Source organism: Lygodium microphyllum, chromosome 30, assembly GCF_053477565.2.
Source record: "Lygodium microphyllum isolate KBCC chromosome 30, Lygodium_microphyllum_v1.1.10, whole genome shotgun sequence".
Classification (NCBI taxonomy): domain Eukaryota; kingdom Viridiplantae; phylum Streptophyta; class Polypodiopsida; order Schizaeales; family Lygodiaceae; genus Lygodium; species Lygodium microphyllum.
In genome coordinates this window covers 106,003,699-106,147,877 of record NC_141164.1, presented here as the reverse complement: position 1 = coordinate 106,147,877, position 144,179 = coordinate 106,003,699, and positions in this window count along the sequence as shown.

The window sequence follows — 144,179 nt, the reverse complement described above, 5'->3', positions numbered from 1 at the left end:
TTGCGCTTCGTGAGACAGCCTTCTTGACTAATGCCTTACCTCTCTTCGTCGGAGCTTGCTACCTATATGCCTTGAATGATGACAATTCTGTCGTGCTAGTGAGTGTGCAATACTCCGTTCCTGCAGAGCGGGCCTATGCCTGGACGAAGGTGCTGCTCGATTCAGTCGAGGCTGAGGACGTGCTGGTGCTTGCGGCGGTCCTGAGCGTGCATTTCTGGGGCAAGATATATGTAGATGAATGGCTTATCTTCAGGCTGGAGACCAGAGGGGCTGGAGACCAATCGGGTGCGGACATAAGAAAACGGACACTGCTCCATACTGTATTATCCTTCCGACAGCCCGGGGGATGGAGTTCCAGCTGTCATTCTGTCACGTTGCCAGTTGCAAAAGAAGAAAGCGAGGCTAATACTCGCATGGCTTGATGTAGGCTCATCTGCTATTACTGTGCTCGTTTTTGCTCTTCAGCAAAGTCTCCCTACTGCTTCAGTCATGGATTTCTCCCAAGCTCTGATACCATCTTGAAAAATGAGACAACGGAAGAAATGGAAGGCACGCAAAAGTGAATGAAATTATTCAAAGAGAGAGTCATAATATATATAGACAAGAGAGAAACATAATCGATGACTCCATGATTCTCTCCTCTAATTTCTCCATGATTCTCTCCTAGATTCTAACCTACACACACATGGGCATATTGCCTTACATCATAGATTAGGTCACTCACACTCTTTAGCACACATCTAGTCCTATGTTCACCATGTGAATTAGTCTTATTGAGTTTGATTTACCAACAAAAGAAAATGTTGGGGTCACTTCCTATAATCCTCCAGCCTTGTTGGGAAGAAACATTCTTTGTAAACCATAGCATGGGAGAAGAGTCCATTGGTGCTGCTCTCCTACAAAAAGATCCAAAAACATCCTTCATGAGGCATGTGTATTTTGCCAACCGCCTCATGAAAGCCTCAGAGAAGGCTTACACCTCCATGGAACAACTAGTGTTGGCCCTCATGTTTGCAGTAACCAAATTTCGGCCATATTTGCTTTCAAAGAGGTTTGTGATCATCACTGTGGAGGATATGTTTCCCTATGCACTACAACATATGGTAATCTCTGACAAAATAGCAAAGTGGGTGGTCCGAATTCAAGAGTTTGATTATACAGTGCAGGTTGAAAAAAAAAACTCGAGCATGCCTGGCTGATATTTTGACAAACAGGTGCTATGAGAAAAATCTCAAGGTGAAAAGAAAGGACCTTCCACCACCCCCATCCATAAAGACTCTTGTAGATTCTTATAGCCTCTACTTTGATGGTGCATACAAGAGAACTAAGGATAAGGCAGCCGCAGGCATTATTGTTTTCTCTCCTTTAGGAGAGAAAATCTATGGTGAAGGAATTATCTTGGAAGGTGTCCACTCTAACAATGAGGCAGAATATCAAGCTTTAATTCATGGTCTTTGTTGGTGTCTTAGTAATTCAATCGAGAGGTTGAATGCTTTTGGAGACTCCATGCTATTGGTAAGGCATATGCAAGGTACATGGGCATGCAAAAATACAAACCTCTCTAGTAAAAAGAGAAAGGCCAAATCGCTTATGAGAAGATTTAGGGAGGCACAAGTACATCATGTGCCAAGAGACCAGAACAAGGATGCCTACCATCTAGCATCATCAAAGCTGAATGAGTCAATGGTGGGAGTAGTGACTATCAAACCCCCAGTTCAGCAAGGCAAGGAAGACTTAGAAGATATTCTACACCTCTAAGAGCAAGAAGAAGGTCCCAAACACCTGACTAAGGAAGAAAGATAGTAGCTAGCTCGGAAGGCTACAAGATATCGCATGGTAAATGATAGTTTGTATTGTCTTGGTAAGGATGGTGTGCTTAGGAAAGTGCCTTCAAAATGGAAAATTGAAGAAATATTTAAAGCTTGCCATGATGATGTGTGTGGAGGACACTTTGCACACGACATCACAAGTAGAAAGGTTCTACAAGCCAGCTTTACTTGGCCCAGTCTACACCAGATGTCAAATATTGGTGTCAAACATGTGAAGAATGTCAGAAATCAAGACCACGATGGCTCATAGCAGAATCCCAAACCCCAATCAAGGTCTATGGACCCTTTGAGAAGTGGGGAATTGATGCCATAGGGCCTCTACCACGCATTCCATCAGGAAATTAGTATATTATCATGGGGGTAGATTACATGACTAGATGGGCCGAGCCTATGCCAACTAGAAGAATCATTGCTATGGAAGTGAGTAAATTCATCTTTGACCACATTTGTTGTAGGTTTGGTACCCCTCTTGAAATATTATCAGATAGAGGACCAGGGTTTAGAGCTAATGTGGTGGGTGAACTCATGCAAAAGCTAAATATTCAACGATGACACTCTACCCCTTACTACCCTCAATGCAATGGATTGGTGGAGAAGGTAAATGGAATGATTTGTAAAATCATCAGCAAACATGTACATTCAAGGCCCCGGGATTGGGACAAGCAGCTTAGTGGAGCTCTATGGGCTTATAGAACCTCCTTCAAAACCATGTTAGAGTTCACATATTTTTATCTAGTTTATGGACAAGAGGCTCTTTTGCCTATTGAGGTGAAATTAGCTAGCCTTCGGGTATTAGGTGGCACAGTAGGCTCTCAAAATGAGAAGTTACATCAAAGATGATTAGACCTAGAGAGGCTACAATTGGATCGTGAAGAAGCCATCAACCACTACTCCTAGGAAGCTGAGAAGCATAGAGAAAAGTTCAACAAGAAGTTAACAGATAAAAACATCAAGGAGGGATCTTTAGTGCTTCGATATGACAATCACTTTGATAAAAGAAAGGATGCCAAGTTTCTCTACCGGTGGGAGGGACCGTTTTGGATCACAAAAAAATTCAACAATGGCTCCTAGAAACTTCAAGACATTGAGGGAAAAGTGCACAAGACCAAGGTAAATGGATGGCGCTTAAAACCCTATCACATCAGGGTGGGGTCAGCTCAAGATACCAAAGAGTGTCTAGAGGCATAAATACCTTTAGCCAGGTTGGGAGGACTTATGATTCGAGAAAATCACAAAAAAATATTTGTCTAACACTTTGTTGATTTTTTGTACATTTGGAGGTTTGAAATAAAGAAGAATGTGGGAACAACCTCTTGGGAAATCCAAGAAATCACTAGATGGAAATATTTCATGGACCGGTTTACCAAGGGGGGGTGAAGAGTAAAGATCAATGGAGGAAGGTGAAGGAAAAATGTGTAATGTGAAAAGAAAAGACATGAAATGGATTTGGAGCCATCCAAAGGGCATGTGAGGTCCATAATGTCATGGCTTTGGAGCCTTATGATAATTCAAACAAATGGGACCCTTCTTGGAAGCATTAGTGGAAGAAAAATCAGACACATGATTTTGTAAGATTTTTAAAAAATACTTGCACTCCGATCCAAAAGAACTTTTCAACATAAAAATTGTAGCGCATGAGCTGAAGTTTTGGCTGGTATGTTTTTTATAATTTTTTGGAGCTAGGAGTTAGGAGATATGGCCAAAATGGTAAACGCCAACTTTTTCCAACTGTAGTGGAGACCACCTCCCAATTTTATACACACCCACATTTTCTTCCCCACACTTAACAATTCCATAAAACATCATTCATTAGACTCCCGACCCTTTCCCCTCTCTTCTCCTCTCTCTCAAGCTAATAAACCATTAGAATTACCCTCCTAAATCACCCTCAAATCATCCTTAATTGTAGTAGTAATGTATGAATTCTCACTACTCTCTCTCCATTATTGCTAAATATGATATTATTTTATGAAGATTCTCTATATTTTTTTTATAGGAGAGCTCTTGGACTCAAGATATGGGGGGGAGAATGGAGACAACTCACCTATGATGGAACTTGATTAAGTGCAAAATTGGTCAACAAAACATCTAGATGGAGCTTCCACATTGGTGGAACTGCCTTAATGCAGCTTTGGTGGTGTTAATTCCTATTCTATCTTAACCTCCTCCCTAAACACCCTCAAGGCCTATATAAAGAGGCCTTCTCCTTTGTAATTTGCAAGAGAGAGCCAAGAGACATTCTTCAACCCTATTGAGCCTTCCCCATTCTCTCTCATGAGCTTATGCAGTTCATTCCCTTACTATAGCTTATGCATGCTCTACAATGTAATAAGCCCATGCTATTGGTGTCCATATTGTGTATATTGGTTATGTCTTGAGGGTTCTCTATCTCTTGTGCCCTCTTAAGTTTTATTGATTCATCTATTTTTTGTAGTTCTCTCTCTCTCTCTCTCTCTCTCTCTCTCTCTCTCACTCTCATAGTTTTCCTCTCTTCTCCCTCACAAGCTCGTCTCCCTCTTGCATAGCATCCTAGTCCGCTCTTCCTTGACTAGGTGGTGCCCTTACCTCATTCACTTTGTGGGGCAGAAGAGAGTTTGGCATAGTATAGAGCCTGCCATACCGAATTTCCTTCGTCAATTAATTTACAAAGTGGTCAGAAGCATGGGCAACGAGGCAGGACAATGGAAAAGAGACTGCAAGTTTCTTACTTGAGCATATCATTTGCTGTTTTTGTCTACCAAAGGAAATAGTATCGGACCGTGGAACTCACTTTTTGAACAAGGTAATTAAAAGGCTGACTGAAACTTGGAAAATTAAGCACAATAAGACGACTCGCTATAATCCGCAAGCCAATGGAAAAGTTGAAAGTACGAATAAGCAGCTTGTCAGTATCCTATCCAAGATAGTCTTCGAAAAGAAATGGGACTGGGATACAAAATTATATGTGGTGGTTTGGGCGTATAACACAACATATAAGATTTGCAATCAATCATTCTTTGGGTGATAAAGATGCCCTATTTGAGTGGTTTACGACTATAGCCCACTTGGATGAGCTTAAATTGCATAGTTTGTTGCACCAGGAAGTGGCTAAGCATTGGATGAAGCGACTGCATGATCTAAAAGCAAAGAAATATACCTTTAAGAAAGGACAGTTAGTTCTATACTACGATGCGCGTAGGGATCTATTTTCGAGGAAAGTTAGAACCTAGATGGGATGGCCCTTACAAGATAGTTAGGATAAGTAAAAATAGGTCCACAGCTTTATTAGTTGATCTACAGGGAGTGAAATTTAAGAATAAGGTTAATCTTAATAAGATTATACCTTATTATTTTTTAGTATGCTAACACGCTAAATGCATTGCAGGTGCATGCTAGGGTTGATTTGAGACCTGCAGAGATCTTAAACTGGTTGATGGAGCGGTTAATTCTTTATTTGGAGCACCCATATCTAGAGAAAAGATATCATCCAGGGAAGCTTATATGGTAAAGCAAAGGGTACAAAGTGCTTGAGCAAGAAGACGGTACCTTTGTGTGGAAGATTAAAGTTTTCTGCCATCACTGTTTACAAATCTTGACAAGTATCCCTGTGGAGTTTAATAAAGAAGGTGGGATGGAGCCGTCAGTTCACTCTCTAAATATGTTGAATTTTGATTATCATGATTACAAATAGGAGAGTTCTTGATGGTTGGCTGTGTAAGCCCATTGTGGACGTATACGTTATACTTTGATGGAGTGTCCCGCGGCCCTAATAAAAAAAGGGAGTGTTAGAGTAGTTATTCGAGATCCTCGATGCAGAGTTATAATGAAACTAGATGTTTATCTCGAGGCAGGATTCACTAACAACATGGCAGAGTATAAGGCTTTGATTATGGGACTAAATATTGCCAAGAAAGATGGTATATTCGGCGGTTGTTAGTAAAAGGGGATTCCCAATTGATCTTAAATCAACTAAATGAGACATATACAATCATGAATCCCATCCTTCGTATGTATCATCGCACTGCTATAACCCTACTTGATGAATTTGAGAGTGTCTCTCTTCAACTGATCTCACGTTATTGGAATCAGTTTGTGGATTCATTAGCCAATTTTGCTTATGAGGAGTACCTCTTCTTCAATTGTGGTTCTAGTCCGGATGTTTTCATTGATAATGAGACAGGACCTAGTCACTCGTGGGGAGTTTTATCAGACCACACGTTATATGGCAGGCGATGGTTGATATGGGTAATGCGAAGAGTAGCCGAGACCTATCTATCACTATTATCTTGGACCCATAGGTTGATCAAATGACATGTTATGCATACGCCTCTTGCTATATATGCAGGAGGGATGGGTCACAACTTGATGCATTTATTCTAGGGATGAAAGCCCTAATGTTTTCCTTGGAATAGAGCATATTTTCATATATCTTCCTTCTTTCAAGGTGGGATCTATATGAGCTGGTTTGCTTGATTTATTTAGGCCAAGAGGGCTACTTGCTTTAAGGTTTTAATGTATGATTTCTTTAGGCCAAGAGGGCCAGTTAGTTTTGCAGTGAAATGTACTATTTCATTAGGCCAATAGGGCCATATGTTTGTTTGGTGCAGGTACGTTTAATGGTTTGTTATTTTGGCGATTGCATCATACAGGTTGACGAAGTTGCTGGAGGGAGCTTTTGCTGTGAAGAAGCTTCTTGTGGCCATTCTAGGTGGTTTCGTCCCCTTTCTGAGTCTTTTTCCCTTAAGCAAATAATGATGCATTTGTATGTAAGGGTACTTTCTTTCTGTTTGTTGGGGACCATCAACCAAGGCATGAAGTCCCAGGTTTAGGCTATGTATGTCTGTGGGAGGTTTGAGTAATCATTGCCTTCTGCAAAGGCACTGTTAGGCATTGAAAGACCTGTTTTAGACGGGAGTTCTATTGACCCTATTCTGCTGGCCTCTTGGGCAACTGTTCTCAGAGTTTTTGTTAGTGTTGGGTAGTTAGAGAAGCCTACTAAAAATAAAAAATAGAAAAAATTGTAAATATTTGAAGGAAAATCTATGAATATATAGAGGTGTGTAAAAAGGGGTTTTAATCCCTGTAAAAATAGAGAAGAAAGAAAAATCTTTAAGCAATCGTTTATCGCCTTGCGAAGGTTTGGTAGGTTCTTGGGGACGAGACAAGACCTGAGGCCAATGCCTTGTCTTCTTGGGGGGTGGCAACTAGCTGAAAAGAAAAGCAAATAAAAGAAAGTTGGAGCGAAAATAAAAGTGAATGTTAAAAAAGGATTAAGTGTCGCCTTGCACGGGCTTGGTAGGTTCTTGGGTACCAAGGCATGACATGAGGCTGATGCCTTGTTCTCCTTGGGTCACTACGCTCAGCTCCCTCCTTTTTACACACCCATGTATGGACAATCAGAAGCTAAAAAGAAAATGTGCTACAAGTCACCATCTATTGATCAGGCTATAGGAGACCTCGCTTAGTAGGAGCTTCTCGTTGAGTTGTCCTTAGTTAGGTAGGTAGTTCAGATCACCACTTAGGATGACCTCTTTGATAGTTCTTTTTAGCTTGGCCGTGTTGGAGCACTCGGTTAGTGACTAGCTTTGGGCTTTCTGTCATATTATCCTAGACCTACTCCTCGTGGATTTCATGCCTTGGTTTTGTCAAGGTGTAGGGTGAGAGCTATGATATGTTTTGTTGTGTATTTCTTTTGTATCAGCTTGATGATCTTTGCGGTTCTGTTTATGTGCAGATCTGTTCATGGGATTCGATGGGTTGAGTCGCCCTATCCCGTGGTTGCCAATGACAAATGATTTTGTACATTGAGAAGTGCTTAAAAATAGCCAAAAAATCTGAATTTTAGGGAAAAAATAGACTTCGTTGAAGGTGATAGCTGCAATCAGTACGGCAAAGCCCCAAACGTACTTTAAAGACCCATCGAGTGATGGTTGGGGAATTTTCATAATTTTTTTGACTACCGGATTGGATCCCGAGAGGTGCCTGGCAGTGGGGAGCTTTGAGACGGCTGAGCAAAAGTTTTCAGACCTTGATTCGGATGCCGGACGTGGAAATGGGGATGCCCGGGAGGCCAAGGGCAAAAGGCCAAGTGTAAATGACTTTAGAAAGGGCCAAAGGGTATGACCCTTGGGGGCTCCCTTTGGGGTACCCCTAAAAATCTGATTTCGTGGGAGGGGGGACCATTTTTTCGGCCGCATGAAAGAATGGAGGTGCCATGGCGATGGATGAAGAGAGAGGGAGAGGGGCCATCTCCCACCTCTATACAACCCTATGAAGCAACTAAAGCAACATGATGCTCTATGTTTTTGCCCTCCATTACCACTCTCGGCTCCTTCACTGACTGCCTAGACATGGAGATCAAAAATCAATCTTTCTCTCTCCTCCCTCTCTCTCCCCTTAAGGGGCAGTTCATGCCCATGAAGAAGAAAGAAGACTGATTGAAGGATGCTTGCCCGGATTGCTCCAAGATCAAGAGGAGACTAAGGGGAGATGTTTAGCATTGAATATTTGTTGTTGGATGGGTCCATTGGTAATCCGAGAAAATTGATTGCAAAACTTGCAATACACAAATAAGCGGTATGCCTCATTTTTACAAAGGAAATTTGCTTTTTGTTGATGTTTGATGGTCTAAATGAAATTCATATGGAACAAAAATTTATTTGGAGATTTTTTGCATTATGTTTGAGGGCTTTGCATAAAAACATTGCAGACCTGTAATGATAAATAATCGTAATAATTAAATTATGACCCAAAAAGCATATTTTTAGTATTAAAATGACGGTTTTATTGGTTTCGGGTGGAAAAAATAGATGCACATGGGATAAAATTCTGAGACAAAACATCTTTTAGCTTTCATGATCAGTCACTAATCATAAATCAAAAAATAATATATTTTTATGCATAAATAAATAGAGAAAATAATTAAAAATGAAAAAAATTAGGATTTTTGCGTTATAAAAATCTAAAAAAGTATGATTCGTGGTTGTGACTGTAAAAAAAAGTTGAGGCATGAAGTTTGGCTTTAGTTGGGCTTTGTTTATATGTTATAGTTCATGTTTTTTTTTGTTTTATGCAAAAACTACATATAAAGTAATACCCTACATCTATGCAACACAACATAACCTAAATGTTAGAGGGAAAGGGTGATGTTAAGAGATTAAGAGGGCTGAGAGGGTTTGAATCTTTGAAATATTTGATTGTGCATTTCATTTAGAATTGCGATAATAAGGGGCTAGTAGCATGAGAAATCGATGCTAGTCTCCATACATCGAAGCATACGTTTAGTCAAAATCATGAAAGGGCTGTTTTGTCCACATCACAAAATGCTGATTTGATCAATATTGTTTGTGCATTAGGATCATATGCACTATGCACGATGCATGGCGTGGTATCAATCTTGGATTGCATAGCAATTGTCTTCCTACTAGGATATGACTTATATGTTGATTGGAAAGGAGCCTTTGTTGTAGGTCAGTTGTACGCTTTCCTTGGGACTGTTTGGTGAGGATTTATATATTCCTTGATCGTACAAAATAAGAAAAGAGTGGAGTTTGTGTGTTATGTTTTATATTTTGGAGCGACGCATCTTGGGGCCGATCCTCGAGGTGTAGGAGAGTCGTAGGGGAGCCGTGGCAATCAGCTGAGGAGAGCTTCCTGATGTTTATGTGACGAGGCACTATGTCTACATGTTATGAGATCTTCCTATGAGGAGAAGGGAAGGTAAATGTTGACCTACATATCAGTTACAAATGCATAATTAAGTCTATCTAGTGTTCATCGGTGTATTACAGATGCTCTTGGACCGCGAGGCCATGTGGTGGGGTTGTCTATTGTGTGCATGAGGTCCGGCTAGTGCCATAGCCAGTGCCGGCCCATTTTAGGTCCCATCAAGTGCCTTTTCTCCTTGTAGGCTCTTGAGTCTCATCCACATGCTACAACTTGTAGCATTTATTTGCAAACACATAACTACATAAGAACCTCAAATGGGCATTAGGTCCAAATGTAGACCTATAGAATGTGGGGGGAGACCCACACAATTGGGGGGGAGGGGAGGGAGGATGGGTGTAAAAATCTCAAGGCTTCCCTTCATGCTTTGTTGATCTCCCTGAGGAACTTGCACAATATGAAGGGCGGGGTGTAAAAATCTTGAGGCTTCCCTTGCATTGTGTGGGCTAGTCCTCGAGGATACACACAACATGAGTAGGACAAGGTGCAAAAATCTTGAGCCCCCCTCAGATTGTGTGTACCATCCCTTGGGACCCACATAATGCAAAGGAGGGTGCAAAAATCTTGAGGCCCACCCCCCTTGTGTTATGTAGGTCACACTTGGGAATCGCAAAACATGAAGGAGGGGTAAAAAATACTTAATGCCCCCCTCGCATTGTGTGAGTCACCCTCGAGATCTGCACTAGGTGCACACCATGAGCTAGGGGGAGAGAGACAAAGAGAGATAAAAAAATGGGAAGAGAGAGATCACAAAAATGGGGAGAGAGAAATAATGTGAAAATGGAAACAAGCAGATCTACCATTGGCTAGGTCATTTATAGCCTCGAATATTGGATATGTGTCAGGTATATGTGTAATCATATGTATGCACCCCAATAAAATTTCACATGTGTTAGTCCACATTTTGATGATGTGGCATCGAGTGATGCCACCACATGTAATTTTATTATATAGCTTAACTTTGAAATTAAGATTCTTATCTCACACATTGTGTACATGTTGAAACTCCATAGCTTTCTCATCTCAACAATTCTTGGAGCTCTTGCATAGTGAGTCTTTTCCACCTTGGAAGCTTCCACAACAAGATAATATCCATAGAAGGTCAAAGAGCACCATCTCCTCACATTGTAATATCAAAGGGAGGTACATATTGGATGCAATAACCAATCTTTCGAAAGGTTTGGGATTATTCCAAAAGAACAACTATTGCAAAGAATCGCATGGTGGGGGGCTTGCTTGAGCTATTGTGCCAAACACACACCATATACACAAGATGAAGCTCACTCAAGAACACAAGAAGAGAGATGGAGGCCAAAACTTTTACTTGTTGGTTTTTTCTTGTTTTTTACACACAATACAATGTACACAAAGTATAGATAAGGTACAACATAAAGGAAAGGGGCCCATTAAGTCAAATGGTGCATAATTGACTATATTAATCAACTGGTGCTATAGCTATGCTAGCTATAGGTAGGTGCAATAAACTAAATATAATAAGTGATAATTCAATGGGCTATGTGAGGATCATAATGACCATCGATGTGCTAAGTGTAGATGTGCAGGCCCTTCTAGCTAGGCGGTCCATCATTAATGTCTGCACATGTTGAGCTTGCCATTCCAACACTCCCCGTCAAGCTCAAATGTATCTTTACAACTCCAAATAAGGTTCAAAAATTTCGAAGCTTCTCTGTACCCAATATCTTTGTGAAAATGTTAGCCATTTGATCCTGTGTGCTAACATATATGAAGTTAATATCTCCTGCAAGTACCTTCTCTCTCTATCACAAAGTGATAGTTGTCAAGATTGTGGGAGAGAAGGAAGGAGTCTCGCTTGAAGCTTTCTTGCTTGCACAATGGGGGAAGACACACAAGGGTGGAGGCTGAAAACAGTTTTTCTCTTCTTAGTTGTGTAAGCCAAAAGAACTCAAGTACAAAGAAATAGAAGAACCCTCTATATGGGTCTCAAACCAAACTCAACTAACTAAGGTGGCATACTAACTGAGCCACGAACTAGAGTAGATAAGGATAGCTATCATGTAGCTATTATTCAGGGGCGGTGTACCAACCGCATCTGCAACTGACAAGTCGGTGACATAAATACACAACGGTCACCCTGGCGTATCACGAGTGGAGCTCGATATCTCAACAATAGTGCACCTCAATGTGTTTTGTCCTTGTATGGAACATTAGATTACTAGCTAATTGTATGCTACTCATGTTGTCACGGTGAATGAAAATTGGACCATCTCTTTGCACATCCAAATTACCCAATAACTTTTGTAGCCATACCACCTCACATGCTTTTTGCTGCTCCATATAACTTCTGCACTACCACCTCACATGCTTTTTACTATACATCCAACTCACCCAATAATTACAAGTTGTTTTTTGCTACTCCATATAATTGCTACACTACTAAGGGAAAACATGAATCCACTTATAGATCTTCTGTTTGGCCCAATTTGCATCTGTGTATTCAAACACATGTACATCCTTACCTACCTCATAAAAAATTCCATAATGTAAAGTAGACTTCAATACCTTAATATGCATCTAATTGAATCCAAATGAGGCTTTCTAGGCATCTATATAAACTGATTGACAAGGCCAATAGCATAGCTTAAGTTTAGCCTTGTAATAGTCATGTAAATCAGACTCCCTGCTATCCTCTTGATCATAGTAGGGTCTTCTATCTCATCCCCAATATCAGCACTTAGCTTTACTTTTTGTTGCAATGGTACTGAAAGAGGCTTACATGCTGTCATACCATACTTGGATAATATATCTAAGCTATACTGCCTCTGAAATAGCCATATGCCATCATCACATCTGATCACCTCAATGTCAAGAAAGTTCCTCAACTCCTCCAGATCCTTCATCTTAAACTTCTTCTTCAAAAATTCATTAACTTCAGCAATTCCATTATCACTGTCACCTATAATAATCAAGTCATCTACATATATGATGACCAAGCATGTGTCTCCCTTTCTAACATAAAGTGAGTGGTCAGCATTAGAACCATGAAAGCCAATGTTGATAAGATACTCTTCGATCTTGTTAGACTATACTCTAGGTTCTTGCTTCAGCCCATAGAGTGCTTTCTTTAACTTGCACACATATGTGGGATGCTATAAATCCTCATAACGTGCTAGCTGATCCATACACACCTCTTCTTGCAATTCACCATCCAAGAAGGCACTATTGACATCCATTTGCTGCAAATTCCAACCTTTGACTAGTACCAAACTTTGGCTATTTCCAAAGCAATCACACATTAAACAATTTCCATCCTAGCAACTGGACTGAATGTCTCTTCATATGCTATGCCATATGTTTGAGCATAGCGTTTTTCAACCATCCTAGCCTTATACCTACTGATCAAACCATCTGCATTATGCTTGATTTTGTAAACCCACTTATAGCCAATAGTTTTCTTGCCCTTAGGCAAGGGTACCAAATTCCAAGTATTATTGACTTCTAATGCACTTGTCTCTTCATCCATTATTGCATCCCAATGAGCATGACCAACAACATCCTCAAAATAAGTATGCTCGACATCGTCAACTACTTTTACCATACAAGCATAATGGTGAGATGCATAGCCTTCAAAACCAAATTTTTTAAAAAGGTATCTGACCTTGCTTGATGGGACCTAAAATGGGCTGGCACTGGCTATGGCACTAGCCGAACCTCATGCATACAACAAACAACCCCACCACACGGCCTTGCGGGCCAGGGGCATCTAAAACTCACTTTGCACTAAATGCCTATGATGATTTTGCGTTTGTATCCAATATGTAGTCCAACGTTCACTTCCCTTGTCCTCAGAGGGAGATCCCATAACATATAGGCATAATGTCTCGTAATACACACATAAGGAAGCACCTCTCAGCTAATTGCCGCGGCTCCACTGCGACTCTCCTACACCTCAGGGATTGGCCCCAAGATGCGTCGGTAACACATATAACATTCACACAAACTCCACTCTTCAATAATTCAGCATTCTAGGAGATTTTGATTTGCCTCACAAAACTTTCCCCAATGGAAGCACTCGTCTAATCGATAGCTTGGGTTTCCTGTCCTCTCAGCGTTGGTCAAAGTTTATCAATCAATTGCAATGCATTCCAGGAGATACCATGTGGCATGCTTGATGCAAGGTGTATGACGATTGTGCACAACCATTTTATGATTTTAAAAAAACCAGCCATGTGAGGTGCAGAAAACAACCCTTTCATGAATTTTAACTAAGCGTTACGTACTGCGCTGCTTTAGGGACTAGCATCGAAACTTCCGTGCTACTAGTCGCCTATATTTAATTATGAAATGATCCCTAAATTCTATGCACAAAGAGGAAAATCGGAATTTGTATCTTTTCAACAATTAGATCATCGCACAAACTTCATTCCCCCCTCATTGTTTAGGCGTTGCTGCGGTGCATAGGTGTAAATGGTTGTTTTGTAACATTTTTGTATGTAAAAACCAATAAACATGTATTATAACACAAAGGACAAGGCCAAACTGAGGCTTGACCTCATGCTTTAACATCGCCAAACATTTATGTACATAAATCTTATTTTTCTATATTTTTTGAGCACGAAAATCCCAATTTTCTCTATTTTTAACTATTTTTTTCTATTTATTATTCATAAAAAATAGGTATTTTATGATTTATTTGTATTGGCTCATTATTTTTACCAAAACTTAACATTTTCTTTGATTTTATTCCATTTTTATTCCTTTCTCCCAACTCAAAATCGAAAAAACCACTAATTTCCATTAAAAATGGCATTTTACGAGTTTTAAAGAATAAATAACGGCTCTAAATCATTACGAGTTCTGTAGTTTTTTAGTTACAGCTCTCAAACATGATGCAAACAAGGTTCAAATAAAAATTCATTGCATATGAACAACATTTAGACCATGAAACAATAAAAACAAGCAAATTTCTTCATAAAATTGGAGCATACCGCGTGTCTTGCATGTTGCGGGTCTTTTAATAATTATTCTGGGCAGCCCACAAACTGACCAACAACCATTCTTTAGTGATGAACCTCTTTCCTCAGTCTTCTCTTCATCTTGAAGCAATCCGATCAAACAGCCGGACAAGCATCCTTCAGCCCCTCTTCTTCTTGATTTCTTGCACATGAATTGTCTCTATGCAGGAGAGAGAGGCAGGAGAGAGAAAGACTAAAAACCAGTTTCTTTAATTCTCTACCATATTCTGCAAGATTGGAGCCATCAGTTTCACTGAGGGGGCGCAAAAAAAATTGTGCCCCCCTGTCATATGAAAAAAATGTTTTTTTTTTCCCCTTCATTATTAGCTTAAGCTTTAAAGTTTTTAAAAAAACTAGTTCTAGCTTGTTGGTTTCACACTACTGCAAAGTGGTTTTTCTGGTTTTGGAGGGACAAAGAACATTGGATTCGAGATCCGTCTGAACGGGTGGTTCCGTGGCATTGAAATCTTCAAAGCTAGGCCCCGTCACCCTCTTCTCGACTTCCAAATCCAGTAGCCGCTTCACAATCCGGAACCTTGCGGGGATTAAATGGGGGATCAAACAACCTCGGAACTGAGATCTGACACTTGCGTTGGATTCCTGACGTCGTTTTGCATATCAGAAAACTCCAACTCGGCCATCCGCCATCATTTGATTTTCCATGAAAATTAGCACTAGCACTTAAGGGACTTGCCGCTTAAAATCGTTATGATTGCCACCACCGCATTCGACGAAGTCTATTTTTCCCCTAATATTCGTAATTTTTTGGCTATTTTTAAGCACTTCTCGGCATAAAAAATCATCTGTCATTGGCAACCACGGGATAGGGCGACTTAGCTTGTCGAATCCCACAAAGATATCTGCACATAAACAACAAAAGGAGCATCAAGCTGATATAAAAAATACACAACACAACACATCACAGCTCATACCCTACCCCCTGACAAAACCAAGGCATGAAATCCACGATGAGTAGGCCTAGCATAATCTGATAGAAAATCTGAAGCCAGTCGCTAACCAGCTGCTCCAACATAGCCAAGCTAAAAAGAACTATCAAAGAGGTCACCCTAAGTGGTGGTCTGAACTACCTACCTAACTAAGGAAAACACAACCAGGAGCTTCTCCTAGGCGAGGACTCCTATAGCCTAATCAAAAGGTATTATCTTTTTTACCACAGTTTTTCCCTTTTAGCGTCTGATGATCCATACTCGGGCATGTAAAAAGGAGGGTGCTGAGCATAGTGACCGAAGGAGAATATGGCATCGGCCTCGGGTCCTGTATCGATACCCAAGAACCTACCAAGCCCTTGCAAGGCAACACTGAATTCTTTTCTAATGCTCACTTTTATTTTCGCTCCAACCTTCTTATATTCTTTATTTTTCTACTAGATGCCACCCCTAGGAAGACAAGGCATCGGCCCTGGAACTTGTCTCATCCCCAGGAACCTACTAGGCCTTCGAAAGGCGATAAACAACAGCTCAAGGATTTGTTTTTCTTTCCTTTTCTATTTTTATAGGGGTCAAAACCCTTTTAACACACCTCTGTATATTCATATATTGTCTTTCAAATCTTTAGGGTTTTTTCTATTTCCATCATTATTTTAGTAGGCTTCTCTAACTGCCTCACAACTAGCAGGAACTCCTAGAACGGCTGCCTAGCAGGTCAGCAGAACAAGGCCGCTAGAACTCCCTTCTAAAACAGGTCTTTCAATGCCTGACAATGCCTTGCAGGAGGCAATGACTACTCAGACCTCTCCCAGACATACCTAACCTAAACCTGGGACTTCATGCCTCAAGTGCTGGTCCTTAACAAACAAAAGAAAGTAATCCTCACCCGCACATATATCATTAATTGCTTAAGGGAAAAACTAGAAAAGGGGACGAAACCACCTGGAATGGCCACAAGAAGCTTCTTCGTAGCAAAGGCTCCCTCCAGCGACTTCGTCAACCTATATGGCACAATCACTAGAACAACAAAGCATTAAATGTACCTGCACCAAACAGAGATAGGGCCCTCTTGGCCTAAAGAAATAGCACATTTCACTGCAAACTAATTGGCCCTCTTGGCCTAAAGAGATAGATTATTAAAACCCAAAAACAACTAGCCCTCTTGGCCTAAAGAAATCAGACATTAACTACTTAAAGCAACTGGCCCTCTTGGCCTAACGGAATCAAACAAAACAGCTCATAGAGATCCCTCCTTGGAAGAAGGTAGATATACACAAATACGCTCCATTCCAAGGGGAAAAATGGGGCTCTCAGCCCTAAACTAAATGGATCAAATTATGGCCCATACCTCTTGCATATATAGCAAGAGGCGTACGCATAACATGTCTTTGGATCAACTTATGGATCCAGGATAACAATTGTAGATGGGTCTTAGCTACTCTTTGCATTACCCATATCAACCATCGCCTGCCATATAACGCGTGGTCTGATAACATTCCCCACAAGCGACCAGGTCCTATCTCATTATCAATAACAACATCTGGACTAGGACCACAGTTGAAAAAGAGGTGCTAAGGAATCCGCAAACTGATTCCAATAATGTGGAATCAGCTGAAGAGATATGCTCTCAAATTCATCAAAAGTAGGGTTATAGCAGCATGGCAGTGTCCTATTTGTGGTGAATCAAGATACAACCAGGAGATGAAATCAATGGATGTGCCTCGTAAGGTTTTGCGACATTTTCTTATTATTCCACGTATTCAACTTATATCTAAGTGTGAATCATGTCATGGCATGCTAGTCACCATTCAAGTGATGGAAAGTGGAGAATTCCTTCAAACACACTAGCTTGGCAGTGAACTATAATATCACTCCGTCCATGGCAATAAAAAAAGGACATGTAATGTTGTCCCTTTTCATTCCTGGAAAACACAAAGTAAAAAATATTTGTGACATGTACCATTTTGTAATAAAATTTAAAAAAACATGAGTTCATGCACCTCTTCACAATGGGCCGGCAACACAAAGGTGTCACGCAAATCCATCCATTTTTTTCAGAATCTATTTCGAGAAATCCAGATGGACCTCTTCAAACTGTTGCTCTAGCTCCTTCAAGTACCACTTTGAACCATTGCATATCAAATAGGATCATGGGGAAGCCACGGTAATCCGCCATGATAATACTTTGCAAGTTTTACTTTCATTGCAATATGTTGCCATACATTTGCCTTTACATCATGTAACCTGTGCCAAATACACTATGCTAAAGGCTGAGTTCTTATGCCTTTGAAATGGTACTTGTACCTGAACTTTAAATGTATGGGATCCAAAACTTGAGGGTGTGCAAATTTCCCTCTCAAGTCGGTTTGTGCTCCCCTTTAGGGTCTTTGTCAGTATGGGAGGGTCACCTCTCTTTTGTCCTACCAACTCAATCCGCATCCACTTTTCCTCATGGGTATAGACATGGTAGATCAATGATAGGCTAGGAAAAAAGCATGAAATGCATGTATTGAAAAGGATTTGATTGCCATTTCATGATATGCAAGAACTTGGAAGAAATTGGGCTGAAAATGGAATGGGGATAGGTAAGGAATACCTATAGCAATGACTTACTGCTTTATGATTTTTTTTTCACTTACCATTGGGCAATATTCTCATTTGTGGCAATGAAACAAGAGGAAAATAGTTCAATGTCAGGGTTAGAGCAAAATGGATGAGAATCATAGGCATTGGAATTGATTATTTCAATGAATGTAAGTGATCAATTAGTGTTTAATAACTAAGGCAGCTAAATGGATTGTTCATGAAGTGAATTTAAGAAAATGATTAAAATTTTGAATCATTTTAATCCCTCTTTGATCAATTGGATTAGCTTAGCAATTGGATTTAGAAGGGAGAGATTAAAGATGATTGAAAGTACCTCTTATGCTTGTAAGTGAAGAATGTAGTTGATGTAGATTCCTCACACAATGATGACCTATCTTTAGCTTATAAAGATCCACAGAAATCCCAATTTCAACATGCTTCAATGTAGCATAAGTTCCCAACTTCATATGAACTCCATTGTTGCCCCATGCTTCAAGAATGGTTGATGAAGGTATAATCTTTTTCTATTTGATGAAGAGATTGAAAGATGGTAATGAACAACTCCAATGTAGTTCTTTCTACCGAAGATTTATCAAGAACTATACTCATGTGGCTGCACATTAACCAATAGGTTAAAGAAAGAAGCTTTCTTTTGGGATGAAATAGCTAACAAAAGCTTCAATGAGCTGAAGTAACTCCTCATTTCAGTATCCATATTGGTTTGTCCCGACTTCTCTAAGGTTTTTGTGATCTATGCAGATGCTTGTTAACCCTCAGACAAACAAGGTGGAAAATCTGAAAAATCTAAAGCAAAAGACAAAGGCCAAGGCAAAAGTAAATGGAAGACGAAGACGCGCCATGAAAAATATGGAAACACAAGAAGTGCAAAAAAGTCCTAAATGAAGGAAATAGGTGCACAAGAAAAAGTGCAAGTCAATACTTTTGTAAAAGAGTGCAAGTGCATCATGATTTAATTTAAAGAGTGACAGGATCTTACCCATACAATTTGTAAAGGTAGATGGGTGGTAGAAAGGAAGCTAGGAAGATAGGAGAACAATGGGAAAAATGGCCTAGGCCATGGCTGGCCATGTAAAAAAGGGGATAAGGGGATGACCACCCAAAAGGGATTTAGGGTTTTGTATATAAAGTTGAAAAGTGAATGAGAAGCTCATTATTGTGTGTGGCAAAAAGTGGCTCTCCTCTTCTTCTTCTTCTTCTTTTTTCTAGCTTGAGCTTGTGGTTGAGAGAGGGAGTGTGAGAGTGTGAGGGAGTGAGTGTGTGAGGGTGAGGGACCGGGGAGGAGAAGCTCTCTATCTTCTCTTCTCTTCTCTTCTCTTCTCTTCTCTTGCTCGCGGCAATGGAGCTTGGAGTATGGAGCTTGAGGATGGAGCTCGCTTGAAGCTTGCACTTGGATTGTAGAGCTACCAGAGTGCGCGGGAGAGGAGGTAACTCGATCGGCATGGAGGTAAGTTCACTACACTCATGGATAGATAGTGCATTGGCTATGTGAGAGGTAGCCATTAGTGCTTGGCTTGGAACACTTGAAGCAATAAGCGGTCCGTGGGTCTTGGCAGTTGAGCGAGAGCTCCCACATTTTGGTTCCGTTACCGGGACAAACGGATTCAAGCCTTGAGCACTTGCGCACTTCGAATCGAGCATTGAAGTAGGGTCTTTCCCGAACTGATGCTTGAGGTAGATATGTAGGAAGTGAGGGAGTTGGAAGAGGTATTCAATCTCCTTAGCAAGTAGGTTTTTATTGTTTTGGACTTGGGAAAGCATGATGGAGTAGTAGATATTTCCCTTATGAATTTTTCTTGCATTTAGGAAGGATAGGAGCAAAACATTGGAGCACACAGTAGGGTTTTCTGTTGCTGTATAATAGGTTGAAACAGAGAAAAGAAAGGAAAAAAATAAAATTTTGGATTAAATGTTAGTAACGGAAGCAAGACTAAGGTGAGTACAGGCCTGGGCAGGGTGATAAGGTACCAGGAGTGGCAAGAAAGGCAACATTATGTTAAGATTGTGGGAGAGAAGGAAGGAGTCTCACTTGTAGCTTTCTCACTTACACAATGGGGGAATACACACAAAGGTGGAGGCTGAAAACAGTTTTCCTCTTCTTAGTTGTGTAAAACAAAAGAACACTAGTATAGAGAAATATAAGAACCCTATATATGGGTCTCAAACCAAACTCAACTAACTAAGGTGGCATACTAACTAAGCCACGAACTAGAGTAGATAAGGATAGCTGTCATCTAGCTATTATTCATGGGCGGTGTACCAACCGCATCTGCAGCTAACAAGTCGGTGACATAAATGCACAACGGTCACCTTGGCATATCACGAGTGGAGCTCGATATCTCAACACTCCCCCTCAAGCTCAATCCCAATTCCTGCACACCAAGTAGGTCTCTGAACTTGCGCAGCTTCTCTGCGCCCAATGCCTTCGTGAATATGTCAGCTACCTGATCCTCTGTGCTGACATAAACTAGATCAATAAGACCTAGTAAAACCCTCTCCCGCACACAGTGATAATGCATCTCAATGTGCTTTGTTCTAGCATGATAGACTGGGTTATTTGCCAAGTGTATACTACTCATGTTGTCACAATAAATGACAACTGGCCCATCTGTAGGCTGATGCATATCACAAAGTAGCTTATGCAACCAAGCTACCTCACATGCAGCCATTGCTGCACCCCTGTACTCAGCCTCTGTGCTCGACAAGGCAACTGTAGGCTGTTTCTTGCTACTCCAAGTGACTGTAATACTCCCAAAAGAGAACACATATCCACTGGTAGATCGTCTATCAGAAATACTACCAGCCCAATCAGCATTAGTGTATCCATGCAACTGTATCTGAACCCCAGTCTCATAAAATAGTCCATACTGCAATGTGGACTTCACATACCTGAGTATGTGTCTAGCTGCATCCAAATGCGGTTTCCTTGGAGCCTACATAAACTGACATACCAATCCAGTAGCATAGCTCAAATCTGGCATGGTAATAGTCATATAAATCAAACTTCCTACTATGCATCTGTACATAGTACAGGTCTTCTAGAAGCTCACCTGCATCTGCGCTCAGCTTCACATTTTGCTCCAAAGGAATTGAAATAGTCTTACAGCCTGTCATCCCATATTTGGATAGCATGTCCAATCATACTGCCTCTGCAAGGGCCGTATCCCACTTGGTGATCTAATCACCTCAATGCCCAAGAAATAACGCGGCTCTCCTAAATCCTTCATCTCAAACTTCTGCTTCAATAGCATTTTCACATGAAGGATATCTTCATCACTATCACCTGTCATAATCAAATCATCAACATAAATGACAAGTAGCATAATAGCTTTCTCTGTTTTTCTCACATAAAGTGAGAAATATGCCTTGGAAATCTGAAAGCCAATAGTGACAAGATACTGTCCTATCTTGTCAGACCATGCTCTAGGTGCTTGCTTCAAGCCATACAAGACTTTCTTCAACCTGCAAACAAACTCAGGATGAATAGCTTGCACATAACCTGGTGGCTGCTCCATATAGACCTCTTCTTGCAAATCACCATGCAAGAAGGCATTCTTTACATCCATCTGATGTAAAGACCATCCCTTTGATGTAGCCATAGCAATGACTGCTCTTACGATTGCCATCCTTGCAATTGGACTGAATATTTCTTTATAATCAATGCCATATGTTTGTGCATACCCCTTGACTACTAATCTTGCCTTGTATCTGTTCACAGAACCATCTACATTGTGCTTCACCTTATAAACCCACTTACAACCAATTGCATTCTTATCTTTAGGTAAAGGTACCAATTCCCATGTAGGATTTGCTTCTAAGGCACCCATTTCTTCATCCATGGCTTTCTCCCATTTTTCTTTTCCCATGGCTTGCTCAAAAGAAGTGGGTTCTGGTTCCTATATCACTTTGACCATATAGGCATAGTGAATGGCTGTAAATCCATCATATTTCAGCCTATCCACAGGATACCTAGCTCTGGTAGACCTGTGCAAAGTAGGTTCACTCCCAGGTGCTCTCAAAACATCCCTGGCCTTCCTTACTCTAGGTGTATCAATAGAACGAATACCCAACTCATCATCAATGCTCTGTTCTGAGCCACTGGATTCACCATCCACATAAGAGTGACCTGCATTCACATCAAACATGAGCTGATATTCCTTCTCTTTTCCTTTTCGTGAAACCTGCATACCACTACCTGCATTGCTTTGAGGAGATTCTCCTGATCTCAATCTGCCTGTCCATGGCAAAGAATGTGAGCCACTGCTAGAGGACACTCCAGGTCCACTAATATTTTGTGACTGCTGCTGTGAATTCTGTGTATCATTACCATTTTGTGCATCTACATCATCAATCACATTTACCGGTTTATACCAGCTACTCATCTCATCAAAAACAACATCTCTGCTCACTATAAACTTACGAGTAGAAGGGTTATAGAATCTATACCCTTTCTACTGTGCAGAGAGTAACCAATAAAGATGCACTTCTCAGCTTTTGGATCCAACTTGGATCTCAACTCATCTAGCACATGAACATAGACAATGCAAGAAAAAATTTTCAAATGAGAAATATCTGGTTTCCTACCAGTATACCTCTCCTCTGGAGTCATCCCATGTATTGTTGCAGTGGGAGTCTTGTTCATTATGTAGACTGCTGTAGCAACTGCTTCAGCCTAGTAAAAATCTGGCAAGTCTTTTTCGTTGAGCATGGCACGAGATACCTCTCCAATATGCATGTTTTTCCTTTTTGCAATTCCATTTTGTTGTGGGGTATGACTGCATGAATATTGCTCCTTTATGCCATGCTCCTGCAAGAACCTTGTAAACTCATTTGAGATGTACTCTCCCCCTCCATCTGACCTTAGGCATTTTATTTACAGGCCTGTTTCTTTTTCAACCATAGCTTTAAGAGTTTTGAAATGCCCAAACACTTCACTTTTCTTTTTCATAAAATACACCCAAACTTTTCTGCTATAGTCATCAATAAAAGTGACAAAATAATGAGAGCCTCCAATAGATGCAGCTTTAGTAGTCCACACATCAGAGTGGATTAATTCCAATGGCTTCTTACTCTCTTGAACATGTCTAGGAAATGGTTTCCTTGCCTGTTTTCCCAATTGACAAGCTTCACATACCTTATGCATTTCTGCAACCCTGAATTTAGGCAATCCTGCAACAATATTTTGGGCTTGCATTGATTTAAGTCACTGTACATTAACATGACCAATGCGTTTATGCCAGATATCAATATCTGCAACTACACCGGTCCCATGTGCAAACATTGCTGCACTCAATTCAGGCATGTCTGCATCCAACGTAAACATTCTACCCTCCTTCTTTCCTTTTGCTATCAAGCAACCTTTATTTTTCATATCCTCAACAAAGCATCCATGAGGATTAAATCTGACTTGCAAGCCCTGCTCAACCATTTGACCAACAGAAACCAGGTTCTTGGTGATATTCGGGACATGAAATACATCCGATAGGTATTTCTTTTTCCCATCCTGCATAGACAAAGGAATTTTTCCAATCTGCACAATAGGATGCACAGTATCATCACCAGTCTCCACAAATCTTGGTTTTTCCATTTTCCTTGCATCCTGCATCCATTCTGCATGACCTGTCATGTGGTTTGATGCACCTGAGTCAACATACCACACATCGTTGCTTTCTTCTACACTTGTCACAGAATTGGTCATGTGTTGCACCATAAACAAATGCTCATTTCTGTCGTCACCCTGTCTACTAAAAGATGCATAATTCCCTTGTTGTAATTTTCCATTCATGATGTCATTTTGCTTTTTATAGCAGTCTTTAGTCATATGACCCATTTTACCACAGTAGTAGCATTCAACATTGCTGTTTGCATTTTGGCCTCTTTGTCATCCACCACGACCTCTTTGATTCCCCCTGCCTCTAGAGTTACCACGTCCTCCTCCATATGACTGGTTTTCTTGAGTTTGCCGCATATTCTGATTTCTACCACGACCTCCAGATTGGCCTCCTCTACCTCTGTCTCTACCTCTTCCAGCATTTGAGTAGAAGACAATTTCTTTTGAAGTTCCTCCTGAAGAAGATGCACTACCATTTCTCTGCTCCTTAGAAATTGGAAGAGAAATCAACTCCTCAAAATTAGGAAATCTTTCACGGACGGAAATGGATATTTGGAACTGTGCATAATTATTTCCTAGACCATTCAAGGTCACAGAAACTAAATCATCATCTTCCACTGGCAACCCAATGGAAGCAAGTGCATCTGCAATCTTCTTCACCTTCATGTGGTAGTCATTGATGCTCATACTTTCTCTTTGCACATTGTGCAACTCTTGCTTGAGCTGCATTTTCCTGGCTTGCATATTTGTGCTATACATTTTTGACAAAGTATCCCATGCCTCCTTTGGCGTACTTACATCCTGAATATTCACAATCATAGAGTCTAAAATACTAATAGATAGCTAGTACATAACTTTTCTAGCTCTCTCATGCCATCCTTTAAATGCCTTCATGTGCTGTTGATTGGGAACATCAGGAAGAACTAGTTCTTCTTCATTTCCTGCAACGAATTCCCAATATCCTTTTCCCATAAGGAAATTCGTCATTCTAAACTTCCATGCTTGGAAGTTGTTCTTGTCAAGCTTTTCAGTGACAATTTATGAAAGAGAATCAAACGCCATTACAAAACACTGTAAAGAATTCTGTCACTGCAAAAAACACAACTTCAGCCTCACAAGGGCAAATCTGCAAAACTGACGAAAGTGGTATTTGACCACACAATCACTTCCTAGTGACGATTTTGCACCAACAGGCAACAAGGATGATTCTGTAACTCCCAATGTCTCTATGCACAAACATATGATGCAATTTCTACGGTAACTTTTCACCGACCTGTAGAATAGTGGTCGCACAGCAAAAAACAGGGCCTTTTCCTAAGTGCATGCATAAAACTTCCGCCTCCAAAACAGGCCCTGAAATGGCCTCGAATCAAAAAAACAGAGCATCCAAGGGCTAAAGCCCTTATCCCAGAGCATATACTACCCTCTTGCTACACTGCGAAGGGCGTCTCAATCTGAGACAATGCACTCTTGCACTTTCCGACTGTGCTACCTGCAAAGACTTGCTCCCAAACTCGAAAAATGAAAGCAACACTGGTCCTCTTACCAGAACACCGCGAACTTGGTTTGCTTTCTTGAGCTCCTTACCACGAACCAGGCTCTGATACCATGTCAAGATTGTGGGAGAGAAGGAAGGAGTCTCACTTGTAGCTTTCTCACTTACACAATGGGGGAATACACACAAAGGTGGAGGCTGAAAACAATTTTCCTCTTCTTAGTTGTGTAAGCCAAAAGAACACTAGTACAGAGAAATAGAAGAACCCTATATATGGGTCTCAAACCAAACTCAACTAACTAAGGTGGCATACTAACTCAGCCATGAACTAGAGTAGATAAGGATAGCTGTCATCTTGCTATTATTCATTGGCGATGTACCAACCGCATCTGCAGCTAACAAGTCGGTGACATAAATGCACAACGGTCACCTTGGCATATCACGAGTGGAGCTCGATATCTTAACACATTTTGCATTGCAAGGTTTTAGGAGAGCAAGAGAGAGAGAGAGAGAGCTTCATCGCGTGGACCTGCTTCGATCTGGTCATCTAGAAATTATTTGCCTAGCCCAGGAAATTCCACACCTTGCCCTACATGAGTAGCTTGGATCTTGAGGTGCTCAACCATAGGAAGGCCTAGATCGCTCGGCGCGACGAATTCTTTGAAGCCCGGCAAAAAAATGCATCGCGCTCGGTCCGTTCGGGTGACGATGATTCTGGGTCAAGTTCCACAACCGGCCCTCGGCCCACAACTTGGCACTCGGCCCTCAGTCCACCATCCTGTAGTCGGCCCTTGGACCACTCAATCCACTTGGCCCTTTCCCATTTGGCCCACTCGACCAACTACACTCGGATGCCTCTCACTGAGCACGTCCGAGCGAAGCACTCGGACCACTTGATACTTGGCCCATCTAACTCAACCACTCGGCCCTCAACCCACTTGGGCACTAAGCAGTCGGCCCTTAGACAAGTGCACTCGGATTGGCCAAAATTGACATTCGGCCTAGTTACACTCGGCCCTTTCTTATTCAGCCCTCAGCCATTCGGATGGGCCAAATCGGGCATTTGGCCCCTGCAAATCGGACTTGCTGGGCCGAATTTGGATTTTTTTTTCAAAGACCCTAAAACTGACAAAGAGACCATATAGAGCCGAAACCACATCATAGATTTATCACTAGCCTAAAGTCTAGAGCAAGTAGTTCAAAACTTGGCTATAAATGGTCCTTCAAATTGTGCATGGGGTTTATTGTAACGGCCCTGTGGGCGGGGGGGACTATCCCCAGTGGACCCCCACAGAGGGGGCTCTACCCCCTCCACACCTTCCCCAAGTAGGTTGGAGAGAAAACCCGTGCCGTGACAAGTCCTCCAAATTAGACCCTTGTGTAGTAATGGCTCTACACAAGCATGGATTCTCACTTGCAAAAGAGCAACCAAAAGCCCATACTCGAACAAAGACAAACAGAGACTCTAGAACCTTAATGGGCCAATCTAGCCTACAAGGGAAAAAAGGCCATGCCACAAAAACATGTCTAGATTGTGTCCGCACTACATCTAGTCAAAGCGGAATGCAATAACCTCAAGCTACAACTGCAAGGATGACTAGACATGACAGTCCTAATGATAGATGCACCCTAAATAGCACTGCACAGATGATTCAAGACATTAGTGGAGAATCCACATCTAGTCGTGCAGTTGGGGACTCAAGGGCATTTTTCAGAAGGGTTAAATTTATAAGCCAAGACCTAGAAGATGAAGAAAAAGTATCGCTTGCTTATCTTAGGGTCAAACTCACTGCAAAAAGAGAGCACACTATTGATGCCCTCATTGATGAAGGAGCTGATTTTAATATCTTGACTTATGACGCATGGACCCTACCAGGCCAACCAGAGCTCACACGGACTAATGCAACTGTTAGTCCTTACGAGGGACATCCACAAGCACTTATAGGGAAGTGTAAAATCCTTGTAACCATTGAAATAGAAAGCTAGCCCTTCCTATTCCATGTTCCTCCAAATGGTGCTAATTGGGGAAAGAAAACCCTCCTAGGATGACCCTTCAAAAGAACATGAGTGTTCGAAAGGAAGAGCCTGAGCTTAGCATGCTTAATAAGCAGATGTCAGATGTAACCATTGAGCGTGCACAAATACCACTAGTGCTCAATGAGGTTTTGACTTCCCAAGAGGATAATGAGAACCACAGGCATGATGCTGCTCATAAGAAGGCTGATTTCTCAACAAAGCAAATGGCACAATCGCCTAGCAGCCACTACGAGCAAATCTTCCAGCAGCCAGTGTCAAAGCCACTTAGGAGTCCCAAGTCTCCTATACCCTCTTTTCCTAAATGGACACAGGAACCATAACAAGTGTAGCTGCTCAATCCCAATGTCTATCACCATCTAAGCTTCCAAATGTCCAAGAGGTAGGACATGACATCACCCTTAACTCTCAACCTAAGGATATGCATGCGCAATCCATTGTGACTAGCTCAACTGGTGCTCGATTTGCACAAGAAAATGCTCAAAGGGCAACAAAAGACACAACCACTTTCGATCTGCGTGAGGACCCGACACTGCAATCTACTAACACCAGCCAGTCCATTGAACTAGCTGCTACTACTTCCAATCAGGGATCACAGTAGTCACAACCTTTGGCCATGAAGACACCCCTTGTGGAATACATCCTTAGCAATTCACCTATGGAAGAGGTGATGCAACCAACATCCTTGACACCTCCAACACTTCCAAAGCACCTAAATCCTAGGCTTGAGGAGAAAATTCTCAAAGATGTGGCTAAGGAGATGGTGCATTTGACCAATCAACCTAGCAAGGCTATCCAACAGGTCGCAGCTACGTCCCATGAGGACACACCAGAGAAAAGGAAGGATGAGGCCCAACCAAGCATATCAATGGTGGCTGACCTAGTTCAGGGTTCTAAGTCATTAAGAGATACACCTTCACTGACCAAGAAAAAGAGGAGAAAACAGTGAAAACAATAGCAGTTACAAGTGGTTGTTGACCCCAAGAACATTGAGACCAAAGCATCGAGTCCATCCACCAATGAACCCATTGATGTCTCTCCTAATAGTAGTGAAATCTCAGATACATCCATGTGCTCTGAAAAATCAAAGAAACCATTACCATCAACGGTTGCTTGCAACACTCAATCCATCGACAATAGAACTCACATTGACCAATCAAGAGTGGATACAACACTGTCACAATAGGGTGACAAGACTATACTGGTCACATCGAAGGAGAACCATGACGCAATAGCAGCAAGGCCTCAGGAGAAACATGGAAACCCTGAGAGCATAAGCAATCCTAGCATTGACCAATCTTGCTCATTAGGCCTAAGCCCCTAGCTATGCTAAAGTTTAGGGAAACTCTTAGAACCTTGCATGAGATAGCAACCGAGCAAGTCCTCGTTGAACATAGAAGTGTCACAAAATGCTTAACTGATTTGGATGCTAAACTCAAGGTATTCACACATGTCTACGTCCTTGTGGACATGGGTGCATTCCCCAAGAAGCAGCTTGGGGAATACTTGCCATTTCCCCTATCTTGGGAAGAGCAAGAACATATTGACAAGCACTATGACAGGCTTCTACATGAACGCATGTGACTCACCTCTAACGAGGAAGCCGAAGAACTACGCTTAATGGTAACATTCAATGATGTACTCTGCCAACCAAATCTGATAGAGCAACTAAAGCGATAATCAGAGGGTCGAAGTGGGAGCTCATCCTCCTCACATTGTGTCATAAGAACACTCCATTGAGTGAAAGAAGAATATGGTGTCATAAGGCGGTTGGAAAATCTTCAATCATATGATTTTGAGGTAGCGTATATGGCTGGAAAAGACAATGCAGTGGCACAGGGGATTCACTAGTAGTAATAAGGAGACGTCACCTGTGTGCAAGAAATATATGAAAATACTTGTTATCTACCCCCTATGTATGGAACCTTACCTTATAAAATGTACATTCCTTCCCTTAAATAACCCCCCTCCCTTACACTCACATGGTACCATACGTTAAACCCTAGTGGACCCTCTAGGTATAGTGGCAGATGCGCTCTCTAGGATATGGGCATGTAATGTATCTACCATCTCCACTATATATAAAGATTGGATAAATGACATACAAGAGGAATATATGATGGAGGAGCATGCTGCCACAATAATGCAAAAATTACAGCAAGAGATAAATGAAGAAATCCAAACTTCAAATGGCATAATGGACTTATATGGTACAAGGGAAATGTCTACTTCATCTCTCAAAGCAACTTTATGTTGAAGATCCTTCAAGAAATGCATCCTTCGCCCTAGGCTGGTCATCTTGGTCTCTTTAATACTTTTGACAAAGTGTACAAGAGTTTCTATTGGAAAGGCCTATGGCACGATGTGAAGGAGTATCTTTCTCATTACTTTGTCAAAAAAATAAATATTCTTCTTTATTATCAGTCCATCTCCTTAAACCCTTGTCTATCCCACAAGGGAAATGGACTGACATTTCAATGGACTTCATTACAGTCCTCCCTACCACAAGGCATGGTTGGAATAGAATTTTTATTGTGGTGGATAGACTTACCAAATCAGCCCATTTTATTCCAACCAAGACACAATTTTCAGCAAAGCAAGTAGCCGGTCAATTCATGGAAGGAGTGTTCAAGTTACATGGTATGCCCTTGAGGATAGTGTCAAATAGAGATACTAGATTCATGGAAAATTTTTGGTGTTAAAATACAAGGGATCTAGAGCATGGCAGGGTGTGAAAGCTATCGAGGTTGAAAGAGGAAAAAGGAACTCATGAAGACATTGAACTTGACAAGGACAAATTGTTACACAAGTGAATTAGGTTCCAAGATTGAGACTTGGACTCATAAACACAATCTTGTGTATCGATAGTGACATGTCACTTTTTAGGAAAGAAAAGAGTGCTATCATTGCATTAGAAAAAGAGTGCAAGTACAATGCTTTATAGGAATTGAGTGGTGGTACTTTCTCCTATTGTGCATATGGGATTCTGGTCCTAAGCCCTCACTACTTCTCACAAAGGGACTGAAGTAGGTGTGATTGCAAATATCTCAACATTTGGAAGGGTTTGTTTACTTCCATGGGTACTACTCTTACCCCTAGTATGGCTTACCACCCTCAAACCGATCATCAAATCGAAAGGGTTAATCGATGGGTGGAACTATACTTAAGACACTATTGTCATGACACACAATCATCTTGGGATAATTGGCTGCATCTTGCTAAATTTTGCTACAACCACACATCATATTAGCATTGGGATGGCTCCTTTTAAAGCACTCTATGGATACAAGGTTCAAATTCCTTCAGCCATGTTTCATAAATACATGAATTCACAAGTGAAGGATGAATTAGGAAGAATGAATATGCTTATGAAGCAATGTAAAGAAAGCATAAGAAAGGCACAAGATGTCATGAAGTCCTATGATGATGATAGGCGGAGGTACATGGAGTTTGATGTTGGAGATTGGGTTTTCTTGAAGGTGCCCAAGACTCATTATGCATCCCTCAAGGGTGGAAATAACAAGTTGGCTCTCACAAATTTTATGGCCTATATTTGGTGTTGGAAAATATTGGAGAGCTTACATATAGGCTCCAATTACCTTCAACTACTCGCATACATGATTTTTTTCATGTATCACAATTGAAAAAGTATATTGGGCAGGATGTGCAAGTTATTGAAGAGCTTCCACCACTTGATGAAGATGGATTGATTGTCTATGAGCTTGAGAAGATTATTGGGAAGTATGAAAAGGTTCTTAGGAACCGAACTCTCATTGAAGTTTTGATCAAATGGAAGGGGCTACCTATGGAGGAGTCCACTTGGCAACCCTTTTCTTATTTGGGCGTTTTTCCATGGCTTTTGCAAGATGAATGATCATAGTTTGTGTAGGAACAACTTGTTGTTTTAAAATACTGTTATTGATTAAATTGCCTTAATGAAATCAAAAAGTGATTTTGATGGTATGGGATGATGCCTGAGGATGTGTATTTCATTTCTACACATTGAATTTGGACACTCCAATCAAAAGTTATGGCAATTCTAGTGATGCAGCCCTATTTGGATAGCAAGCAATCAATTCACTGTTTCAGGTTTATTATGAAGTTTCTTTACATAAAGTGCTTCCACATGCTTATGGATATTCATGGACATAATTTTCTTCATTATCGACTTGCCTACTACCTCATTATCTTCAATTTTGAGGAAAAACATCTCTAGGGGAGGATGATTTGTAATGAAGAAAATTATTAACATGAGAGTTGAGACCTATTCCAAGTATAAACTTTGTAAATACTTGAGCCAAGAGAAAAGAGGACTTAGGTTTTAGTATTAAAAGGCAAGAAGTGCTAATGTAGCATTATTCTTTGGCATTATCACAATTTTATCATTCTTGTCTCTCATCTTCTTGTACTTGGTTAATAGATCATGGCTACATTGCGCTATGGTAATGGAAGATGTTCCATAGCATGGCCATGTTTGTAATTGAGTTTGTTACATTTCTTGCTATGTGAAGCTTAGATTAATTTGATTTCTTGTTCATTTCCATTGTTAGATTAGTCATTCTTTACACAAGATGTAACAGGGGCCTCACAAAGTGTATAGAGGCTATAGTACAAGGCTACATGAGGAGTTTACAAGCTTATGTCAGAGCATTAGGGATAGGCAATACAAGGCTAAAAAAGTCTATCAGAATAGAAGGACTGATGAGGCTTGTTCTTCTCTGGTGATCTTCTTCTTCTTCTTCTTCCTTTGCTCCATGGTCACCTTCTTCTTTAACTGCAGTAAGATAGGCTTTATGGGACCTTTTTTTTAATGTGGCCGAACTTCTCAGTGTGTCCGATCCTTTTGCAAAAATCATAGAAAAGTTGGTCCTTCTTGCCTTTGTACCTATTGCCAACATATAATCCTTATTCATCTCTAGAGGTTCTTGGTTCTTCCTTAGTTTTTAGCTTATTTTCCTCCTCTAACAATGATGCATGGATATCAACAAGCTTAGGGTTTGACATATTGATTAGAGTTGTTGATACATTATTATATGTAGGAGGAAAAATTTTAAGCAGAACACCAATGCAAACATCTTCTTCCATCTTAGTGTTGATTCTCGTAAGATGGATTAGAAGTCCTTCCATGTAATTTAGATGTGTGGCAAGTGATGTGCTAGACTTCATGTCAAGCCTGAAAAATTCAATCAAGAGACCATACTTTGATGACTTAGACTGTGCACCAAACAAAGTGTCAAGTCTCTTCCATGTATCATCTGAATTATCATAATTATCCACATGGTGGATATAGTTGTCGTCTAGCTCTAGTTTGATAATGGCCTCAACCTTATCATCATTATTTTGCAAAGTGACTACTAGTTCTGCATCACGAGGCTTCTTTTCTTTGCCACTTGTGATGGCCTAGAGACCCTTCTTCATTAGGATAAGCTTGATGCAGTCTGCCAAGTGTCAAACCTAACCACCTTAAAGCGATCTATCGGAGAGTTCTTGCCCATGTTGGATTTGTAGGAATAGCAAAAAATCAACTCCAAAATTCTCATATTTTAGCAGTAGAAGAACTAATCTTGAATGTGCTAAGAAGCACAAGCGCCCAAAAAGCACTAAGTGACTAGTATCAAGAGATACTTGTGGAGCCAGATACTTGAGAGATCTTGAAATCTTCAATGAGTCTTCAAGAGATGATATTCAAGGTTGTATTCCCCTCGATTTCATGCTAGAGTAGCCCAAAAATCTCAAACTTGATGTGAGGAAAATCTGATATAAGTGATAAGAGTCTTTAAATAAGTGTCAAGAGACACTATGATATTATGCTTCAATCTTGCAAGAAGTCACCATGATCTCCCCTCCTCAATGATTTGATGTTTGTACTTGCTTGAATCTTCATAGAGTAACTAGATTTAAATGATAATGCCTTGGCTTGAATGGCAAGAGAGAGAAAATGGGGTGGTTTTGAGCTTGATGAATATTTGGCTATGGAGGAAGGATTAGGGTTTCTGAGAGCAATCTGGTTTTTCAATCTATGTGAGTTGGATAGTTGATCATTTTCAAAACTTTTTTTATAGAAATGAAGCTTGGTAGATAGGATACCAAAGCCTGATGATGCCTTGTCAGATTGCGCAGTGCAAAGAGCATGCAAGTGTACAAATAGCAGGCGCACAATGAGGCAACGAGCTAATAAAATGGCAATGTTAGGCTATGGGTTGCCTAATGTGGATAATTTCTATGATAGGGTGAAGTGCCTTGAAGTCAGGGAAAATTCCTTAGAAGGAAGCATGTAGAGATAATGCCTCTATTGTAAGATCCAAGAGCTCAATTAGAGCTACGTGTTGTTTGGCTATGGTAGATAAGAAGTTTGAGTGGAGTTGAAGGTGGGAATGGAGCTAAATATGAAGTCATGAGTTAGCCTTGAGCTAGGCAATGATGGAGGAGAGCTCAGAGAGCTGAGAGAGGACTTGAAACGCATGCTAAGCCATGCTTAGCTACGCTCTGATACCATGTGAAAACAAAGGATCTAGAGCATGGCAGCTATGGTGGCTCATAGACCTTGACTAGACACATGAAGATACTGACATGATAGAGACCAAGAACCTTGACTCAAGAGAAAAATTACAATAATCATGTATACTATACTGAGGAGCAACATGACAATGACATTGTTTTCATCTCATATGAAAATGACAAGCCAGTATAATGCTTTATACGAAAGTTAAGGCAGCACACACTCCTACTATGCTTATGGGATTCTTGTCCTGAGCCCTCACTGCTCCATCTAAAGAGACTGAAGTAGGTGTGATTGCAAATATCTTAACAATATAGGACTTGAGCCATTGTTAGATCATGCTTCAACCATCTACTTCAAGCACTGAAGAGGTATGTTACTTCAACCTTAATCTCACTTTAATCCACCTGTTAAGCTTAGTCCTTTTTTTGGAGAGATTTAGGGTGCATATAGCTTTGTAAATGGAGTCCCTCATTGAATACATGCTGCCCACATTAAATCAGTAGCTTTCTCGATTCCCATTCGCATTCCAATGCACCATATCAACTCTACTCAATTGGTTATTTGCTGACCTTAACACTTATCTTATCATGTGTGTATTGAATTGATCCCAAGAGGATAATAACCCATTGTAAAAAGGTAAGTGGCAACCAATGTGTCACTGGATTGCCAAGGTAAGCCCCACCCAAGCTCTTGTCCAATTATTGCATCTCATGAAAAAGACCAATGTATATTTTTCCAATGTATCTCATGCTAGTTGAAGAAGTAAAATTTTCTACCATGTATACTTTGGTTGAGGAATAAGTCTGATGCCAAGCAAGGTAGTAAGCCAAAAGAGAGGTGACCCTCCCTTACTACTTAATACCCTAAGGGGTGCACAACCCTGGCCTACATGGTACTTTTTACAAATCATGGTGATATTGAGTTGGATACTTATCTACAAGTATAGGTACACTCCCTGATTACCCCATATTGGATGAGATACCCCTTAATATGAGACACTTTCATTGATCAAGGAACCCATGCATGGCACTTTATATGTATGCAATCAATGGGAGATGTATGACATTGAGGCTTTTATATGCAATAATGCCTAAACGTACCTAGGATCATGCTCAGTTTGCTACAGATGCTGGTTACTATGATGCTTAGTCTCTCATCCCACGAGCCTCTCATATAGTGTATATTTGAATTGGGACACAAATAGTGTTTGAGTTGCAAGCATTTAGGGATAGTCACAAAAAGATTGTTGTAGTAAATTCCATATTGCATCTGGCAATAAACCCTATAGCTCCTCTCAAAAAGAGCATTGTCCCCTTATATTTGAATCAAAAATATCCCCAATTAGAGATATGGTCTAAAAGATATGGCAATTTTTGTGCACTAAGGTCACTGTGGATAGGGTATAGATTGCAGGCACAGAGATTCAATTGTAGAATTTTCTAATGATTTTTTGTCACAACACTTCCAAAAAGACTCTATCCCCATTGATTTGAATCACAAATCTCCTCATTACAAAGTTCTCTACTAGAAGTTGTGCCTATTTTATTAATAGTGGGTCATGTGGACTACACTCAAATGGCAAGACAGAAAGGCAAAGGCAAGGCCCATGAGGCCATCTAGAAAGAGATTAGGGATTTTAGGGCCTCAATGAATGAGGAACCTAGCTTAGCACAATATTAAAATGGTGAGATGCAAGAGCAAGTTCCTGAATCACAAATCTCCTCAATCAGAGTTCTCTACTAGAAGTTGTGCCTATTTTATTAATAGTGGGTCATGTGGACTACACTCAAATGGCAAGACATAAAGGCAAAGGCAAGGCCCATGAGGCTGTCCATAAAGAGATTAGGGATTTCAGGGCCTCAATGAATGAGGAACCTAGCTCAGCACAATATTAAAATGGTGAGATGCAAGAGCAAGTGCCTGATATGGATCCTTATAACATGCTCAATCACACCCTTTTTCAACATGAGATCCTCCACATGGAAAGGCACAATGACATGGTTGCCAATCATCCTCAGATGCTCTTAAAAATTAGTCTTGCCCCCATCAAGAAAATGGCCCTATCCAACTCTCAAACTCAATAGAGCTTGGAACACCTCACTACTCCTATAATCTAGTTAACCACAACCTCGACACAAGATAAGGCAAATGAGTCCAAGCATGAATCACAATGACCTCCACCATTGGACTTGGTTCATGGTCCATAGGGCATTCTTGGAGGTAAGGGCAGTCCCCTCCTTCCACATTTGAGATTGGCAATCCCTCACACAGTCAGGATGAGCCTCTCTTGAGCTCTTCCATCATCCATGCAGCCATTTCCCTGTAAGATCCCTAGCCCACACTAGCAGAAGCTCCCCCACTCTCCCTAGTAGTCCGAGTGGGGCTTATCCAGCTCAGCCTCATAATGAATAGCATGGTATTAATGGTCAGCATGGCAACAATGGGATATCATGGTATGTATGGTAGCATGGTATACATGGATAGAAAGGCTATCATGGGAAATAAGGCCCCAGTGAGCTTTGTGACAAGATCATTCTTACCAAGTACAATGGACAATCACATCCCCACCAAACTTGGAAGAATGGACCTCCAAATTGGAGTCATACTTTAATATTTACCCATGCAATGATGATCAAAATATTCTCTTTTCCTCTCTCCATCTAGAGGGAGTTTCCCACACATGGTGGCACTATATCAGCCATGAGAATCATTAGTTTATTGATTGGGAAGCCTTTAAGATGCATATGATTCAAGTCTTTGTATCCCTAGTGAAAAAAGAGTGGTTGGCAAGACAATAGTATCAGCTTGACCGATGTAATTTCATAGTGTGAGAATATACAAATTAGTTCATAAACTTGACCATGTATGTCCAAAGTGTTAGTGATGATGCAAAATTGCATAAGTACATCTAAGGGTTAGATCCCAGCTTGTCAGCTAATGTAATGGCTCAAAAGCTTTCTACCTTATTCAATGCAATTGAATTGGCTGAAAGATATGCTTGCATCATAAAAATGACAATTTTCAGCAAGGTTTTGGATAGCCCACACCCCACTAAGGCCAAGCCCCTATGGGGGGTGTTTTTAGACACAATCCCATACCCAGTAGCAACCCCAAAATACCTACTTATCCCCCTTCTATACTGAAAGAAAATAAGGTACTTTTGGGACAACACTTAGCTCCAACGGAGAAGATAAATATGCTAAAAACACACCTTGAACTGCGTCAACCCTAAATGGTACAAGTGATCAAAAGTTCATCTCCCTAGATGTTGTGAAAAAGTGGAAATAAAAAGGCCAATGTTTTAAGTGTGGTGACAAGTACATAGTAAACCATGTCTCAAAATTCCCCTATAAGAGAGCAAAGGTCTAGGTTTATAGTATGTTATGTAATGAAATATTGGCACAATGATGAGAAGGAATTACATATCTTGTAACTTTACACATGATAAAAAAGAGAAGTATGAAGAGGACTTGGACGAAGAGCAGTTATATGATGTAAAGGATGGGTTTTCCTTTAACCCAGGTGGCTGCCCATCTCATGATCTTGGTTTGATCACTCCTACTACGCCCCAACCCGGCTACCACTTTCCTTTGCTCCATCTCCACATATGCATGGACTAGCTCTAAGAGCCCTAGAACTTTATGCATTCAAGGAAGCACCAATGGAAAGCATGTATTTATCATTGTGGATAGTGGCAGTATACACAATTTTGTCAATAAATCAACCGTTGAGCAATTGAAATCCTCCCCTATGGAATTATAACACCTCTTGAAAGTTCAAGTATCTAATGGGGAAGAAGAAATCCGGATACATGTATGCTCCAAGGTTTCCCTATTCTTGGTTGAAAATTATGTGGCATCAATTGACCCAATTGCATTAGACATGGACCCGTTGATATTGTCTTCAATCATAACTGGCAAAAACACTTGGGTAAAATTGCTATGGACTTCTCTCAACTCTACAAGGAGTTTGTTATGTATGGATATCTCATTTGCTTAGAGGGAGTTCATAATAATGCTATTTTTTAGCTAATTATAGAAAAGCAACTCAAAAGGGATTTTAAGAAATTATCATAGCTCTTCATCTTGCACTTGTGGAGGGGAGCTACGGAGCTCTACCCCGAGACCTATGGACCACTTATTGATCAAGCGTTTCAAGCCGAGCGGCCATGGCTACCTCTCACATAATCGACGCACAATGCCTACCTTACGGGTGTAGTGAGCTTACCTTGATGCTCTATCGAGTTCCCTCCTCTCTCTTGCACTCCGGTAGCTCCACGATCCTTGTGGCAAGCTCAAGCAAGCTTAAGCCCCCTTTGTCAAGCTCCATTCTCCATAGCCGCGCAAGAGAAGAGAAGAGAAGAGAAGAAGAGAAGATGAAGAGAGAAGATGGGGAGCTTCTTCTCCAAGATCCCTCACTCTCACACACTCACTCCCTCACACTCCCTCACTCAAGCACAAGCAAGAAGGCAAGAAACAAGAGAGGAAGAAGAAGAAGCTTTGGCCACACACAAGAATGAACTTCTCATTCACTTTTGAACTTTATATACATGCCCTACTTTTTGGGTGGTCATCCCCACTTTTTACATGGCCGACCATTAGCCTAGGCCCTCTTTTCCTATTTCCCACCGTTCTAACTTATCCCGTTCCCACTAATGCATACAATTTGCACAGGAGTGAGCCCAACGTTCTTTTTACAAGGATTCGAGAGCGCCTTCATATTTAATGGCGCGCTTTTACTCTTTTCTCTTCTTGAGGTGACACCATCATTCAAATTTTCAGGGTCTGACCTCCATCCATGGCGCCTTTTCCTTCCTTTGTCTTGTGCCTTTTTGGTTATCTCCTTCTTCCATTTTTCTTGCACTTTTGCTCCATTTTTCGTTCCTCTATGCTGCGGTAAACATTACCCCCCTCCTAGCAGAGTGCCAGTCCCATGGCACTAGGGTGGGGAGCAGCAGGGTAGTTGGGGTTGGTGCTAAGTGGAATTGGCGGGTAGATGACCACAATAAAAAAGGTGGTGCTTTGAATGAGAGATGATGGGATGTTGATTCCTGATGATTTGGAGAGATTCCGGTGTGCTTTGATCTTCATGAAGATGCTCGACCTTTGTCACACAGTTGGAATTTTTCTTTTGCGATGGCTGTCAAAACCAAGGCTCCGTAATCAGTTGAAGAACACGTGGTTCCAAGATCTATGCCAATGCTGGGTCCCAAGTGAGTTACGAACAGCCTGCAAGAGAAAGTTATGCACTTCCTAAGGGGTGTGTCTGTCTCACAATGTAGTGTAAGTGCATGTGCAGTGGAACTGGGAGATGGGTTTAACCTTGGGTAGGCCCTCGATAATGTCCCACACTTGAGGACCGAGTTCGTGTGTTGTTGGAGGTGTAGTGCAGAGCTTAGGGTGACAGGTCTGGAAGTCCTGCCCTTGATGTGCCCTAAGCGTGAAGTGGGGAGAGGGGCTAGGGGTGAACCCTAGGTGTGGTGAGCAAAGTGAGCCTTCGTGCCTCTCTTTTTGTTTTTTTTTAAAATTGTATACATAGAAGGAGTTTTGGCTAGTGCCTATCACCTTTAGCCGAAATGCGGGGTGGTCGCAGGCATTGGGATAGAAAGGCGTGGCTTTGTAGGTATTCTTTAATAGTGGCCCAGGCCTTTAGAGGTGTGGATGACAAGAAGGGATGATTACACCTCATAAAGCGGGTATCATTCATATTCTCTAAGATTTCTAGGCAAAAGTAGGGAAGCAAAGTTGCCCTCATCATTAATCTAGTCATAGCCATACTATCTATTCCTAGGTTGATGTCAAAAAAGAGGGGGGAAAGATGGGCTTCCTTGGCTGTAGGCCTCTGCATTAATAGGAATTGTAGGTGGTTAGGAAGGCGGGATTCGGGCAAGAAGAAAAGTCTACAAGGAAGTGATTGATGGATGGAAGAAGATCCTCTACTCTAAAAACTAGGCATTCCTCGCGAGTTCGGGTATTTACATTATATATTCTAGGAAAATCAAAATCCCCATGAATAGTGCGGTCATAATCAACTCCATGCCTACGGGGGTAGGGCATGTAGGTGGGGTCATTACGTTCTTTGAGAAGTGAGCTGCAGAAGGCGGTCCAGACATCAAAATTGGCATCCCAAATCTTCCTCTGCCACTTCGGCTATGCCTCGTAGCCTTGGACGGATTTGGGAACCCGGTTCACCTTGTCCTACCAGTAATCTGCAGGCTCTTGCCTCCACCTGGTTATAATAAGGCTCCTCTCTTCTATCCATCTATTTTCCAGGTCATTGGCCAGGTCCTTGATCTTGGATAGGATGCCTAGAGGCAACGCACGGTCCAACGAGCGTGGATAGGCAAGTGACAACTCAAATGGTATCGTCTGGAACTCCTGGTCACGCCATATGATCAATTCCTAAGGCCAATCGATAGGGTTGGGATCCCCTCATAGTGGCACTGGCTCATCAAGGAATTGTCTGGGTAGTGATCGTGCTCTACGTTGTGCATCCTCTGCCAGTTCCTGCCTTCTTCTTATGGCTGCCACAATGCACTCAGACATGTGGGCATCTCCAGGCTCTTCTAGCAGGAGGTCTGGTAGAGGCGGACTGGGCATTCTTCGTTGTTCTTCTTCGGCATCCTACTCCAAGTTCGGGCCCTCTTTGGTATTCTGCTCAGCCACTACTGGGGTCACTTGTGGTGGTGGTGCGGGCTGCTCCTGTTCTCCGAACCCTAGTTCCTTGAGCTCAATGGTGGATAGGCTGGCACAACGCAGGTAGTGGAATTGTTACTCCTTGGTGATTCCCATGCTGGTGGGAAGCTCCCATTCCTGACGGCCATATCTTAGCACTCGGGTAGTCAACTCCAGATTTCTTCTTACCCTCTCCAATGAATCACTGCCCTCTACTTGGGTGACATGTAGCACGGTGCTAAGAAAGGCTTGTCTCTGTGCGTTGGCTCATACATCGGCTGCTTCGGCCCTGGATGTTAGAAGACAGGCATATAAACCCACTGTAAGCAAGGGAGTATAAGGGCAGATGAGTGTGAATGGCCCTAGGAGCAGGGGAACCCTAGCTTGGCAAAGGCTATATAAACAGCCTATGGGTCACTATCAAGTGTGAGAGAGTGTACCCAAGTTGTACTCTAAGCAACTTAGTAAGCAAGATTTCATTCTTGTACTTTGAGCTCTCTTCTCCCTCTTATGCATACATTCCAATGCTGCAACTCTGATTTCCAACATGGTATCAGAGCCATCTCTGATCTCCTCAGCTTCCCTCAGACTCAGCTATCACTAAGTGCACATGAGCCTCTATCTCCTTCATCTTATCCTTCTTTCCTCCATAGCTGCCTGTAACCTACCTCCATTGGAAGACTTGGGGAGGACAAAGGAGGCCATATCTCCCTCTGATTTCTTCTAGGGATTTCTTTCTTATCTTAGGACGAATCAGCTTGGCATGATAGACGACAAGATTAGTCGATGGCGTGGGCAGCATTGCGTGAATCTAAGAAACAGGCACAGTTTCTGACAGCACAGAATTCGGGCTGTTGTACATGCAGCAGGCGGCGCAATCTGTGCAACTATCTTGGGGCTTTGATAGCCCCCTAAGTGGGCTATCCTTAGCTAAAAGGGTTCCTGGAAATTCCTCTCACACAGAGAGATCTCTGCCAAACCCTAATTGTGTTTTTTTGGGCAGCCATAGCCAACAAGCTCCAAGCTTGACACTTTGTCATGTTTTCACTCTAAGCTTCATTAACAGTGATTCTAATCACTAAAGCAGAGTCTCTGAAGCCTATTCCAGATTCTAAAGCTCTTAGGCATGCTCAATGGACATCACTAAGCATTGGGAAGCCGACTTCCAACCGGGTTCCATTCAAGCACTTCACTAAGCTTGACAATAGTGTTTTCTAAACACTAATCATGAATCATCAGGTTAATTGCTTGCTGGGCATTCACTAAAACCCAGTGAGTTTTTTTTTTCCTCTCCATATATTTTTGTAAGGTTATGTGTAAAATTAACACATAGACCTGTCAAGAATCGTGTGGTGGGGGGACTTGCTCGAGATGATACGCCGAACACACACAGAATGCACAAGGAGAAGCTCACTCAAGAGACAAGAAGAGAGATGGATGCTAAAACGTTTTCTTGCTGGTTTTTTCTTCTTCTTCCACACACTTTACAATGTACACAAAGTATAGATAAGATACAACATAAAGGAAAGTGGCCTACTAAGTCAAACAATGCATAATCGACTACACTAGTCGATTGACGCTATAACTATGCCAGTTGTAGATAGGTGTAACAACCTGAATATAATAAATAATGAGTCAGTGGCCATGTGAGAGTCATAATGACCACCGACGTGCTAAGTGTAGACGTGTGGACCCATCTAACCAGGCGGTCCATCATCAATGTCCGCATGTTTTGAGCTTGTCATCTCAACACTCCCCCTCAAGCTCAACTGCATCTCTGCGACTCCAAGTAAGCTTCAAAACTTTTGAAGCTTCTCTGTACCCAATGCCTTCGTGAAGATATCAGCTATCTGATCCTGTGTGCTGACATACACCAAGTCAATCTCACATGCTAGTACCTTCTCTCTCACAAAGTGGTAGTGTACCTCAATATGTTTTGTCCTGGCATGGAACATAGGGTTCCTAGCCAATTGTATACTACTCATGTTGTCACAATAAATGACAATTGGACCTTCCACCTGCACATCCAAATCAGCCAATAACTTTTGCAGCCATACTACCTCACATGCTGCAATAGCAGCACCTCTATACTCAGCCTCTGTACTCGACAAAGCAATTGTAGATTGCTTTTTGCTGCTCCAAGCAACTGCTGCACTACCAAGAGAGAACATGTATCCGCTGGTAGATCTTCTAACAGACATACTACCAGCCCAATCTGCATCTGTATATCCAAACACATGTATATCTGTACCTGCCTCATAGAAAAGTCCATAACGTAATGTGGACTTCACATATCTCAATATGCGTCTGACTGCATCCAAATGTGGCTTTCTAGGTACTTGCATAAACTGACTCACAAGACCAACAACGTAGCTCAAGTCTGGCCTTGTAATGGTCATGTAGATCAAACTCCCCACTATCCTCCTGAACATAGTAGGGTCTTCTATCTCATCCCCAACATCAGCACTCAACTTTACATTCTGCTCCAACGGGACTGAAAGTGGTTTGCATGCTGTCATACCATACTTGGACAACATATCCAAGCCATACTGTCTTTGGGACAGCCATATACCATCATCACATCTGATCACCTCAATGCCAAGGAAGTACCTTAGCTCACCTAAATCCTTCATCTCAAACTTCTCCTTCAGAAAATCCTTGACTTCAGCAATCCCACTATCACTATCACCTGTAATAATCAAGTCATCCACATAGATGACTATGATGACCAAACCTGCATCTCCCTTTCTCACATAAAGTGAGTGATCAGCATCAGAAACATAAAAGCCAATATTGACAAGATACTCTCTGATCTTGTCAGACCATGCTCTAGGTGCTTGCTTGAGCCCATAGAGTGCCTTCTTCAACCTGCACACATACGTGGGATGCTCTAAATCTTCATAACCTGTTGGCTGATCCATATACACTTCTTCCTACAAATTACCATGCAAGAAGGCATTCTTCACATCCATTTGCTGCAACCTCCAACCTTTGGCTGCTACCAAAGCAATCACACATCTGACAGTTACCATCCTAGCAACTGGACTGAAGGTTTCATCATAATCTATGCCATATGTCTGGGCATAGCCTTTTGCAACCAGCCTAGCTTTGTACTTGCTAATAGAACCATCTGCATTATGCTTAATCTTATAAACCCATTTACATCCAATGGCTTTCTTACCCTTCGGCAATGATACTAGATCCCAAGTCTTATTGGCCTCTAATGCAGCCATCTCCTCATCCATTGCTGCATCCCAATGAGCATGACCAACAGCCTCCTCAAAACATGTGGGCTCAACATCCTCAACTAGTTTCACCATATAAGCATAATGGTGAGCTGCATAACCTTCAAAACCAAATCTTTTAACAGGGTATCTCACCCTGCTAGACCTGTGTACCATTGGATCACTCAATGGAGTCTTTGCATTAACGCGTGCTCTCTGCACACCTGGAGTCCTCACTGAAGGAATGCCAAGCTCATCATCCAAGCTCTCTGAGCCACTGGAGTCTCCATCAAGAACTGCATCAATGCCTTCTGACACTTTATTCTTTCCTTTGTCTTTACCTGTAGTGCTACTAGATGCACCTGAAGATGTAGAGGTACTCCTTAGTCTCCCAAACCAAGGACTACCAAATGATGTCTCTAGTCCACTAAGAGTCCGTGATTCTTTCTTTTTAGCCTGCACATGAGTGTCATGATCATTATTGTCATCCAATGCATCACCACTAGATGCATACCAACTGCTCATTTCATCAAAGATGACATCCCTGCTCACTCTGAACTTACATGTGATAGGGTTGTAACAGCGATACCCTTTCTACTCTAAAGAGTATTTAATAAAGACACACTTTTCAGCCTTTGGATCCAGTTTCTTTCGCAACTCATCTGGCACATGAACATACCCAATGCAGCCAAACACTTTCAAGTGTGAAACATCAGGCTTCTTACTTGTAAAACATTCTTCGGGAATCATACCATGAACTACAGCTGTGGGAGTTCTATTCATAATATAAACAACAGTATGAACAGCCTCAGACCAAAAATGCTTAGGCATATTCTTTTTAGCCATCAAGGCACGTGCAACTTTTGCAATATGCCTGTTTTGCCTTTCTGCAACCCCATTTTGCTGTGGGATATACCTGCATCTGAACTGTCTCTTTATCCCATGAGACCTCAGAAAATCACTGAACTCATTCGAGAGGTACTCTCCCCCTCCATCTGACCTCAAGCACTTTACTTTCAAGCCTGTTTCTCTTTCAACTGCAGCCTTGAAAGTTCTAAAGTGCTCAAACGCTTCACTCTTTTCCTTCATAAAATATACCCATAGCTTTCTAGAACAATCATCAATGAATGTGACAAAGTATGAACTGCCTCCAAGAGATACATTTTGTGTAGGCCCCCAAATGTCCGTATGCACAACGTCAAGGATATTTCTACTTACATCTCTGTCATGTGAAAAGGGTTGTCTTGCCTGCTTACCAAACTGACATGCTTCGCATAACTTATGAAATTCTGCAACTCTAAATGTAGGCAAACCTGTAACCAACCCTTTGGAATGCATTAATTTCAGCCATTGTACATTTGCATGTCCAATGCATTTGTGCCAAATTTCAATGTTTGCAACAACACCTTTTCCTTTAGCATACATAGCAACATTCATAGTAGGAATTCCAGCATCTAGAGTAAACATACGTCCAACTCTACTTCCCTTTGCAACTAACCTACACTTGTCATTGAAGTCTTCTACAAAGTAGCCCTTTGCATTAAATCTGACTTGCAGCCCTTGCTCTACCATTTGACCGATTGACACCAAGTTCTTTGTAATAGATGGCACATGTAATACATCTGAAAGACTCTTTGTCTTACCATCATGTAAGGACAAGGAAACTTTTCCAATGTGTGAAATTGGGTGGCATGAGTCATCACCTGTCTGCACATAACCTGCATTCTGCAGATCCTGCATCTCTCCAAACCATTCTGCATGGCTGGTCATATGATTGGATGCACATGAATCAACATACCAAACATCTTCATGTGTTCCCTTTCCTGTAATAGCATTCAGCATATGCTGCATAACGAACAAACATTCATTTTTGTCTTCATTCTGTTATGAAGACGATGCATAGTTTCCTTGCTGCAACTTACCACTGTCGATATCATCTTTCTTAGCATAACATTGGGTTGTAATATGACCTGTTTTGCCACAATAGTGGCACACAATACTAGAGTTGTTAGAACCTCTGTTTTGCCATCCACCTCTTCCTCTAAAGCTCCCCCTGCCTCTAAAGTTACCACGACCTCCTGAAACCTGCATATCGCCAAATTGCTGATTCAATCTGTTTTGCTGGTTGTCACTACCATGTCTTGTACCACGGCCTCTTAAAGAGAACCTACCACGTCCCCTTCCTGAACTGGAGTAGAAATCCTGGACTTGTTCACCACTTCTTTCAGATGTCTCACTCTGCATGTTGATTTCTTCAATGATCATTAGAGAGACCAACTCATCGAAATCTGGGAATGGCTTTCTAACATATACAGAAGTTACAAAAGACTTCCAAGCCTTTTCATTGTTAAGTCCACCCAAGGTTGACGACACCAAATCATCATCATCGGGCATTGCATCAATCGCTGCCAATGCATCTGCAATGCTCCTTACCTTCAATGCATACTTATTGATAGACATCTTCCCTTTCTTCAATGTATTCAACTCTTGCTTAAGTTGAATCTTTCATGCCTTTGTATTTACAGAAAACATACTTTCAAGTATGGTCCAAGCTGCATATGCATTCTCTGCATTTCTAATGTGTCCCAGCATATTATTGTCAATTACTGCAGACAACCAATACATGACCTTGTCTTTTGCATTCCATTCCTTTCGTGCCTTTGTCTCTTCTGCAGTTGGAGGATCACTCACCTCTGGCTCCTTTTCTTTACCTAAAACAAACTCGTAGAGGCCTTTTCCAATAAGGAAGTTCGTGACACGAAACTTCCATGATGGGTAGTTGTTCTTGTCGATCTTCTCAATGATAGGGCTTCCACTGTTCTCTGCCATTATCACAAAATTAATACCAACAGCAAGCAAATCTTCTGCAACCCTCGACCTGTAGTGCATAGCAATACACCAGATAGCCTTTTTTACTGTCTACTCAACAATACATGCAATCTGCAACTTGTTTGTAGATAAACCTTGTGTTTACTCACTGGTAAACACCTTTGAACTTACAGATTTAAAATCTGTAACCTGCGCACCCACTTTCGGTCAATACAGTCGAAGTCGTAGTGTACCCTGAAACTGCTGTCCGCAACCTTGCGGCTCTAAAACGGGCCCTGAAACGGCCTCAGATGCCCAAAATAACTGCGGGAAAGCTTTAAAGGGCCCATTCGCAGAATACACAGTGCTCTTTGCGCACACCAAATCTCACTGCAATCTGAGATTTTTGCTCTGCCCTGCTTCCGGAGCCTCCACAGGCACTATCCAAGAGAAAGAGTGGAAGAATGGGAGAGCTTCTTACCCGTGGCTTGCTTGCTCGAACCTTGCTTCTTCTCCTTTGCTTCAACCTTCGAAATCAGCCTCTCTCAGTGGCGCGGATCTGATACCATGTTAAGAATCGCGTGGTGGGGGGACTTGCTCGAGATGATGCGCCAAATACACACAAAATGAACAAGGAGAAGCTCACTCAAGAGACAAGAAGAGAGATGGAGGCTAAAACGTTTTCTTGCTGGTTTTTTCTTCTTCTTCCACACACTTTACAATGTACACAAAATATAGATAAGATACAACATAAAGGAAAGTGGCCTACTAAGTCAAACAATGCATAATCGACTACACTAGTCGACTAGAGCTATAATTATGCCATTTGTAGATAGGTGTAACAACCTGAATATAATAAGTAATGAGTCAGTGGCCATGTGAGAGCCATAATGACCACCGACGTGCTAAGTGTAGACGTGTGGACCCATCTAACCAGGTGGTCCATCATCAATGTCCACATGTGTTGAGCTTGTCATCTCAATAAGACCATCATGCACTAGAAGTGTATTGCATACTGTGAGTGAGTTTGTCTCAAGTACATTGGTCAATGAAATCAAAAACATGAGTGTCATTGTACTCTCCTTAGAATCATCAGCAACAAGCATTGAGATCATAGACAAACCTTGTCCAACACAAGCTTCATCCACTAAGCCATACCACAAGGAGAAGCTTGAAGTCCAGTCTAGGTTTACTTCATTAAAATCTAAAAAGACTATTAAACCTCGGAAGAAGCTTGCACATAAGAAAGGACCACCAAAGTCATACTTTGAAATATTACACTTATATTATTTTCAGCATTTCTCTTCATTGCAACTTTGATTTCACATTGTCTAATTTGCTTCCGCATTCAGTGGAAAGTTTGTATGGGACTAGACACTGCCCTTGTCCTAACAAGTGGTAAGACCTTCCCAATGACCACAACATATGCTAATGTCTGTCCTCAAATTTGAAAGTTTGATGGCAAAGATTTCCACCCATGGTAGGTACTTATAAAATACAAAATGATGGAAAGAGGGTATTGGCCTCTCATTCAAGGCAGTAGAGCTGTAAAATCTACAAATATGATTGATATAGAGGATGACCAACATGCTCAAGCAATCATAATGCTACACTTAGATGAATCCCTGATTCATCATGTTGATCAACTAAACACTGCTAAAGAAAAATGGGATGAGCTTGAAAAGCTCTATGGAGCAACTAGCAAAAATACTAAAATCTTCCTTAAAATTGAATTCTTTAGCTTGGAATATCGTTTAGGAGAAGATTTGGGAAAATTCAATTCTCATATGAAGGGACTTATGGCACAGCTTGCTTCTGTACAAGCTCTAATACATGAAGAAGATGCTATTGCTATTCTCCTAAAAGTTGTAAAATAGGTGTTTCCTACTCTTGTAACCACTCTCAAACATTCCAGATCCTACTTTGGCAAGTACCATTCAATCCGGTTTGGATGAAGAAAAGAGGAACCACAAAGAAAGCAGCAACAGCCAGGCAACTTCAAATTCCTGTGAACAAGTATTGGTTCATACAGTTCTCACTACATGTTCTTTCTGTAAGAAAAAAGGACACCTTGTAAACAACTGTTGGAAGAAGTATCCCGAGAAGATGAAATGTAACAAGTGCAAGAAGACAGGGCATATCACTAGTAAATGCCCCAACACTCCTGAAATACCCAAAGAATTGGTGGCCAACTATGCCTCCAATCCATCTGAAGATCGACTGTTTTGACCATTTTAAATCATCTACCTAAAACAACCTTGTAAGCCTGATTTATAAAGGCATCCCAAAAAGGGGGGGAATCTCTTACATGCTTTGTAATCCAATGCCACCCTAGCATTGAGGGGGAGTGTTAGAAGACAGGCATAGAAACCCACTGTAAGCAAGGGAGTATAAGGGCAGATGAGTGTGAATAGCCCTAGGGGTAGGGAAAACCCTAACCCTAGCTTGGAAAAGGCTATATAAATAGCCTATGGGTCACTATCAAGTGTGAGAGAGTGTACCCAAGTTGTACTCTAAGCAACTTAGTAAGCAACTATGCTTTCCAACACTGGATTCGCGGCCCTGGATTCGGCAAGCACTCTCTCGCACTCAACCACCGCCAAGGGCTCTGTTAACTGCCTAATTCTTTCAAAGTTGTTCTCTTCCCACACGTTGGCTCTTTCATCCATCTTTCTCCCTCCCTCTTCCAGCTCACTTGCTAATGTGGTTACCACCTACTGTTCGTTTGCTAAGACACAGAGTTGGTGCCACTCCTTGGATTTCCGAGCCAACTGTTCTTTGGCAATTTCTTTCGCCTGATTTGCAATACTGAACCTTTGTTCTACCTCAATGATTAGTTCTGAATTATCTTGCGCTAGTTGCTCATGGCTCTGAATGTTCGCAAGGTGCAGTCTTCATAGTGTGAAGGCCATGGCCATGAGGGCCTCTGTGTCTTCCTTGGCAATTTCCAATGCACCTTGCAGTCATTGTGCCTCCTGTTGCTGCCCTTGTGCTTCTGCTGCGAGGGTTGTCGACCTTTCCCATGCTAGGAACTCTATCTCTCTCTCTAGCCTATCTTGTTCCTCAAGTTCATATTGTAGCTTTGCTATGGTATTCTCTTGCCGCCCGCTCGGCTTACCCTCTTGAGCTGCCAACTATCCATACCCTTCTAGTCTAGCTGTTCTCTGTTCCAGGCCAGGAAGTTGCTGCACTAGCAACTTTAAGCTCTGCTATGCGGCCACCAGGTTTTGCTCTTCGTCCTCTAGCCTCTATCTTAGGCGGCGTTCATTATCCTGGGCTTCTTTCGTTTTTGCCTCCAGTTGATCTTGCAGCACGTTCACCTCCCGTTTTCGGTTGGCCCCTTGCCTTGAAACTTCAAGCCTCAAGGCTGCCGAAGTTTCCCTTTCCTTTTCCAGCTCCAACAGGGCCACCTTCTTTTCTTCCTTTGCTTGATCCAACTATGCCAGGAGCTGAGCCATGTAAGCATCATAGTCTGCACTAGGTGGCATGGGAATAGGAGCTATGGTGGTTAACGCTTCTAGCTTTTGCCGTTTCGGGTCTTTCCTGGACTCAGCATCTACAGTGGCGGGTCTTTTCGCTCCAATCTATGGGACAATCTTAGCCACTTTACTGACGAGCATTTTCATCATGCTCATCAACTGGGCCGTGTCCAGAGAGGGCGTGGGTTGCGAGGCAGTTGTGGTGCTGGTTGGCACCAACACAAAGGAGGAAGGCAGGGGGTGTAAGAGCGACTTCCCCTTGCCTATGATCACTGGGGCTGCTCTCACCTACCACTTGCTTCGGCCTCATGATGGGGACTCAAGGGGTTGATCTCTCCTCTTCCATGAGTTTCCTCAAAAGATCTGCAAGTGGCCTCTACCAACTCAGCCAGTTCTTTCATCCTCAACTCGTTGGCTTCCTCCTCCGTCCTTCTTTGCCTTTCCTCTTCTGCCTTTTTTTATCCTTCTCTAACTCTTTCGAGTTCTTCCTCCTCCTTCTTCTGTCATTGCTCCTCCACCCTCCTTGACTCTCTTTGAGCCCTCTTCACCTCGCCCCGCTCCTCTTTGCTTAGTCTCTCCTCCTTCTTTTTCTGGTTCTTTCCAGTCTTCATTTGCTTCTGTGGCTCGGCCGTTTGAGTGGGTGGTATTTCAGGCTCTCCTTTGTTGCTTGTCGTCTTTTCGCTCAAACCTTCTTCCTCATGGTGTGTGAGCTTTAGTGCTTAACTTGCTCTTCCTCCATGCCGGCATCCTTGATAGCCTCATCAATGATTGCAGTGAGGACACCTCCCTATCTGATTGTAGAGGCTTTTGTGGCAGTTTCTTTCTTGTGGATCGTGCGGTAGAGGCCAGAGATTCCCCACCAGCTGGTGCTGCTGGAGCTAGAAGGGCGGTTGAACTCTTGATAGTCTTCTGGACAAATCCGTTCTAGTCCACCTCCTCTGGAACTCCTACAGCAATGCTTTCCAGTAGTGGCACACTGATTCTATTCATGAGTGCATTGTATCTGTGGCCCGAGAAAAGAGTGTGGATCATCTTAGCTTGCATCCTTGTTGCAGGGTCTGGAATGTCAACCAAACTGATTCCATCGACTGTGTGCACGTCCTCTTTTCTGACTCCCAGCATGGCATATACATCTCTTTTTGGGCATATTTCTTTTTTGGGTGCAAGCCCCAAGGCTCTCTCGATAATGTCTGCGTTAAGGGGCACTTGCACCCTTCTTTCCTGATCACCCACCCTCACTGTGACTGTGCCACAGCTCCATCCTTCATCGAAGCTCCTTAAGAAATCTGCTCACATGCTGTAGTCTACTACCTATCCAACCTTCTCTATGTACTTTTAAAGGTTACATTTGTCCACCACCTCCCTCATGGACGTCTCTTCCAAGATGGCTTCATCTAGATTCATGGTATGCTTGAATGTGAGTTGGCTAAATCCATGCGTCTTGATACTGATTCCATACTTCGTGAGAGCGGAGTTTTGAGCTCGGGATGTGCCTAAAATTTGCCAAAAAATCTGGAATTTAGGAAAAAAATATTCAACATCGAAGGCAGTGGCTCCAGCTAGGACGATTTTAAGCACCAAGTGAAATACGACTTTTAAAAGGCGCCCGAGCAACACTTGTTGATTTTTGATAATTTTTCAGAATGACGTGTGGGTTGTCAAGAGTTGCCAATCAATGCGGGATGTAAAGCCGGACGCACAAAAATTTACAGCACTCGAATCAGAGCCAGGACAGGGAAATGGCCACAAAAGGGACAAGATATGAAAAGGTTGACATTTGAGAGGGCCAAAAGGGGTGCCCTTTGGGGGAATTTTAACCCCCCTTCAATTTTGAGTTTGGGGGGCATGAAAAAATGTGGAGAGAGAATGTGGGATAGAGGCACCATCTTCACGCCGAAAAATGCGCCATGTGGAGATGGAGATCATGATTGCAGCCTGCAAATAACCCATATAACAGATGATACCCCTGATCTTCTTCCTCTTTGCCGGTCCTATCGCCTGTCTTCGCCTATGAAATGGCTCTGGGAATGAAGAGAACCAAATCTAATATTTCTCTCTCCTCCCTCTCTCTCCCCTAAGGGGCTGTTCTTGTGTGGAAGAGGAAAATGAAGAATGGTGAAGGAAAGCGTGTCCGGATGAGATCGGATTACTTCCGGATCAATGTAGACATGAAGATTGCTGATCTTGAAGATGCTGGACATTGAATGAGGGCTGACCCGCAGTCCCGTACCAAAACCGAGATCCCGAGACACAAAGCCTAAGCGGTAATTCAATTTTTATGAAGAAAAAATGAGTTTTTATGCTATTTGGTTGATGAAATATTGTTCCCATGGGCTGATTATGCATCATAATGTTGTTTGCTATGAGTTTTATCAGTTTATGCTCTGAAAATCAGAAAATCATAAGTGATATGGCTGAAATTAATGGTATAAAACCCGTAAAACATGCATTTAAGGGGTAAAATGGGGGTTTTTTTGCAAAATAAAGGGAAAATATGAAATTTAATATCAATAAAACCCAAAATTTTGCTATTAAGAAACCTAAGGCCACAGCCCATAATCAATCTTAATTTTTAGTCATTTTTTATTGAAGAAAATAAAGGAAAAATACCAAAAAATGGTGAAAAATGGGTTTTAAATGGGAGAAAAATTAGGAAACGATAAAAGGAAAATTCCAAAAAATTACATAAGTGTTTATGCAATGTATAGTGAAGGTAGAGCACGAGGTTGGCCTCACCCAACGTTGGAGGCCAAGTTGCGAATTCTAATGTTGTTCCTGTGGGTCAACAACCAATGCTAAATCAGATGGTTAGGCCAATGGAAGGACGGGTAGATGATCAAGGCTACGAGTCGAGTGCATCTAATGTCCTTGGCGAAGTTAAGGACATGATGAAGCATTATACCGATATGATTTCTGAACAATATCAACAAATAGCTATTGACGTTAATTTCTTGAAGAAGCAGCAGAATCTGATAGGGAGTCGATGCCCTGAAGAGGGTGGACCCTCAAGATTCAGTTGTAAGTGGTGTGGTGGACAGCATTTCCCTAGAAACTATCCAAATGTTAAATGCGATATTTGTGGGATTTAGCTGCTACCTGTTGGAGTAAGATTAGTTCCCTCCAACAAGGGAGTAAACAACCAGGTCCTGTGAATCATAAAGCGCAAGGAAATAACTTGCAACAGAATGATGCACCAAGACAAATATTGCAGAGGGGAAAGACCACTGTAGAAGAGTTGCCACAAGGCAATGGAGTCAGCCTTATTGAGTCTGTACGAGTCAATGATGCTGAAACCTCTAACTTAAGAGCCGTGACAAGAGGCCAAAAGGCTAAAGAGGTTGATAAAGATCATGAAAAACCGGTTGAGGGAAACCCTAAGCAAGGGGATAAGGGGACGCAAGTCAAGAATCCTAGCATGGAAGGGGGACCGCTAAGGCCGATTGACAAGAAAGTTGACCCTAAGAAGGATGAGGCAATGCCAAGAAAGAAGGCAAGAGCCAAGAAAGAAGCACCAAAACCGGTCCAAAGATCAAAAGAGAGGATGGTTTGGCGAGAAAAGAGAGCTTTGGCTACCTATCATGACTTTGATTTAGCAAGTTCTCTTTGCGAAGTTAAACCAGACGTAAATCTTCTACAGTTGATTAAATTATCTCCAAGAGTATGCAAGGAATTTAAGAAGATCCTGCATATTGGGTATATTGTAGAACCTTTGGGCATAGCACGAGTAGGGGAAGATTGGTTTGACCATGCTGAAAAGAATTGCCCTAGGGTTCCAACTTATGTGGATGGAATATTAGTGGAACATGCCATTGTAGACACTGGATCCTCCGTCAATATCATGAGTTCAGAGTTGATGGAGAGGTTGGGTCTAGGCATCCAAAAAGACAGCTCCACCCTTCTTAGAATGGCTGATGATAGTCTAAGACAACCAGAAGGTTGCGTTACTAAAGTCCACATTACAGTTGCGAGTGTAGAATGATTCTTGGACTTTAGGGTGATAATATTTGCAGGACGTCCTAGCTATCGAGTCTTGCTAGGTAGGCCTTGGATCTTACAAACAAACTGTCAAGTCGATATACCCGTTGGTCGTGTGGTTCTAGGTAGAGGTGCCAATCGAGTAATAGTCGATGCTTACCCTGAGTCTCCTCAAAGTGAGAGTGCTCCTTTATCCTCTACTGAATTAGAGACAACAGACAATCCATCGGGTATGAGACATCATCTAGTGACGACTCTAAAGAGGGGTCCACTACAGAGGATATTTATCAGATAACTCTAAATGAGCCGATAGAGCCGCAAGATAGGATAAGAGATGCGGATGTGATTGAGTTAGACCTTGGCACGCCGAATGATTCGCGGCCAATTAAATTAGATTCCATGCTCAGTTCAGCGGAAAGGGAGGACTATGTGTCCTTGATTCAAGAATTCCGTGACATCTTTGCTTGGAGTTATGATGAGCTGAGAGGCATTCCTCCCAGCCTGGCTGTTCATACTATTCCTATGAAAGAAGGCAGTCGTCTTGTGCGTCAGAAGGTAAGGCGTATGCCTTTTGAATTGAGGGATGGGCTGTTTGAGGAGTTACAGAAGTTAAGGAAAGCTGGGTTAATCTTCCATGTACAAGACACAGAATGGTGTTTACCAGTTGTTATTAGGAAGAAGAAAAACAACCAAATCCGACTATGTGTAGATTTTAGAGAGTTGAATAAGCAGACGGTTAAGGATTACTACCCGTTGCCATTTATTGACCAGATTTTGGATCAATTAGCGGGTAGGGAAATATATTCATTCATGGATTGCTTTGCGGGATATAACCAGATGGCAATTGCAGAAGAGGACAAGTTGAAAACAACTTTTATTAGTGTCTTTGGTACTTTTGCATACCATGTGATGGCCTTTGGTTTGTGCAATGCACCTGATCATGGCAACGAACAACAGACAAGACCTTTGGTGACATCTCCCCAGATGAGTTGAAAGTATTTATTGATGACTTGGGGGCAGCCACTGTAAGGGAAAGGATGTTGATTATTTTAAGAAAATGCTTTGAGCGTTGCAGACAATTTTGTATCGCTCTTAACCCATGGAAGTGTGTCTTTGGAGTGCCTTATGGGCTATTGCTAGGTCATGTGGTCAGTTCAGTAGGGATAGCAACTGACCTTAAAAAGATCAAGGTCATAGTCGCTATGAGTCCACCACGCACTCCAAAAGAGGTTCATAGCTTTCTGTCATCGATAGGGTATTATCGGAGGTTTATAAATGCCTTGGCAGAAAGGACGTTGCCATTAACAAATTTATTATCCTTTAGCCGTCTATTTGAATGGAGCGACCCTTGTAAGGTAGCTTTCGAGGATGAGAAATAGGAGCTAGTAAAAGCGCCCATTTTAAAAGCATCTAAAAGAGGCGAGGTGTTCTATATATTTTCAGCAGCCACCATGCATAGTATAAGCTACTGTTTAGCCCAAATTTGGGAGGAAAAGTGGTATCATCCAATAGCTTTTGCTAGTCGAAAATTGGGCATTTCAAAGATCAATTATACCTACATGGAGAAGTTGTGTCTTGTGATGGTCTTCGGGACTAAGAAATTCAGGGACTACATCCTTTATGAAAAGGTAGTGTTCTATATGAAGGCAGAAGGGCTTAGATTGCTTATGAACAAGCTGCAAACGCCTAACCATTTGGCAAAGTGGTTAATCACTTTGCAGGAGTTTGATTATGAGATTAAGAGTAAACCACCGAGGCTGCAGGGTATTGTGGAATGCCTTGTGGATTTCGGGGAGCCGAAAGAGACTTTGGCTGAAGGAAGCGACATTGCAGAAATGTTTAAAATTGATACAGCTTCTATCCCATCTTGCTATGTTGCTATTACGCATTATCTATCAACAGGAGAGACTGGAGCTGGTCTATCAAAGTCAGAAAAGAGGAAAATCAAACAACAGGCTTTGAAGTTTTCCTTGATCGTAGGAACACTATATCGGCAGGGGGTTGATGATATCTATCCCCGATGTGTGATGCCTGACGAGGTTCCTTTCATCTTGGAAAAGTGCCATAACTTTGCATGTGGAGGGCACTTCGCTGGACGGTTGACGGCGCATAAATCTTTACGGGCTGGATATTGGTGGCCGTCCATCTTCCAAGACTCCTTTGAGTATGTTAAGAGATGTGACACCTGTCAAAGACATAACAACTGAGAGAATAGGAAACGTCCACTTATGCCTATCATGGCTATCCTTCCATTTGAGAAGTGGGGCATTTACTTTGTGGATCCTATCACCCCGTCGTCTACTACCCAGAAGAGATACATTATAGTAGCAACTAATTATTTCACAAAATGTTCAGAAGTGCGGGCGACGAGGTAGGACAATGCAAAAGAGACTACCAGTTTTCTTTTAGAGCAGATTATCTGCCGTTTCGGTCCCCCGAAGAAATTAGTGTTAAACTGTGGAACCCATTTTTTGAACAAAGTGATCAAAAGCTTGACTGAAGCTTGGCAAATCAAGCACAACAAAATGACCCCCTATAATCTGCAAACAAATGGACAAGTCAAAAGTACTAATAAGCAGCTTGTGGGTATCTCGTCTAAAATAGTCTTTGAGAAGAAACGAGACTGGGATAGGAAGTTGTATGTGGCAGTATGGGTGTGTAATACAATGTTCAAGCGAGCTACCGGCCATACTCCATTTAAATTAGTGTATGGGGAAGAGTGTATGTTACCCCTTGAAATTGAGTTGCCAACCATACAGTTTGCAATAACCACTCCTTGGGAGATGAGGATTCCCTCTTTGAACGTTTCACGACTATAGCCCATTTGGATGAACTGAAGTTGCAGAGCTTATTACACCAGGAGGTAGCTAAACGTCGGATGAAGCAGTTGCATGACCTTAAAGCGAAGAAGTATACCTTTAAAAAAGGGCAATTAGTCCTATATTATGATGCGCGTAGGGAGTTGTTTCCAGGAAAGCTAGAACCTAAATGAGATGGCCCCTACAAGATTGTTAAGAAAGGGAAAAATAGGTCTACGGCTCTACTAGCTGATTTGCAAGGAGTAGAGTTTAAAAATAAGGTTAATCTTAATAAGATTAAACCTTATTATTTCTAAGTATGCTAATATAGAGAAATGCATTGCAGGTCCATGGTGGGGATGATTTGAGACCTGCAAAAGAGCTTAAAGCTGGTTGATGGGGCGGTTAATTCCTTATTTGGAGCACCCATATCTGGAGCAAAGATACCATCAAGGGAAACTTATCTGGTGGAGCAAAGGATACAAAGTGATTGAGCAAGAAGAAGGAACCTTTGTGTGGGAGATCAAAGCCTTCTACCATCACTGCTTACGACTATTGACAAGTATCCTTATTGAGTTCAATGAAAAAGGTGGGATGGAGCCGTCAGTTCATCCTCTCAACATGCTAAACTTTGATTATCATAATTACAAATAGAAGGGTTCGTGATGGCAGGCTGTGTAAACCCATTGTGGACGTACACATTATATTTTGATAGAGCATCCAGGGGCCCTAATAAAAAAGGGAGTGCGGGAGTAGTAATCCGAGATCCCCGACGTAGAGTTACGATGAAGTTAGCTGCTTATCTTGGGGTAGAATTTACTAACAATATGGTAGAGTATAAAGCCTTGATTATGGGACTGCATATTGCCAAATAAGGTGGTATTCATCGGTTGTTAGTGAAAGGGGATTCCCAGTTGATCCTGAATTAGCTAGATGGGACATACACAGTGAGGAATCCCATTCTTTGTATGTATCATCGAACTACCATGACCCTATTTGAGGAGTTTGAGAGAGTGTCTTTTCAGCTGATTCCACGTTACTGGAATCAGTTTGCAGATTCACTAGAAAATCTTGCTTATGAAGAAGACCTTTTCTTTAACTGTGGTCCTAGTTTGGATATTGTTATCAATGATGAAACAGGACCCGGTCACTTGTGGGGAATGTTATCAGAGCATACGATATATGGCATCTGCTGGTTGATATGGGTGATGCAAAGAGTAGCCGAGACCAATCTACCGTTATTATCCTGGACCCATAGGTTAATTAGACAACATGCTCTTGCTGTATATGCAGGAGGGATGGGTCATAACCTTATGCATTTAGTTTAGGGCTATGAACCCTGTGGTTTTCCTCCTTGGAAAGGGGCATGTTATTGTATATCTGTCTTATTTCAGGGAGGGATGTGTAGGTGCTATTTTGTTTGATCTCGTTAGGCCAAGAGGGCCCGTTTTGCGAGGTTTTGAATGTTTTATTTCATTAGGCCAAGAGGGTCGATCAATTTTTGTAGTGAAGTGCTTTATTTCATTAGGCCAAGAGGTCCAGTCGTCTGTTTAGTATAGGTGCGGTTAATGGTTTCATGTTTTAGTTCTGTGCTAGATAGGTTCGGAAGAAGAGCTTGGAAGGAGCCTTTTGTTGCGTGGAAGCTTCTCGTGGCCCTATCCAAGTGGTGATATTTCTCCTTTATGAGTACCGTATTTTGTGCTATATGTGTCTGTGTACTTGTAGGGGATTCTCTTTTCTTGTTGGGGACCGGCAACTAAGGCATGAAGTCCCAGGTTTAGGTTCAGTATGTCTGAGGGGAGGTCTGAGTAGTCGTTGCCTCTTGTAAAGACATTGTCAGGCATCAAAAGACCTGTTTTTAGAAGGCAGTCCTAGTGACCCTGTTTTGCTAGCCTGCTAGGCAGCTGTTCCAGGAGTTCTTGTTAGTTGTGAGACAGTTAGAGAAGCCTGCCTGAAGAAAAATGACGATGATAGAGAGAAACAAAACCCTGGATATCTTAAAGAAAATAAATATATACGAAGGTGTGTAAAAAGGGGTTCTAACCCCTATCAAAGTAGAAAAGGAAAGACAGAAAAAATTTTATGAGTAGTTGATCATCGCCTAGCGAAGGCCTAGTAGGTTCCTGGGGATGAGTCCCGGGGCCAATGCCTTGTCTTCCTAGGGGTGGCATCTTACTGGAAAAGAAGAAATTAAGGAAGGATGGAGCGAAAACAAAAGTGAGCATCAGAAAAGGATTAAGTGTCGCCTTGCGAGGGCTTGGTAGGATCTTGGATACCGAGACAGGACCTGAGGCCAATGCCCTGTTCTCCTTGGGTCACTACGCTCAGCTCCCTCCTTTTTACATGCTCGAATATGAAATATAAAAACCCTAAAAGAAGAAATGTGCTGAAAGAAAATACTTCTTGGTCAGGCTATAGGAGTCCTCGCCTAGTAGGAGCTCTTGGTTGTGTTGTCCTTAGTTAGGTAGGTAGTTCAGACCACCAATTAGGGCGACCTCTTTGATAGTTCTTTTTAGTTTGGCCGTGTTGGAGCAGTTGGTTAGTGACTAGCTTTGGACCTTCTATCAGATTATGCTAGGCCTACTCCTTGTGGATGTCATGCCTTGGTTTTGTCAGGGGGTAGGGTGAGCACTGTGCTAGTTTTAGTATATGTATCTATTTTGTATCAGCTTATGCTTCCTTTGGTTGTTTTGTGCAGATTTGTTGTGGGATTCGACGGGCTGAGTCGCCCTATCCCGTGGTCGCCAATGAGAGTGGAGTTTTGAGCTCGGGATGTGCCTAAAATTTTCCAAAAAATCTGGAATTTAGGGAAAAAATATTCAACATCGAAGGCGGCGGCTCCAGCTAGGACGATTTTAAGCACCAAGTGAAATACGACTTTTAAAAGGCGCCCGAGCGACACTTGTTGATTTTTGATAATTTTTCATACTACCATGCGGGTTGTCAGGAGTTTCCAATCAATGCGGGATATAAAGCCGGACGCGCAGAAATTTATAGCACTCAAATCGGAGCCAGGACGGGGAAATGGCCACAAAAGGGGCAAGATATGAAAAGGTGGACATTTGAGAGGGCCAAAAGGGGTGCCCTTTGGGGGAATTTTAACCCCCCTTCAATTTTTGAGTTTGGGGGGCATGAAAAAAAGTGGAGAGAGAATATGGGATGGAGGCGCCATCTTCATGCCGAAAAATGCACCATGTGGAGATGGAGATCATGATTACAGCCTGCAAATAACCCATATAACCGATGATACCCCTGATCTTCTCCCTCTTTGCCGGTCCTATCACCTGTCTTCACCCATGAAATGGCTGTGGGAATGAAGAGAACCAGATCCAGTCTTTCTCTCTCCTCCCTCTCACTCCCCTAACGGGCTATTCTTGTGTGGAAGAGGAAAATGAAGAATGGTGAAGGAAAGCTTGTCCAGATGAGACCGGATTGCTTCCGGATCAATGTAGACATGAAGATTGCTGATCTTGAAGATGCTGGACATTGAATGAGGGTTGACTTGCAGTCCCGTACCAAAATCGAGATCCCGAGACACAAAGCCTAAGCGGTAATTCAATTTTTATGAAGAAAAAATGAGTTTTTTATGCTATTTGGTTGATGAAATATTATGTTGTTTGCTATGAGTTTTATCAGTTTATGCTCTGAAAATCAAAAAATCATAAGTGATATGGCTGAAATTAATGGTATAAAACCCGTAAAATACGCGTTTAAGGGGTAAAATGGGGTTTTTTTTTTTGCAAAATAAAGGGGAAATATTAAATTTAATCTCAATAAAACCTGAAATTTTTCTGTTAAGAAACCTAAGGGCCACAGCCCATAATCAATCTTAATTTCTAGTCATTTTTTATTGAAGAAAATAAAGGAAAAATCCCAAAAAATGGTGAAAAATGAATTTTAAATGGGAGAAAATTAGGAAACGATAAAAGGAAAATTCCAAAAAATTACATAAGTGTTTGTGCAATGTATAGTGAAGGTAGAGCACGAGGCTGGCCTCAGTTTACCCTCATTTCTATGTTTTTGTCCGTATTTATCGCTTTCTCTAAAAAAAAATACACATAAAATGACTCTTACACCTATCAACGAATGCAAAACATTAAACGTTAGGGTGAGAGGGGAGTTTGAGCGTCAAAGTATAAATTAAAATCTGATTTATGTGTTGCATCATGCCTATAGGCCGTTGTTTTAAAATAAAGGAAAAGGCAGCATGAGCGTAAGGCTCGGTGTCTCTCCTCGTTTCAATACATAAACGTTAGCATGGAAATCATGGAAAGATTGGTTTCGCACGATGCACAATGCTGATTTTCTTTTGTTTATGCACTAAATCATTCACATTATGCACTATGCATGGTTCATGGTATCAAAGGAAAATCTCCTGGACTGTATAGCAATTGTTTTCTTAAGACTTTGACCCACGATTGAGAGTGTAAGGTTATCCCTTGCCGTAGGATAGAGGGGCGGTTTCCTAAGGGACTGTTAAGTGAGGAAGCATGGTATATCTCCTGGAAATACGAGAAATGTAAAAGAGAGGAGTTTGTGTTCGTTTGTGTTATATGTTTAGCAGCGCATCAAAGGGCCAATCCCTGCGATGTAGGAGAGCTGCAGCGGGGCTCCGACTATTAGTCGGTGGAGTGCCTCCTATGTGTGTGTGATGAGGCGTTATGCCTATGTACTTTGGGTTCTCCCGTTGAGGAGTTTTAGGAAAATGTTGAACTATAAACTATAAACGCATAGATTAAGCTTTAGGGCAGTTTGTCCTTTAGCATTAGATTGACACTCCTGGTCCGCGAGGCCGTGAGGGTGTTTGTGTATCATGAGCATGAGGTCCGGCTAGTGCTATAGCCAGTGCCGGCCCATTTCAGGTCCCATCACTTCGTCAGCTGCGCTTCCATGAATGGGAGTCTACCCTGTCTTGCCATGGTAGGTCCCTGTCATCACCGAAGTCAACATTAGAGTTATAACTTGATTCATTCCTAGCAAAACCCAAGAAAGAATGTGTGTGACAGTTTGCCGTGCGGATTCAAAGGAATGAAACTTAGAAATAATTCACAACTAACATTTATTTCCTCCTTGCATTCTTTCCTATTTGAATTCAGTTGATAACTTTAAGCCTTTATACCTCTTGCTACATCACTTGGTTCGTCACTTGGTTGTCATTTGCTCTTCCCCTCCTTTTTCCCAAGTGTCAAGCGAATCCTTTTTAGGATTTGCGAGGGGAGGAGGAAGGCTCGCATGGGCTGTGTGGGGCGAGCTACTTGGCCAACAGCCAAGTATAAAGGTTATGGTTATATTCAAACTAGGCATGACAATCAAGTTCGCATGGTTGTATGGAAGCTTGAGTGATGTAGGTCAAGACATCATGAAAGATTTCCCCAGAGTTGAGGCGACTAGCAACGTGCAACTCCTCCTCCGTGAGGAACTGGTCAATGTATGGGTGGGCCAATACCTAATCATCTAAGTGTATGTTGCTTGTAATGGCCAAAACTCTAAATGAAAGAGGTGCCACATAAGTAGGGTCATGTTCAATTGTTTTGATTGCCCTCCTTTGCTCAGCATTGGTCATGATATGGCAGCCTTTTTTCTCCCATTGGAGTTGTAAGGCATATCACAGTTGTAAGAATGGAGAAGCAAAGCTAGAAAGTTGCGTGAGCTCCTCCAGTTCTCGTTCAGGTGTAGAGCAAGCAGGCTTACGGTAAGAGGTGATTAGTCGTCTGAGAATAGCTTGCTCCTTTGATATTTCTCCATTAGCGATTAGCTCAACCGCAATTTTGGAAAATTTGATGGTCATAAACTCGTAGTCTTCCCAAGTGCATGGCAATGTGCAAACATCAGAAGCAAGGGGTTCGTCAAGAAGTCCTAAGTCAAGCCTCTCATAGCTCCTAGCGAATATTGTAAAGGTGTCATCCAACTCCTTGATGCATGCTACTACGTCATTTCCCGAGGTCTCAGCAAGATCCTTGGCCATTGAAAGGAAAGATCGTCTTTCGTATGAAAGCTTAAGACTTGTTAGTGGTGATGGCGCAATTGGGCTGAACAGTGGTGACTCCATTACTAGCATCACAAATGGGACTTTGCACTCTGGAGCATTTGGAGATGCTGCAACAGGCTTCCGTGGCATAGGAGGTGTGCTACATTCTATTCGAGCCGGCATGGGGGTGCGCAACTCCTCTAACCTAGATGGTGCTGGGGCATCCAGCTTGGGACAATGAATGTGTTGGGGGTCCTTAATCATCAGTGGTGCTAGTTCGGCATTCTGGAGTGGGGTTGCTCAGAGTTGAGCTCCTTGAGTGTCCACCCTTAGGCACCCATATCCAGGGGTTTCCCTCATAGTATCCTTGTGCTCACAGTAGATCTTTTGATGTCCATCGTGGCGTGGTAGTGCGCCTATGTTGATAGCATCTGGGCTACCTCTTAGGCTGCAACTGATAGTTTTTATGTTTAGAAGCATGTTTCTATGGTCTACCAGGAGGTGGCCCTTGCCGCTTTGGCACCCATATGCGCGTGGGCTCTTTGGCCATGTGAATGGCTTGGGTGAGTTTGATTCTAGCAGTTGGAGCGCAGGGTGAGATATCCATGCCCTTCTCCTTAGGCTTGGTTGTGGGAGTCTCTATCGGTGGCTCTGCAATTGTAGAAGGCGCAAGATGGCCCTTGCTGAAAGTAGTTACTATGCGCACATTTCCTACAGCAAGATGGATGCAATCTAGGTTGTAGTCCACATTGCAGTTTGTCTGCTTTTTGAAAGTGCGGCCTAGTAGTGATTTATCACCGGCCCCTTTAGTGTTTGGTAACACATAAAAGATGATTGGGATGCTTTCAGACTCGATGGAGACAGCCACTTGGCATTTTCCTAAGAGAGAGTAAGTGTTGCCCCAAAATGGGCTGAGTTTCACATTTGTGGGCTGTAATTTAGACTGACCGATGCATGTCCAATGGTCATGCATCAAGATATTACGATCGGTACCTTCGTCGATCAGGGCATCAAAAGAATACGTCCGTTCTGTAGTGACCGTGATTCGTAGGTAGGAGGGTGCTACTGCTTCTTCATCTTGATCTACTAGTTTGATAATTGTGGCCACGTAGACGTTGACAGGAGCTTCACGCATAGGTGGCTCGTGCAATGGATGGGAAGGAGGATAGTAATTTTTCATGTGATTGCCATTGAAAAATCCTATTCCTTTCCCTTCGAGCGTCTCCAACTCGACATTGCCCATTCTACTAATTGCACGCACCCAGAAAGGTCCCAGTCCTCGAAATTTCATTTTCTATTTGTGACCTTTCATCGAGTAGAGTAGGACAAGGTCTCCTTGACCAAAGTTGCACTAGTTGACATGCTTGTCAAACCACATCTTTCGTCATGCCTTCTCATAGATCAGAGCATGGATGGCTAAAAGTCAAGTCTCCATGAGACGCTCTAACTCCACTAAGTGGTCAGTCCAAGCTTCTCTTCCCTCCCAACGCTCTTGAGCTGCTATTCTTAAGCTAGGGACAAAGAACTCTAAAGATAGTGGCCTCCGTTCCGCAGGTCAGCCTAAAGGGCATTTGTCCGATAGCCATCTTATAAGCTATACGATAGACCCACAAGGCAACCATCAATTTATTATCCCAGTCTCTTCGTGATGTGGATACTATCTTAGTAAGCACGTTGACTTGAATTTTATTTGTGGACTCCGCTTGGCCATTTGCTTGAGGATAGTAGGGAGAGGACCTTCTATGAATGATTAGGAAGGTTGAGAGCAGGTGGGATATCACTTCATTAATAAAGTGTGTGCCCTGATCACTCACTAGTTTGACTGGACAATTAAACCGTGAAAAGACCTGCTCCCACAGGAACTTTGCAATGGTTCTAGCATCGTTCTTTCTAGTGGCTCTTGCCTCCACCCACTTCGTCAGGTAATCTGTTGCCACAATGATGTAGCATGCCTGGGAGTATTGCGCCGTAGGACTGATAAATCCAATGAAGTCAATGCCCCATTTTTTGAAGGGTTATTGAGCTATTATGGGGGTCAAATCCATCTTATCTTTGTGCATGGGCACCTTAGTCCTCTGGCACTCATCGTAGTGTTTGACAAAGCAACATCATGGAATAGGGTGGGCCACCATAGTTGGGATTGTAACACCTTATGGGCAGTTTTATCCCCATTAAAGTGCCCGCCAGCTATCCTGCCATGCGCCTCTCTCAATACATCATGCATCTCATACTCGCACACACATTTACGCAACAAACCATCCTATCCCAACCTATAAAGTTGGCTAGCGATAAGTTGGTATGGTTGGATTTTTAAGATAAGTATCCTTAGCCTGGCTTTCTCAATAGATCTCTCAGGCAAACAGCTCTCTAGCACTTGGACTACATCATCGGCCCAATATGGCATCAAATCAGCCCTAAAAAAGTCTCCTTCGCTAGACATGCCAAAGAGATGAGCGTCTGGTAAGTCGTTAGGTATGCCTTGTCTAGCAGCTTCTCCTGTCGGTATGTAGGACATGTGATCCGCCATGTAGTGCTGCTTTCCCTTACCTACAACCACAAGCAATCAAACTCCAACAGGAGAAGTAACCATCTTGCTATGCAACCTATAGCGCACGGCTTGTTCACAAGATACAGCAAGGCTTGATGGTCAACAAAAAAGACGAAGGGTGTGGCCAATAGATAATGCCTAAATTTCTTTACAGCAAACACCATGGCTAGCCCTTCCCTTTCTGTAGTGGAATAGTTCATCTCCGTTTCGATGAGTTGCCTGCTGGCAAAGCTCACAGGGTAATCAAGATTATGTTCACCAGGCTGGCATAGAATAGCTTCGATAGCAAACTTAGAGGCATCTATGTGTACATGGAATGTTATACTCCAATCTGGGGCTCGTAAGATTGGTGCAGTGGTGAGAGCCTTCTTTAACTATTCATACGCGCGCTGGCATTCCTCAGTCCACTCGAATACGATCAACATCTTGTACAATGGTCTAGCAATCAGCGTGTAGTTCAGTACAAAGCACCAGTAGTATCCCATATGGCCTAAGAAACACTAAACACCCTTGTAGTTAATGGGTGGTGGTAGGTCAACAATGACCCTGACTTTTGAGAAGTCGGTGTCAATGCCATTCCTTGATACTATATGCCCTAGGATGCATCCTGCTTCACCCAGAATTGGCACTTCAAGGGGTTCAATGAGAGTTTGTATAACCGACATCGTTCAAAGACATCTCTCAACCTCTCTAAGTGTTCGGCCTAATTAGAGTGTATGCACAAGTCATCTATGAACACCTCTAACTCGCATCGTAGCATATCCTTGAAGATGGTGCACATTAATCGTTGGAAGGTTGCAGATGCATTCATTAGCCCAAAGGGCATAACGATGTAGGCAAATACACCCCACTCTGTGGCAAAGGCAGTCTTGTGCATGTTGTCAGGGTGCACTTGCACTTGATTATAGCCAGAGAAACCATCCAGGAAGCTGTAAGCTTCTTTATCTGCCACCCTCTCCAGCATGTGCTCGGTATACGATAAGGGGTAGTTATCCCTCTTCATAGCGGCATTAACCTTCTTGTAATTCAGGCACACCCGAATTTCACCATTCTTTTTCATAACGATCACTATGGGTGATACCCAATCCGTGTGCTCAATCTCATATATAAATCCCCCCTTCATGAGCTTATCGATTTCTTCCTTCACTGAATGGGCGTGTTTGGGATTCATAGGGTAAGGTCGCTGCTTTGTTGGCACCACATCTGGAACCATTAGAATATTATGGATCACAACCCTAGGATCGACTCCTCTAAGTTCCTCCAAGGACCAGGCAAACACATCGACATACCAGGAGCAACCAGTCTAGCCTCCTCATCCTTGGTCAGGTCATCAGCGGATGAACACAGGTCGAGGCTTCTTGCTTTACCCTACCAGGTTGACTTCCTTGACCCTGGTGGGTCCCTCAATTGGTTCACTGGTTTGCCCTTGTCTCTTTGCTCCTAGCAAAACGGCCACTCTATAACCCTTCTTAAACTTCGTGAAGCGTTTTGGGAGGTCCTGCAGCTTCTTTTGCCTCTCTGCTTCCGAGTCTTTAGTTTGCTTCCTGGCCTCCTCCCTTAACTGTCTGCGCCTTAGGTGGACTGGCAAGTCCTCTTTGGTGCGTCTGACCTTAGAGGGTTGGGGTATTTCAGGATCACTCTCTGTACTGACTTTAGACTCCAAGCTAAACTCACATCCCTCGCTTGAGGAAGGAGTTTTTCTAGGGGGTCGTAGTTTAGTAGGTGAATCCATCTTCATTACTGGAGCTACGAGTGACTGCGCCACCCCTGCCTGCTCGTAATCCATGCCTCCCATGTGCTCCAGCCATGTCCTATCACACTCCTTCAGCATGACTCCTTTTTTATTCTAGCCTACCCTTTCTCTTCTAGGCCTTGAGTAGGTGTGATTGCAAATTTCTCAACACCCCTCCTCAATCACAACCAAAAGTACAAAGTGTGTAGAGGCTTTAGTGAAAGCAACACCTGCAAAGTGTGGGCACACCATAAAAATGGACACTAGAGGCTGTCGCAGAAAAGGCTAAGTATGGGTACCACAAACATGATGGACATCCAGAGGCTGTAGCAAGAGCCTCACAAAGTGTACAGAGGCTGTAGTACAAGGATAATTGAGGAGTTTACAAGTTTATGTTTGAGGCATTAGGGCTAGGAAATACAAAACTAAAAAAGTCTATCTGAATAGAAGGACTGATGAAGTTTGTCTTTCTCCTGGTGGTCTTCTTCTTCTTCCTTTGCTCCATTTTCTTCTTCTTCTTTGACTGCAACTAGATAGGCCTTTTGGGACCTCTTTCTCGCATGGCAGAACTTCTCTGTGTGTCCGGTCCTTTTGTAGAAGTCACAAAAGAGCTAATCCTTCTTACAAAGCCTACGGGCGGAACTCCTTGTATTTCAAAGATAAATATGATGATATGATAATAAAGAACTTGTTTGATATTGTTTTTATATGTCACGTGATAAGATTACATGAGGGAACCAGTGCTTAACGGATTAATTAAAGAAGCTGATTGTTACATGTCCAACTAACGTGTTAGATAATTACCTAACTAAAACAAACCGAGGAAAGTGCGGAGGGTGGGCCCCCGTCCTACGGTTGGGTGGTCTCGGTTGGCCAGGAACTTTTCTCAAATCTTGAAGAACAGCGGGATGATCGTCAAAGGACATGAACAACGAAAGCGATGACCTAGAGTTATGTCTTAAACGATTTACGATGTTTTAGGGGAACGGAATGGGACTATGCCTTATGGCAGAGAGGTTGAGCTTGCATCCCTCTCGTTTCCCATTCTCCTTGAACCAAGTGTAGCGTGAATCCGCTTCGGACCTGGCGTTTCTGCGTAAAGTAGTTTGCTTAGGTCCGATGCTAGTTGCTGTTAGGTAATGACCAATCAAGAAAACCCTAATTCCGGTCGATCCTAAGTGGGAACAGCCAGAATACTTCCGCTACGTGGCAGATGCGAGAAGCCCTAGATCGCAAATCCCGTAACATTCCATGGGAGTGCCGGGCGGAGCTTTCTAGACATCCTTTCCGATGGACTGCTAAGATGTGTCCTGGATGATACTAGTGGACACGTTACAGCTGTCACGCGCACCGAAAGACTATTTTACTTGAAAGAAGACCGTTTTCAATTTCCGTACTCGAGAAAAGAAAGATCATAAAAGCAAAAGCATATTAATAAGCAAAGCAAGTTCGTGGTGGTCTTATTCACACGTGACGAGAGGATGAGCGACGTATCTTCAATCAAATCCAGGATGTCAAATCATAATATGGACAATTTTATGGGTGAAGGCGATTTTCCAAAGCCAACTATGGAACAAAAATTGGATCTAATCATGATGGAGCTTCAAGAAGAGTGAAGGGAATGTCAAAACTTGCAAGCACAATTGGTTGCACTTCAACAATCCATTGTCGAGCAAGACGGAGCGCAACCTGAAGATGTCATTCGATGTACTATTGATGCAATGCTCGATGCACAAGCTCTTAGGAAAGAGGCCAAGATAAGTAAAAGAAATTTTAAATTCTACACTTTTAGTGGGCAACGTGATGTCAATATTGTTCTTTCTTTCATTAGTCACTTTGACGACTATTTTCATGAAGAGCAATATGTTGAAAAAGATAAACTTAAATGTGTCACTAACCATCTAGCAAATAGACCATCTTATGGTGGATTGTTGTCGACAAAAGTGTTGATTGTCCCTCTACTTGGGCTGCAACAAAGAGATCGTGAATCCATCTCACAATACACTGAGCGTTTCTAGAGTGCCTTACTTCAACATCGAATGCTTGAAGATGTTTCCTGAGGCGACCCACAAGCGTAAGTACATGTCCGGTTTGCTTGGTCATTTCTATGCGGAAGTGAATATGTTCAAGCCAAAGACTTTTGGAGGATGCGATTTCCTTAGCACATGATGCAAAGGATAAAATTTATGGATGAGAAAAGTGACCGCAGAAATTTTCACAATTAATGGTAACTTTGGTACAAAGCAATTTTATTCTAATTTTTGAAAATTCAATTAAGATCGCTTTGCTCCTTCTTTCCGTAAACCCCCTGGACTCGATCTCTTGCTTTACCATCAACTACTAATTCAAACCCTAAGCCTTCCCTCTAGCTAAATCCCAATATACCCAAACTTCCAGCCCTTACTAACAATGTCTCCAAAGCAAACCTTACGGTTTGCTACAAGTGTCATCAGCCTGGATACTTGGCAGTGAACTGTCAATCCAAGAAGCAAGCTGTTCAAAACAATCACTTGGAAGCAACTGATGATGAGGACTATGAAGATATGCCAGACTTCACTAAAGATGATGATGATATCACCGATGCTTCAGATACTTTACCAGGTATGCCAAATCCTCATTTGTTTATTAACAATGAAATGTTTTGTACATGGTCAAGAAAAGATTGTTTTGCATGATGATGGAAGTACACATGATTTTATTTCCGCAAAGTTGGTAAAAGAATTGAATTTATCTACTGTTCCAACTCATTATCGCATAAAGGTTGCATTCTTAGGCGCTAGATACAATGGTACACAAGCAGTGCATGATTCAGAGATTAAAATGGATGATTATGTTGAGGGCAAAAATTTCTTGGTTGTGTGTTACAAGCTTGTGATATTATTTTAGGAATGCCTTGGCAACACAAATATAACCCTGACATAGACTATTCCACACATTCTATGAAAATTCATTTTAATGAAAACCAAATCACATTGCATGGATTGCACACCTTTGATAATTTTCCATTGTTTAGTCACACACAGGCTAAACGTGCATTGAGAAAATGTAGTAAATCATATTTAGTATGGGTGCATGAAATTGAAGCTAAGGAAAATATGATGCATCCTAGGCGTGTATAATTTCTTTCACAATTTAAAGATTATTTTGCTAATGATTTACCACTTGGTTTACCACCTACATGTCCTGAAGACCATAAAATAGATTTAATCTCAGGTTCTCAACCACCATGTAAAGCACCTTTAGACACAATTAGATTGAACAAAAAGAAATCTTAACACAAGTTGAGAAACTGTTGAACCGAGGACTCATTAGACCCAGTAGCTCTCCTTTTGGTGCACCTGTCCTATTAGTTAAGAAGAAAAATAATACATATAGAATATGCATTGACTATCGTTGTAATATTTCCACGCAATAAAAGTTAGTTGGTTAGTTCGAAAGTTAGTTAGTCAATTAATAAGTTAGTAAGATTACTAACTAAAGACTAACTAAGGTAAAAACTGACTAGCATTAATAGCTAATAATTTTCATTCAATTAAAAATGTATTTTAAAAAATCGAGAGTCATAAATCTCACATTTTTCTCAGATTGATAAGGACCGTAGCCACCCTTCATGAAAATTACAATGTGAATGACACTTATGAGCCATATTAATCATTAGTACTAATGTGTATAGTTTGAATGGTCCAAAAATATTAGATTCTTGGGAAAAAAAACTATTATATTTTAGATATTATCCTAAAAAGATAAAACTAAAAGTCATTTAAAAGAAAAGGCAAGTGATGTTTTAGTTAGTTTTGGAGATTTTATAAAAAGAGAAATAAAGGAAAGTGACTGGCAAAATTGCACGCGCTGCAATCGCAATCTACAGGCAATAGACTGCACTTCAAACAGAGAAAAGAAGAAGGAGTGAACTAAGAGCTTTCTAATCAAGTGTCCTGGAGTTTTACCCCCCTTTTGGAGCCAATGCAACCATCAAATTTATGATCTAAGCATCAGATCACTGAGTCTTCTAAGAGCCCCTCCACTCTTATTCTCAGACTTATCCCCTCCTCTCTAATTCATTATAAATATGAGGCATGGGGAGGCAGAAGAGAGCATAGGGAGACCTCGAAAGGCTGCAAGAGAGAGGAGAGAGAGAGTATACCCCTCCAAGAAATTGTGAGAGAGAGCTTGAAAGAGAGAGAGAGAAGAGTTACCCCGAGAGATTGCACAATTTCCCTCTACCTCGATCCTCGATTTAACCATCTTCTATTACGCTCTCCCATCTTGAATCTATTCCACCTTCTTAATCTCTTGAGTCTACTTACGGATGATGGCCTCCAAGTGAAGAATGTCGCATGTGGATGACAATCCTACAACCAGCAAGAGAGCTTCGGGCAAAGGCATCACTATCAATCCCATTGCTGTACCAATCGTAAGTAATGTATTTTCAAATTGATAGATGCTTGTTTTAATGCTCGCAAGAGATTCATTAGCCTCCGTATCTTGTGGTGCTAGAATAGGTCATTGAAAAGGATAAATCACATCTCAAATATTCAAAGATAAAGTTTGTGAAGTGCTTGTATCAAAGGGAGTTAAATAGCACCTAGTTGCTATGTGATGAATCCATGCATAGCATAAGCAACATATGGGACACTAAAGTATTGAGCATCGATGAGTCTTTGATTAATCTCTACCGAGGATAATATTGTTTAAAGTTCACAAATGCATATACATGGTACATACATGGGAGAGATTATGTAAACTTTACATCGATGACATCCGACTCCTTGCCTTAGGAGAAAGGAAGATAAAGCCAAGAAAAAATGTTGCATAGTAGGGAAATGATAAATGATAATTGTCACTTAGAGAAGAGGCATAAATGCTCTTGCTAGATTGATTAATTTGCATTGGAATGATAGGATTTATGTCATGTATAGTATTGGAACCTTTAGCATATGCCTTAGGCTAAAGGAGGGAATATTAAGTAAATTCTACTCTTTGGCCCTAAGGGGGAGAGTGAATATGCGATGGAATTATTGTTACGTCTATTATTGTATTGTTTGGGAAAAATACAATTAGTTTTGTTGGTTGATTGAACAACACCCTAAATGTTTTTCCTTCAATCAAGATATTGTTGCATTGTGATTTGGATAAATATTCCAAGGCTTGTGTTGATGGCAAATGCATGGCAGGGGTCTGTAATGACAAGTTGCCATGGGAATAAATGAATGTTTTTCTAGAATATGATATTAGGGCTGATTGCTTTGATTGTGCTTGAATTTTAATTAGATATTTTGCACTGTGGATCATCTCCAAGATCACATCGCGGATTATCCCGAGAGGGCACTACTCGATTCACAGGTTGATGGTTGAGTGGTGAAAAGGCCAACCACGGAAATGGTATCTCACTCCTAGACTGCTTGTGGGTCAGGTGGAGCTCTGGACACCCCTTGCCTGTCTAGAATGGAGTTGGAGATCCCCGTGAACCCAATGTCTTGGACGTTGGAAGATCCTATTCTAGATAAAGAATGGATATTTCGGTGCCATGAGACTTGGACCAGGTACTTCTGTTGGACAGAAGGGATACATAATTCTCCTGTATGGGCAAGAGACAAAGATTAACTTAAAGATAAGTTAAGGAACTTGTTTGATAAAAGGACTGCTTGTTTTGTTTTTGTGTATCTATTGTAAATTATGTGAACAAACTCTGTGTCCTAAAAGGCTTAATTAATGAAGCTAATTTTAAATGTCGTACATAAATAGATGCTTGTTTTAATGCTCGCAAGAGATGCATTAGGCTCTGTACCTTCTGGTGCTAGAATAGGTCATTGAAAAGGATAAATCGCATCTCAAATATTCAAAGATGAAGTTTGTGAAGTGCTTGTATCAAAGGGTGTTAAATTGCACCTAGTTGCTATGTGATGAATCCATGCATAGCATAAGCAACATATGGGACACTAAAGTATTAAGCATCGATGAGTCTTTGATTAATATTTACCGAGGATAATATTGTTTAAAGTTTGCAAATGCATATACACGGTATATACATGGGAGAGATTATGTAAACTTTACATCGATGACATGCAACTCCTTGCCTTAGGAGAAAGGAAGATAAAGCCAAGAAAAAATGTTGCATAGTAGGAAAATGCTAAAAGATAATCTTCACTTAGAGAAGAGGCATAAATGCTCTTGCTAGATTGATTAATTTGCATTGGAATGATAGGACTTACGTCATGTATAGTATTGGAACATTTAACATATGCCTTAGGCTAAAGGAGGGAATATTAAGTAAATTCTACTCTTTGGCCCCAAGGGGGAGAGTAAATATGCGATGGAATTATTGTCACATCTATTATTGTATTGTTTGGGAAAACTACAATTATTTTTGTTGGTTGATTGAACAACACCCTAAATGTTTTTCTTTCAATCAAGGTATTGTTACATCGTGATTTGGATAAATATTCCAAGGCTTGTTGATGGCAAATGCATGGCAGGGATTTGTAATGACAAGTTGCAATGGGAATAAATGAATGTTTTTCTAGAATATGATATTAGAGCTGATTGCTTTGATTGTGCTTGAATTTTAATTGGATATTTTGCACCGTGGATCATCTCCAAGATCACATCGTGGATTATCCTGAGAGGGCACTGCACGATTCACAGGTTGATGGTCGAATGGTGAAAAGGCCAACCACGAAAATGGCATCTCACTCCTAGACTGCTTGTGGGTCAGGTGGAGCTCTAGACACCCCTTGCCTGTCCAGAATTGAGTTGGAGATCCCCGTGAGCCCAATGTCTGGGACGTTGGAAGATCCTATTCTAGATAAAGGATGGAAATTTCGATGCCATGAGACTTGGACCGGGTACTTCTGTTGGACAAAAGGGATACACAATTCTCCTGTATGGGCAAGAGACAAAGATTTAACTTAAAGATAAGTTAAGGAACTTGTTTAATAAAATGATAGCTTATTTTATTTTTGTGTATGTGTTGTAAATTACGTGAACAAACTCTGTGTCCTAAAAGGCTTAATTAATGAAGCTAAATTTAAATGTCGCACATAAATGTGGTAGGACCTAATTAGACAACTAAAGCTATCGAGGAAAGTGTGATGGATGTGACTTGGGTCCGTCCTATGGAAGGGTGGTCCCGGTTAGCTGGGAACTTTTCTCAAAAGACATAATAACAAAACTGTGAAGACCTAGAGTCAGTAGAGTTAGAATCCCTATTTATGCTATCTTAGGGGACTGGAATGGGACTATGCCCTACCAACAGAGAGGTTGAGCGGTGCATCCCTCTCGTTTCCCATTCTCCATGAACCAAGTGCAGCATAAATCCACTTTGACTCTGTTATTCCTATGCAAGGTGGTTCATCTAGAGTTCGACGCTAGCTACTTCCTAGAGACTTGGCTGATAGAAAAAAAACTCTGACTTCAGGTCGGTCCTAAGTGGGAACGGCCGGATACTTCCACTTCGGGGCAGACTCGGAAAGACCTAGATCGCAAACCGTGTGACATTCCTTGCGAGTGCTAGGTGGTGCTTTCTAAACTCCCCTCCCGATGGGCTGCTAAGACGTGTCCCACAAGTGGTCAACCGGACATGTTATAGTTGGTATCAGAGCAAAACTTCATGATGATACATGATTGATTAATGTTCGGTTCATAGACATATCCTAGACAGAAATAACCTAAGTGGTATGGCTTGATTGTCAGGCACCTTTTGCACCCACCAATGCTAGCATGCAAGAGAAGAAATTTCTTCTCAAGCAAATTAAGGCACCCGAGTTTGATGGAGAAGGGTTAGACATTGCAGCAGAAGCAGAGATATGGATTGAGACGATGGATGACTATTTCTCTACTTCGGGAACTGCCTCCATGAATCAGACAATGATTGGAAAACTGAACTTAGTTGGCCAGGCTCGCTTATGGTGGAAGCAATGGTGCAAAGATCAAGGTATTTCTGAAGCCACTATTACGTGGACTCAGTTGAAAGCTGTTGTATGAGGACGATACCTTCCGCCAACCTAGCAAACCTTGAAGATGAATGAATTCTTCAAGCTCAAGTAGCTGGATTTAACCCTGGAAGCTTACTACTCAAAGTTTGTAATCCTACTAAAATATGCGCCACCTATGGATATTGCACAGCAAGTATTCAAGTTTTGCAATGGCCTGAACACTCCTCTAAACCACCGTCTTGAAGCAATGCATCCAATGGACTTGCAAGATGCATTACTCTGAGTGAATCCAATCGTCCAAGAACTTAAATTGGGACATTGTAGCAAAGATGACTATGGAGATCAGGATAAGAGATGCCATACGTGTGGATAGATAGGGCACATCCGTAAAAGATGTCCCTACCGTCAATGCTTCCATTGTAATGAGCTAGGACATATCCAAGCAGACTGCCGTGTTCTAAGTCCAGAAGACATCGAGCCTCCAAGAAAACGAAGCTACACAAGTGCAGTCTATGAATATATAGACGAATCAAATGAAGACGAAGATCTAGAGCGCACTAAATCTTATTAGGAGGAATTCCTAGAAGCTTAATTAACATGTAACATAATTGAGAATAAATCCTACTCTTGTACCTATGGTTAATTCGAATAATATGAGTGCAATACTGTTGAGAAACATGCGGAATCTAGAGCATGGCAGTGAGTTATGGTAGATGGAAGGAGAAGTGTGGACTCATGATGGAGAAGACAAAGACACTGTTTGTTATACAAGTGAATTAGGTTCCAAGATTGAGACTTGGACTCATAAACACATTCTTGTGTATGTGGACAATGACATTGACACTTCACTGAAAAGAAAAGAGTACTATCATTGCATTAAGAAAAGGAAGCAAGTACAATGCTTTATAGGAAAGTAGGAAATTGCAGTATGCACCACTGTGCATATGGGATAGGTTAGCCTGCATGTCCTTGGCCCTGAAGCTCCATACAAAGAGGCTGTTTAGTGAGTGTGATTGCTGATTCTCAACACCCCTCCTCAATCACAAATAGAAAGGCACAAACTGTGTAGAGGCTGTAATGAGAACCACCTGCAAAGTGTGGGCACACCACAAACATGGTAGACACCAGAGGCTGTCGCAGAAAAGGCTAAGTGTGGGCACCAAAACATGATGGACATCTAGAGGCTGTAACAGGGGCCTCACAAAGTATACAGGGACTGTAATGCCAAGTTACATGAGGAGTTTACAAAGCTTATGGCAAGAAGCATTAGGGCAAGGAAATACAAAACTAAAAAAGTCTATCTGAATAGAAGGACTGATGAGGTTTGTCCTTCTCTTGGTGGTCTTCTTCTTCTTCTTCTTCCTTTGTTCCATTTTCTTCTTCTTCTTTGATTGCGACTAGATAGGCCTTTTGGGATCTCTTTCTTGCGTGGCAGAACTTCTCGGTGTGTCCGGTCCTTTTGCAGAAGTCACAGAAGAGCTGATCCTTCTTGCCTTTGTACCTGTTGCCAACATATAATGCATGCTCATCTCTAGAGGTACTTGGTTCTTCCTTAGTTTTTAACTTCTTTTCCTCTTCTAACAGTGATGCCTGGATATCAACAAGTTCAGGATTTGGCATGTTGATTAAAGTTGTTGATACATTATTATATTCAGGAGGAAAACTCTTAAGTAGAACACCGATGCGAACATCTTCGTCCATTTTAATGTTGATTCCTGCAAGTTAGGTTAGGAGTCCTTCCATGTAATTTAGATGTGTGGCAAGTGATATGCTGGACTTCATTTCAAGCCTGAAGAACTCAATCAGGAGACCATACTTTGATGATTTAGATTGTGCACCGAACAAGGTGTCAAATCTCTTCCATGTATCATGTGAGGTCTCACAGTTATCCACATGGTGGATATAACTGTCGTCTAGCTCCAGTTTGATAATGGCCTGGGCTCTGCCATCATTCTTTTGCCAAGTAGTTGCAAGGTCCGCGTCCCGAGGTTTCTTCTCTTTGCCATTTGTGATGGCCCAAAGACCCTTTTTCATCAAGATGAGCTTGATGTGGGTTTGCCAGGTGTGAAATCCGACTCCTTTGAATCGAGCATTTGGAGAGTCTTTTCCCATGTTGAGGTTGCAAGATCAGTAGCAAATCAACACCAGAATTCTAAGATTTTATCAGTAGAAGAGCAGATTGCAATGTGTCAAGAGACACAGTTAATGACAGTGTGAAAACACACTATGTCAGTGTTGATGTTGAGCTTGATTCTTCTTGTTCGGGATCATTCGGTCGTTCTTCAATCTTCTCAGGCCCTTTCCCTCCTTGATTTGATGCTGGGTCAATGGATTAGAGTGGGCTTTACCTTGGTTTAGTGTCAGGAGTGAGAAAAAATGAGGAAAAAAAAAACTTGAGAGATTTTGGCTATGGCTGACAGTTTAGGGTTTCAGATAGGGGCTTGGTTTTTTGTAGATTGCAGGAGCTATGGTTGATCATTTCCAAAACTTTTTTTATGGAAATGAAGCTTACTTCAAGCTCTTCAAAATCCCTATCCTCCTTGTCAAGATCGTGGCCTGTATGGCGCGCGCAGAGTGGACGAACAAGCACGGCGCAGTTTTGGGCTGCGATGTCGAATGTCTGCAATGCCAGGGCTGTAAATCACCAATGTGGTCGATTGTTGTGCCAGGAGGGAGCGCCCTAAGTAGAGGAAGATATGTCTAGAAGAAAGTTCACGAAGATATGCTCTACAGAGAGAGATATGAAGGCTCCATGGAGGGTATGTCCTGCAGGTCACAGTTGAAGACTATGGCAGTGACTGGGAATTTTCACAATGCTGAGCTTCAGATAGCCAAATGTCATGGATTGATGTGATACAGGGAAGCTCTGTGAGTTGGAGAATACTTTTCAAGAAGGAAGCTCCAAGAGATTTGACCTGTGGAGTGAGATATAAGCAGCTCAATCTGACAGGGTGCTGCTAGCTATGGCTGCCATGGAAGCTTCAGTGAGGGTAGAGTTGGGAGATGAAGTCATGGGATGGAACTAAGCTGACCAGAGATTAACATGAGCTGAGAGAGAGCAGAGGAGAGCTAAGCCGAGCTGAGCCATGCCCGACTGGGCTCTGATACCATGTTGAGAAACATGTGGGATCTAGAGCATGGCAGTGAGTTATGGTGGATGGAAGGAGAAGTGTGGACTCATGATGGAGAAGACAAAGACACTGTTTGTTACACAAGTGAATTAGGTTCCAAGATTGAGACTTGGACTCATAAACACAATCTTGTGTATGTGGACAATGACATTGACACTTCACTGAAAAGAAAAGAGTACTATCATTGCATTAAGAAAAGGAAGCAAGTACAATGCTTTATAGGAAAGTAGGAAACTGCAGTATGCACCACTGTGCATATGGGATAGGTTAGCCTGCATGTCCTTGGCCCTGAAGCTCCATACAAAGAGGTTGTTTAGTGAGTGTGATTGCTGATTCTCAACAAATACTTGAAACATTAAGAGTAGCACAGCGGATGCATGGTGGGTCTTAACCCACAAGTCATAAGCCCCATTAGTGCTTGTCTTCCCTAGTTTCTCTCAAGATGAGGACATCTCGATTTCTCTAAGGGGAGGAGGATGTAATATTTCCACCCAATAAAAGTTAGTTGGTTAGTTCGAAAGTTAGTTAGTCAATTACTAAGTTAGTAAGATTACTAACTAAAGACTAACTAAGGTAAAAATTGGCTACATTGATAGCTAATAATTTTCATTCAATTAAAAATGTATTTTAAAAAAATCGAGAGTCATAAATCTGATATTTTTCTCAGATTGATAAGGACCGTAGCCGCCCTTCATGAAAAGTACAATGTGAACGGGACTTATGAGCCATATTAATCACTAGTAGTAATGTGTATAGTTTGAACGGTCCAAAAATATTAGATTCTTGGGGGGGGGGGGGGGGGGGGAACTATTATATTTTAGATATTATCCTAAAAAGATAGAACTAAAAGTCATTTAAAAGAAAAGGGAAGTGATATTTTAGTTAGTTTTGGAGATTTTATAAAAAGAGAAATAAAGAAATTGACTGGTGAAATCGCGCGCACAGCGATCGCAGTCTATAGGCAGTAGACAGCACTTCGAACAGAGAAAAGAAGGAGTGAACTAAGAGCTTTCTAAACAAGTGTCTTGAGGTTTTACCCCCCTTTTGGAGCCAATACAATCATCAAATTTATGATTTGAGCATCAAATCACTGAGTCTTCTAAGAGCCCCTCCACTCTTGTTCTCACACTTATCCCCTCCTCTCTAATTCATTATAAATATAGGTATGGGGAGGCACAAGAGAGCATAAGGAGACCCCGAAAGGCTGCAAGAGAGAGGGAGAGAGAGACTATACCCCTCCAAGAAATTGTTTGAGAGAGCTTGAGAGAGAGAGAGAGAGAGAGAAGAGTTACCCCGAGAGGCTGCACAATTTTCCTCTACCTCGATCCTCGATTTAACCATCTTCTATTACGCTCTCCCATCTCGAATCTATTCCATCTTCTTAATCTCTTGAGTCTACTTGCGAATGATGGTCTCCAAGCAAAGAATGTCGTGTGTGGATGACAATCCTACAACCAGCCAACAGAGCTTCAGGCAAAGGCATCACTATCAATCTCATTGCAGTACCAGTCGTAAGTAATGTATTTTCAAATTGATAGATGCTTGTTTTAATGCTTGCAAGAGATGCATTAGGCTCTGTACCTTCTGGTGCTAGAATAGGTCATTGAAAAGGATAAATCGCATCTCAAATATTCAAAGATGAAGTTTGTGAAGTGCTTGTATCAAAGGGACTTAAATTGCACCTAGTTGCTATGTGATGAATCCATGCATAGCATAAGCAACATATGGGACACTAAAGTATTGAGCATCGATGAGTCTTTGATTAATATTTACCGAGGATGATATTGTTTAAAGTTCGCAAATGCATATACACGGTACATACATGGGAGAGATTATGTAAACTTTACATCAATGACATCCGACTCCTTGCCTTAGGAGAAAGGAAGATAAAGCTAAGAAAAAATGTTGCATAGTAGAAAAATGCTAAAAGATAATTGTCACTTAGAGAAGAGGCATAAATGCTCTTGCTAGATTGATTAATTTGCATTGGAAGAATAGGACTTACGTCATGTATAGTATTGGAACCTTTAGCATATGCCTTACGCTAAAGGAGGGAATATTAAGTAAATTCTACTCTTTGGCCCCAAGGGGGAGAGTGAATATGCGATGGAATTATTGTCACGTCTATTATTGTATTGTTTGGAAAAAATACAATTAGTTTTGTTGGTTGATTGAACAACATCCTAAATGTTTTTCTTGTTGAGAATCTGCCAATCACACCCTATGTATGCCCCTTTGTATGGAACAACTAGGCTAGGAAGATGCAGTTCATTCTAGAAAGAGAGACAGATCCAATAGGCACAGTGATGAAATTTGCTACCAAGCAATCCTATATAATGATGTACTTGACTATCACTTTCATATGATGATAATGCAATAGTACTTGTCTCTTTCTATCAAGTCTCTGTGTCATTGTCAGTCAGTCTTACACAAGATTGTGTTTATGAGTTCAAGTCTCAATCTTGAAACCTAATTCACTTGTGTAACAGTTGTCATCTTTGTCGATGTCAACATGAGTAGTATCTTCATCTTCCATCCTCCATAGCTTCTGCCTTTGCCATGCTCTAGATCCCGCATTTCTCACATGGTATCAGAGCCCAGTTGGGCATGGCATTGCTTCTCCAGCCTCTCTTGATTCCTCTCAACCTCTATCCAGCTCACATCCAACTCAGTGTGAGTGTATGACTCCAATCTCTCACTTGAACCCCATAGCCACTGTTTGGCAGCCATAGCCAGACAGGACATACAGCACTTGGAGCTTCTATATCTCACTCTACAAGCCATCTTAGCCCACGATTCCTTCTGGAGAAACATTCCTCTACTCGTGGCAAAGCTCGCTGATACATCACAGTCCAATATTGCTCATCATCGAGCCCAGCATTGCGGAAATTCGAGCTCGTTGTTCAAATCTGTGTTGTTTCATGTCGTACTGTTGGATCTCCACGCACAAGCCGCGATTCATCCTGCAACCATAGGGCATTTAAAGGTTGACCCATGAACCTACTCCTCCCTGAATATCGCACGTGATCATTGCATCTACGAGCTGCGCCAGGTCGAAAACCAGTCAGGCTGAAAACCCTAACTGTGGGACTCCATAGCTATTTTGTTTCAAGCTTTCATTTCACTTGATTTTCCTCATTGGCTTGAGTCAAGCTAAATCCTGCCACTTTGATTCACTGATTTGATTAGTCTCCAACAACATTTGTCCATCAAATCAAGGAGGGGAGATCTCTGAAGCACTTTTTGACACATTGAAGATCAATTTGGTTGCCACTTACTCACAGATTTGAAGCAGATTCTTGGTCATATCTATGATAACCAAGAAGATTTATATGTGGATACACTTTATGAAAAGTAACATGACTTATCTACACTACATAGAAGATTTTTGTGATCTACTTGCAGAGAGACATGGAGTTGCTCATACAAGTGCAATCAATGATTCCATCTAAAGTTTTTGAAGGCACTCCAGTTACCTTGGCCATCATGAAGAGTGAGATGTCTTTGCTTGAGGGGGACAAAGACATGGACATGAAGACTAAAGCTACAAGCAAAGTCCATGGGGAACCAGACCAAGAAGACCATAAGATCAAAGAGCAAAGGAAGAAGGACAATAAGAAGATCAGCCATGAAGACCAAAAGATCACATCATTCAAAGCTGAAGAACCAAAGATGAAAGACCAGAAGATTTTCCATGCTGACAAAGAGAAATCATATGCTGAAAAAGACCACAAGGCCCTATCGGTCCTTGTCTCTCATTTTCTGTTTTAAAAGCATTGTACCTGCCTTAATGTTCCTTTCATAAGCTTGAAAAAAACTCCTCATGTAGCCTTGTACTACAGCCTCTGTACACTTTGTGAGGCCCCTGTTACAGCCTCTGGATGTCCACCATGTTTATGGTACCCACACTTAGCCTTTTCTGCGACAGCCTCTGGTGTTTTGCCATGTTTGTGGTATGCCCACACTTTGCAGGTGCTGCTCTCACTAAAGCCTCTACACACTTTGTACTTTCAGGTTGTGATTGAGGAGGGGTGTTGAGAATCTGCCAATCACACCCTATGTATACCCCTTTGTATGGAACAACTAGGCTAGGAAGATGCAGTTCATTCTAGGAAGAGAGACAGATCCCATAGGCACAGTGATGAAATGTGCTACCAAGCAATCCTATATAATGATGCACTTGATTATCACTTTCATATGATGATAATGCAATAGTACTTGTCTCTTTCTGTCAAGTCTCTGTGTCATTGTCAGTCTTACACAAGATTGTGTTTATGAGTTCAAGTCTCAATCTTGAAACCTAATTCACTTGTGTAACAGTTGTCTTCTTTGTCAATGTCAACATGAGTAGTATCTTCATCTTCCATCCTCCATAGCTTCCGCCTTTGCCATGCTCTATTTCTCACATTTCTTTCAATCAAGGTATTGTTGCGTTGTGATTTGGATAAATATTCCAAGTCTTGTGTTGATGGCAAATGCATGGCAAGGGTCTTTAATGACAAGTTGCCATGGGAATAAAGGAATGTTTTTCTGGAATATGATATTAGAGCTGATTGCTTTGATTGTGCTTGAATTTTAATTGGATTAATTAAGGAATGATATTTTGCATGCATTGATCATCTCCAAGATCACATCGCGGATTATCTACAGAGGGCACTGCTTGATTCATAGGCCGATGGTCGAGTGGTGAAAAGGCCAACCACGGAAATGGCATCTCACTCCTAGACTGCTTCTGGGTCAGTTGGAGCTCTGGACACCCCTTGCGTGTCCACAATGGAGTTGGAGATCCCCGTGAGCCCAACGTATGGGATGTTGGAAGATCCTATTCTAGATAAAGGATGGAAATTTTGGTGCCATGAGACTTGGACCAGGTACTTCTGTTGGACAAAAGGGATACATAATTCTCCTGTATGGGTAGGAGACAAAGATTAACTTAAAGATAAGTTGAGGAACTTGTTTGCTAAAAGACTGCTTGTTTTGTTTTTGTGTCTATGTTGTAAATTACGTGAACGAACTCTGTGTCCTAAAAGGCTTAATTAATGAAGCACATTTTAAATGTCACACATAAATGTGGTAGGACCTAATTAGACAACTAAAGCTATCGAGGAAACTGCAGTGGACGTGACTTGGGTCCGTCCTACGGAAGGGTGGTCCCGGTTAGCTAGGAACTTTTCTCAAAAGACGTAATAACGAAACTGTGAATACCTAGAGTCCTTAGAGTTAGAATCCCAATTTAGGCTGTTTTAGGGGACCGGAATGGGACTACGCCCTATGGGCAGAGAGATTGAGCGGTGCATCCCTCTCATTTTCCATTCTCCATGAACCAAGTGCAGTATAAATCCGCTTTAACTATGTTGTTCCTACACAAAGTGGTTCATCTGGAGTTCGATGCTAGCTACTTCCTAGAGACTTGGCTGATAGGAAAGAAACCCTGACTTCAGGTCGGTCCTAAGTGGGAACGGCCGGATACTTCCGCTTCGGGGTAGACTCGGGAAAACCTAGATCTCAAACCCTGTGACATTCCTTGCAAGAGCCAGGTGGTGCTTTCTAGACTCCCCTCCCGATGGGCTACTAAGACGTGTCCCACAAGAGGTCAAGCAGACACATTACAATCATGCATTGACTATTATGCCCTTAAACAAAATCATTGTTAAGAATAGATATCCAATCCCTAGGGTAGATGACCTCATGGATAAACTACAAGGGGCCACTGTTTTTAGTAAGATAGATCTCAAGTCTTGATATCATCAAGTATGCATGGATACACCTAACATTTTTAAGATTGCATTTAAAATCGAGTTTGTTCATTATGAATTTCTTGTTATGCCTTTCAGTTTGACCAATGCACTAGCTACATTCAGTCGCATGGTGAATCGTATATTTTTTAAGTATCCAAATTGTGTGATTGTTTTCTTTGATGATGTTTTGGTTTTCAGTAAGGATGAGAATGAGCATTGTGAACATCTATCTTTAGTTTTCAAATTGTTGAAAGAGAATCAATTGTATGCTAACCCTGACAAGAGTGAATTTTTCCAAACCCAGATTGAATACTTAGGTCACATTGTTTCTTCTGATGGTATTCGCGTTGATCCTAAAAGGATAGAGGCAATTTCGAATTGGCCAATCCGTGAAAATGTACATGAGTTACATTCTTTCTTAGGCCTTTTCAACTTTTATAGAAAATTTGTAAGAAATTTTTCATTGCTTACATTACCTTTGACGAGATTGTTAAAGAAAGGTGTTGTGTATCGATGGTCTGACAACCAGCAAAAGTCTTTTGATTTGTTGAAACATGCTTTAACACATACACCTATCTTGTAATTACCTTATTTTAGTCGACCATTCTTCCTAATAGTCACTCATGTTAGCAGATCAGGAATAGGAGCTATCCTCATCCAATGTTCACATCCCATAGCCTATTCTAGTTGCAAACTTAAACCTTCTGAGTTGAAGTATTCCACATATGATAAAGAATTGTTAGCTATTGTTCAAGCCTTACATCAATGGAAACACTATCTAATGGGATCCAAATTTATGATTAAAACTAACCAACAAAGTATCAAACATCTCCTTAGTCAATCACAAATTTCTGACCGCCATATTAAATGGGTTGCTTTCATTCAAAGTTGTCAACCACTCATTCAATATCAACCAAGAAGAGAAAATGTTGTTGTTGATGCATTGAGTAGGAGACTAAGTATCCATAATATTTCCATTCTATCCTTTGATCCCCTTACTCCTATTAAGGATACCTATGACCATGACCCTAGTTTTCAAGCTGATTAGAACAAATTAGTTGCTAATAACTAGGTCCCAATTGATTCTTTATCTTATTCTGATGGATTTATGTTTTATGAGAAAAGATTGTGTGTCACTGTTCAATTTAGATCATTTATGTTGCACGAAATTTATTGTCCTCCATATCAAGGTCATAGAGGTATTATTTTCACTTTAAGAACATTGGTTTAAGATTTTTACTGGCTATAAATGTAATTTGATATTTCTAACTTTGTTTTTGAGTGTTTAATTTGCCAAAGAGTCAAGCAACACCATGGTAAGCAATATGGTTTGTTAATGCCTTTACCAATTCCTAACTGTCCATGGGAACATATTCCAATGGATTTTATAACTAGTTTGCCTAATACACAAGCTAATCATGATACGATTTGGACTATAGTAGATCAATTTAGTAAACAAGAATATTTTCTACCATGTAGGAAAACATTAACTGCATCTCAAGCTGCACAATTGTTTTTAAATAATGTTTTCACTAATCATGGTTTGCCAAAAGTTATTATTTTTTATCGTGATTCTAGATTTTGTAATAATTTTTGGACTACTTTGTTTGTTAATTTGGGTACTAAGATTGATTTCTTATCTGCATTCTATCTTGAAACCAATGGGCAAACATAAGTTACTAATAGTACAATTCTAGATCTTTTACGTGCATACACAATTTCAAAATCACAAGCATGGGACACATATTTCCATCTACTTCAATTTTCATACAATAATACACCACACACAACTACTCATAAAGCACCCTTTGAAATCATTTATGGACATAAATTGCCTACACATATCACATCATTGTCGAATAAAGTTAAAGCTGTTGATGATATTGCTAATATGCATGCTACTATTTTTGCTCAAGTTAAAGATATGATTATGAAGGACCAGTAATCATACACTAAACAAGCTAATAAGAAATGACAAGCCATGAGTTTCAATGTTGGTGATTATGTTTAGTTACACATTGAAAAGAGAAGTTTGAAAAGTGTTGAGAAACACCCTGTTGTTAAATTAGCACCTAGGTTTTATGGACCTTCCAAAATAATTCACAAGATCAATGACAATGCATTTAAATTAGAACTACCCAAAGATTGGAAGATCCATAATATTTTTCATATCAATTTGTTACGATCTTTTAGAGGCCAATTACCTGTCCACCCTATCTATGAGAATCCTCCTTTATTGAAAGAAGAAACTAAAATCCTTGAACCTGAAACTATTCTAGATACTGACTATATGACCACTAGAACTGGCCATAGATATTCTAGATATTTGATTAAGTTTAAAAGTCATTCTGTTGAAGAGGCCCAATGGATGCACACCCTTGACCTAAGTGCTTACCCCTCACTGCTCGCTCCACATTGAGCTAATAGCAATTGAGGACAATTGCTATCCCACCTCGGAAGTATAATGTCAGGAGGCATATTTCATGGTGGATTCCATGAGGTTAAACTATTTATTTGTTGGGACTTGTACACAAGGAGGATTCCTTGTGTGAGAAGTTGACGGGGACGCCCCTCCTTTTCGGGCTTCAGATTAATTTAGTGTGCACGTGAAGATTCTACATCGAGTGATTTCATAAAATATATATTAAATTAATGGAATTTTACGAGTTTAGAGTGTGCACTCATATTAAATTAAGGTTAGAACAAAGTTCCAATCTATTTAATTATTTTGTAGCTGAAGACTACTAGGTATTCACTTTTGTTGGATTTTATTTAATTATTTTCTAACAATTGTGAATGCTTCAATTGATGTGTAAAATAGGCGGCGGTGGCATTGGGTAGCACAACCGAACGATAGCGTGAATCCAAATGCCTAGAAGAATTTGTATTTTTGATGGGTGTGCGCCTTATCACTAAAGGCATGGTGCCAATATTTATTTAAGCACGCTTATTTATTAAAGTGCTTGACAAAATATTTATTATCTTGTATGCACATAGGCGCTCAGTTAAATATTTCATTATTTGATATGTGTATTTGGGCACAACCTGACTTTTTGACACCCAAACGTCCTACTTTATATTTGGGCAAATGCAACCGCAAAAAGAAAAAGCATGCTATTTTTAAAGTGGCTTATTTTTTAGCTTGAAGATAAATAAATCTATAAATACATGCCTTGTGAAGCGCTCACAAAAGGCATGGGGAGAGATTGCACCCAATTTGTCATTTTTGTCTCATGTTGTGCAAATTTTATTTTGCTTTGTACTTGAAATTATGAAGGTTTGTAGAGTTCTTTGTTCTTGGGGACCTTCCGACATTCACTACATATATGTAGAGCATCCGATCTGTGCACCATAACTTGTAAAAATTACACAATGCAACAAATAGAATTTGAGCAAGAGATAGAGATAGAAAGTACATAGTAGATAAGAGGAGAACAAAACAAATCTTTAACTCCAAAGAAGTTGATACAAAGATGGCTCTATCCACACGTGTGCTTCCAATGTGAAGCTTAGATGGCAGTTTAGACAGAAGATAGGTGAAGAGCTTAAGGCTAGCTGGAATAACTTTGATTGGGTGAAAGGATGGATCATGAAAGTTGTCAAGGGGTCTATCTTTTATAGCCTGTGAAGGGAGTCATGATGGATGACCTTCCATATGTACATGTGTCTATTGACCTTCCATGTGCACATGTGTTTATTGGCCTTTCATGTGCACATGTGTCTATTGACATTTCATGTGCACATGTGTCTCTTGACCTTCCATATGCACATGTGTCTGTTGACCTTCCATATGCACCGCTACTAGTTTTCCAGGGAATATTTCCTACCCCTAGCTAAGAGCTACTCCCGTGGCCCTCGAACCCAAAATAGGGATCCGTGATAACTTTCTTACCTCGCAATTCAATGTGGTGTGCCTTGAGTTGCTACTAACTTTAACTATTCTATCTAACCCAAAGGCTAAACCCAAAATAATGGTCGCCTTTTGGCCATCTGGTCACATAGACCTCATCTGACATACAAGTCAAGACCCAATACTGTCCAGGCTCACACATGGCTTCTACTCATAATGCGGTCCACAGGTGAACTAACTCCTTGGCCCAATGCCAAGTCCCTAAAGATAAACTTGAAGCAAATCCTTCGAGAGTGCTTTGGTGAAGATAACTACTCCATTCTCCTTTGTTGGATAGTATACCAGCTCCATTATCCCATCCTTGATCAAATCATGCACATAGTATTGTTGGATCTCTATATATTTTGTGTGTGCATGAAACACTAGATTCTTGGCAATGGTGATGCAACTCTAATTGTCACACCTTAGCATAGTCGGGACCTTCATCATGCACTCCCATATGCCATAAGATCCTCCTTAACTATACTACTTCACATGCAGTAAAACATGCTATCTATGCTTTGGTATAAGACAATGCCACTATTGGTTGCTTTTAGTGATCCAAGAGAAAATCCCTAAACCAAAGGAAAAACAATAACCACAAACTGAATTTTTGGAATCACTATCTCTTGCCCAATCTAAGTCACAATATCCCACAAGAGAAGTACCAAAATTGTATGTGATACCATAGTCAAGAGTTCCCTTCAAGTATTTGAGCACTCACATCCCAGCCTTCCAATGACTCTCATGGGGTTTGTTTGAAAACTTGCTCAAAACTCCAACAGCAAAAATAATATCTGGCCTAGTGTTGCACAAGTAGATCAAGCTATCAGCAAGCCTCCTATACCTCCCATGTTTACTAGTCCTGATGTATCCTCAATGGATAACTTTGTATTGACCTTTATATGTATAGCTATCTCCTTGCACTCAATCATACCAAATGATTTTAAGATCTCCCATGCATACTTCTTCTAAGCGATGAAGATCTTTCTTGGCTCTTGCTAGACTTCAATCCCAAAATAGTAGTATGAAAAAATATCCAAGTTTGCCATTTCCAACTCGGAGCTCAAAGCCTCTCGAGTTTGGTTGATCACATCTTCATAGTCACTTGTAATAAGAAGATCATCCACATATAGGACAATAGCTATAGAGATTTCACCATCCCTATAGACATACAAATTAGCAACTAAGGCACATCTTTTGAAGTTTAAGCTTACAAATAACTCTATCCCATTGGTACTATTCTCTAGGGGCTTATTTCAACTCATACAATGCCTTCTTCAACTTATGTACTTTGTTCTAAGAATGAAAAGCCTAAACCCTGGTGGCTAGACCATGTACATCTCCTTCTTGAGGGCACCATTCAAGAATATTGTATCCATTTGGTAAACTGACCACTTATTGTGGATAGCTACTGCAAGTATTGTACAAATAGTGATCATTTTGGTAGTTGGAGCAAATAAATCATGAAAATCAAACCCTTCAACCTATGAAAATCCCTATGCAACCACTTTAGCTTTGTACTTTTCTAAGGTTCCATTAGCCTTGTACTTGACCTTCCAAACCCACTTGGTGCCAATAATCTTTCTCTTTGGTGGTGGCCAGTCCTGTTGAGAGTGGAAAAAGACTGAATTTTTGACTAATTTTTGTTGTTTTTGAGGTCTGAATAGTTGATTTTTGATGGATTTAGAGTGATGAATTGTTGTTAATGGGAGTGTTTGAGAGTGTTTTGGATGATGTTGATTATGTTTTGGAAGTTCATGATGATTCTTAGTAGAAATATGAGGCTCTATGAGGTTCTAATAGGTTCTGATATATTTTATATAGCTTCTGTTTTGTTCTGATTTTCTTCTGTTTTCTTCTGATACCTTTTGTATAGCTTCTATTTTGTTCTGATTTTCTTCTGTATGAAGCATGGATTGATGATTAATGAAGGTTTAAATCTTTTGAAAGCTTATTGAATATTTTTTGATAGTTTGGAATGGTTTTAGTATGAGTTAGGAGGATCTGTTGTTCTCTGATGACCTTCTGTAATCCTCTCTAAACCTTCTGTAGAGCCTTTGTCTCTGCTCTGTTCTTGTTTTGTTCTGTTCTGTAGATCTTCTATAAGTATTCTGTAGAATGTATGTGTGAATAGTGAGTTATGAAGAGACATTGTACTGGCTCTAGTGTCCTTTCATACCTCCCATACCTCTTGGGAGGCGCATCCACGACCTAAGAGGGATTATTAAGTGTCATTATTGAGTATCGTAGTGAGGAGATAATGTACTATTGAGAGAGAGAGCCAGAGATAGCCAATTCTATCAAAACAGTGTAACTGTATATGAGAGATTGAGAGAGAAAACTATGAAGACAATGAAGATGAATAATATGTGATTTATTTCCATTCAAAAATGGTGTATTCTTTTATGTTCCTTGTTCTATTGATGGATTTTATGAAGATGTTGAAGATTATGGTTGATTCTATCAAATCCATGGGAGATATCTACTATGATGCTGCGTGAAGAATTGTTGTTTTCTTTGTTTTGGTCATCAAAAGAACGAAATAAAAGCTTGTTGATGTTACAAGATAGATTTTCTTGCAGTAGAATCTCCCTTTCCTTGGTTTCTCTCTTGGGGCTGCATGTTTTTGGTGCGCAGCCCGGGAAGCTTGCCATCAACAAGCATCAAAAGAGGCTGAAAATGAAGGAAATGGCATTGCCAAGAAGAGGAGAATTCAATGGATGCTTGCAAAGTTCCTTCTTCCATTGAAGAGTTAGAGATTCTTATTGCCAAAGCCACTTTCCACAAGAAGTTCATCCCACAATGGTAGAAACATATTACCAGTTGATGCAAGCTCTATGCGAGAGAGAATGAAAATCCATGGAAGATTTGGTATTCATTGATGAAGGGAAACTACAGCTCTACCCCGAGACCTATGGACCGCTTATTGATCAAGCGTTTCAAGTCGATCGGCCATGGCTACCTCTCACATAGCCAACGCGCCATGCCTACCTTACGAGTGTAGTGAGCTTACCTTGATGCTCGATCGAGTATCCTCCTCTCTCTTGCACACCGATAGCTCCACGATCCTTGCGGCAAGCTCAAGCAACCTCAATCTGTCTCCCATGAGCTCCATCCTCCATAGCCACGTGCGAGACAAGGGAAGAGAAGAGAAGATAAGAAGATGGAGAGAGGAGATGGAGAGCTTCTTCTCCACGATCCCTCACTCTCACACACTCACTCCCTCACCCTCTCACACTCCCTCACTCCCTTTCTCAAGCACAAGCAAGAAGGCAAGAAACAAGAGAAGAAGAAGAAGAAGCTTTAGCCACACACAAGAATGAGCTTCTCATTCACTTTTGAACTTTATATACATGCCTTCCCTTCTTTGGGCGGTCATCCCCTTTTTTACATGGCCGGCCATTGGCCTAAGTCCATTTCTCATTTCCCACCATTCTAATTTATCCTATTCCCAACTAATGCATACAATTTGCACAGGAATGAGCCTAGCACTCTTTTACAAGGATTCGGGAGTGCTTTCACATTTAATGGTACACTTTTTACTATTTTGCTTTCTCGGGGCAACACTGAGACTTTCTGGGGGTCGTGCCCGGACATTTAAATTTTTCAGGATTTGGTTACCAGCCAAGGCACCTTTTCCTTCTTTTATCCTACGCCTTTTTTGCTATTTCCTTTTTTCCATTTTCCCGCTCCTCTGCTCCATTTTCCCACTCCTCTGTACTGCGGTAAACACGGTAAATATTACCCCCCTCCTAGCCAAGTGCCAATCCCATGGCACTGCAGTGGGAAGTAGTGGGATCGTTGGGTCTGCTGCTAAGCAAAACTGGTGGGTAGATGACATTGATTCAAAGCTGAGGGTGTAAATGAGAGGTGATGGAGTTTAATGACAATGACCAGGAGAGATTCCGGCGTGCTTTAGGCTTCATGAAGATGCTCGACATTTCTCACACAGTTGTGGCTTCCATTCTGCGACGGCTGATAGGGGTTCCAGTTGGCTGGTGAAAAATATGTAGCCGATCATCCCTTGAGCATCAGAAATGCTTGATCAATAAGCAATCCCTTAGGAGGATGGTGTTGGAGGGATTTACCCTGGAGAAGCCCCCCCGAACTCTGCCTTGACAAAGATATGCTTTGTCTTCGCATTGAAGATCTGTATCTTTGATTTGAAGATCTTTGTCTTTTATTTGAAGATCTTTGTCTATGATTTCAAGATCTTCAGTGCTGCATTGAAGATCTTCAACCTTGCATTGAAAATCTTCAGGCTTGTGGAATCCATAAGCGATCTGTAGATCTTGAGGCATTAAGCATGCATCTTTGGAAGACGAGGTTCCAAAATCTATGCCAATGGCAGATCTATTACTAAGTACTCCTTTTTCTTGATTTGGTTTACTCATGGTAGCCATCAACAGGCAGATGGTTGGCAACATGAAGCATGTTGGTCCGTCCAATCCAATGCATAAAAGCTCCTGAAACAACAGCAAGGGTGTCATGTCGGACACATGAAAAAAGTTTTGGTCATTAAAGGATGCCGTGGATGATCTTCTTTAGCTGAGTAGCCAATTCTTGAAACACAAAAATAACCTACAAGAAAAGTTGTGCACTCCCTAAGGGGTGTGTCGGCCTCACAGTGTAGTGCATGGTGCCCGTGGCAGTGGAACTGAGAGATGGGTCTAACCTTGGGCAAGCCCTTGGTAATGTCCCACACTTGAGGAACCAGTTTGTGTGTCGTTGGAGGTGCGGTGCAAATCTTAGGGTGACAGGTCTGAAAGTCCTACCCTTGATGTGCCCTAAGTGTGAAGTAGGGAAGGGGCTAGGGAGAACCCTAGATGCAGTGACTGTGGTGCACAACAAGGCGAAGGGAAGTTGCAAGCTCATCATGTGAAGTCTTCTCTCTCTTATCTTTGCTTGATAGTAGATTCATCCCTTGGCTTTGCTATTCTTTGCTGTTGTCTCTTCTTTCCAGTTCACCTTTTCTTTTGTTGCCTTGTGGCTTTTTTTTTTCTTTTTTTCTTTTTTTTGAAGAGGTTATACATAGATGCATGTGATACAAGGGCATGATGGGAGTTTAATCATCGTCATCCAAATGGCAGGTAGGGGATGGTGGAGGGCGAGGGGCTTTGTTAAGGAATCTGCGGCTCAGCATGTAGCCCTTGAGATTGAGGCAGGTCTTGAGAGTGGTGGTGGAAAGGAAAGGCTGGTTGCACTGTGTGAATTTACTATCGCTCATATCCTCAAGCAATGCAATACAGAAGGATGGCAAAAGAGTAGCGTGCATCATGAGGCGAGTCATGGTGCTGCTATCTATGGCATTGGGGTCGAAGTAAAGGGGTGGAAGGTGGTGTTCTTGAGGTGCAGGCTCTTGGTAGATTAGGATCCTAATTAGTCTAAGATAATTACAGGTTGTTATGAAGGTGGGGTCAAGGCAGGATGTGAACTCAGTAAGGAATCTATCTATGGAAATATACAAATTAGGGAGGGTAAATATAAGGGCATCTTTATAGGAGGTACTATTGGCGTTATAGATGATAGGGAAGTCAAACCTGCTGTGGATGGATGGATTAAAATCCATGCCTACCCTTCCAGGATACGGCATGAATGTGGGGTCATTTCTCTCAAAAGGAAGGGTGTTACAAAATGCCACCCAAGCATCAAGGTTGACATAAAAAATGTGTCTTCTCCAGGTGGGTTGGCAATTGTAGCCCTCCATTGATCTAGGCACCTGGAAGACTTTATCATGCCAAAATTTGCAGTCCTCGGTTCCCCAATCAGTTGGGTTGGCCTCTTGCTCTGCTAGCTACTTGTCCTTGAGCCTTGCACCCATAGCGATTACATCGTTTACAACTTCAATGGGCATTACTCTATTTAGTTTAGTGGGAAGCTCGAAGCTCAAGTCGAAGGGGTTGCGGGCACATTCTTGTTGTTCCCAGATGATTAGCTCGGCATGGAATCCAACGGGGAGGTCCTCAGGGCACGGTGGGAGAGGAGTAGGTTGCCTTGGGACAGGTCTAATATTTAGCTTCTTCCTTGCCTTCTCCACCATTTCTCTTCTGCGCTTAGCCAGGGCTGCTTTCCTCTCAGCGGATGTGTCAGTGGGTTGCACTTCATCTTGTCGTGGAGGAGAGGGTGGTGGGACATAGTCCTCCTCCTGAGATCCCAGATCAAACTCTGGTCCACCCCCTTCTACTTCCACTTCTTCTTGCACCTTCTCTTCTGTGAAACCAAGTTCGTCAATTTCTTGCACCGTCAGGCCTACCTGTGTAAGGTACTTTCTTTGCTCCTCCAGGCTCTACGGTGGGCCTCCTAGTTGCAGTGGTACGTGCAGGCCTACTATTAGGGCTCTGCGTGCAATGGCTAGCTGCTGATCATTGTCCTCGTTTTCTTCTGTTTTGGTGGAGTGAAGCAGCGTGTTGAGGAAAGTGTGCTGCTGGGCCATTATAGAGAGCTGGGCAGCCTCTGCGTGATTTTCAGCCAACACTCTATCTCCTTCTGCTTTGGCCAATCGACGTGCCAGGTCTCATACCCTCCTTTCGTTGTGGTCAGCCCATTCCTTCACTCTCTTCTCCATATCTTCCAGGCTCTCCTCCTGATGGAGGGTCATAGCCATGAGTCGTTGCTCTTGGTCTTTGAGCTCGCGGTGTAGGCGGCGCTGTTCCTGGTCTTCGTTGGTGATCTGCGCACTGAGCTGATCCAGCTGCACCTGCATTCTTTGCATTTCTAGCTCTGCAGTCTGTTGTTTGATCTTCTCAAGTTGGTTTTGTGCCTCCTGGTTGACTACAGTGAGCTGGTCGTTCTTGCGCCGCAAGTGAGCAATGGTCTCCCTCTCTCCGTTGAGGCAATCCATTAGGATTTTTCTTCTTCCCTCCCATGCAACATCATGTTTCTTTAGGGTTTTTGCTTCTTCTGCATCTCTATTGTTGGCTTCCTCCTTTAGCACAACAATCTCCTTTTGGTACTCTGCTATCTGTTTAGTTTTCTCTAGCTGGAGAGTGGCTCTTGATTCTCGCTCTACTGCCAACTCTTCCATGGCAGTTCTCATTCCTTCCTTGGCCTTTTCTAGCTGCGAGAGCAACTCTTTAACGTACTCATCGTACTAGCCTACTGGAGGTGGGGGATGGGACATGGTGGCGGCAGTGGTAGTAGCTTCTGTTTTTTGTCTTTTAAGCTCTGGGCTTGGCTCCACATTAGCCGTGGCTGCCCTCTTCACTCCCGACACTGGGGTGGCTACGCCAGCTTCTCTTGCTAACTCCCTTTCCACCAGGAACTACAACCATGTGACCATATTGCTCTCACAGACCTTTGGCAAAGTTCCTGGGGCAGGGATGGTTATTACGGAAGCAGCAAGGCTAGTTGGCACAAAACTAGTAGGGACAGGCATGATGGCCTCCTTGCCCTTGCCCTCTGCGATCGGCGGTGAGATGGGATCTGGCACATTCAAGCTCGTGTCTGGGTTCTCATCCTCCTGGGGCAGGGTTTGCTTTCTTTGTCATTGATGTTGTTCCACAGATAGGCAAGTTGCAAGTTCTATATCTTCTTGTTCCTTCTTCCTCAAGGCTTCTTCCTCCTCCTCAGCCCTTCTTTTCCTCTCCTCTTCTGCCTTTCTAGACTCCTCTTCCACTCTCTTTGCATCCTCTTTTTCTTTCCTTTTCCTCTCTGTTTCCTAGGCTCTTGACACTCTTTGTGCTTTTTGTAGTTCTTCTTTCTCTTTCTTCCTCCTTTCTTCTTCCCTTTGCTGTTGGAAGCACTTAGTGCGCTGCTCTCTTTGCTGCTGCTGCTGCTGTTCTTCTTGCTTTTATTCTTCATCACTACTATCGTCAGTTTCTGTTTCCTCGTCAGAGCCAGAGGATTCTTCGTTGTGTGGTGAGGGTGGCCGTCTCTCCTGCTCCTCCTCTGATGCTTCTACCTCCTTTACTGCTTCTTCAATTAGGGCGATTAGTACACCTCCATATCCAATGAATGATGCTTTGGAGGCGGCCTTCTTCCTGTCTTTTGCTGTTGGGGATTCACCTCCAACAGGTTGGCTTCCCAGATCAAGCTCTACGGCAGCCTTCTCGATTGTGTGTCTTACATAATCATTCCAGTCAATCTCTTCTAGTGCATTGGCTACAAGGCTTTCGAGCACAGGCACATTTATTCTGCCCATATAGGCAGTGTATCGATGCCTGGAGAAGAGGGTGTGCATGACTTTAGCACGCATGCAGATTTCATCATCAGGGATGTCCTGGATATTGACTCCGTCGTTGGACCGCACCTAGCCCCTGTCCATTTTTAGCATGGCAAAGATATCCCTTTTTGGTCTCTTTACGGCCATTGATTCCATGACCAGTGCCTTTTCTACTAGTTTCTTGCTTAAGGGTACCCTGACTTGCCTGGCAGCATCCCCCCTTCCCACAGTCACCGTGGCACTCTTGAAGGCAGAGTCGAAAGTTCGTAAGAACTCAACACACCTTGCAAGATCCACATTTTGCTCTGCCTTCTCCACATACTTGGTCATATTGCACTTTTCTATGACCTGCTTAGCTGCTTCCTCCATTTCCACGACCTTGGATAGGTTGTGGACAGTTCGGAAATTCAGCCGTCCGTAAGCTTGAATTTCCAGACTCAGCATATATTTTTGCTTTTCTTCTTCCGTGAAGGGAAGCTTATGAGCGCGATCTTGATGAGCCATCTTGGGTTCCTGCCCAGCAAAAATACTTTTCATTAATCACAAGTGGAAAAGGAAAACATGGCTAAATGAAGCTAAGCATGAAAAATACGCAAAACAGGAATGCAAAGAACTTGAAAAATTTTGCTACTTTTTTTTTTCACTGAGTTCAACCTTTCAACAATTATTTATGCCTTCTTAGCCTTATTTCTCCCCCTCGGAAAGATGAAAATCCTTCCTAGAATTGAACGAAGTTGTGAGGATATCAAAGGTGATTGTGATGGGGTGTTCTGGCCAACAGCCACTCATAAAATGCAGGGTTGTACTCAAGTTGAGCGTGACGATCGAGTTCACAGGGTTGTACATAAACTTGGGAGATATAGGTCAAGACATCGTGAAAAATATCTTCGGTATTAAGGCGGCTTGCAACATGCAGTTCTTCTTTCGTAAGGAATTGGTCAATGTAAAGATGGGCTAGGACCTGGTCATCTAAGTGTTGGTTCCGGGTAATGGCTAAAACTCTAAATGAAAGAGGTGCCACATAAGTAGGATCGTACTCAATGGTCTTGATTGCCCTCCTTTGTTCAGCATTTGTCATGATACGATAGCCTTTATTTTCCCATTGGGTCCGCAAAGTGAACCACTGCTATAAGAACGAGGAAGTTGAGCTTGCAAGTTGCGTGAGCTCATGTAATTCTTGTTCGGGAGCAGAACGAGGAGGCTTACAGTATGAGGTGATTAGTCGCTTGAGAGTAGCTTGCTCCTTTGAGATTTCTTCATTTTCTATTAGTTCAACAGCAATCTTGGGGAATTTGACGGTCATAAACTCGTATTTCTCCCAAGTGCATGGTAATGCACAAACATCGGAAGCAAGTGGTTCATCAAAAAGACCTAGGTCCAACTGCTCATAACTCCTAGAAAATGTGGTGAAAGTGTGGTCTAACACCTTAATGCAGGTCACAAGGTCATCTCCCGAAGTTTCAGCAAGGTCTTTAGCCAAGGAAAGGAAAGATCGTACTGCATAGGAAGGCCTAAGACCTACTGGTGGTGATGGTGCAATTGAGCTGGACAGCAGTGACTCCATTGCTGGTGTCACGGGTATGGCTTTGCCCTCCGAAGCACTTTGAAGTGCTGTAGGAAGCTCTGGTGGCATGGAAGTTGTGCTGGGTTCTGAGTGCACAGTCACGGAAGTATTCAACTCTTTTGAGTGATGTAAGCTTGAGGCTTTTAGCAATTGCTTTGGTCGATAAATTAGCTGGGACTTATTAGTCACAGCCGGTAGTGGTTTGCTAACTATGGCCCGGGCGCTATGTTTGCAAGCCTCTCTCATTGGAGTGAGGTTGCTTGGAGATGAGCCTTTAGACTTGCCATTCTTAGGCACCCAAATCCAGGGGTTGCCTTCATAGTAGCCTTGCGCTCGCAAGAGATCTTTGGGGATCCATCACGGCGTGGTTTGTGTGCCTACGTTGATAGCGTCCAAATTGCCTCTTAGGCCGTGATGACTGATTGTTTTGGCGTTTAGAAGCACGTTTGGGTGGTCTACCCGGAGGTGGTCTTTGCCACTTTGGCACCCATATAAGCTTAGACTCCTTGGCCTTGTGAGCACTCTTAGTGGGTTTGGGTCTAGGGTCTAGAGCTTGGCATGAGACCTTAGTGTCCTTCTGTGTAGACTTGAGCATAAGTGCGGTCGTAGTGATTTCTACCGGTGGCTTCACAATGTTGAAAGGGTCAGAACAGCCCTTACTGAAAGTCGTCACTATGCGCACATTGCCTATAGCAAGATGGATGTGCTCTAGATTATAATCCACATTACAATTCATCTGCTTCTTAAAAGTATGACCTAATAGTGACATATTACGGGCCCCTTTTGTGTTAGGCAACACGTGAAAGAAAGTTGGTATATGGTCAGACTCGATAGAAATGACCACTTTGCACTTCCCTAAGAGCGTGTAAGCATTGCCCCCAAATGGGGTGAGTTTGGCATTGGTGGGCTGCAGTTTAGATTGACCAATGCGTGTCTAATGGTCATGCGTCAAGATATTGTAATCTGCACCTTCGTCAATCAAAGCATCAAAAGAATAGGTCTTTTCCGCGATGACGGTGATTCGTAAGTAGGCGGGTGCCACTGCTTCTTCATCTTGATCTGTTATTTTCGTAATAGTAGCCACGCAGACGTTGACAGGGGCTTCCAACATAGGTGGCTCATGCAACGGGTGGGAAGGAGGATAGTATTTTTTTATGCGGCTGCCATTGAAAAAGCCAATTCCTTTGCCTTCGAGCGTCTCTAATTCAACGTTGCCAGTTCGACTAATTGCACATACTCAAAAAGGTCCCAATCCACGGAATTTCATTTTCTGTTTGTGACCCTTCACAGAGTATAGCAGAACAAGATCCCCCTGATCAAAGTCGCGTTGTTTGACATGCTTGTCAAACCACATTTTCCTCTGTGCTTTCTCACAAATCAGTGCATGGGTGGCCAAGAGCCGGGTTTCTGTGAGACATTCGAGCTCTACTAAGCAATTTGTCCAAGCGTCTCTTCCCTCCCAATGCTCCTGCATTGCTATCCTTAAGCTAGGGACAGAAAACTCTAAGGGCAGAATGGTTTCCATTCCATAAGTCAGCCTAAAGGGCATCTGGCCTATAGCCATTTTATAAGCTGTACGATAGGCCCACAAGGCCGCCATTAATTTGTTGTCCCAGTCACTCCGAGATGTAGATACCACTTTTCTGAGTACATTGACTAGGATTTTATTGGTGGATTCTGCTTGTCCACTAGCTTGAGGGTAATAGGGCGAGGATTTTCTGTGAATGATTAGAAAAGTAGAGAGCAGATGCAATATCACCTCATTAATGAAGTGTGTGCCTTGATCATTGACTAATTCTATTGGACACCCAAACCGTGAAATGACCTGCTCCCACAAGAACTTTGCAATGGTTCTAGTGTCATTCTTCCTTGTAGCTCTTGCCTCTGCCCACTTCGTTAGGTAATCAGTTGCCACTATGATGTAGCGAGCCTGAGAGTACTGTGCCGCGGGACTGATAGGTCCAATGAAGTCGATGCCCCATTTTTCAAAGGGTTGTCAGGTTATGACAGGGGTCAACTCCATTTTATCTTTGCGCATAGGCACCTTGGTTCTTTGGCATTTGTCGCAGTGCTTCACAAATTTAGCAGCATCATGGAATAGGGTGGGCCACCATAGTTGGGATTGCAGCACCTTTCGGACTGTTGTATCCCCGCTAAAGTGTCCTCCAACGATTCCGCCATGTGCTTCTTTCAATGCATCGTGCATCTCATGCTTACACACACATTTGCGCAACAAACCATCTTGTCCTAACCTATAGAGTTGGCCGGCTATCAATTGGTATGGTTGGATTTTCAAAATAAGTCTCCTCAGCAAATAAGTCTCCTCAGCCTGGCCTTCTCAATTGGTCTCTCAGGTAATCCGTTCTTCAGCACCTGAACTACATCATCGGCCCAATATGGCGTCAGATCAGCTTTAAACAATTCTCTCTCACTAGACAGGTTAAAGAGATGAGCATTCGGTAAATCGTCAGGTATGCCTTGTCCAATGGCTTCTCCTGTGGGTATGCGAGACATATGGTCAGCCATGTAATGCTACTTTCCTTTGCATACAACCACAGAGAAGTCAAATTCCAATAGGAGAAGTAACCATCTAGCTATGCATCCTGTAGTGCAAGGCTTGTTCACAAGATAGAGCAAGGCTTGATGGTCAACAAAAAAGACAAAAGGAGTGGCCAACAGATAATGTCTAAATTTCTTTACAGCAAATACCATGGCCAACCCCTCCCTTTCTGTGGTGGAATAATTCATCTCGGTCTCTATGAGCTGCAAAACTCACTGGATAGTCTAAGTTATGTTCACCATGCTAGCATAGCACGGCCCCAATAGCAAACTTAGAGGCATCTATGTGCACATGAAACGTTATGTTCCAGTCTGGGGCTCGTAAGATTGGTGTAGTGGTAAGAGCCTTCTTCAACTCTTCATATGCGCACTGGCATTCCTCAGTCCACTCGAACACGATCAACAGCTTGTACAATGGTCTAGCAATCAGTGCATAATTTAGTACAAAGCGGCGATGGTATCCAGTATGTCCTAAGAGACACTGAACTCCCTTGTAGTTATTGGGTGGCGGAAGGTCGACAATGACTCTGACTTTTGAAAAGTCCGTGGCGATGTTGTTCTTTGACACCACATGCCCTAGGATACATCCGTGTTTCACCCAGAACTGGCACTTCAAGGGGTTCAACGAGAGGTTGTATAGCCGACACCGTTCAAAGACAGCACTCAATTTCTTTAAGTGTTCGGTCCAACTAGAGTCTATGCATAAGTCATCTACAAACACCTCTAGTTCGCGCCTAAGCATATCTTTGAAGATAGTGCACATTAAGCATTGGAAAGTCACAGGCGCATTCATCAGCCAAAAGGACATGACAATGTAGGCGAATACACCCCATTCCATGGCGAAGGCAATCTTGTGCCTGTCATCGGGGTGCACTTGCACTTGATTGTAGCCCAAGAAGCCATCCAGAAAACTATAGGCCTCTTTACCTGCTACCCTCTCAAGCATGTGCTCGGTGTATGGTAAAGGGTAGTTATCCCTCTTCGTAGCGGCATTAACTTTCTTGTAATTAATGCACACTCGGATTTTTCCATTCTTCTTCATCACGATCACAATCGGTGATACCCAGTCCGTGTGCTCAATCTCATATATGAATCCCGCCTTCATGAGCTTATCAATCTCCTCTTTTACTACATGGGCGTGTTTGGGATTCATGGGGTAAGGTCGTTGCTTTGTTGGCACTGCATTAGGGACCATTGGGATATTATGAGTCACAACCCTAGGGTCGACCCCTTTAAGTTCTTCCAATGTCCAGGCAAATACATCAATATACTCTTGCAAGACTGCAACAAGTTTGGCCTCTTCATCCTCGGTCAAATTATCTGCAGTGAATACAAGTCTTGGCTTTTTGCCCTCCCCAGCCAAGTTGACTTCCTTGACTTTGGCAGGTCCTTTGATCGGTTCACTAGTTTGGCCCTGCCTCTTCACACTTAGCAGAATCACTACTCTATCACCCTTTTTAAATTTTGTAAACCGTTTGGGTAGATCATGCGGTTTCTTTTGTCTCTCTACTTTTGAGTCCTTCGCTCGCGTCCTGGCCTCCTCCTTTAATCTCCTACGCCTTAGGTGGACTAACAAGTCCCCTTTTGTACGTTTGACGTTAGAGGGTTGGGGTATCTCGGGATCACTCGAAGTGCTGACTTCCGACTCCGAGTTAAACTCGCATCCCTCGCTCGAGGAAGGAGTTTCCCCAGGGGGTCGTAGTTCAGTAGGTGCATCCGTCTTGAGCAATGGGATCACCCATGGTCGTGCTACTCCGGCTTGCTCGTAATCCATGGCTCCTATGTGTTATAGCTAGGATCTATCGCACTCCATCCGCATGACTCCTTTTTCACTCCAATTCGTCTTTTCCTTCCTGGGTCTCGAGTCTGCCTTGAGTTGTTCTATCGTTCTCCCTTCTGTGTCATACTCTACTGTATCTATCTCTTCCTCACTTTCATCTCCTGTAGAGTGGCAGTCCTCATATTCCTCATCGTCAGAGTCTTGCTCTTCAAACTGTTCATCATCGCCTAAGCTTTCCTCTTCAGTCTCCTGGTCGTCAGTAACTAAAGCCCAATTGTATAGCAAATTCAGATCGTGGACTTTGGTCCATTTCCATTCTGGCTTAGTCAACAGATGACGTAGAGGCTTTAGGTTGGCAGCCAAGTTGCCCTTCAGTGTGTCTGTCAGACACTCTACCATTTCCTGAAGCTCTAGCTTATTGCTGGGGATATGGAATGAGACAGGTTTCCTTGGGTTGAGTGAGCTTCCTGCCATCATGGCACAGTTGGCTCCTCTATTGGCATGGTTGCGGCTTTAGCAGCCTACCGATATAGTTTTTCCTCATCTGATAATGGTAGGTCAATGGTTGCCAAGATGTGCATCCAATCCTGCTCATCCTCAGGGCAGGGAATATATTTAGTGAGTGATCCATAGGGTTTGGTCGTTTGAGTATCGCCTTTGAGCATGGCTGAGATGGCATTTAGGTCAACGGGGGTCGTTTTCCAAGTGTCCATCTCTACCCTTACTGCTTCAGTTCTGCTCCCTAGGAAGATCAAACCATTCCCCCAATCTTCAAAGACTCGAGCGTTTCTGATCCAAGGTCGACCTAGCAGTATGTTGTAGTCCACTCCCTTCATGACAATGAAGTTTACGGAAAACTACACACCTGCAATCTTTATTGGCCAGTTCTTTAAGACTCCGAATGGCCTTACCTTCATTCCATTTGCTAACATGACATTGAACCTGGCAATCTCCACAGGAGGGTTTCCCCATGCCTCTAAAACTGCATGGCTCAGTACGCTAACACCGACGCCTGTGTCTACAATTCCTTTCCACGTCATATCTCCTAAGGCTAGAATAGGTAGGACTGCATGCATTTCAGTGCCTTCCTAGAAAGCATTGATGTGCAATGACTTAGGAGTTGAGTGTAGAGTTAGACTTGGGATTTGCGTAACTGCATCATGATCTTGCTGATCAGCACCCGTAAGTCCTGTGTGTCCCTCCACCAAATCTTTTAACTCCTGCCATAAAGAAGGATTCTGCCTAAACAGGTCTTCTACGCTTAGAGTTACTGGGGTGGACAACAAGGTTGCAAGGAGACTGCTAGGCTCTTGTCTTCCCCTAAGGCTAGCACTCATGGGCCATGCATTCTGTCTGCCCTGGTAAGTCCCCCTTTGGCCTTGCCCCTGTGGCAAGGATACACTTTTAGTTTGTGGTTTTGTGGGTGAGACTCGTGTGCTCACGCTGGAAAAATCATCCATTGGATCTTCTAGTATGGGTTCAGCATCCTTGAGGTGCTCCTGGGCATCCTTGACCCACTCCTTGACTTTGGCTATAGCTTCAAGTTGCCGTTTGGGATGCAGATATTCCCCTACCTTGGCACTCCCTAGCTCAGCTGTCTTCAGGGTTGAGGTCTCTGCCTTTACATCTGTGACTTTCTTTCATGTCACTAACATCGTGGCTTCCTCAGTTTTAAGTGTTATCTTCATGTCTGTTCTCTTTTTCCTTCTCCTTCGACTTTTCTCTCCTATTGAGGCTGCGTCAAGGTTAGTTGGTCCAGGCAAGGAGATACCTGCCTGCCTTATTTGAGCTCGCGTCATAACCTGTAGTGGGATAGGTGTGTCCTCACTATCAAAGGTTTCCACTCCAAACAGCCCCAGAGGTACTGGCGGTATGTTGGCAGAGCTAGCTGATGGTTTCCGCCTAGGACAATCAGGAAACAGGTGAGTGATCCCACATTCTGTGCATCGGAGATCCGCTTTGTCCTTGTTAGCCTGTTCCTTCTCTAGGAAACGTGATGAAATGTGGCCTGGATGGCCGCAGGTCCAGCATGTGATCGGATCTTGGCTTGGCCCTCCAAAGCCTTTGCCTCTTCCTCTACCTAATGCCATCACCAACACCGACCGATAGTCCATTAGGACTGGGTTGCCCTCCTCGTCATAGGATATGTACAGGTTGACATATGTCTCCTCTTCACTAGGCTCTTCCACATAGTGAACTAGAGCATCGCTCGGTGGGTGGGTTACAAAAGGCCCTGGTGGTCTTGGTATACCTGTTGGGTTCATCTCCAGCCTAGATATGGCAGGTCTTGAGTCATTTGGTGCAGGGAGTGCCAATCGGGCTCCCCTCCCAAAGAAATTGGGTGGTCTATTACCTAAGTATAGAGGATTGTAATGTTGTGCATATGGGAATCTCCTCGGCATCCTGCAATGCAATGCATCATGCCCGAATCTACCACAATTTGAGCATGGCCTAGATCTAGGATCTTGGCATTCAGCTGGGAGGTGATTGTCACCACAGTATATACACTGTACATGCGATCGCGCAGGTTTCCTTATCAGTTCCTGCAATCGTGCAATCTCCATTCTCATCTCTGCCATCTCCTGGCCTTGGTCCATACTCTTTCCCTTTTCCTGCACACTAGCGGTTTCTTTTTCTCCCAAAATAGTTGCTTTTCCTACACTTTCTCGGCTGGTAGTCCTCATGCTTCATTCCCTAAGCTGATCATCTACACGTATTGCCTCTTCGAAAACTCTAGCTAGCACATCTCGTTGCAAGGTAGAGTTACTGGCCAAAGCCTTGCAGAGCTCCTCACTCCGAATCCTGTTCATGAATACTGTAGACACTGCCCTCTCAGTAGGTCGTTCATTGGTAGGGATCCTTTTGAAGAGGCTACGCACATGAGTGACGTAGTCCCTGACGTCTTCCTTCTCCCTTTAGCTAATATTCATCAACCGGACGATGAGGTTGTCAGAAAACCCTACCTCCGAGAATCTCTTGATGAAGAGGCCCTTAAGGCGAGCAAAGTTTCTATGTTCTGCGTCATCGAGGCTAGAATACCAGATTCTCCCCTTATCGCCTAAGCACAGGCCAAAAGCTTGAGAGCATTGCGCAAGGTTAGTAAGACCGTTTGCTTCACATATTTGCTCGAACTGCTCCATGAAGCTATATGGGTCAGTGCTAGGCTCATACTTTGCTAGCTATTTTGCTACGATAGGGATTCTAGCCTGCCCTTTAGCCCCTTGCATGACTCCCAATCCCGAGAGTAGTGCGGTGGCTAGGGCTGTAGCACTCTGCTCAACAGACGTATTGTCCATGAGTCACTTGGCTACAATTTCGCTCAATGTCATGTCAGCCTCTGTTGCCCATTCCCTCTCTTCATTCGATCCAGATTTGGCTGCCCCAGCTAGGTCTAGCACCCTTTTAGCCTTGTACATATCTACGTCTTGCTGTAGCTTTCTAGCCCTTTGCTCGTGGTTGTAGGCAATTATGCCTTCTAGCGCTCTCCTGATTGCTCCTCTCTCTTCTTCGAGGCTTGCTACCACTTCTTCTACAGGTCTACCCTGGATCATGGTCCTAGTAAGTAAATCATAGTCATGGACTAGTTCCTGTACTGAGACTGGGAATTCCACTTGGTCTAGCCGGTCCTCTCCTCGGTCGCCTCTTGATCTTGACATTGTTTCTGCCTCCAATTCCACAAGGTTGTCGATTAGTTCGAGTAGTTCTGGTAGCGCCCAATCCTCTATGTTGTCGTCTTGTGGATCCTCGCGTCCACTTAACGTCCTCCTGGGTCCTAACCCTGTTTGTCTGCTAAGTCTTGGGGTTCACTCCTACTAGTGGGTTCCTTGAATGATTATGCTCGAGTGTATTCCTTGTTATTACAACCAATCCTCAAATTATGTACACTCAGTGTGGTGTCTGTGCATTTGGTGCGAAATCAGGCTTTCTGCTCTTTCAGTGCACAACCAATGTGGCCTACTATGTGTGTGGGATTACGGCACTCAAGTGCGATGTCAATGCTACCTTCAGCTCTTGGCTAGTGGGTATGAGGTCAGCGCATGGTTTCCTGGTTAAAATCTGGGTCTCTGCTGCGTCTCTCAGGTATGTGGGGGTCTAATGTCTGGTCTACTGTTGTGACTAGGCTGCGACAACACACTCTGCTAGATTTCCTAGCCACACGGCCAAGTTTTCTATGATTTTCTCGCACCTACAGGGTCGCACTAGTGTCGGCAATGCGGGTCTGGGCTTAAATTATTAAAATAATGTCAAAAATGTATTCGTCCAAAATTGGCCCGAATGGCAGGGTCCGAATCCCAAAATCGGCATCCGAACCGCCGAAGTCCGAATGTCTCGTTTGGTCGGGCCGAAGGCTGAATGGGCGAGTTCGAGGGCCGAAGCCCTAATGGCCGAGTCCGAGGGCCGAGTTGGGCCGAATGGCCAGGTTCAGGCGGGTCGATTCGGCCGTCCGAACACCGAATGGCCGAATCCCGAATTCGGAGCGGCCAAGAACCGCCAAAGCCCGAATGATAAGGTCCGAATGGCTAGATGGCCCGAAGGCCACTCCGAAGCCTGAAGGCCTTCGTTCGGGCGGCCAAAGCCTGAAGCCTGAATGGCACGTGGCTGAATGCCCAAAGACAAAACTCTGAATCCTGTAGGCCTTCGTTCGAGCGGCCAAAGCCTGAAGCCCGAACGGCACGTGGCCGAATGCCCGAAGGCCGAACGCTGAACCCTAGGTTCGGGGCAGCCAACTGCCACGAACCTCTGGGGTTCGGACGTCCGAATACATAGGGGTCGGCGCACTTTCGACAATGAAAATGGTGACGAATCTAGTGTTATGTTGATGATTAGCTATTCTAGACTGTTAAATACACACATGTCGGGGAAGAGATTTGTACACCTGTAGCACCTCGGAAGTGTGATCGAAGGGCGTCCGCTCCTCTCCTATGCCTGTAGCTCTCTCACTCTCTCTTGCTCTCTCTCAACTAAGTCAGAATGCAAATGAGCTCTTCTCCCCTTATCCCAGCCTTACATAGCATTGCCCAACCACTCTCTAACCTTAGAGCCTTTCCCCGTTGCGATTTCCCCCTTAAAAAACAAGATTTTTGCCTTTGTTTTCTTATTGCAACCAGATTTACAACAGCAAAAACCCTACCATTTCAATTTCGAATCTTAATCCTATCCTACCTAATGCTAACAAAAAATTGCAAAACCAAGCATGGGTTGTATTTACTACTCAAGCACTCATCAAAAAACTCAAAATACTTACTTGTTCCAACGATTGAACCTCCTAAATCTCCTATCTATCTCAAGCACCATTTCGGGCAAAGGCCCTACTCCTATGCTCGATTTGATGTGCGTGGCGCTCAAGGCTCGATTCCGTCGGTCTCGGCAACGGAACCAAAATGAAGGGGAACTATAAGCTCTACCCCGAGACCTACAGACCGCTTATTGATCAAGCGTTTCAAGCCGAGCGGCCATGGCTACCTCTCACATAGCCGATGCGCCATGCCTACCTTATGAGTGTAGTGAGCTTACCTTGATGCTCGATCGAGTACCCTCCTCTCTTTTGCACACCGGTAGCTCCAGATCCTTGTGGCAAGCTCAAGCAACCTCAATCCCTCTCCCATGAGCTCCATCCTCCATAGCCATGCGCAAGACAAGGGAAGAAAAGAGAAGAGAAGAAGATGGAGAGAGGAGATGGAGAGCTTCTTCTCCACAATCCCTCACTCTCACACACTCACTCCCTCACCCTCTCACACTCCCTCACTCCCTTTCTTAAGCACAAGCAAGAAGGCAAGAAACAAGAGAAGAAGAAGAAGAAGCTTTAGCCACACACAAGAATAAGCTTCTCATTCACTTTTGAACTTTATATACATGCCCTCCCTTCTTTGGGCGGTCATCCCCTTTTTTACATGGCCGACCATTGGCCTAAGCCCATTTCTCATTTCCCACCATTCTAATTTATCATATTCCCAACTAATGTATACAATTTTCACAGGAGCGAGCCTGGCACTCTTTTACAAGGATTTGGGAGCACTTTCACATTTAATGGTGCGCTTTTTACTCTTTTGCTTTCTCGGGGCGACACTGAGACTTTATGGGGATCGTGCTCGGACATTTAAATTTTTCAGGGTCTGGTTATCGGTCAAGGCGCCTTTTCCTTCTTTTATCCTGCGCCTTTTTTGCTATTTCCTTTTTTCCATTTTCCCACTCCTCTGCTTCATTTTCCCACTCCTCTATGCTGCGGTAAACACGGTAAACAATTGAGAAGTTTCCAAACATCATCAAGTGGGAGATCGTGAAGAAGCTTCAGGAGTTGTGGTCTGTGGAGGTTCACGAAAACAAGAAGGAAAAGAGTTGGAATTTGTTCGTGGATGCTCAACAGCAAGATACGTAGGATGCTTGGTGCACTAACAATCTTCTGTTTGTCCAATTGGCAACCCACTGGAAGTTGCTAGACAGAGTGTTTTTCACAACATACACTATTGAAACCCTCAGAAGCTGGTATTCTTATAATGATGGCACAACAATGATCCTAAGAAGAATGAGTTTTGATACTTTCAGAATGGAATATCTCCCCCTCTGTAGTGGTTTGAAAGCCGAATTTAGAGATGTTGAAAGGAATGAAGTAGAAGAGATGTTGGCCAAAGAATCCCTCAGAGAGACTGAAGCCCCTCTCTGATTCTATTCTGTTGAGTACTGAACAACTGGTTGGAGCCAAGCCCATGATGAATAATGCAATCAAGAGGTAAGTGTTAGAACGAGTCCAGAGATACGTGAGAAGAGAGAAGGCAAGGATCAAGGCTGAGAACGAGCTCGCAACAGAAGCCTCCTTTGATGTCCTAAAAGCACTCTTTACAGAAGTTCCCATAGCGATTAAAGGTCCCCTTCCTAGTCAGATTCGTCCTGGAAATATCGATGACAAGCCAACAAATGTAGTCCCATTGCCAATTTTTAAGGGAGAGTACAATGAAGACCTTGATCTTCATGTAGTAGAATTTATGGTAGCATGTGTGGCTAACAATGCTAGAACCCCTGAGCATTGGTTAGCAATATTCCCCACCACTTTCAAAGGCGCGGCGTTTCAGTGGTACGAGAGACAAGTAGTAGGAACTTTTGGCACATGGAACGACTTGAATTTGGCATTCCTCACTAAATTCAGGCGTGAAGGTTTTGAAGATCGGATGAAAGAGGAGTTCATGAACCTAAGTCAGTCCTCTGGAGAAAGAGTAGAAGCTTATGTCTCGCGAATGGAATCCATCCTGAAGAGATGGACTAACCATCATTTGGACGAAGGTATCCAGAAAGAAGTGTTTCTCAGAGGCCTTCAACCAAAAGTTTGCAAGTTTACGGAATTGAGAAGACCAGTCAATCTACAAGCTGTAGTGGAAGGTGCAAGATTGTATGACAAAGTTGAAGTAAGGTTGTCAATGACTCCAGGAAGAGGAGTCTTATCTCCTCCCATGCTAGGAATGGTATACCCACTAAATGTAGTCCCAGGGACAATCCCCTATCCCTATCCCTATCCCTAGATGCAAATAGTGCCGTAGTATAATGCACCTAATCCAATGTGGTCGCCACAGATGACAGTGTCTTAAATGATGGTTCAACCACAACAACAATGGCCTCAAAATGTTCCTCCAATGGCGACTCAACAATAGTGGAACCCTACCAACTGGAATCAACAATCCCAAGTCTCAATAGAAGCTCTGAATCAGAACCAGAACAGAGGACCCTCTGGATCGACCCAACCAGTGTATGCAGTAATTATAGAAGCTTCACAAAACCCTACTACAAGTACTTCAGGAGGTGAAAATCTGAAGGACTACGTATCCAACTCAGCTGCAAGTATCAAGAAAGAGCTTATGGATGTGATTACAGAGCAGTTACAGACATTGAAGGTGAATACCGCCAATATATCCACTCCTATGGGAGCTAAAAGAGATGTGATGCGTTTTAATACATGGTGTGGAAAGTGTCATCAAGCGGGACATTTAGCCACTCAATGTACCCAAAAACCAACCATTTCTAGAGCCTTTTGTTCCTACAGTTTGAGGAAGAACCATACAGAGGATATTTGCTCTTTGAATGAGATGCACAAACGAAGACCGAAAGATGAAAATGCAAGATTCAACTTGCTAGAATCCAAAATGACAACACAGGATATTGGACCAAAGCCTAGGGAGTTTGGTCCTAATTTTGGCCCAAGGAGGTTTCCCTCTTAGAGTTACAGAGGACGACAGTTTGGCGGTGGTCAGAGGTCAGAGGTGGAATGTTACAGATATGGAGAAAATGGTCACATTTCCCTGAATTGTCCAAACCCTAGAAGATCGGTGGATTATAAGCCCTTATGTAGCCGATGCAAAGGAGAAGGCCACACTGAAAAGACTGTCCAAGTCCAATCTCTGTCAAGGCCAATGCCATTGATAGCCAACAGAAGGCACAAGAGCCTGCCTCCAATTTGGTAGAGTTAGAAGTTGCCGCTATTATGCGCGGAAAAAGGAACTAGTTGTCTAGAAAGAGAACAATTCTCTTGCCAAGACTGTGAAGTTCAACCTGCCAACAGAGAGACAAAGCAGTACATGACAAAACATTGCAGTACACAGAGCATTGTAGTGCCACAGAGAGTCACAGAGACAGTCCTAGAAACAGGACTAGAGATCCAAGAGATAGATGATACAGAAGCACCTCTGGAAACAGAGGAAGTGCCAATGCCGCCATTACTAGAAGAAAAAGGAAAGATGAAAATGGGGGTAGCCCCATTCCCCAGCAGGCTGGAAAAGCTTGTGGATACTATCAAAGAATATGACTTGGTAAAAGACCTAGACACTTTTAAACCAAACTTAACATTCCGAGAGTTGTTGATGCTCTCTCCTAGCTGCCGAAAGAAATTCAAAAGCATCTTGACAAGAAGAGGTGGACTAAGGATTGCTCCTTCAATAGCGACCAAAACCAATAAGGCCTTGGAGCCTGTAAAGGAAGTAGTTGTGGCTAACGCCTTCCTAGATCCTGGAACCCCAAAGATTAGTGTATGGATAGAAGGATGCTTTATTTCAAATGCATTGATTGATGGGGGCTCATCAATAAACATAATGGCGGATGTGATAATAGAGGACTTAGGGTTGTATGAAATTCAACCTACATAACAATGGCTTATCAGATTGGCAGACCAAAGCAAAATTAAGCCGTTGGGCATCCTCCCATAAGTAAAAACAACCCTTGTAGGAAAAGATTACTGGGGGCTGATCTATCCGATGGTTAAACCAAATTCTTATGGTACCTCATACCCTCTGCTGTTGGGAAGACCTTGGCCTTTTGAAGCAAGAGCCAGGACGGACTGGTTCAAAGGAACCCTAACCCTAGGCAGAGGACCCAATAAAGTGGTGTTGAAATTGTATGGATCGCAAAAAGGCAATGGATCCACATCCATCGAAGTCATAACAGACTCCTCCAACAAAGTAACAGATGGTACATCAAGAGACGCAGAGGCTGTTAAACAGATCTTTTCCAAGAAAACAAAGACACTGTCCCTAACAATGGGCATTGTAAGCCAACTACCAAAGGAAGCAAAGTCTTTGTCCATGGGAGAATACCTCCTGCCTCAACTAGAACTAACTTATGAAATCACCTCTGACAGCGAGATAGAAGCATGGATGTACTGTTCTCCCTATTACATGTCAGTTGCAGAGATAATAGCATAGACAGAGCCAGAGAGAGAAGCAGAAGCAGAAACAGACACAGAGGTGGAGGATCTGTTCTTCTCCTACAAAGCCTCTACAGAAGCAGAGACAGAACATCTAGAGGAAGAGGATGAAAATGATGAAAAAGAAAACGAAGCAGGATATGAAAGTGCAGATGAAGAATTTTGTCTGATGGCAGACGATCTTGTTGATGTCCCTGCAGAGACCTCAAAGGCCAAAGATCTTGGGGTGTTGGAGGGAATGACCATGGTTCCATTTGGGTTGACCAATGGACCACAAAGTATGTAGAATTTGCATAAGCAATGGATCAAAGGCATAAAAATTAAGTTCACCAGTGGCTCTTGTCGCCCTGACTATTCATTCTAGAGAAAAATGATGATGATGCCCCTTGTCAACAGAAGCCAAAGCCATTAGAGCCACGGCTTCTAGAAGGTCAGTGCTATGTGACATGCCTGGATGCATCCTCTGAAGATGAATCCGTAAGTCTAGAAGAAATCACCACTCACACAGAAGCAAACAAAGCTCTGATACCCTTCCAGCAATTTCAACAGACAAATGAGTCATCTGTTTAGAAGGAGGACACTGATTCTAGTGGAACATCAAACGAGGACACTACTTCCTTGAAAGAGTCAGACCTCTATCCAGAAGCAATCCGTGGGATATTTATCCGCGAAGTGGACGGTGAAAGGCAAGTGATGTTCCTAGATATTGAAGGTACTAAACGTCACCTGAAAGTGGATCTCAATCTTTCAGAAGAAGAATTAGTGGTCCTACAAGACCTACTAAGGAGAACTTAGATGTCTTTGCTTGGTCGTACAAAGACCTAAAGGGGATTGATCCCACAGTATGCCAACATCATATTGACCTAGAGCCTGATGCCAAACCTGTAAGGCAAAGACAAAGGCATATGAATCCTAATTATTCTACTCTGGTGAAGGCCAAATTATTGAAACTTCTTGAAGCTGAATTCATTTATCCCGTGTCTAACAGTGAATGGGTTTCGCCCATTGTGGTTGTACCCAAGAAGAACAGGAAACTTCAAATATGTGTAGACTTTCGAAAGCTCAACTCCAAGACGAAGAAGGATCATTTCCTTGTCCCTTTTACAGACCAATTGTTGGACACAGTGGCAGGCCATGAGCTGTATTCCCTCTTGGATGGATTCAGTGGATATAGCCAAGTCCAAATCGTAGAAGAGGACCAATCCAAAACAACCTTCACCACAGAATGGGGGACCTATGTCTATAGAGTGATGCCATTTAGGCTATGCAATACTCCTGCCACCTTCCAACAGGTAATGATGGCTACATTCTAGAATCATTTGCATGATTTCATTGAGGTGTATCTTGATGACTTCTGTGTCTATAGTTTAATCCGTGAGCATTGGGGACACCTAGAGTAATGTTTTGACATATGACGAGAGTATGGGATTTCTCTCAACCCTGATAAATGTGTCTTTGGCATCTCATCAGGAGTTCTTTTGGGCCATATTGTCTCTCCACAAGGGATTGCAACAGACGCGGCGAAGATTGAGAAGATTTTCGCCTTGGCAGCACCGACAAACCTCAAGCAATTGAGAGGATTTCTTGGCCATGTGGGCTACTACAAAAGATTTATTGCACATTTTGCAACCAAGGCAGCCCCTCTGCACAAGCTCCTAAGGAAAGATGTGGATTTCCTTTGGACTAATGACTGTGAAAAAGACTTTAATACCCTAAAACAATACCTTATCCAAGCACCTATCTTGCAATCTCCTGACTAGACGGAGTTTCATGTGCACACAAATGCATTAGTTGAAGGGCTAGGTGATGTCCTATGTCAAATGTTGACATAGGACAGTAGGTACTTTGGCTATTTATCTCATATATATTCACTCTTACCAACTTTGACAAATAAAGGTTGTAAGAAATCTTCCAAGCTCAATACAAATCTAATAGAATACTTATTGGTTTTTAGTTTTTTCTTTTGGTTTTTTTTAAATTTTTGTTTTTTTAAAAGTTTTTTCTTTTGTTTCTTTTTTTGTTTTGTTTTATTTTTGTTCTTTTTGTTTCCTTTTTTAAAAATAAAGGGTTGTTTTCTCTTTTTTGTTTTTTTTTGTTTGGTTTTGTTTTGTGTTGTTTGTGTTGTTATTGTTGTTTTTTTTTTGTTTCGTTTTGTTTTGTTTTGTTTTTTTTTTAAAGGTTTTTTTTTGTTGGGTTTATTTTGTGTTTTTGTTTGGTTTTATTTTATTTATTATTATTATTATTTTTTTTTGGGAAAGATGTTAAAAGGGGAGCGTACCCCCATCCCGTACGCATGCGCGGGGTGAGAGAAAAAAAATTTGCATTGGCGGGATCAAATGGGGCGGGGACAGTGACTCACGAGGCGCAAAGGCCACGGAGATGTCCCGAAGCACTTAAAACCAAGAACATACGCGTTCACGAGCGACATGAGAGATGCAGCCACACGTCAAGAGAAAGAAAAATTAATAAAACCCAAAGCATACACCGGATCAAAAGACCATAAAAAGAAAAAAGGTGCTGGAAGATGAGAGGAAGATAACAAAAAACTGTGACATGGGTGCTGGGGCTAAATCAGGGTGTTCACATAGGAAAAACACGAAAAACAGCTCCAAAAATACATACGAGGATTAAAATGGAAAAGTCCGCTCGCTGGAACATAGGGCGGAAAGAAGGAAAAATGTGCCAAATAACGTGCCCGACAATCCTATCACATTGACACATGGTTCCAACCGAGAGAGGATGCGTTCACATGGAAAAAACCCAAAAATTGACAAAAAAAATGGGCAGAAAACCAAGCAACGAAATGAAGAGCAGTAAAAAGAGAAAGTGTCAACGGGAAGGGGAGAGGAATAGGATGATCCAGACCTTCCTAATGCTTCCTTGTTTCTAATTGAAACAGCTACTCCCTGGCAGGCAGACATAGCCAACCTCGTGGCAACTCAACAGTATCCTCCTAGCATCTCAAGCCATGAGAACGTACTTGCTATCAATCCTAATGGCTTTGTCCAAGTGCAAGCTGTCGACGCTTCTGAGGACTCCTTTCTAGTCAATGGCTATCGTCTGAAGAAGTACTTCCCTCCTTGGGGATCTTGACAATCACAGTTGACCTACCCTCTCCCTTTTGGGCATCGCACTATCATTCTCTTCATGTTTCTGATAGCCCTTATGATTTTTCTCATGAGGCAGTCTCATTTTGCTAGCTCCTCACAGATACCTCTCAACCCTACCTTGTTCTCTTCTCATCTGATTCAATAGTGGTGGCAAGGTTGGTCGACACATGGTATTTCTACCATTCTATTTATTAGCAAAAAAAAAGAAAGAAAAAATAAAATAAAATAAAATAAAATAAAATAAAAGAAAAACAAAACAGACAAAACTGTTATGGGAGAAAAGGAAGAAATTCCCTATCATAATAGGCCTCGTTCCAAGAAAAGGTGGAAACACCCTTGGGCAAGAAGCTGACTATGGAAAAGGTGGTAACACCCTGCAATTCCGGATAGCTAACTCACCAGCAAGACCTTTCCAGTAAGTAATTTGAATCCACCTCCCATGGTGCACTGTCTCTATAATATCAGTCTGTCTGCCCTTCTTAGCAGACAACCTTTTTTACAAATCATTGAAGTACCAGACTTGTTGGCTGCCTACCTGGGTACGCCTCGTCTTCAATATCTTGATGACAACAATGGCCAACAAGATCTTCATCACCAACCCCCTAAGTGATGCGAGCTTTCATCCTAACAGGATGGGGATGTGAGTATGGATGCCCTCTATATCTTTCACCAGAGTGTGAGACAGAGGGTGGGCGAAGTGACCAGTCTTTCCCTTCAAATCAAATGAGAGGTGAGATGTGTGACTTGAGTGTTGCATGCACAGGATGGGCCTCTCAATGCACAATGCATGATCTGTTCCTGTGCACTGCACCATAAGGCTCCCTGGCCTTCCTTCTTGCACTGTATGCCGGCACAGGGCAGGATGTACAATTGCACCATCAAATGCACACAAGACATACAACCTCTGCACAAGTGACAATGAGGATTACATCAATGGGTTTCAAGAATGGGTTGCCCTCCTGTATCTGTCAATAGAGAGTGAGACAAAGGGTGGGCTAATTGTGACTGGTGTTTCTTCAATCAATTATTGAGAGGTGAGGCTTGAGGGACATTACGACAATTAGAGTTAGGTATGCTTATGTTTCCCTATGCACCCACGGGATGGGTCTTTACCATCGTCATAGGACACGCCACTCTGTTCTGTGCACTGCACTACAAGGCTCCCTGGCCTTCCTCCTTGCACCTATGCTAGATGGGTGGAACGTATGAATGCACCATCAATTGCGCACACTGGCATACTTCCACCAAATCAGTTTCTCCTTTTTTAATTATACACTGGCCATGGGTTATGGGATTTCATGCTTATTTATTGAGCGATGTGCGTCATGGGTTGAGCGACTATCCTATCATCCTCTTGAGTGCCCGTGAGTTGAGTGACTATCCTCTTCGTCAACGACACCTACCCCGACAGGCTTCATCCCCAACCAGCTATCTCCCTGGGTGTTGCTGCATGGTCCCTACCATGCTAGCTGAACGCTGGAGCGAGCTGTGGTACCTCTTGCAACCGACTCCAACCCTTCTGTAGTAGTGACGGTTCCTTTGACCATACACGAAATGGGCCAAGTCTTTCTAACCTTATCCTTATGATTGCAAGTGTATGTTATGTTTTAAGTGTGGGAACGCTAGAGTCCAATCGGTTGACGAGTCCTAGGTTGTGTTGTTGCATTAAACCCTGTCCGTTAAGATTTTCAGTGTGGGAACGAGTCCCTGCGCATCTATGATGCATACCCCCCGGCATATGCCTCACTTTAATCCTACATGTATGCCCTGACCTGATTTTACCCTGGTGAGGTCCCTTCCCCACCCACTCGTCCATGTTCAACCCACTCTTGGGACCATTCTTTCTCTTTTTCCCTTTATCCCTTATTGTGATGATTTTCCATGAGAACGTATTCTACGTTCATCGAGACCCCCATCCAACCTTACAGCCTTGTTTGTCCCTTTGACTTGACCATTTTTCCTTTTTATCAACCCCTGTTCCGACCGCCGGTTCTTGAGTTATTAATTTTTGAAGCATTTCTCGTAAATTGGACGGTCTTCCATGTGAAGGCACACTTATTGCTTCTGAACAACAATCAAATGTGATAGCCCTGTCCTCCATTTTCCTCCTTACATTTTTCATTTTTTCTCCCTGCCCTTTCGATGCACGGTTCATCCGATATTAATTTTTGCACATTTTCGAGCCATTTTTGTGTATTTTTTAAACATTTTTCCATGTGAACATGCCCTATTTTCATTCAAATCCCTGTTTCATTTGACTACTATGTCCCGCCAGCCTTTTCCCACTTTTTTCCTTTTTTCTCCATCTTATTTCGACTGTTGTATTTTTCGTTATTAATTTTTTCATATATTTTCGATTCCGTTTTTTATGTTTTTCGCATGTGAACCCTTCTCACTCCAATGGAAGTGAGTTTTGACATGACAACCCTATGCATCCCCTTCCCATTGACATTTTCTCTTTTTACTGCCCTTCATTTCGCTGCTCGGTTCTTTCTATATTCATCTTTGAGCCCATTTTTTTGTCATTTTTTGGGTTTTTTCCATGTGAACGCATCCTCTCTCGGTTGGAACCATGTGTCAATGTGATAAGATTGTCAGGCACGTTATTTGGCACATTTTTCTTTCTTTCCGCCGTACGTTCCAGCGAGCGGACTTTTCCATTTTAATCCTCGTATGTATTTTTGGAGCTGTTTTTCGTGTTTTTCCTATGTGAACACCCTGATTTAGCCCCAGCACCCATGTCACAGTTTTCTGTTATCTTCCCCTCATCTCCCAGCACCTTTTTTCTTTTTATGGTCTTTTGATCCGGTGTATGCTTTGGGTTTTATTAATTTTTCTTTCTCTTGACGTGTGGCCGCGTCTCTCGTGTCGCTCGTGAACGCGTATGTTCTTGGTTTTAAGTGCTTCGGGACATCCCCATGGCCTTTGCGCCTCGTGAGTCGCCGTCCCCGCCCCATCTGATCCCGCCAATGCAAAAAAAAAAATTCTCTCACCCCGCGCATGCGTACGGGATGGGGGTACGCTCCCCTTTTAACATCTTTCCAAAAAAAAAAAAAACCAAACAAAAACACAAAATAAACCCACAAAAAAACCAAAAAAAAAACTTTTAAAAACAAAAAAACAAAAAAAAACCAAACACAAAAAAAACAACAATAACAACACAAAATAAAACCAAACAAAAAAAAAACAAAAAAGAGAAAACAACCCTTTATTTTTAAAAAATGAAACAAAAAGAACAAAAATAAAACAAAACAAAAAAGAAACAAAAGAAAAAACTTTTAAAAAAACAAAAATTAAAAAAACAAAAGAAAAAACGAAAAAAACACAAAAAAAGAAAAAACAAAAAAAAACAAAAAAAGGAAACCAAAAGAAAAAACAAAAAAAAACGCAAAAAGAGGAACTAAAGAAAAAACGAGGAAAAAAAAACTGCCTTCTTCCCTGTCGCCCGCGCCTCCTTCCCCTCCTCTCCCTCCCATCTCCGCCTGCGCCTCCCTCCCTCCCCTCCTGCTCCTCCTATTCCACCTCTCTCCCTCTCCTCTTGCTCCTCCTATTTTGCCTCCATCCCTCCCTCCTATCTCGCGTTCCCCTCCTCTCCCTCCCATCTCCACCTACTCCACCTTGCCTTCCCCTCCTCTTCCTCCAATTCCGCCTCCCCCCTCCACCACTTCGCCAACGCCTTCCGCCTTCCCCTCCTCTTCCTCCCATTCCGCCTCCCCCCCTCCACCCCTTCGCCTGTGCCTTCCACCTTCCCCTCCTCTCCCTCCCATCTCTGCCTCCTCCACCCTCCCTTCCCTCCTCCTCCTCCTCCTCCTCCTCCTCCCATTCCCTAACCCTACACCTAACCTAACCACAATCCACCCTAATCCCACACCTAACCTAACCACCACCCACCCTAACCCCAATTACTTTCCCCTAACCTAACCACCCTAACTCCAGTTACCCCTACCCAAGCCCCCTTTCCTATCCCTTCCCAATTATCCCCCTCCTAGCCCCCTTTCCCACCACCCCCACCCGCAGCCACCCCCGTTTCTTATGGCACCCCACAAAAATCTACCTAAACCCTCCACACACAGGCCCCCTTGCTATCCGGTGGTCCCGTGTGTGCATGTGTTCGTGCGGGCCTCGAGGTGTGCATGTGCTTCCGTGAGCTGCCAGCGCGGGTGTTCATGCCTAAGGACACGCATATCAACTTGTTCGTGTGGTGGTACGTGCTGTCCCCGAGTACACGCAGCTGTTCACACACAGCCTGGGTATCTCCTTTGATTTTCCACAAACCTGCGAAAAATACCTAAAAACACTTAAAATATTTAAAAATCAATTAAAAAACAAAAAAAATACTAAAAATTTCCTTACTAAATTGTGTAATTTTTTGGTTTATCTTATTGATTATAATTCAGAGATTCAATTGCAAAAAATAGCAATATTTAAAATCCTTTTTAAAATTTATTAAAATTTGAAAAAAATCATTAAAAATCCCTTAAAAACCAGAATAAAATTCACAAAAATCACAAAAAATTCCATCAATATATTTGACTGCTTTCAAAATATTTTATAAGCTAAAAAAAGCCTTGATTGATGATCACCCTATTATTTTTCAACCCAAATGATAAACTTTTAATCTAAATTCATTAAAAAATCATTTTAAATTCCAAAAATAGGTTGCAAAATTACATAAAAATAAAAAAATAAAACCAATTATAGATCCATTATCAAAGCCTGATGGTTCAATTCTCACTTAGGTTTGATTGATACCCTAATGAATCAAAATTTAAAAAAATACAAACAAACAAACAAAAGAAAAAAAAGTAAAAACACACCTAAATTATAATTAAAATAATAATAATAATAATATCATCCAAACACTAATCAACATTACCTAAACCAAGTGTGATTCCACTAACATTTTCTTGATATTTATTTTGTTTTTTTAAGATAATAAGGTGTTTTATTTTTTTCCAGTCAGTGGTTTTTACTTTTTTGTTGGATTCCTTACATTTGGGACTACTTCGTGCGCCCTCAGTATCTTGCATACACACCCCTGGCACATATTTATCTTTTGTGCTTTATTTATTTTTTGTCATTCCTTAACCACAGTTAATTATTAAAATGAACTTTATTCACCCCCTTTTTCATGTGCGCTCGTACTAAACACACATTTTTCTAATAACTTAAAATCAACCCGCCGTTCACTTTGCACTTGCTATGTGAGATTCAGATGCACTTTAATTTTAAATAAAAATAAACCAGCCGTCACAAAAATGCACGCGGTGAAAAAGAATAACGCTTCAGACACATTAAATTTTCAATCAATGAATATGCATTTAGAGACCTGAGTCTGGGGATTGAAGTAGTCCATGGTCCTGACACCTAGAGGGCTAGGAAAGGCTTTGTCTCTTCCCTACAAAGGAGAACCCTTTGTTATAGCCAGACAGTTATTCTCAAATGATGAGATTCTCAAGCTGTTGCAGAAGCAAACTAAAGAGATCCTTGATGTCAAGAAAGCGATTAACACTTCAAGAGTGTCTTTCTCAATGATCATTGATCCTCTCTGGAAGCAAGTCTGCCAATTTCTCCAGCACAGGTTCATGCCTTCCAAGACACCATCTCACTATTTATCCAAGGAGCTCTTCACAGCTTCCAGGATGGTTTTAAAAGGGGTTGCCATTGATTTCAGGTCTTAAGAAGGGTGTGCTACCTCCTCCTCCATCTGATCAAGTCCCTCCCCCTCCACCTTCAGACAATTCAGAACCCATTGACATTGAGGGTATCGACTCCCCTCCTCCATTGGTCATTTAGCGGAAGCGCTTGAAGCGTGTAGCAAAGAAAATTCCACCAGTCATTCCTTCAGTATCAGTTCCTGCCACCTCTGGAAGTGACCTCCCTACCTACCTCACATGCAACAACTTATTCAGGGCACATCGAGAGGGTTCTTTGGAAATATCAATTCCTTCGCTGAATAGTTTCATGTCAGGGGATGCCATTTCTTTCCTTTGTAACGACATCCATAGTTCTATTGAACTCTCAGTGACAGCTTGTGTTCAATAGTTATATGCTTCTTTCTATGAAGAATTGATGCAGTCCAAAGACCATATGCATAAGGCAACCACAGAGTTAGCCTCTGCTAAAGGCACTCTTGTTGATTTGTTTAAGCAGATGGAGCAGCAAACACAAATGATTGAGACCCAGAGAGAAGAAATATCTTCTTTGAAAATTCAGTTAGCAGAAGCTCAGTCAGAGGTCACTAGAGTTTCGGAAGAGAAATAGAAAATGTCAAAAGAAGCTCAAGAGTTTAAGACTCTTTTGGATACAAAACTTTTAGCTTTGCAAATTGCTCACAATACATTGGAATCCCAAGCTTCCCAGATTAAACAGTTGAAGGACCAACTGGCGCAGTCACGGTCCATTCCTCCAAGTCCCAGTGTCCCCATGATTCCTTCTATATCTCAACAGGACTTGGCAGTTCTCTAGAGACAAGCCACATTATGTCCATTGTTTCAAGATAAAGCGAAAAGATTGCAGTCCAGGATGAATTTATTATGGTCCACATTTGAGCAATTTTAGGAGTATGTTCCTCCCAACCATTCCTTTTTTGTCCACTATCAGCCTGCAGAAGTTGGCCTTCTATATTAAGTTCTTAGCAATGGATCTCTCTCTTCTAGAGGATGGTTGGAGTGGGGCTTGGTCTTTTGATTTGCTAACAGAAATTGTCCATATGGTCTTTGAAGATTCTGTGACAATGGATACCATGTTGTTTTCTTATATGTATCTACAAGGTGATTTGTTAATTTTAGATGATGTAAATCTGGTTTGGTATGTGGGAGATGTGGTCTTACAAGCTGTCTTATATGTCAACCATTTGGAGTTGAGGATAGATGACATGTTCTAGTGCTATTTTTCTAAAGTGGCTACTTACCCTAACACTTTATGGCATTTAATGATTGATTCTGTAGTCCTGAATCAAAGCCAGAATGCAGCTTCTACTCATGTGCAGAGCACTAACCAACTGAGGGTGGATCTCCTAGCTTATCTCTCCCCAAGAACCATCCATTTGATTCATCCTTCTTTGATGCCTACCATCGACGATCTATTTTAGGTCCCTCTGTTCCTAGCTTATTGTATTATCAACAAATGGCCCATCTCTATGATGCTTATTTTTCTCTTTATCAATCCCACTCAACAGCTATCTTACCTCTCCTTTTCCAACCTCAGGGTTTTCCTCAATTTTCAATATTTACCTATTGTTCTTTCATTGAAGATCGAGTCTTTTCCCCTTCTCTGCCTTGTCCTTCTCCATCTATCCATATACCTTCTACTTTTCCTGCTTATCAATTGATCCCTTTCCTAACAGATTTGCTTAAATTTTCAGCTGCTCCTTCTTTAGCTTATTCCTCATTTTATGATTTTTCCTACCAATCTCTTCATTCTCTTTTACTTATTCCTCTTCCATCTCCTGCCACTTCTATTTCTCAACCCCCTCAGTTGGTTAGTGGGTATGAAGGACTTGATTAGTAGATTCTGAGAAGAAGAGGATGGAGCTCAATTGATTCTCTCATGGGACTACAGATTAATTGGCCATTAATTCTAGGGGATTGGACAACTGCTAGTCAAGCATACCAAAATTACCTCCATTTTGCCCACAATATTCACAATCTCTAGATCCTTAAGTGAGATTGCTAGCCCATTTTGCTTGGTACCTAGCATATATGCATAGACATTCCCATAACGATCAAAAGGCCATTCCAAATCTTTGTATGAATGTCAATGTGAACATTGATTTTCCAACAGTTGGATGTCCTATATTTTCATGGCCTTTGTCTACCTAGTAGATACCTTGTTTTGCTAGAACGAATGTGCTGCCTTCAATTCTTTCAGAATCCTCCAAAATATTTTGTAAATGAGTCTTTATCCCTGGATCACTTTCGTAATCATCAAGCTTTCAAGAGGGATCGTCTTCATTGATAGCCTTGAATGTATCTTCTATGCTTCTTAATGAGATATCTTTTGGAGGTGCCATTCAGATGGTTGTGTTTGTGTTTGTGCTGTATTAATTTATATGATTTGAGTTCGTATTGGTTGAATAATTTGTTCGAGAGCTCTCTTTTCAACTATTGATGGTGATGGTGGATGGCAAGCCTACGATGCAAAGCTGAAGAACCTCTTATATCCTTTACAAATTTATTATGACTTTTTATTGTTTATCAGATGTGTTAATGAATAACGAAGTTTTCCTTTAGTAGTATTCTTTTCTAGATACAGGTGATAAGTTGGGGTCGTGGTGGAGTGCTTGTTGAAGATACTACAGAAGATCAAATTGAGATCTTTACTGAACTTAAATTGTTCTTTTCCTTAGGTCGTGAGGATGCTTCCTTTCTAAGTGTGGGAATATATTAAGAGTGGAAAAAGGCTGAATTTTTGACTGATTTTTGTTGTTTTTGAGGTCTGAATGGTTGATTTTTTATGGATTTAGAGTGATGAATGGTTGTTAATGGGAGTGTTTGAGAGTGTTTTGGATGATATTGATTATGTTTTGAAAGTTCATGATGATTCTTAGTAGAAATATAAGGCTCTGTGAGTTCTGATAGGTTCTGTTGAGGTTCTGATTAGTTCTGATACCTTATGTATAGCTTCTGTTTTGTTCTGATTTTCTTCTGTATGAAGCATGGATTGATGATTGATAAAGGTTGAAATATTTTGAAAGCTTAGGGCATGAAAATATAGGACATCCAACTGTTGGGAGTCAATGTTCACATTGACATTCATACAAAGCTTTGGAATGGCCTTTTGATCATTATGGGAATGCCTATGCATGTATGCTAGATACCAAGCAAAATGAGCTGTCAATCTCACTGAAGGATCTAGATATTGTGAATATTGGTGAGCAAAATGAAGGTAGTTCTAGTATGCTTGAATGGCAGTTGTCCAATCCCCTGGAATTATTGGCCAGTTTATATGTGGTCCCGTAAGAGAATCAATCAAGCTCCATCCTCTTCTTTTGGGAATCTGCTGATCAAATCCATCGTACTCACTAACCAACTAAGGGGGTTGAGAAATAGAAGTGGCAAGAGATGGAAGTGGAATAAGTAAAAGAGGATGAAGAGAGGGATAGGCAAAGTCATAAAAGGAGGAATAAGTTAAAGAAGGAGTGGATGAAAATTTAAGTGAATCGGTTAGGAAAGGTGTCAATTGATAAATAGGAAAAGTAGAAGGTATATGAATAGATGGAGAAGGGCATAGTGGAGAAGGGGAAAATACTATATCTTTGATAAAAGAATAATAGGTAAATATACAAATTTGAGGAAAACATTGAGGTTAGAAAAGAAGAGGTAAGATAGCCGTTGAATTGGTTTTATAAAGGGAAAGATAGGTATCATAGTGATGAGCCATTTGTTGATAGTATAATAGGCTAGGAACAAAAGAACCTAAAACAGATATTCTCTCATAGGCATAAAAAAAAGGCGGAATCAAATGGATCGTTTTTGGAAAGGTAAGCTAGGAGATCTACCCTCAGTTGGTTAGTGCTCTGCATATAGGTAGAAGCTGTATTCTGACGTTGATTCAGGACCATAGAATCAATCGTTGAATGCCATGAGTTGTCTGGGCAAGTAGCCACTTTTGAGGAATAACACTAGAACATGTCATCTATCCTCAACTCTAAATAGTTGACATACAAAACAACTTGCAAAACCACATCCCCCACATAGCAGGTCATATCTACATCATCTGAAATCAACATATCACCTCGTAGATACATGTAAGACAGCAACATGGTATCCGTCGTCACAGAATCTTTAAAAACCATACAGACAACTTCTGTCAGCAAATAAGGAGACCAAGCCCCACTCCAACCATCCTCTGGAAGAGAAAGATCCATCGTTGAAAGCTTCATATAGAATGCCAACTTCTGCAACTGATAGTGGACAAAGAAAGAATGGGTCCGGAGGAACATACTCCTGAAAGGTAGACCATAATAAATCCATCCTGAACTGCAATTGTTCCACTTTATCTTGAAACAAGAGACACCGTAGCCTGTCTCTGGAAAACTGCCAAGTCCTGCTTAGATATAGAAGGAATCATAGGAACATTGGGGCTTGGAGGAATGGACCGTGAATGTGCCAGTTGGTCTTGCAACTGCTTAATTTGGGAAGCTTGTGATTCCACTGTATTATGAGCAGTCTGTAAAGCTGACAGTTTTGTATCTAAAAGAGTCTGAAACTCTTGAGCGGACATCCTCTCCTTCTCTTCCGAGACTCTAGTGACCTCTGACTGAGCTTATGTTAACTGAATCCTCAAAGAAGATATTTCTTCTCTCTGAGTCTCAATCATTTGGGTCTACTGCTCCATCTGCTTAAACCGATCTGCAAGTGTATCTTTAGCAAAGGCTAACTCTGAGGTTGCCTTATGCAACTGGTCTTTGGACTGCATCAGTTCTTCATAGAAAGAAGCATACAACTGTTGAGCACAAGGTGTCACTGAAAGTTCAATCGAACTCTAGATGTCTTTACAAAGGAATGGAATGGCATCTCCTGACACTAAACTATTTAGTGAAGGGACTGATATGTCCAAGGAACCCTCTCTATGTGCCTTGAACAAATTATAACATGTGAGGTAGGCAGGGAGGTCACTTCCAGATGTAGCAGAAATTGTGACTAAATGAAGAACTGAAGGAGTTTTATCTGCCACACGCTTCAAGCGCTTTCATTGAATGACCAGTGGAGGAGGGGAATCAAGATCCTCTATATCAATAGGTTCTGACTCTTCTGAAGGTGGAGGGGGGGTACTGGATCAGATGGAGAAGGTGGAAGCACAGACTTCTTTAGGCCTGAGTATGTCAAGAAAGCATACAAATAGGATCCATAGGTGACATTTGTAGCATTTCCTCTGGTTACTTTGACAAAACGTTGGTCCATCTTTGTAAGCAGGTAAGTACTCCAATCAATGGCCACCCCTTTTAACACCATCTTGGAAGTTGTGAAGAGCTTTTTGGACAAATAATGGGATGATGTTTTGGTAGGCATAAACCTGTCTTGGAGGAACTGGCAGACTAACTTCCAAAGAGGATCAGTGATTGTGGAAAAAGATACTCCTGAAGTGTTTATCACTTTCTTGACATCTAGAATCTCTTTGGTCTGCTTCTATAACAGCTTTAAAATCTCATCATTGGAGAATAATTATCTAGTTGTAACAAAGGGCTCTCCTTTGTAGGGAAGAGACAAAGCCTTCCCTAACCCTCGGGGTGTCAATACCATGGAAGCACCACGAACCAAGCCCGATTTCTTACTGTATGATGCAAGAAACTCATCACACAGGGATGGTTCATCTGGAATCAATGGAAATGAAGCAGCCACGAAATTCACAAGTCTTGCTTTCGTTATAGGCTCAAAAGCCAGTAGGGAAGAATAATCCCTACTGATCAGCGGGATATACTGGATAGGAGGAGAAGCGTGAGGTGCCATTCAGATGGAAAACACACACACCACAATACAGACAATCATAAAGAATGTCTGCAAAACAACCAAAATAGCTATAAAAAAGAAATCAATCAAAAGAAGAACACACACACATACGCAACTAACCAATTTACTGCCCCAAACAACCCACATCCTAGAAAAAATTCGACATGACCTCTATACATATGTGACCGAAAACTTCATGCGATGCAACAAACAGGCACCCAAAACCCCGTATCAGGTAAGAAAGAAAGAAAAACTACAAACCGTATCCGTAATCGTAACACATAAATAAGCCATAGTACCATAAAAATCTAATCAAGACCTGACCATAACCTTAATCCACAATCTCAGCTAAGAGGACTTTACGCGTCTATCCCACGAAGCGTGTTTATTAAAAAGGGAAAAAAAGTGCAGTGAGGGAAAATTGTTTTAATGAAGGGTTCATTTTAAGAAATTATTAACAATGGGTGACATTTTATTAGGTGATAAACCTTAATAAGAAAACGGCGGTTCATTCTTAAAATTTTTAATTACAAATTATTAGGGTGAAACGGTGCTTCATCGAAACCCGGACTATGATTCCTAGACTGGGGTCTCTAAATGTAAATTTATTAATTAAAAATTAATGGTGATGTGGAGCACTTTTTTGCTAGTGCGTGTTTTTTTGTGACGGCTGGTTCATTTTTATTAAAAATTAAGGTGCCTCTTAACCGTACGTAGCACGTGCAAAGTGAACAGCTGGTTGATTTTAAAATGATTAGAAACTGTGTGTTTAGTGCGAATGCGCGTGAAAGAGTGTTGGAATATAGTTTATTTTAGCAATTAATTGTGGTTAAGGGGTAATGAAAATAAATAAAACTCATAAAATAAATACCTGGTAGGGGTGTGTATGCAATAGACTGAAGGCGCATGGAGTAGTCCCCCAAATGGAAGAAATCCAATTTAAATAACAAACACCACTAATAACTGGAAAAAATAAAGCACCTTAGTGTTTTTGTTTGATTTTTAGTTTTTATTTGTTATTTGTTATTTTATTATTTATTTATGGTTTTTTAATTAATTATATTTTAGGTGTGTTTGTATTTTGTATAGTACTTGGTTTGGTTTATTAGTTTTGTTATTTTTTTCTTTTTTTATTTTTATTTATTAATAATTAAATCAAGATATATGACACATGAATATGTTATGAAGTGTAAGAGTGAGATTTCAGCAATCCAGTAAGTGTCAACAAGGTGTTGTAATTTATCCATGATTTTTCAACTAATTTTTAGAATTTAAAATGAATTTTTATGAAGTGAAGTATCCAAATTAGGATTTTTGGATTCAAATAGTATTTTTTCCATTTATGGAAGAATTTTTAACTGGGAAGTTATTGGCAAAAGGAGCAAGGGGGTTTGTGGAAATTTTTTGGATTTATTTCTGAATTTTTACTAATTTTTAATGAATTTTACTCATTTTACATGTAATTTTGAAGTAATTTTCAAATTTTAATTTTTTGCAATTTATTTTTTTGAATTTATACTTTAAAAAATATTCCAAATAATTTTTACAATATTGGTAAAATTTTAGAATTTTTTGGTAATTTTTTTGAATTTTAAATAATTTTTTGGAATTTTTATGTGTTTTATGTTTATTTTTATGTATTTTTCAGGTTGGAAAATAAAAGGCGGTACCCGGGATGTGTGTGAATAGCGAAGGATGACTGCCTATGAACAGCTGACTGCAATACTCCACCGCACGGGCAAGTCGGAAGCGTATCCTCGCGCGTGAACTCGCTAGCACACCCGTACTACACAGCGGGAAAACAATGAAGGAAAAAGGGCAGGGACGAGGGCTAACTGAGTAGGTTAAGTTAATAAGGTTAGCTTAGTCTGAGAAAGTTAATTAAGTTAGTTTAGTTGGGTAAATCAATTAGGTTAGTTAGGTGAGTTTAGTGTGGTAAGTTAGCTTAGTGTAAGTAATGCTAGTCTGTTTAATCTGGTTAAGTCATGTTAGCGAGGGTAGTCTATTAAGTAATGTTAGTTAAGCTAAACTGTGGTTAGTCTGTGTAAGTAAGGTTAGGTTAGTCTAACTAGGGTGAGTTTAATCTAACTAAGGTTAGTGTAAGTAACTATGGGTAAGTTAGTCTAACTATGGGTAGATTAGTCTAACTATGGTTAGTGTAATCTAACTAGAGGTGAGTTAGGTTAACTATGGGTTAGGGAGGTCTAACTAGGGGTTAGTTGTCTAACTAGAGTAATGTTAATCTAACTAGAGTCGGATGATGTTAACTGTGGTTAGGTTAATTCAACTGGGGTTAGGTGAACTAACTAGGGTTAGGTTAATTTACTAAGGTTAGTTAAATTAATTAGGGGTAGTTAGAGTCACTAACCAGGGGTGGAGGAGGAGGGTGGGCGCAGTGGAGGAGGAGGAGGAAGAGGAAGAAGAGGAAGAGGAGGAGGAAAAAGAAGGAGGAGGAAGAAGAAGAGAAGAAGGAGGAAAAGGAGGAGGAGAAGGAGGAGAAGAAGGGTGAGGAGGAGGAGAAGGAGGGAGAAGAAGAAGGGTGGGTTGGCGGAGGACGAAGCCAGCGACTGGGGGCGACATCGGCATCAACGGGGGCGGCGACGGGCAGCAGGTGCATCGATGGTGGCGTCCACGGTGATGACAAGACCGAAGGGAGGAGAGGGGAGGAGGTGGCGAGGGAGAAGAAGGCGGGGGAGGAGGAATAGGAGAAGAGGGGGAGGACCTGGAGGTGGCATGCAAAAGTGGAGGGAGGCGAAAGTGCGGAGGGAGGCGGAAGTGGAGGAGGGGAGGGAGAGGGATGAAGGCGACGTGCATAGGCGGAGGGAAGAAGAAGGAGAAGGGGAGGGAGAGGGATGAAGGCGACGTGCACGGCCGGAGGGAAGAAGAAGAAAGAATGGAGGAGAAGGGAGAAGAAAAGGCGTGCGGGAGCAGGTAAACAATTTGTTTTTTTTAAAGTTTAATTTTTAATTTTTAATTTTTAATTTTCAAATGTATTTATTTTTATTTTTGTCATTAGAGGGTTTGTAATGGGGTTTTTGTTTTTGTTATTATGTTTTTTTTTCTCTTTTAAAAAAAATGTTTTGTTTTTTCCTAGGTGTGTTTGTTTCGTTTGTTGTTTGTTTTTTTCGTGGAGTTGTTTGTTAATTGTGTTTGTTGTTTTTTTTCTTCTTCTTCTTCGTCTTTTTTTTAAATATTATTATTTTTTAAAATTTAATTTTGTGTAGTTGGTGTGTTGTGTGGTTGATTTGTTTATTTGTTTTTTAAAATAAAAAGAAATTAAATGTGGGTGTGCAAAAGAATGCATCCCCGTCCCACGCACATGCGTGGGCGACCGTAAAAAAATTTGCAATGATGGGATCAAACGGGGCAAGGACGGCAATATGCGAACCACAGATGCCATGGGGACGTCGCGAGGTGCGTAAAACTAGAAACAAGCGCGTTCACGCGCGACACGAGAAACGTGGTCACACGACAAAAAGGGATAAAAATCAGTAAAACCCAAACCGTACGTTGGATCGAAAAACCGTAAGAAGGAAAAATGTGCCGGGAGACGAGGGGAAAATGATGGAAACATGCAACACCAGGTCCGGGGCAAAATCAGGGTGTTCACGTGGGAAAAACGCAAAAAAACAAGCCAAAAAACACATACGAGTATTAATAATGGAAAATCCGCGCATCGGAACGAAGTGCGGAAAACACATACGAGTATTAATAACAGAAAATCCGCGCATCGAAACGAAGTGCGGAAAGAAGGAAAATTGTGCAGAACAATGTTTCCAACAATCTTATCATGGCAAAACACAGTTCCGATCGAGATAGGACGCATTCATGTGGAAAAAACCCCAAAAAGGAGCCTCGAAATGGACTCGAAAATGAATATGGGAAAAACCGTGCACCGGAATAGAGGACAATAAAAAGGGAAAATATCTAAAAGAAAGGGATTCACAAGGCTGGCACATCAAAACTCAGTTTGGGGGAAATTAGGAGGGTTTCACATGGAAAAAACACGAAAATCACACCCGAAAACACTCGGAAAAATTAATAACTAAAAATCCAGCAGTCGGAAGAGGGGAGAGGAAAAAGGAAAAAATGGGAAAAAGATTTTCAGGACACGATTGTAAAATTAAACTGGAATTCCGGTGAAAAGAGGATAGGTTCACATGGAAAAATGTAAAAAATAGACACGAAAAGGGCTCGAAAACCCACAAAAATCAATAACGGATGAACCGTGTATTGGAATGATAGAGAGTAAAAAGGAAAAATGGCAGGGGGAAGGGGAAGGACAGGGTTGGCACATCAGATCAGGGTTTCGAAGCAATGAAGGCACGTTCACATGAAAAATTGTCCATTTTACGGGAATTGCTTCAAAAATTAATAACTTGCGAACCATTTGTCGAAACATGGGTTGGTAAAAAGGAATAAGGGGTAGTTCGAAGGGATGAACAGGGCTATAAGGTTGGATGTGAGTCGCAGTGAACGTAGGATGCGTTTGCATGGAAAAATCGTAAAATAAAGAATAAAGGCAAACGGTTAAGGAACAACCCTGAGGACAGGGTGAAATAGAATGGAGCAGGGGGGAAGGGACCCCATCAGGGTAAAATCAAGTCATGGCATAAATGCATGATCATAACAAAATATATGCATGGGGGTATGCATCATAGACGCGTAGGGACGCGTCCCCACACTTAAAACCTTGGCAGGAAGGGAAAACCACACAACAAGGACCTAGTACCACACATCAGACCAACCACGAACATCCCCACACTTAAGACAGGACTGTCACTGAGAAACAGAAGGTGTAGGGTTAGAAAAACTTGGCCCATATTGCCGAGAAGGAATGTCGACTATCGAGGTTGCGTCTTGTGTCATTGTCAGTTTTGCAGGAGGTAACAAGGTATCGTCACAGCATTGGTCCAACATTCTTCGTGGCAGGGACCAAGCGGCAACACCCAGGGAGGTAGTTGGTTGAAGGAATTGCTGGAAATTCGTCAATGACGAGGGATATTGCACTCAACTCACGATCTCGCAAATGGAATGAAAGAACAATTGCTCACCCCCATTACAAACATCACTTGAGGAAATAATGATGAAATCCATAGCTCACCCTCGGTTTAGAAATCGACAAGGAGGTGGTACAGAGAGAGTATGCTAGGGTGTACAATTGATGGTTCATTAGTGTGTCCAACCCGTCTGGCATAGGTGCAAGGAGAAAGGCCCGGGAGCCTTGTAGTGCAGTGTATTGAACAGAGTGGCGTGTCCTGTGCTGATGGCAAAGACCCATCCCGTGGGTGCATAGAGTAATAGAAATGTATCTAACTCTAATGGTCGCAACGTCCCTCAATCCTCACCTCTCGATAATTAATTGAAGAAACACTAGTCACACTCAGCCCACCCTCTGTCTCACGCTACGTTGATAGATACAGAGGGCAACCCATTCCTGAAACTCATTGATGTAATCCTCACGGTCACTTGTGCAGAGGTTGTATGCCTTGTGCGCGTTTGATGGTGCAATTGTGCATCCCGCCTTGTGCTGGCATACAGTGCAAGAAGAAAGGCCATGGAGCCTTATGGTGCAGTGCACAGGAACAAATCCTGCATTGTGCATTGAGAGGCCCATCCCGTGCATGCAACACTTCGTTCACACATCTCACCTCTCATTTGATTTGAAGGGAAAAACTAGTCACTCACCCCACACTCTGTCTCACGCTCTGTTGATACAGAGGGCAGCCCATACTCACATCCCCATCCTGTTAGGATGAAAGCTCGCATCACTCAAGGGGTTGGTGATGAAGATCATGTCGGCTGTTGTTGTCATCAGGATCTTGAAGACGAGGCGTACCCAGGGAGGCAGCCTACAAGTCCCATACTTCAATGACTTGTAAAAAGAGTCGTCTGTTAAGAAGGACAGACGAACTGATATTGCAGAAACAGCGCACCAAAGGAGGTGGCTTCAAATTACTTGCTGAAAAGGGTCTACTGGTGAGTCAGCTATCCTGAACTGTGGGGTGTCACCACCTTTTCCACAGTCAGCTTCCCACCCAAGGGTGTTTCCACCTTTTCTTGAAACGAGGCCTGTTATGACAGGGAATTTCTTCCTTTTCTCCCATAACAATTTTGTTTGTTTGTTTTTTTCTTGTCTTTTCTTTCTTTCTTTTTTAAATTAAGAAAGAGAATGATAGAAATACCATGTGTCAGGACCAACCTCGCCACCGTTGTTGGATCAGACGAGAAGAGAACAAGGTCGGATTGAGATGTTTCTGCGAGGGATTAGCAGAACGAGACTGCCTCATGAGGAGAATCATTAGGGCTATCAGAAGCACGACGAGAAGGACAGTGCACCGCCCAAAAGGAAAATGGTAGGTCAACTGTGATTGTCAAGATCCCCAGGGAGGGAAGTACTTTTTTAGGTGATAGCCATTGATCATGAAGAGATCATCAGAGGCATCAATGGTTTGCACCTGAACAGAGCCGTTAGGATTGACAGCAAGGACCTTGTATGGGCCCATCCACCATTGTTGAAGCTTGCTAGGAAACTTGCCAAATCTCAAATCATAGGCCAGAACAAGATCACCTTCTTTGAACTCCTTGTGCTTGATGAAACTGTCATGATAGGCCTTTCGTCGCGCTTGAGTGGTTTCCATGCATTGTACGGCCATCCGCCGTATCTCATCCAAGCATTCCAAGTGCAAGAGATGGCGTTGTAGTGACTCATTATCTCCCAAGCGTTCTCTAACTGCCACTCGCAAAGAGGGCAATTCTAGCTCAATAGGGAAGACGGCTTCTATACCATACACTAGCTAGAAAGGGGTCTGTCCTGTAGCTGCCTTATGGGAGGTTCTATATGCCCAGAGGGCCTCTGTAAGTCGATCGTCCCAGTCATGACAATGTGCGGCAATCGTTCTTGTCAGAATCGAGCAAAGGATGCGATTGGTGACTTCAACTTAGCCATTGGCTCTGGGGTAATAGGGAGTGGACTTATGATGGCGAATCTTATACAGTTCAGTCAGCTCCTCCATGATTTTGTTAAGGAAATGAGTACCTCAGTCACTTACTAGCTCAAGGGGACTACCAAAACGGGTGATAATATTCTCATACATGAACAGGGCTACGCTATTACCATCATCCCGCTCCAAGGCTTTAGCTTCACACCACTTTGTGACATAATCCGTACATACTAAGATGTATCTGTTCTGCTTCCGTCTGGTGGGTGGATCAATGGGACCCACAAAATCAATCCCCCACTTCTCGAACAGCTTTAGGGGAAGAATAGGTTGTAGTGGCATGGCAATTGTTTTGGTGGATTTTCCCATTCATTGGCAAGCATCACATCTCTTGCAATAGTCGTATGCATCCTTGTGGAGGGTCGGGCACCAGTATCTTGCTAACAGAGCCTTCCTGGCTATCACTTCTCCTACGAAGTGTCCACCACATGGTTCTCATGGCATGCTTTCAATACTATGCTAATTTCATCCCCTACAACACATCTTCACAGCACTTTGTCTTTGCCTCTTTTGTACAGTGTACCACCTAGCAAAGTGTAGGGGGCTGATTCTAACAGAAGCTTCTTCTTATCACGGCTTGAGATGCTAGGAGGATACTGTTGAGTTGCCAGGAGGTTGGCTATGTTTGCATACCAGGGAGTATCTATTTCAACTAGAAACAAGGAAGCATTAGGAAGGTCTGGATCATCCTGTTCCTCTTCCTCTGTTTGAGGGATCCGTGATAGATGATCAGCTAGGACATGGGAATGGCCAGGCTTAGTGACCACTTCAAAATAGAACTCTTGGAATAGGAGTAACCATCTCATCAGTTGTCCTTTAACATCTGCTTTGTTCATCAAGAAGGAGAGGGCTTCATGATCCACGTAGAACTTGAAATGTGTTGACAATAAATAGTGTCGAAACTTCTCCAGTGCAAACACCATTGCCAAGCCCTCAAGCTCTGTCACTTTGTAGTTCTGTTCCCTATCAGTGACCTTTCAGCTTGCATAATAAATTGATTGATCTAGCTTAGAGGGGCCCTTTTGACATAGGACAGCACCTAGCCCTTCAACCGATGCATTTGTGTGCACATGGAACTCCTTCGTCCAGTCAGGAGATTGTAAAATAGGTGCTTGGATAAGGCATTATTTTAGCGTATTAAAGGCTTCTCCACAGTCATCAGTCCAAAGAAAATCCGCATCTTTCCTTAAGAGCTTGTGTAGAAGGGTTGCCTTGGTTGCAAAATGTGCAATACATCTTCTGTAGTAGCCCATATGGCCAAGAAATCCTCTCAATTGCTTGAGATTTGTTGGTGATGTTAAGGCGGTAATCTTCTCAATCTTCGCCGGGTCTGTTGCAATCCCTTGTGCAGAGACAATATGGCCCAAAAGAACTCCCGAGGAGACGCCAAAGACACATTTGTCGGGGTTGAGAGAAATCCCATACTCTCGGCATCTGTCAAAACATTGCTCTAGGTGTTCCCAGTGCTCACGGATTAAACTATAGACACAGAAGTCATCAAGATACACCTCAATGAAATCATGCAGATGATTTTGGAAGGCAACCATCATTACTCATTGGAAGGTGGCAGGAGCATTACAGAGCCCAAATGGCATCACTCTATAGGCATAGGTCCCCCATTTTGTGGTGAAGGTTGTTTTAGATTGATCCTCTTCTGCGATTTGGACTTGGTTATATCTGCTAAATCCATCCAAGAGGGAATATAGCTCATGGCATGCCATTGTGTCCAACAGTTGGTATGTAAAAGGGATAGGGAAATGATCCTTTTTCTTCTTAGAATTGAGCTTTCGAAAGTCGACACATATTTGAAGTTTCCTGTTCTTCTTGGGTACTACGACAATGGGTGAAACCCATTCACTGTTAGCCACAGGATAAATGAACTCGGCTTCAAGAAGTTTCAATAATTCAGCCTTCACTAGAACATAATAATTAGGATTCATTCGCCTTTGTCTTTGCCTTACAGGTTTGGCATCAGGCTCTAGGTCAATGTGATGTTGACATACTGTGGGATCAATCCCCTTTAGATCTTTATATGACCAAGCAAACACGTCTAAGTTCTCTTTTAATAAGTCTCGCAGGACCACTAGTTCTTCTTCTAGAAGATTGAGACCCAGTTTTAGGTGATGTTCAGTACCATCAGTATCTAGGAAAGTCACTTGTCTTTCACCTTTCACTTCGCGGATGAATGTCCCACGGATTGCTTCTGGATAGAGGTCTGACTCTTTCAAGAGAGTAGTATCCTCGTCTGATGTTCCACTAGAACCAGTGTCCTCCTTCTGAAAAGATGACTTATTTGTCTGTTTAGGTTGCTGGAAGGGTATCGGAGCTTTGTTTGCTTCTTTGTGAGTGGTAATTTCTTCTGGACTTAGTGATTCATCTTCAGAGGATGTGTCCAGGAATGTCACATAACACGGACCTTCTAGAGGTCGTGGTTCTGAGGGCTTTGGCTTCTGTTTGGCAGCAGGGGGCATCATTACTATCTTTTCTTTGGACTGAACGGTCAGGGCGACAGGAGCCACTGGTGCACTTAATTTTTATGCTTCTAATCCATTGCTTATACAGATTCTGCATACTTTGTGGTCCATTGATCAACCCAAATGGAACCATGGTCATTCCATCCAACACTCTGAGATCTTCGGCCTCTGAGGTCTCTATAGGGACATCAACAAGATCATCCGTTATCAGAGGAAATTCTTCATCTGTACTTTCATAACCTGCTTCATTTTCTTCCTCATCATTTTCATCCTCTTCCTCTGGAGGCTCTGTCTCTGCTTCTGTAAAGGCTCTGTAGAAGAAGAACATATCTTCTGCCTCTGCATCTGCTTTTGCTTCTGTCACAGCTTCTGACTCTGCTTCTAGCTCTGACTCTAGCTCTGGCTCTGTGTGTGTTACTGTCTATGTATCCACTTTGTCTCTGTTCTGCCTCTGCTCTGTCTTTGTATCTGTTACTGCTCTTTATCTGTTCTGCCTCTGTTCTGTCTCTGCGACTGTCATATAATAGGGAGAACAGTACATCCATGCTTCTATTTCACTGTCAGAGGTGATTTCAGAAGTTCATTCTAGTTGAGGCAGGAGGTATTCTCCCATGGACAAGGATTTTGCTTCCCTTGGCAGTTGGCTTACAGTGTCCATTGTTAGGGACTATGCCTCTGTTTTCTTAAGAAAGATCTGCTTAACAGCCTCTTCATCTCCTGATGTACCATATGTTACCTCATTGGAGGAGTCAATTATGACTTCAATGGATGTGGATCTATTGCCTTTTTGCGATCCATACAGCTTTAACACCACTTTGTTGGGTCCTCTGCCTAGGGTTAGGGTTCCTTTGAACTAGTCCATCTTGGCTCTTGCTTCAAAAAGCAAAGGTCTTCCCAACAACAGAGGTTATGAGGTCCCATAAGAATTTGGTTTGACCACCAGATATGTCAGCCAATAGTCTCTTCCTGCAAGGGTTGTTTTTACATATGGGAGAATACCCAAAGGTTTGATTATGCTTTGGTCTGCCAATCTGATAAGCCAATGTGTAGGCTGAATTCCTTGCAACCCTAAGTCCTTCATTGTCACATCCATCATTATGTTTACTAATGAGCCTCCATCAATCAATGCATCTGAAATAAAGCATCCTTCTATCCATACACTAATCTTTGGGGTTCTAGGATGTAGGAAGGCATTAGCCACATCTACTTCCTTTACATGCTCTGGGGCCTTATTGGTCTTGGTCACTGTTGAAGGAGCGATCCTTAGTCCACGTCTTCTTGTCAAGATGCTTTTAAATTTTTTTCGACAGCTGGGAGATAGCATCAGCAACTGTCGAAATGTTAGGTTTGGTTTAAAAGTGTCTAGGTCTTTGACCAAGTCATAATCTTTGATAGGATCCACAGGCTTCTCCAGTCGGCTGGGGAATGGAGCTATACCCATTTTCATCTTTTCTTTTTCTTCTAATAATTGCAGCATCGGTACTTCCTCTGTTTCTGGAGGTGCTTCTATATCATCTATCTCCTGGGCCTCTGGTCCTGTTTCTGGGATTGTCTCTGTAACTCTTTGTGGCATTACAGTGCTCTGTACTGAACAGTTCTGTCCTATACTACTCTATCCCTCTGTTGGTAGGTTGAACTTCACAGTCTTGGCAGGAGAATTATTTTTGTTCTAAACAACTGGTTCCTTCTTCTCGGTACACGTAACAATGGTCACTTCCAACTCTACCAAATTGGAGGCAGTCTCTTGTGCCTTCTGTTGGCTATCAGTGCCATTGGCCTTTACAGGTGGACTTGGACAGTCCTTTGCAGTGTGGCCTTCTCCTTTGCATCGGCTGCATAAGGGCTTGTAATCCATAGATCATCTAGGGTTTGGACAATTCAGGGAGATATGTCCCTTTTCTCCACACCTATAACATTCCACCTTTGATCTCTGACCATCGCTAGACTGTCGTCCTCTGTAACTTTAAGAGGGAAACCTCCTTGGACCGAAATTAGGACCAAACTCCCTAGGCTTTGGTCTAATATCTTGTGTTGTCATTTTGGATTCTAGCAAGTTGAATCTTGCATTTTCATCATTCTGTCTTCGTTCATGCATCTCTTTCAGAGAGCAAATATCCTCTGTATGGTTCTTCTGCAAATAGTAGGAACAGAAGGCTCCAGGAATGGTTGGTTTTCGGATACATTCAGTGGCTAAATATCCTGCTTGATGACACTTTTTGCACCATGTATTAGAGCGCAGCACATCTCTTCTAGCTCCCACAAGAGTGGATATATTGGTAGTGATTCACCTTTAGCGTCTATAGCTGCTCTGTATTCATATCCAGAAGCTCTTTCTTGATACTTGCAATTGAGTTGGATAAGTAGTCCTTCAGATTTTCACCTCCTGAAGTGCTTGTAGTAGGGTTTTGGGAAGCTTCGGTAATTACTGCATACACTGGTTGGATCGATTCAGAAGGTCCTCTGTTCTGGCTTTGATTTAGAGCTCCTATTGAGACTTGGGGTTGTTGATTCCAGTCGGTAGGATTCCACTGTTATTGAGTCGCCATTGGAGAAACTGTTTGAGGCCACTGTTGCTGGGGTTGAACCATCATTTGAGGCACTGTCGTCAGTGGTGACCATAGTGGATTAGGTGCATTATACTGTGGCACTGTTTGCATCTAGGGATAGGGGTAGGGAATTGTCCCTGGGACTGCATTTGGTGGGTATACCATTCATGGCATGGGAGGAGGTAAGACTCCTCTTTCTAGAGTCATTGACAGCCTTGCATCAACTTCGTCATACAATCTTGCACCTTCCACTGTAGCTTGCAGATTGATTGGTCTTCTCAATTCCATGAACTTAGGAACTTCTGGTTGTAGGCCTCTAAGGAACACTTCTTTTTGGATTCCTTCGTCCAAATGATGGTTAGTCCATCTCTTCAGGATGGATTCCATTTGTGAGACATAAGCTTCTGCTCTTTCTCCAGAGGACTGACTTAGGTTCATGAACTTCTCTCGCATCCGCTCTTCGAAACCTTCATGTCTGAATTCAGTGAGGAAGGCCAACTTCAAGTCTGTCCCATCATGTGTCAAAAGTTCCTACTGCTTGTCTCTCATACCACTGAAATGCCGCACCCTTGAAAGTGGCGGGGAATATTGCTAACCAATGCTCAGGGGTTTTGGCATTGTTAGCCACAGATGCTACCATGAACTCTGCTACATGAAGATCAGGGTCTTCATTGTACTCTCCCTTAAAAACTGGCAATGGGACTACATTTGCTGGCCGGTCATCAATATTTCCAGGAAGAATCTAACTAGGAAGGGGACCTTGAGTTTCCATGGGGACTTCTGTAAAGAGTGCTTTTAGGGCATCAAAGGAGGCTTCTACTGCGAGCTCATTCTCAGCTTTGATTTTTTCCTTCTCTCTTCTCACGTACCTTTGGACTCGTTCTAACACTTACCTCTTGATTGCGTCATTCATCAGGGGGTTGGCTCCAACTAGTTGGTCTATACTCAACAGGATACTATTAGAGAGGGCTTCAGTCTCTGATGGATTCTCTTGCCAACATCTCTTTAACTTCCTTCTTTTCAACATCTCTGAATTAGGCTTTCAAACCACTACAAAGGGGGAGATATTTCATTCTGAAAGCATCAAAACTCATTCTTCTTAGGATTGTTTTTGTGTCATTATAATAATCCTAGCTTCTAAGGGTTTCAATAGTGTATGTTGTGAAAAACACTCTGTCTACCAACTTCGAGTGGATTGCTAATTGGAAAAACAGAAGATTGTCAGTATACCAACAAGCATCCCACGTATCTTGCTGTTGAGCATCCACGAACAAATTCCAACTCTTTTCCTTCTTGTTTTCGTGAACCTCCACAGACCACGACTCCTGAAGCTTCTTCACGATCTCCCACTTGATGATGTTTGGAAACTTCTCAATGAATGCCAAATCTTCCATGGATCGTCATTCTCTCTATTTCTGCTCTTCAGTTTATTTCCAAACAATTTACCACCAAGATGCAAGTTTCTACTGCTTCAACAGGAAGAGGAAACAGCCCACCACATAGACATGCATCATGAGGGTGATATGTTTTTGCCATTGTGCGATGAAATTCTTGTGGAAAGTGGCTTTGATAATGAGAATCTCCAACTCTTCACTGGAAGAAGGAACTTTGCAAACATCCATTGAATTCTCCTCTTCTTGGAAATGCCATTTCCTTCATTTTCAACCTCTTCTGATGCTTGTTGATGGCAAGTTTCCCCTGCTACGCATCAAAAACATGGAGCCCCAAGAGGAACAACAAGGAAAAGGGGATTTTATTGCAAGAAAATCTATCTTGTAACATCAACAAGTTTTTATTTCAATCTTTTGATCATCAAGACAAAGAAAACAATAAATCTTCACGCAGCATCATAGGAGATATCTCCCACGGATTTGATAGAATCAACCATAATCTTCAACATCTTCATAGAATCCATCAATATAACAAAGAACATAAAATAATACACCATCCTTGAATGGAAATCAATCACATAATATTCATCTTCAATGTCTTCATAGTTCTCTCTCTCAATCTCTCATATACAGTTACACTGTTTTGATAGAATTGACTATCTCTAACTCTCTCTCTCTCTCTCTCTCTCTCTCTCTCTCTCTCTATCTATCTATCTATCTCTATCAATAGTACATTATCTCCTCACTAAAATACTCTCATAATAACTCTCAATAATCCTTCTTAGGTCGTGGATGCACCTCCCAAGAGGTTTGTCTGATATGAAGAGGTACGAGAGCCACTGCAGTGTCTCTTCGCAGCTCACTACTGTCATTGTCACTTCAGTCTTCTCTTTAGTCTTCAGCAGCTTCTTCTTCCATTTGTTTTAGCTCTTTTGAACTTAGATTCATCCTTTCCAAAATTTAGAAAACTTTCCCAAAGTCACACATACATTCTTCATGTGGTTTTAACTAATTTATTTTCTCATCAAGAACATGTGCATAGCATTCACATCCAAAAGTTCTAAAATGTGAGACTAGATAATTTCTTACTAGTGTAAGCCTCATAAGGTGTTTTTCCCTTGAGAGCCTTGTAGCTTTGATTGAGAATATAGATTGCAGTGTTTATAGGTTTGGCCCAAACATGTTTGGATAATCCCTTGCCATCTCCACAATGGTGGGATTTCTACATTCCACAACATCATTCTCTTGAGGTATATGAGGCATTGTCAATTGGCGCTTGATCCCTTTGCTCTTGCAAAAGTCTTCAAACTCATTTGAGTTGAACTCACTACCACCATGTGTTTTAAATTTCTTCACACTTTTCCTTGTTTCATTCTCAACAAGTTTTAGCCATTCTTAAAACTTACCAAAAGCTTGAGTCTTATCACAAAAAGGAAGTACATCCACATCTTTCTACTATAGTCGTCGATGATCAACATGAAATGAGAAGATCCTCTCAATGCTTGTTAGGCATCTTACTACACAAGTTAGCATATACCAACTCTAGAGGACCATTTGCTCTATTCTTGATTTCTTGTGGAAATGCCTTTCTCTATTGCTTTTGCCTATCATACAAGTTTCACATGGATCCTTCAATTCAATAAACTGTAGGTAGGTGAGCAACCATACCTTGCTTATGCATCTCCTTCAAAACTACAAATCCAATATGTCCAAACTTTCCCAAAGTTTACTTGTGCCCACTTCAGTGGTGGCTATAAGAGCACTTAGTTCATACAGGTTGTTCCTCCTTTCTCCTTTGCCAACAACTTTGCCAACACTGTCAAGAATTTCTGCACTTGTCTTGTTGAATCTCACTTCATGACCAAGATCAGTTATAGCAGCAAAAATTGATCATAGATTTCTCCTAATTTCTAGAACATAAAACACATTTGACTTCACCATTTGTAGCAATAAAGAAAATAGTACATGTGTCCATAGCAAGACATTTTGCATTGTTTCCAATTGTCATAATGATGGATTCTTGTAGAGGATGCATAGAATTATATAGACCTTTCTTGTTGGTCATGTGATAGGATGCACCACTATCCAATCCCCATGAATCAGTGGTAGATTCTTCTTGTGCTGAGGAATACACTTCCTTAATGTTTGCCATGAATAATTTCATCTCTACTTCAACCGTATTGGTTGTCTCCTTCCCCTTACTTTCAAGGGTACCATTCTTTTCATCTGCCCTCTTGACACAACAATTTGCATTTGCATGTCCATTCTTCTTGTAGTAAAAGTACTCTCCTTGAAATTTCTTCTTAACCATCCTTCTTCTTTTTGTCACCATCATTTTTTGTGGAGGAGCCACCTTTACCTTTTGCATTGGCATAATATACAACATCTCCATTACCGCTTCCTTCTTGGGCTTTTAGCCTCAACTCCTCCTCTACTAATAATGCACAAAGCTCCTTAAAGTCTCACTTGAGTATTAAGAGAAGTTACCAATCCATCAAACTTTGGTGGACAGAACCAAGACACATATTCGACCAAGCTCCTCGCTAGTCTTTTGTATTCCAGTGCCAGCCGTCCAGTCACACAGATTCTTAATCTGAGTAACGAATGCTTTAGCTATCTCTCCTTCACAAAACTTCTCCACTATTAATTGATTCTCTAGGTTTTGAATCCTTGTTTGATTTTTGGTTTCATACTAACTTCTCAGTATAATCCCGCTTCTAATGCCTTGGTTGTATGTTGAATCAAAGTCAAAAAACTATAAGAATAGCTTGTAACTAAGGCACACAGTGCATTTACATTCCTTCATTTCCAAGCTCATAGAAGATCTACATTTGGAGGAATCATCACACTCAAATTTGATGGGTTGGAGATTGATTGTGGTTCTGGGTGTCAGAGTCCCTAGCATCATCTCCAAGAGCTCATAAGAATCAAGGATTGTTGTGATTTTAAACTTCCATAAAGTATAGTTTGTACCATCAAACTTTCCTTCATTGAAGGTTGGTGGACGAATCCTCAGTGTTTGAATAGAGAGAACAATAGCACCGCCTCTAGGACTACTTCTTGATGTGTCAAAATCACTTATGGAAGTTGACATCACTCCTCCTTGCTATTGAAGCATTTGCCTCTCGCATAGAGCCCCCTTGGCTCCGATACCATGTAGAAATTACACGATGTAATGAATAGAATTTGAGCAAGAGATCAAAAAGAGAGTACACAATAGATAAGAGGAGAATAAAAAAATTATTTAACTCCAAACAAGCTGATACAAAGATGGCTTTGTCCACCCGTGCACTTCCAATGTGAAGCTTAGATGGTGATCTAGATAGAAGATAGGTGAAAGCTTAAGGCTAGTTGAAATAACTCTAATTGGGTGAAAGGATGGATCATGAATATTTTCAAGGGATCTACATTTTATAGCTTGTGAAGGGGATCATGATGGACGAACTTCCATATGCACGTGTGTCTATTGACCTTCCATGTGTACATGTGTCTGTTGGAATTTCATGTGCACATGTATCTATTTACCTTTCATGTGCACATGTATCTGTTAACCTTCCATATGTACATGTGTTTGTTGACCTTCCATATGCACCTCCACTAGTTGGCCAAGGAATATTTCCTGTCCCTAGCCAAGGGCTACTTCTATGGCCCTTGAACCCAAAATAGGGGTTCCTAATAACTTCCTTAACCCACAATTCAATGCGGTGTGCCTTGAGTTGCTACTAGCTTTAACCACTCTATCTAACCCAAAGGCTAGACCTACAATGGTCAACTTTTTGCCATATGGTCACATAGACCCCATCTGACATACAAGTCAGGACCTATCCAGGCTCACACATGGCTTCTCCTTGTAACCGGGGCCTTACAACTTTGAGAACCATGGATCATTGGTGGCACCTTACAAGGGTAGGGCATTGAGCATATCTAACATAACATACCTTTTTAAGTGGTCTATTATGTGAGGTTATTCATAATCTTTACTCCTCATCATCCAAGGCATATAAAAATCCCTTATGTTGAAGTAGAGCTTTACCCCTTTGAAGGTAGCCCTAACTAGGTCAAAGGTTGCCAACTTGCACCTATAGGTGCATCTCAAATGCCATTACCATGGTGCAAGACCTTGACCTCTATGGTACTCCATCACTGGCTTTGAGTCATGTATCATGCTTGTGAGGGATCTAAGATCGACAATAACCTTGAAAATTTCATGTGACTACACCTAAGTTCCATTTATATGATTGTATTATGTAAAAACATGTTTTACACATTCCCAATACAATCATATAAAGGATATAATAACTTAATGACCATATTTTTTCTAATGTTTTGTACAAAACAATATATCATATGGAATATTATTTCATACAAAATATGAATATTAGTTTTTTCATAAAATAGTCATTATACTCATAACATTTGGATTGATTCATTATTAAAGTTATTTACTCTTACTTTTTACTTATTAATACTTATTTTGAATTAATATTTTTAATTTTTTTAAACATATTACTAGTTATTTATAATAGAAATTTAATAAACTTATTTACTCCCAATTTATAAAAATGTTAATTTATTATTAAAAATGATTAAAAATAATTACTTATTATTTATTTATTACTTATTATTATATTTAAATAATTTTATTAATGATTAGTTATTATTGATATTGTATTTATAATTTATTTATTATTTTTCAACTTGGAGATTTTGATTGAAAACCTCAAATCTCTTAAGCTTTGGCAAATGAGACAAGCCACATTTTTGTTTGTGTTACAACTCATTTTAAGGTGTTATTTATATAGTATATATATTTAGTACTAAAGATTTTTTTCATATG